The 118,087-nt window shown below is 39.2% G+C and overlaps 3 protein-coding genes across 9 annotated transcripts in view; 2 read left to right on the top strand and 1 right to left on the bottom strand.

Moving 5' to 3' along the window:
- The window catches only part of EXOC3 (exocyst complex component 3), a 66,113-nt gene extending 20,555 nt beyond the window's left edge, over positions 1-45,558 (top strand). The window contains exons 5-13 of the mRNA XM_075212849.1: positions 3,063-3,180; positions 3,440-3,565; positions 5,752-5,852; positions 6,469-6,579; positions 32,264-32,408; positions 36,122-36,244; positions 36,456-36,617; positions 37,086-37,213; positions 42,517-45,558. Of these exons, the coding sequence (XP_075068950.1) occupies positions 3,063-3,180; positions 3,440-3,565; positions 5,752-5,852; positions 6,469-6,579; positions 32,264-32,408; positions 36,122-36,244; positions 36,456-36,617; positions 37,086-37,213; positions 42,517-42,697 (1,195 nt within the window). The 3' untranslated portion in view covers positions 42,698-45,558. The remainder of the gene's footprint in view (positions 1-3,062; positions 3,181-3,439; positions 3,566-5,751; positions 5,853-6,468; positions 6,580-32,263; positions 32,409-36,121; positions 36,245-36,455; positions 36,618-37,085; positions 37,214-42,516) is intronic.
- Positions 45,559-63,747: 18,189 nt separating this feature from the next.
- PIGM (phosphatidylinositol glycan anchor biosynthesis class M) lies at positions 63,748-81,971 on the bottom strand. Of its 7 annotated transcripts, none has more exons than XM_075212845.1 (8): positions 81,881-81,968; positions 81,718-81,778; positions 80,042-80,063; positions 72,500-72,881; positions 69,061-69,620; positions 67,827-68,085; positions 65,265-65,366; positions 63,748-64,237 (listed from the first exon to the last, which is right to left on the bottom strand). In XM_075212845.1, exons 4-8 carry the CDS (start codon positions 72,689-72,691, stop codon positions 64,067-64,069), a joined length of 1,284 nt encoding a protein of 427 aa, XP_075068946.1. In that variant the 5' UTR covers positions 72,692-72,881; positions 80,042-80,063; positions 81,718-81,778; positions 81,881-81,968; the 3' UTR covers positions 63,748-64,066. The 7 variants fall into 7 exon arrangements, with proteins under 7 accessions (XP_075068946.1, XP_075068942.1, XP_075068941.1 ...); XM_075212841.1 differs by having other exon boundaries at positions 80,042-80,066; positions 81,556-81,778; positions 81,881-81,955; XM_075212840.1 differs by having other exon boundaries at positions 81,556-81,778; positions 81,881-81,955.
- A 39-nt stretch (positions 81,972-82,010) lies between these two features.
- Positions 82,011-117,576, top strand: PDCD6 (programmed cell death 6). Its single transcript, XM_075212848.1, has 6 exons — positions 82,011-82,142; positions 99,697-99,758; positions 105,194-105,238; positions 106,335-106,493; positions 109,899-110,008; positions 115,446-117,576. The coding sequence occupies exons 1-6, from the start codon at positions 82,069-82,071 to the stop codon at positions 115,542-115,544; spliced, it is 549 nt and encodes a 182-aa protein (XP_075068949.1). The 5' UTR covers positions 82,011-82,068; the 3' UTR covers positions 115,545-117,576.
- Positions 117,577-118,087: the final 511 nt, after the last annotated feature.

Below are 118,087 nucleotides of genomic sequence, written 5' to 3'. Positions count from 1 at the left end.
TCTGTCTCTCTGTGTCTCTGTCTGTCTCTCTGTCTCTCTGTCTCTCTGTGTCTCTGTCTCTCTCTCTGTCTCTCTGTGTCTCTGTCTCTCTCTCTGTCTCTCTGTGTCTCTGTCTCTCTGTGTCTCTGTCTCTCTCTCTGTCTCTCTGTGTCTCTGTCTCTCTCTCTGTCTCTCTGTGTCTCTGTCTCTCTGTGTCTCTGTCTCTCTCTCTGTCTCTGTCTCAGGATCAAATGGGTACTCTCTCTCTCCCAGTCTCAGTCATTGGCAGCAATAATGACAAGGAAGGAAGTGTAAATAATACAATAGCACTTTAATAAAAAATAATATATGCACTTACATCAAGGAGTGCAGATAGATGCTGATGTAATAAGCTCAACGCGTTTCGTCCCCGGTAAAACGGGACTTCCTCAGGAGCAAAAAATAGTAGATATATATAATATTTATATTTTAATCATTTCATGGACACCCAAGGGCTAAAAGTTGCTCACATATTTTACCTTAGTATTTAGTTCCTTTTAGGATCACAAGTCCTATCCCCGCTGCTGCTGCAGTAGTGATTTATCTTCTATTCAAATTTATTCTTAGTGCTCATGAAAGATGGGTCTTTTCATCCAATATTAGACCTCAATGCTTTCAATATTTTCCTGAAACAGGAGAAATTTAGTATGGCTTCCCTTTGCTCAAGTCATTCAGGTGATGCAGCCATGCAGCCTTGTGGATTCCATAGACATTGTATGTAGAGTCCCTGCAATTTGCTATTGGGAAGGACCAGTTTTATGATGAGGACACCTAGGAGATTGCGTAATAATCCTAATTTATTAAAACATTTTCAGACTCCCAAGAAATATAAAAATGTCCTTTAAAATTAACTGGATTTTTCAAGATTTACAAATTTGTATACAACATGAAACATGAAAATCCAACTATTTCTTAGAGGTGGTGTATCCTCCATAACATATAGTCCCAAACTTTCAAAAATGTAACAGCTGTATGTATTTGGAAACAAATAATTGTTTTTACCAGAGCCAAGATTTAGCAAAAGTATACTTGCATATAATGCGTGTCCCACTCTGGATTTTTAAGATGTAATTTATTAGCGTCTATGATAATATGATACAATTCTTAAGGCGTTCCAATCCACTTAGTCAAGGTCTTAAGTTAGTAGAAAACACTGAGCATCAGTGTCCTGACGTGTTTTGCCACTCAATTAGCGACTTTATCAAAGGGTTCATTCAATTGAAATATTTCCAAAAGAGATCTCCTCGCTTTATAAATTATACCACACTTCTCTAAACAGCAACAGGAGACATCGCAGACATGGTGTATTAAAAAAAATTATATCTGATTATCCTAAAATATTCAAAGGAAGACAGTCCCATACAATAATCAAATAAATCACATTAAAAAATACAGTTTAAAAATCAGCCTTATGACAGGTCCATAACTGAACATATTCCGCAATGAACCAAACATTACATTTAAAGAACCTATCTCTTTAAAGTCTGCTAAATCCTTTTACATATTTATAGTCCATTCTTATATACAGTCATGGCCAAACGTTTTGAGAATGACTCAAGTATTGGTTTTCACAAAGTTTGCTGCTTCAGTATTTTTAGACCTTTTTGTCAGATGTTGCTGTGGTATACTGATGTAAAATTACAAGCATTTCATAAGTGTCAAAGGCTTTTACTTACAATTGCATTAAGTTTATGCAAAGAGTCAATATTTGCAGTGTTGATTCTGTTTTTTGAAGACCTGCAATTCGCCCTGGGATGCTGTCAATCAACTTCTGGGCCACATACTGGCTGATGGCTGCCCATGCTTGCCTAATCAGTGGTTGGAGTTTGTCAGAATTTGTGGGTTTTTGTTTGTCCACCCGCTTCTTTAGGATTGACCACTAGTTCTCAATGGGATTAAGGTCTGGGAGTTTCCTGGCCATGGACCCACAATTTCGATGCTTTGATCCCCGAGCCACTTGGTTATCTCTTTTGCCTTACGGCAAGGTGCTCCATCATGCTGGAAAAGGCATTGTTCATCACCAAACTGTTCTTGGGTGGTTGGGAGAAGTTGCTCTTGGAGGATGTTTTGGTACCATTCTTTATTCATGGCTGTGTGGCATTTCATTCATGTTTGTTACCAGGGGGACCCGTGAACACATAAGGATAGGCTCGTTTATCACCGATAGTGACGTGGCAACAATAGTCAAATGATTGGAGTGAGCCAAGCTAGATACATATGGCACTACTTCCCAAAATTACTACAAAGTCATAGGCAGCCAGTTTGTGTTTCAGATATGTTACAAGTATGTAATTCATATCGATTTTATCATGATATATGGTCCGAATAAACTTATTAAGGGTGGCATTTGTTCTTCGTGCATCAGGAGCACCTACATAAACACTCCAGCATTATAAAACTCTTGTTAATCTGTAATACTCAAACTATAACGTCCTAATGGTCAATATTTCCATAATTTTAGCATGCAGGTTTTATTAATAAGCACTGAAATATGAAAATTGAGTGCCCTGACCGGAGTAAAGTGTTAAGTAAGGATAGGAGAGGCTTTTTCAGTTTGTCACAGAGCAGTGCCTTCTGTAGGTGACCCTTAATTTTAGTCTCATTCTGTTTCCCCCTGCTGGTCACAGACAAAAAGGTTTTATCTGTAAGTATAATTTGAATTTAGCTTGGACTGCCACTGACTGAGTTTTAGGATATGTGGCCATGAACAGCAGCCTGCATTCACCATGCTAGGTAGATGTAATTCATTTATGTTAGTTCTGCCTAAGGCAAAGCACCTTAATGTCTGCCTACTTTATGTTTATGTTGGCAATGGATGCATCTCAATTGTATCTATAGTGTATAAAATGTATAAAGCGTAGAACATGCATTGCAGCCCTATGCTGCTAATATATAAGCTGCTTCATCGTTCACAGTGCAATGCAACTAGATGGATCAATTATCAGTTATAGTAATAATATGTCAATTAAAGCTCATGCATGCTAGGTTACTATTACTTTTTGAATTTGTGCATTAAAAGTGTAGGTTGTGTTCTTTTCTCACAGTTCAGAAATGATGGGGAATGTAGATTTAATCCCTGAAGTAGATGTGAAGTCAATGAGTCCACTTCTCTCCCAAAAAGTAGTGGACCAGCTTCTTCATACGTACATGGCAACTCTCCAAGTAAGCAAAGCTTCCCTATACAAAATCTTTCATATCTTACAATTAAATAAAGTTAATATATGTGTAATTTTGTAGAATGCTTGTTTGTTATCCAGGCTTTGCTTTATTGGTTGTTCTTTATTTAGTTACTCTCTGGCTTGCAATAATGTTCGCTTTTTTAGGTTGTGGTAGTGTTGATATTTAGTTTTGGATTGCTACTATTATTACTTTTGAATCATTCTCCATTATGTAATTATTGTTTTTGTTTGTATTTCTTTAGTCTAATATCATTGCTTGGTTGAGAAAAGCATTAGAAACCGATAAAAAGGACTGGGATAAAAATTCAGAGCCTGAAGCTGATCAGGATGGGTACTACCAGACAACACTACCATCTATTGTTTTCCAGGTAACTTGGCTACCATATGTTATTACTATTATCTGTTATTGTCATAATGCTGGAATTATGAAGATGGTAAACTGGTAAGCACTCTTGGAAACTCAAAAATGCAGCAGGTTCCAATAAACTTCCAGGACATTCGACGGAAAAAGGAGAAAAAAAATATTATGGTATAGAGGTGGACTCTTATGCTTTATTCAGCAGCTGTCTGCCTTTGAGGTTTTAGTTTTCTGGCAAAAAAAACTAATTCTGCAAATTAAACATGCAATGTCCCCTCTAAAGCATGCTTGTAACAGCTGATGATTACCTCTTTCCCGGTGCAAAATGGTGGAATGGCAAAGGATCATTTATTAAGCACAGTACAGACTAGAGCTTGTATGGTTGCGTGCCACCATATTTTCTTGTGTGAATACCCCTGCTCACACTTAGGACATAAATAAGTTTTTCTGATGGAAATTGCCAAAACGGCATAGTGTACCTTTGCATTTTGAACATCACTACATTGATAAAAAGCATGTCTTAATATTGCCTACATAAGTCCATTCTCCTTAATTTAGGCTCAGTTTGATAGCATGACATTTCACTGTTATGTTCAAAACTTGTTGAAGTAGTTTATATGCTCCATTGAAGGGTTAGATACATGTACATCTAACTTGTAATTGTTTTTCTCCTTGCACATCTGTTTTAAAAGTGCACTGCAACTGCAAGGGCTTTACCAAAAGAATAACTGATTTTCCCCTTCTTTTTTTCACAGTTTGCTAATTTACACTATAGGGCAGATTGAATTTGGCGCAAGGTGCTGCAGTGTGTTTCCAGAACTCAAATTTCTGCTCATTTTCCCTCATGTTCCTTAGAAATGTGAGGAGAAAATGAGCGGTGGTTTGTTATTGTATTGGCTGGCAATTTGCTCAACTGGACATTGTGGTGATGTCGGGCGGCTCCTCACGGCCAATTAAATGTGGCCATATTTGTAAGCTCTACAACCATGCTCGTAACACACCTACAATTTTGCACAGGTCTGCCATAATGGGATCACAGGTTTGTTCAGCATTACCAACAGCTGTGGTTAGTTGGTTTTCAACTTAAACCAGACAGGATGTACACATTCCTACACTCCAGCTACATCACTCTTTTTGAAAGGCCAAGCGCTTGTGTAGCTAAAAGCAATTTGGCTGTCTGATACAATGACATGGCAGAGAGACAGGATTGTTTACAAACTGCATATCAAGGTGATTGTTTATACCCTGGAAAACTATGAAGGCACTTACCTAGTGAGGCAGTTGGTGAATTTAAACTATAGCAAGAATAAAATATGTCTGAAACTGAAAAATATCTAAACAATATGTTTATAAAAGAAGCATTGAAACCTATTATATGCTGACAACTACTAATGGTAAAATGAAGGAGGGCATCTGTCTAGCATGCAGAGCATCTTTTCACTTGCAGTAGAAAAGCCTTTAACTCATATGATGAACCCAGACAGTCGTATTTAGCTTTTCATCTAAGAAATAAGGCGCTCTACAAAGTAGCTCCACTCTGCTCCTTGCTATTATTTCCTGAAGCCTTTTATTAGTACCCTCTGTTAGATGCTTATGTTCTCAGTCCCAATCTTTTGTTTCTTTTCAAAGTCTGGTTTTGAAATAATTGTAATTTTATTTATTTATTCTAGTTATTTGTTTTACAAGTTCTTTTCACAGTGGCTAATCCCTAGGTCAGTTTGTAACTGACAGGGCTGTGAGCCCCGGGAGCATCATGAGACTTGAGGTACTGGCAGGGACAAGTTTCTCCTTAAATACAAAGATCCCGATATAGCGCCACCATGGTTTTGCTACTTGGGATAATAAACATGATTATCAAATTGTGTATATTTAATGTGCTTTGCTAGTGGATAACTGACCTGCAGTGGGTACTAGGGAGGTTGTGAAGCTTCTTTTAAAGTGCTTAATTGGAACAGGGAAACCGATATCTGTCCATTCCGTATCCTCAGAGAATGATGTTTCTTATTATTATTTTGATAGCTCTACATTTTTACTTTCTATATTTATACTTGAGTGTACAGCCATTTCTTAATTGTGAACTATATGTAAATATTGTGCTGAACAGTAATTGCTATTTAACATTGTTTTATATTGTAGGATCATAAAAAAATGTCCTATTTTATTAACTCTGTATTTTTCAATTGCTTTTCATTTCAGATGTTTGAACAAAATCTGCAAGTGGCTGCTCAGATTAGTGAAGAATTGAAGAAAAAAGTTCTACATTTGTGTCTGCAACAAATGAATGCATTTCTCAACAGGTATCAAGAGGCATAAAACAGTGGCAGATTAAAGGGCTAACACTTTTAGTCAAGTTTTGTTCAATTTATATTTTTTGTAGTTTCAAATGCATTTTTCCAGATTTAGTACAATATACTTTGTTTAGTCTTCCACTTACAGGGCCCAAGAGATGCATGTAACTGCACCAGGTGTGTAAACCACTTGCCAGCCTTCTCCTTCTGAATATGACTGTGTTTATCTGTAACCAGTAAACTAAGGCTGGTAGACAAATGGTTGTATGTTGGATGAGATACATTTTAAGCTACAAAGATCATAAAATGTATTACGTTAGCCTTTACCTTTCATTGTATTTTATTTGCACTTATATAAAAAAATCTTCTACTGAGGACTGTTGTTATCTTATCTGTTATACTCTAGACTTTGCTAAGTTCAGATAAACCTCTATCATGGTTTACATTATTCATATAATTGTTAAACTAAATTCTCATTAATTAAAGGTATGTATCTGACATGAACCCTTATCATTAACTCTTAGAAAAACACTACATTATTGTCATGACAAATGTAAGACCATTATTTTTATTTGAGGCAACGATTTACTGCATCATGATTTCCAAAATGTGTTTCTACTATTAGGTACAATGAGGAAGCACAGTTGTATAAAGAAGAACACTTAAAGAACCGGCAGCTCCCTGCATGCTACGTCCAATATGTGATCGCCATCATTAACAACTGCCAGACTTTTAAGTAAGGATATAATTCTTACAATGGGGAATGTACATTTCAAATTGTATTAGACAGCAGGCTCTAGAAAATGATACCTATTTACCATATATAAAAGTGAAGTCATCTGCTATGAAAAGGAAAATAATGGCAAAGGGGCATCAAACATTGTCAGTCCAAGACATTTATTTTTAACTTCTTCTTAGTTATGCTCCACAAGGTGAGACTTCCATCCAATCCTGTTCAAACAGGGATACAATGGTGACAAATGGCACGATAAATCTAGGAATAGCAGAAATGCCAGAACTTAAAATTCTATTTCTCTTTCATCCGGTCTGGGGGACACTGCTTACCATGGGTTGTGGAGGGGAGCTTGGGAGTTGGCACCTAACTAGTTAAACTTTATTACTGCTGACAGACCCCTCCCCTCTACAATCCCCCTGCCTCTTCCTGTACAGTTTTTTTTAGGTGCCCAGGAGTTGGGCAGTGTTTTTTAGTACTTAGTGTAAATTTTAAAAAATGTATTTCTTTTATTTGAGTTTTATTCTTTTTTTACAGGTGGCAGCGCTGGAGTGTGTTCTACTATAGAGAACACACTCACAGCTGTGCAGCGCAGGCATTCCCCTGTCAGATGAGAGCCAGCGGCTCTCACTGGCAGGGACTGAAGAGAAAGAAGATGGGTGCCTGCTTGAGGAGTGACAAGCGGTCTCAGGGACCGCTGTCACTCCCCCAGCCTCCCTGATAACCGGCGCTGCCATTACAGGCATAGAGTGCCGGTTATCGGATACTGAAGACGCCGTCGGCCATTTTTTATTTTTGCCAGCGGCGCTACGGAGAGAGGAGGAAGGGGCTATACCAAGATTTCCCCCTCATACATAGAAGGGGGGCGTTGGGTATCTTCCGCTGCGGAGACCTCTGTCCTAGAGGTCTCCACTACTTTGCCAAAAAATGGATAGCTGCAAAGACAGCAATTACTGAAGGGGGGGAGCTAAAGCATAGAGTTCCCCCCCCCTCCTTCCAGAGAGAGATGGTCTATCCCAGGTTTCTGGCGCCAAGTGAAGCCCGGGAAGAAGTGAACAGAGCTGAGGGAGCAGGCACAGGACACTGCTGTTGGACTTCTCCCCTTTGTGGCCTATGGGCTAAGTATCAGCTTTATTTAAACACATAAATTGTTTTTCTGTGTAATAACTGGGCTAGTAAGGTTTACATTATAGTCTCCTACTTGCCTAAATATTTTATGGTGTTTAACTATTACAAGTACAACTTTTATGATAAGATCAGTTGATTACTTGTTATTTCACTCTGTTCTCTCCATACAGTACTCTCTCTCTCTCTCTCTTTACTCAGCTAGATTAATAATTTAGTCTGTGTGCTTGGTGTGCCTTCCTTTATAAAAATGACAGATAAGCAAAATATTTCACATGTTCAAAATGTCATGTAAAATTACCTTGTGGGCAAAAGGACCCTTCGGCGCTCTGCCTGCGAAGCAGGGGCTCCCCCTGCTCAAACCCAGTAGATTTCAGTCCCACTGACGGAGGAGCCGGCCTGGGTAGCCTCCCTGACACAGTCGGTTTCCTCCCTAGCACAGATGGTTTTTCAATCTAATACTCAGTTGGGTCTTCTTGTTACCACAGGTTCTATTGGAACGTCTATACCAGGACCTTCCTCTTCTCATACAGACCTAGCCCCTGTTCCCACAGAAATGGCATGGTCTACAGCAATTATAAAGGGTTTGGATAAACTAAACCAGTTACTTGAATCCCCAAACATTCCGCCTACTGAAAGAAGGAGGCCTAGATCTGATTATACCCTTATGTCCTTTCAGACTCTGAGGAGCTTTCAGAGGAAGAGGGGGAAATTTTTTCTGATCCCGACCAGGTTCAACCTTTGGGACAGGAAGAAAGCTCTAAAAGCCAATTTATTAATGATTTGGTTTTAGCAGTGAGACAGGCGTTGGACCTCCCAGAACCAGAGGATACTACTCCTAGAGACAGAAGTCTCTTTAAGAAGGCCAAAAGAAAGGCTATCCGTTTCCCCTCTTCAGTGGAACTTAAGGATATTGCAGAAGGAGCCTGGATACGGCCTGACAAGAGGTTCTCTGTTCCCAAAAGGTTCTCTTCCCTGTACCCATTGCAGGAGGAAGATGTCGTTCGCTGGGAGAGTATTCCAAAAGTGTATATTCCAATAACCCGATTGGCCAAGCATACCTTACTCCCAGCTCCTGGTTCAACGTCCCTTCCGGACGCCAATGACCGCAAGGTTGAATCCATTTTTGCGGCTGCGGGTTCTTCTTTCAGACCTACATTTTCCTCAGCTTGGGTGGCTAAAGCCATGGAAGCATGGGCAGACCAGCTGGCAGAGGCCTTACAGGACTCCGAACTTCTTCCCCTAGCCCTGCATTTGAAGGAGGCTTCGGGGTACCTTTATGAGGCAGCCCAGAACTCAGCGGCGGTTTCCTCTTCCATTCAGGCGGCCTCTATTTCAGCAAGAAGGACGTTATGGCTGAAATCCTGGGAAGGTGATGCGGAATCAAAAAGGTCCGTTGAAACTATTCCGTTTTCTGCAGCAGGTTTGTTTGGCCCGGAATTAGATACCCTTATTTCACAGGCAACGGGGGGCAAAAGCACTTCCTTGCCAGTATATTCTTACAGGAGCCGCAACTCACGGGGCAGCTCTTTCCGTCAGCCCTTTCGGGGGACCTCCTCTCATAGGGGACAGTCCTTTAGAGGCAGACAATCTAATTCTCGAGGCTCCTCTACTAGGGGGAGATCCTCGTTTGCATCTAAGCGCCAGGCCTCCAAGACTCAGGAGAAGCCTGCGTCCTGATGACCACCCTGTACCACAGGGGGGCGCCAGTGGGGGGACGTATGTCTCTGGTTTGGGAACAGTGGGCAGCGTCTTCCCAAGAGCCTTGGAACCGGGGAATTATTTCAGAAGGGTACAGGATAGACCTGTTGGGCCCGGCTCCACAGCGTTACTTCCAGACCCCGCTACCCCGGGATCCATTAAGAAGACAGGCTATACAGGATTGTGTCGCCTCTCTTCGGCTTCAGAAGGTCATCAGCAGAGTTCCAGATTGCCAGAAAGGTCGGCGTTTCTATTCCAAACCTGTTCCTAGTCAAGAAGCCGGACGGCTCCTTCCGTCCCATCCTAAACTTAAAGGGCCTCAATGTTCACTTAAGGGTGGACAGATTTCGGATGGAATCTCTGAGGTTAGTGATAATCGGCCTAGAGAAGGATCAGTATATGGCGTCCATAGATATAAAGGACGCATACCTCCACGTACCCATTTGGATCCACCATCAGTCCCTTCTCAGATTCTCGGTGGGATCATTCCACTACCAGTTTCGGGCCCTCCCCTTCGGCCTCTCAACAGCGCCAAGGGTCTTCACGAAGATTATGTCAATAATGGCAGCATGTCTTCACCTGCAGGGAGTTCAGGTCGTTCCTTATTTGGACGACCTACTCATCAAGGCTTCCTCAGAGAATTGCCTACTTCATCACTTATCCCTCACCCGGGCCATTCTCGAGGGCCACGGTTGGCTGATAAATTCAAAGAAATCCCAGATGGTTCCGTGTCAGCGCATGGTTTTCCTGGGACTCATCATGGACACCAGCAAACAAAGAGTGTTTCTCCCAGTAGAGAAGATCAGCTCTATTCAGACTGTAACTACTCAGGTTTTGTCTTCCCCCAGCCCCTCAATGCATTTATGCATGAGGCTACTCTGAAAGATGGTGGCCTCCTTCGAGACCATTCCCTTCGGTCGAGCCCATTCTCGATGTTTCCAGTGGGATCTATTGTCGAAGTGGTCAGGATCACACCTACACCTGGAACTTCAGAAGATCTCCCTATCTCCGAGGGCGAGAGAATCTCTTCAGTGGTGGCTGTTTCAGGATCACCTGAAAGTGGGCAGATCCTTCGCTCCATGGTTGTGCATCATAGCCAGGACGGACGCCAGCCTGAAAGGTTGGGGGGCGGTAATCCTGCACCTCCGACTCCAAGGACGTTGGTTGGTTCAGGAATCGGCCCTATCAATAAATGTATTAGAATTGAAGGCCATTCTCTTGGCCCTAAGAGGAGCACAGTCCCTTCTTCAGGGCCACCCGGTCAGAATTCAGTCCGACAATGCCACGGCCGTGGCATATGTCAACAGGCAGGGAGGAACCAGGAGTGCAGCTGCCATGGATATTGCAGCTCAAATATTAGTTTGGGCAGAGCAATATGTTCCGGCAATATCAGCAGTCTTCATTCCAGGAATAGAAAACTGGGAGGCGGACTATCTAAGTCGAATCCAGATGACGCCGGGGTGGTCACTCCACCCGGAGGTCTTCCAGTCCCTGGTTCAGAAGTGGGGTCTTCCGGACATAGATCTCATGGCCTCCAGTCACAACAGGAAAGTTCCAAGGTTTTGCGCAAGGGCAAGAGATCCCCTAGCGGTGGCAGTGGATGTCATGACTATGTCATGGGAGTTCAGGATGGGATACCTGTTTCCTCCAATTCCCATGCTTCCTCGCGTCCTCAAACGAGTAAGGCAGGGCGGTCTGCCAGTAATACTAGTAGCTCCCTCTTGGCCGCGCCGAGTGTGGTACGCAGATATATTGTCTATGGCGGAAGGACCAGGGGTCCACCTTCCGTATCGAGACGACCTTCTTCTGCAGGGTCCATTCCAGCACCAGAGTTTACCTCGGCTCAATTTAACGGCATGGCTGTTGAAGCCAGCCTCTGGAGGTCTAGAGGTTTTTCTTCCAGTGTAGTTAACACTATGATGTTAGCTAGGAAACCTGTTTCATCTCGCATCTATCACAGGATTTGGAAGGCCTACATTAGGTGGTGCGAAAATAGGACATGCAATTCGTCCGCTTTTCGTATTCCTCGCTTGTTAGCTTTTCTTCAGGAGGGCCTGGAAGCAGGTCTCAGATTAAGTTCCCTAAAGGTACAGGTATCGGCACTTTCAGTATTTTTTCATATGAAATTAGCTGATTTGCCAGATATTAGAACTTTTCTCCAGGGAGTCTTGCACATACAGCCTCCTTATGTACCTCCTACAGCTCCATGGGATCTCAACATGGTACTGGATATGCTCAAGGGGCCTCCATTTGAGCCTTTGAGTGAGGCAGATTTAAAGTGGTTGACCTGGAAGGTCCTCTTTCTTTTGGTTATCGCATCAGCTCGTAGGGTTTCTGAATTAGCAGCCTTGTCCTGTCGAGAACCTTATTTGGTTTTCCACGAGGACAGAGCGGTGTTAAGGACCCTTCCTTCTTTTGTCCCTAAAGTAGAGTCGGCTTTCCATCTTAACCAGGAAATTGTAGTTCCAGTTTTCTCATCTTCTCATTCAGATAAACAATCTATGGATAAGTTAGATGTTGTTAGGGCTCTCCGCGTTTATGTCAAAAGAACTTCCCAGATTAGACGCACTGACTCTCTGTTTGTCCTTTATGATGCTAATAAGAGAGGCTGGCCGGCCTCAAAACAATCCATCACTAGATGGATAACGTCTACCATCAGACAAGCATATATAAAGGCTAATCGTCCTGTGCCGGAGAGACTTACAGCCCATTCCACCAGATCGGTAGGGGCTTCGTGGGCAGCAAGGAATGGAGTTTCTGCAGACCAGCTTTGCAGGGCAGCCACCTGGTCCTCTGTCCACACCTTTACAAAATTTTATCAGTTTAATGTTTTTGCATCAGCTGATGCAGATTTCGTTCGTAGTGCTTTACGAGCGGGATTTTCAGAGTAGTCCCACCCTTAGGGGGCTGCTTTAGAACGTCCCCATGGTAAGCAGTGTCCCCCAGACCGGATGAAAGAGAAAAGAGGATTTATGTACTTACATTAAATCCGTTTCTCTGATTCCGTCTGGGGGACACTGCGATCCCTCCCTTCTGTTTTTCTTCTGTGTGCTCTTGTTTGACGGCCCTTTTTATCCTTGGGCTTTTTAAAACTAGCTGAACAGGAAGAGGCAGGGGGATTGTAGAGAGGAGGGGTCTGTCAGCAGTACTAAAGTTTAACTAGTTAGGTGCCAACTCCCAAGCTCCCCTCCACAACCATGGTAAGCAGTGTCCCCCAGACGGAATCAGAGAAACGGATTTAACGTAAGTACATAAATCCTCTTTTCAGTAAAGCAATTAACATACACAAATTAGTTTTAAAGACCAGTTATTCAACAGCTGTATTGTTTTTTGTTTTTTTTAGAGTGTCTTTAACATAATTGTGTATACTATTTATTTATGCTAAGATATTTTAATAGAGTAGTCGTTTAGTTTTCATATTTTTATTTAAATAAAAGATTTAAGTAGCCCAGTAGTATACAATAAGTTATGTGTACTTGCTAACAGGTTTAGAACGTAACTTGTGAAACAAGCAAAACAAATTACTAGTGAATGAGAAAACAAGCTCATGTGTTTGGTCTTTGCTTAGGCCTGAATAGATAACATCCACACTGTGTGTAAACTGTTTGTAAAATTTTAAACTGGTGGAATTTATATCCTACGATTTTTGGCTGCACTTCTTTCCCTGAGTGGTAAGAATATTGCTCCTTTCAGAAGTTGTCATGGCTGTGTACGATAAACAGTCCTGCATTTCAGGGGCTGGTAAAGGTAAATTTCAAGGCAAATAAAGGCAGGGAAAGAATAACTTTGCCAAATTGTTCAATAACAAATCTAGTTCTGGATGAGGGGGAATACTTCCTTCAATTCCAGAATGTTTGGGTGCATGAGTTTCTTGCATAATAAAGTTTTCCACCCTTTTCTTTTTTTTTTAATACAAGGTCATATAATAGTCAAAAAAAGAAGATATAAATAAGTCTGATAACATGGGAAAAATTTAATGAATCAGGGATTGGAGCTCAGGGAGTGAAAGGAAAAATAAGAGAAAAAAAGAAATTAGTTGTAAGGTGGAGTTCACTTAATAAGATAAGGATAAACAGATGTTATTGTAAATTGCCCAAACTACCTAAGATTTGCAAAACAATTTTGCGGTTAACTAGAACTGTCATATATTCAATGCGATAGACTTGCCATATGCACGTAATAACTGCAGCAAAGGGGGAGTTGAAGTTTTCCAGTCCGTTGCAAGCTGGCAGGTGGCGGCAGAGACAAAGGGAAGCATAAGTTTAAGTTTATGCTTTGTAGTACTAGGGGGAGTAAGTAGTATTTGAGTGTGAATGGGACATCAATTTGAAAGACAGGATTAGGCTTCTAAGTGTAGCCAAAAAGTTGGATAATTTGGGATGTGATCACCAGATAAGTAAGAAGGTTCTGCATGATAGGCAGTTCCTCCAGCAACATTATAAGGGATGTTTTATAATCTGGTGTAAAATAGAATCAATAATATAATAATTTTAAGCATTCTCCTTGATCCTTACGCAGATAGAGGTGGATGTTGTATGCTCCCAGATCTCTGTCCAGAGCTTCACCAATGTCAGATTCCCATGTGTGTTCATGGGGGTCATCAAGGGGGAAGGCCAGGTAAAGAGACTTCAAGTGTGGAGATCTCTTCCAGAGTGTTCAATAAGGCTCTCGAGATGCAAACATATTTCCTGATTTGTAAAAATTGGTACAAATTTTTATGTGATAATTTCAGAGAGATTTGGAGATCAAGAAATTGGGGAAATGTAGATGAAGAAGTTATATGGCTAAGGAATCTGATGCTATCCGCCAGTCACAGAGCAAAACATATGGAAACAAGGCGAGGGGTAAAGATGGGGTTGCCAAAAATAGGTACCACAGGAGAAGGATCCGGAGCAAGTGCGTAAATTTTATTAGTACGATCTCAGACTAACAAAGAAAACACTATCATTGGGTGAGTCTTAACCAGCTTGGGGCTGCGGGAGGGGGGCAGCCACAAAATGGACGATAGAGAAGGTTTCTATCATCTGCCTCTATCCTAACATAAGTTTTCGTTGGCGAAGCTGCTTTCTAGTGAACACATTGGCAAGCTGTGCAGCCTGATGATAATGTATTAAAATAGGTACCCCCCCCCCCCTAATCTGATGAATTTTTGATGAATTCTAGGGTGTTTTTGGCTCGTGAATGTAGAAGAAATATGTTGCAGAAATATAAACATTTGAGGAGGGATCCATATAGGAAGGGCTTGAAAAAGGTAGGACGTTCATCTTAAAGATGTTGGAAATCGGTTCCATCTCGTCAAATTGCGTTTAATATTGGATAAAAGCCATTAAATGCATATAAGGATTCTAAGCAGGATTTAATCTTAGGGGTGAGATGGAAAGTTAAAACTTCTGTCTTTTGGCTGTTCATTTTGTATCCAGATAAGGAGCCAAAGGCCTCAAATTCTGTGAAGAGGATTGGGAGAGAGTGTTGTGGTTTAGCAATCGTGAGGAGGATATTATGGGTGTATAACGTATAATGTTCAAGTTTACCTGATTTGATACCAAAAATATTGTTCGAACGTATGGCATGTGCGACAGGCTCAGTAACCAAGGCAAAGATGAGATGGGAGAGAGGGCAGGCTTGTCTAGTACCATTAGTAATTTTAAATGGTTCAGAGGCGACACCGTTTGCTAACATCCTGGCTAAAGGGGAGCAGTATAATGTTGATATACCTGAAAGGAATTTACCTGAAAACCCTATATCGGATAGTGTGTGGGACATAAAGGGCCCGGAGATCTGTTCAAATGTCTTCTCTGCATCCTGGGGTTGTACAAGTGGAGAGGGGTCTTACGTTTATGTCTAGAATTATTTAGATCAATCGTTCTTCTGATATTGTCTGAGGCTTGGTGGCCAGGGACAAATCCGACTTGGTCAGGGTGACTTAAGGAACGGAGTCCACCCTTCTTCCCAATAATTTTTTGTTCCAGGCCCACACACCAACAGTGTTCTTCCACTTTTTCTCAAGCTTTGAACTCCCTGCAGTGATTACTGATTATAGACCCCCACCACACACACACACACACACACACCAGCATTTTCAAGGCTACTATTGCAGTCTTTAATCTTTGGATTAGTCCATCCCATCCTTGATCTGAAACTTCTTAAGACATAGGTGCATCTGTCACAATTCTGTATGCGATCTTTAATTCGATCTATGGAGCAGGAGTAAAGTCTTTGTCTTCTGTGCACATGTGTGTGTTAGGGAATTTAGACTGTAAGCCCCAATGGAGCAGGGACTGATGTAAATTAGTGACGCTATATAAATAAATGGTGATGATGATGGCATCAAGGATGCGTAACTACACATCCTCATTTATCAGTCCTATTTTCATTTCCTACCCTTCGCAATATCTGTACTCCACTTCCTGTTTGTTGCCCTACAGTTTGGGCTAGCAAATGCGAAAAGCGTGAAGAAAGTTCACAAAAGTCTTAGCTTCTTGGGGATCATGATGATAACTTACTTGGACAAATACAGTGTAAAAGGATGTCTCATCCAGAAGTAAAGCCAATATGGTGTTTAATGTCTGATATTTTAGTGAAAAAAATTAATATATTTATTATTCTCACTTAAAAATGTTTTGATAGTGTGTTACAATGGACTGATTTTTGGAGAGTGGTATTAGGCAAACTTAGCATGAAAGTCTTGGGTACCATGATATCCATAGCCTTTCAGTGTGTCTTCCAAAATTCGCGTTGAAATATTTCTCCAAGGTTTGGCACATGTGACCCTCTCCCCCGATATATATACTACCTAAAGTTTGTTACGAGTTTTCTCAAGGAGCCTCCATTTGAACACCCTGGAAGCTTCCCTTCAGCTTGTTTTCTTAAAGGCATTCTTTGTGGTGATGTCTACCAGAAAGGCATCTGAGCTGCTTGACCTCACTTGTTACACCCCATTCCTGTTACTTCTTCAGAACAAGCCAATGCTTCACACGGTTTTGCCAAAAGTGGTTTCTCAGTTCTACCCTAATGACGATGTAGTCAATCCATCCTTCTTTTCTCCCGCGTCTTGCCCTTGGGAGGTGGTGCTGAACATACTGGATGTAATACAGATCCTTCCTTCTCTATTTGTGAAGCTAGAGGAAAGCTTACTTGTTGAATCTGTACTGTTATTAGCAAGGCATACTCCAAAAGGTGAAAATAGCAGTATGTATACTCCTGTAAACTGTATCTTCACTGGCGGTCATGAATATAATCCAAATATATAAAAAAAGGAGGTGGAAAACAGGATTAAAAATTTTAACAAGTGGTAATAACCAATGTAAAATGATTTCAGATGATTTGAATAAAAAATTGAAGAATAAAAAGAAAAAGTTAGTCATATAGTTCTTAAAGAATTTAAAGTATAGTAATTAAAGAGGCAGAGCAAGTACTGCAAATTAGTTAAAAAATTAGTCAAATGGGGGCGTGGCCTGGAGAAGCATGGAGTAGCAAGTACATTTTCACGCTCTCCAGCTCACCTATCCTGTTAACTTCCTGTAAGAGGGCCAAGACTAATGTTTGGACCCAGAACTGCACCTCTGACCTCTCATTGACACAGTGCACCTGTGGTAGCATTTACATCAGCACCAGAGGAAAATAAATATTCTTGGTTCCCGTCAAGGCCTTGCCTGCATGGTGGTGCGGTAGTGATTGCCGAGTGGGGCCGGTGGAAAAGCAATAATTTGTGCCCTATGTGAGGATCGAGCCAGTGCTGAAACAGATAAACTTGGCTGGTGTGCCTGTCGACGGGTAGCCGTGGCGATGGTTCGGGAGCGGACACCCCTGTACCCCCATATACCTACAGACTCTCTCCTCCGGTAGAGGTTTCCCCGTCCGGGTCCGTTGTGCTGTGCTTGCTCCACGAAGTTGACTTCCCTCGGGGATCTCCTGCAGGGCTGTGGGGTGCTGTTGGTGCTGCCGGTTTTCTCATTTCCCGACGGCCTGTACCGCAGACGCTATTTTACCTAGGAGTATCTGCGCATCGGGACGACCGGAGGACTCCTGGTGCTGTTATCTACCACTGGATCCCTGCTGTGACTCAGGTACGACCACTTTTGCTGGAACATTTACCGGTCTAAAAAGCATAAAGTCTATCCTCCTCTAAAGATGCATGTTGCCTGAAACAACTGGGGAATAATATAATACATTAGCACAAGTGCCTTGACTCAGTTCAGCTGAAGTAATCTCAATACATAATCCAGCTACATGCTCTTTTGAAATCTTAATACCGTGTGTATGTGACTGGAGGGGGAAATTCACCCAACAGTGACTTTGCAAGTTATACAGATACAGTTCAACTCAAAAGCCACCATTACATTCTGAGACACAGAATTTTGAATAATCTCAGGCTTGTTGTTAGGGCATATATGAGACTGTAAGGTAACTACTCAATGGCATCACTGCAAGGTGCTTTACTACTTTGCTTCTCGCTCATGGGCTAACATGGCCAAAGCACATCGGCGGGAAGGCTGGATCGCTTTGCTCCCTCCTCCGCTACCACTGGCCACTTAGGAGGCGCACCACGGTCCCCCGCTCCGCCCTCCTCGTTGGCTGACACAGAAGTCACGTTACAACAGGTCTTGCAGGCCAACGGGACCTCGGAAAAAGGCGTGACTGAAAAAATCGGGCAGGTGCAGGCCGACCTCTTCCTTCTCTGGTATGACATGCAGAAAAACAGGGAGAGTGGGTGAGGTGAAGACTCGCATATCTACATTGGAGGACGCCTCTGCACCAGTGAGGGGCCAGTTTGAAATTCACGGATATCGAGGGGCGTCTGCACCGAAGTAACATCCACTTGGTTGGGCTGCCTGACAAGGCGGAGGGTGCTGCCCCAGAGTCCTTCCTGGAGGAATGGCTGGTTCAATTGTTTAGCACAGATTCGTTTACAGCCCAATTTGCAGTGGAGCGGGCCCATCGCATTCCAGCACAGGCACCTCCACTTGGAGCTCCTCCTTGCACCTTCATAGCCAAACTCCTGCCCTACCTTGACCGAGATGCAGTGCTGCGTCTGGCCAAGCAGAAGGGCCCCCGTGGAATACAATGGCCGACGAGTGGCGGTGTATCCTGATTTAGCTTTGGATGTACAGAAGAAAAGGGCTCAGTTTATCCTGGTTAAGAGAAGATTATGGGACTTACAAATTCCTTACGCTATGATTTTCCCTGCCCGGCTTAGTGGTCTCTGAGGGCTGCACATCCTTCTTTGATACGCCCCGTGAGGTTGCTGCCTGGATTGCCCGTCTGGCTGTTGGTGCATGCTGATGGATGATACCTGATTAGTGCTATCTGACATTCTCCCTTGTCCTCAGGACACTTTGGTGCTGAATTCTTCTCTGCATCATGGGTTGGAGTTGTCAGTTGTAATACAACCTTTAATGTTTATTTTGTTAATTATGTTTAATATGTGCTGATAAGTTCTATTGTTATTTTAAGGCCACTATAAGTTGTACGGGGCTAAAGGGCCCATGGCTTTAAGGCCGATTTAGGTCTCAGTTTGCCCCTCCCCTTTCCTTTCCTTCTCATCTTTTGTCCTTTCTCCTTGTCTATTTTCTTCTGGCTTTCCCTTTGAAGACTACCCTCCTTATTCTGCTGGTTAGCGGGCAGCCTGTCCTGTTAGATCCGAGCTGCCCTGTGCAGTGCGGGCTTGGCTGGTGGTCGTAAGCTGTCTGCTTGAGTATTCTTAGTTAAGTGTAGTTCAGGATCAAGTTATACTTTAGTTTAGGGTGGAGTATGCACGGTGGGGGTGGGGGTTTATGTGTTAAGATAATTAGACTCAGCTTTGATTGTAGTTATTATGTTATCGCAAAAATATGACCTGTTTGCATTGGTGATAGAGCCTCTTGCTTGTCTGATCTGTCATGATAAACAAATTAAAGGACTTACATCGGCACATAGAGAGGACAAGGTGGCGCTATACACCGATGATATGTTGCTGTTCCTCTCGGATCATGATGCCTCTCTAAGAGCTCTTTTGTGGGTAGTTGACAGGTTTGGGGGTTTCTCCGGATTAAAAATCAATTGGGATAAATCCAGCATGTTTCCATTGGGTTGGGAATGCCCTGTGGCACCATTGAAAGTTCTTCAATTAAAATGGACACCTAAATAGAAATATCTAGGAATATGGATTACAAATACCCCCTCAGAATATGTAGAGTTGAATGTGCAACCTCAGATTCAATATCTTAAATCGAAAATTCATGTTTGGAGGAAGCTCCTGCTTTCTGTTTCTGGCAGGATACATTTGATTAAGATGGTAGTACAGCCAAAATTTTTGAATCTACTCCAACAGTCACCCATATACATCCCACCTTCCATTTTTTGTAGTATTGATCAATACTTGGTCTCTTTAGTTTGGGGAGGAGGGGGGGGGGGAGGGGTGCTACGGTCAAGCTCAGCTCGCTGTATAGGTCCAGATCCTCAGGTGGCCTTGCAATTCCTAACTTGAAATTATATTACATTGCCTCCCAGCTAGTCCAACTCAAAACAGATTCTGATTATCACGATCTACATTGGGAATTAGTGCAACAATTGAATGCTAACCATATGCCCTTACAGTCGCTGTTAGCAGGATGGCTTGGTTCACGGGCTTTCCCACTTTTCATACAAGCAATTAAGATTTGGACAATTAGTAATAAAATGGTGGGATATACTGATATTGAACCTGGTACACCTATTTGGGGGGCAAAGAAGTTAAAAGAATTGGACACAGTAGAAGGGTCCAGGAGGTGGTCTCACTATGGTGTAAATGTTTTCGGTCAACTTTATGATACATACGTGCTCAAATCTTTTGACCAGCTGTCTAGGTATTTCTCCAAGCCCAGAACAATGTTTTCCTTTCCCTACTCCATGGCAGCCCTTGCAATGGGTTAATTCCTAATCAACTAGTGTAGACAGAAGGAATTGTGTCCCACCTGGCCCCTATATAAGGCAGCTCCTCCTCTTCCTCAGTGTCTTTTCTTCCTGTCTCAGCAGTGTGTAGGACAGGTAGTGTAGTGAGTGTTTGTTTTATTTTTTATTTTATTCGAGAGGGCTTACCTGGAGGTTTTCTGGCTTTCCTCTGAGCTGGCTGTTGGGATGACAGTACCAGCGGGGCAAGTGCCGGGACAAGTCTGCCTCTTGAGTTTAGCTAAGACTGCCAGCGGACGTGCACTCTAGGTAGTCACGCGCACGTCAGGGCATGTGAGGACACGGACGCGCGCGTTAGCGCTATTCCTCATTTACCTCACCTGTCAGGATGGAAAGAGGTGAGGTAGTTAATCTGCTAAGGCTCACTTGGTTGAGGTCAAAAGCAGGCACTGTGTTCAGCAGCTGCAGCTCATTTATGAGGCTCAGTATTGGCTTGGCTTTTGATGCTGCAGGACCTAGCAGCTACCTGGATAAGTGCACTATGGACCAGGGGCCCGCCCCAAAAAATCTGAAGGACACCCCAAATTAAGCCCTTAAAAATTGGTTTTTGGTTACTCTTAGGATAGGTTACTTAGTTCTTGTGCAGGGAAAAGGGAAATATAAACTGAAGAATCGTGTATGTGCAGCTTGTGATGGCAGTTTACCAACAGATTGTACTAATCTGTTATGTGTGTCATGCACCCCGGAATCGGTAGAGGAGCAGAACAGAGAACAATAAGGGACAGGATCCCTAAAGCAAAAGATATGGAGGAAATTAGGCCAGGGCCGTCCTCTGAAACATTCAATTCTGCTCAGGAATGAGATTCAGAGTCAGATAATGAGGATGAAGTGAAAGAGGATCCCAGGATGTTTAATTTGGATACTGTGAATGTTATACTTAGGCAAATCTTTAGGTATTGAGTAGCCAACTGTGCCAATCAAACTGCAGGATGCATTGTTTTCAGAGCACCAAGTAAAGTCTAGGGTGTTCCATACGCATAAGGTGATTAAAGACCTGATTGCTAAAGAATGTCAGGCCTTAGGCAAGAGTCATCAAGAGTCATTCTAACATGGGAAGACTAAATCACATGTACCCTTTTCAGGATGAGGATGTGCTTGAAATGGTGTTCGGTGCCTAAGGTTGATTCAGCCATAGCTGGCTTATCCTCAAGGACCACTCTCCCGTGGGATGATGGAGGTCCATTAAAAGATGCTATGGATAGGAGAATGGAGACTTCCTTCAGGAAATTACATATCTCCTCGGACATAAAGTCTGGGATAGCCATGGCTTCGGTAGCTAGAGCCCTGAGGCTGTGGGCCAGTACTCTACATACAGACATTGACGATGAGATAAATAGATTGTATCTTCTTAATCCTTAGAGGTTATGCGGGAAAGCTTAGTTGGATATGATTATTTTCTCTTCCAGGAGCAAGACCTCGGCGGTTTTAGCAAGAAGGGCGCTCTGGCTATGTCCGTGGGCGGCAGATCATCAATCCAAAAGCCGCCTGACAACGCTTCCATATGAAGAGAGTTTCTTGTTTGGTGAAAAACTGGATAATCTAATGCAGAGGCTTACAAGTGGCAATGCCAATCGTCTACCACAGGAGATGTTTTCTCTCTTATTCTCCAAAACAGTAGTTCAAGAAGGCCCATGCCTAAAGGCCAGGGAGACAATATTCTAGATATCAAGATAATATGGCAAGACAGTCCTTTCGGCCCTTCAGACTAAAAAGGGGGAAACAAGGACAGCAGAGATCCCAATGACTATCTACAGATCCAGTCTCCACTAGCTCCAGTGGGGAGCAGGATATCACGCTTTGCAATAGTTTGGATTCAGACTACACAAGACAAATGGGTCCAGGAGATAGTCACCAAGGGCTATGCCATAGAATTCCATACCTACCCAGTAGGAAACAAATTTATTCAGTCAAGCAGTCCTTCGTCCTTCTTAGATCAGCAAGCATTGCAGGAAAGCCTAATAGGCCTGGTGAAAACAAGCCATCGTACCAGTACCGTTGGGTCAGGAAAACATGGGGTTCTATTCCAGACTGTTCCTCGTCCGGAAACCATCAGGTGCCTTCAGGACAGTACTAGATTTAAGGGCACTCAACAGATAACTGCGAGCAAAACATTTCTGGATGGAATCTATCAATTCAATTCTCAATGTAGTAGAAGCAGGAGATTTTCTGACAGCAATAGACTTGAAGGATGCATATTTTCATATCCCGATTGCAGTCAGTCACCAGCAATATCTGAGGTTTTGCATTCAAGGACGTCACTTTCAGTTCACTTGCCTCCCGTTTGGCCTTTTCACGTCTCCAAGAACATTCACGAAGGTCCTTATAGTTCTCATAGCGGCACTCAGGGAAAGAGGAGTGACTTTGTGGCCGTATCTGGACGATATTCTAATTTCGGCAAAGTCAGAAGGAGGTTACAGCCCAAATAATCCAGTTTCTGCAACAGCATGGTTGGTTAGTCAATGTATCAAAAAGCCATCTGACACCGTCACAACAGCTTGTGTTTCTAGGAGTGCAAATAAATACAAGAACAGACAAAGTCTGCCTCTCTCAAGAAAGGATGGACAAAATCCAGTCCTTAGCGCACCAAGTTCAAATTCAACCTTGTGTGTCAGCACAAACATGTCTGCGCCTCCTAGGAATGTTTTCCTCAACAATAGGAATCCTCCCGTGGGCAAGATGGCATATGAGAGATCTTCAAGCAAACCTCTTTGCGCAATGGGATCGTACAGTGGGGTCTCTAGACTCCAAAGTCAACCTCTCAAGACCGGCAAGACAGTTCTTACGTTGGTGGCAGCTCCCAGGCCCAAGCGAGGTGTGGCTCTCTCGGAACTAGACTGGTGTGTCTTTACCACAGACGCCAGTTCAGTAGGCTGGGGTGCTCACATGCAAGCTATGGTCACGCAGGGCACTTGGCGAGACGAAAAGAGATTTCTTCATAGAAACATCTTGGAGATGAGGGCGGTCTGGCGTGCGATCCAGTACTTCCAGCCCTACCTACGAACCAAGCATCTACGAGTGTTCTCCGACAACAGACTGTGGTAGCATTTGTAAACAAGCAAGGTGGTACCAAGACCAGGGCAAAGTTGTCCGAAATAACCGCTTTAATGTAATGGGCAGAGGCGAACCTGAAATCTCTCTCAGCCCTTCACGTAGCGGGCAAAGACAACGTAGTGGCGGACTACTTAAGCAGACACCATGTCCACCCTGGAGAGTGGGAGCTGCACGAAGAAGTTTTTCAGCTTATACAAATCAGATTTGGAACACCACAGATAGACCTGATGGCCACAGGAAGCAATGCCAAGGTACCCCTTTTCTACTCCCGTCACAGAGACAACAGGGCCCTAGCGATAGATGCCCTGTCAATGCAGTGGAACTTCAGACTGGGGTATGTGTTTCCTCCCCTTCCAGTCATCCCTCAGGTACTCTGGAAAATAAGGAAAGAGAAGCTGGAGGTGATAGCAGTCCTCCCGGCGTGGCCGCAGTGCCCTTGGTTTGTTGTAGCACAGAGAATGTTGCTGGAACATCCATGGCCATTGCTGGTCAGGCCAAACCTCATGCATCAGGGTACAGTTCTACATCCAAATCCAGACTTCAGATTACTGAAATCCAAAGGTGTCTCGGATGAAGTAATAGACATTCTAATTCATGCCAGGAAAAATAATTCCTCTATGATGTATTACAGAATTTCGTAAAAATTAATTTGTTGGGCAGGCTACATGGCAAAGAATCCCATGTCTGCCAGTGTGTCGGATGTGTTAGAGTTTCTCAAAGATGGTTTTGTTAAAGGACTAGCACCTGCTACGTTAAAGGTGCAAGTATCTGCTCTTAGCATTGATATAAAGCTATCATCTCAAGGTCTCGTCTTCCAGTTTTTTCAAGCACTGAAGAGGTTACAACTGAGGCTGAAACCATTCTTAGCCCTTCGGGACCTTAATATTGTCTTGGACGCCTTAACGGCTTATCCTATTGAACCCTTACAAGACATATCTTTCAGGTGGGTCACTCTGAAGGTGCTCTTTCTGGTGGCAATCACTTCGGCTCATCGAATTGGGGACATGCATGCGTTATGGTGTGAAGAACCCTTCTTGAATATCTATGAAGATAAAGTAATTTTGAGGACGAATACGGATTATCTACCCAAGGTTGTATCTTCCTTCCACATCATTCAAGAATTGATTCTGCCATCTCTCTACCCTCATCCCACTAATAGTGACGAAACACGTCTCCATACTCTAGATGTGGTGAGCTACATCTGTGTACGTTATCAAGACAAAAAATCTTCGGAAGACAAAGCAACTATTTGTACTTCCTGAGGGTCCTCGCAAGTGACATGCCCCATCCAAACCCACATTGGCAAAGTGGATCAGAGAAGTGATTGCACAGGCCTACAGGGGGAAAGGGCATGAAGTACCTAGGATACTGAAGACGCATTCAACTAGGGCGGTAACGACCTCCTGGGCACATAGAACCCATGCATCGGCAACTTACATCTGCAAGGCTGCCGGATGGTCGTCGGTGCACACTTTCTCTAAGCATTATCTTCTTGATGTTTCAGTCTCTAAGGAGACACAGTTTGTGAGACAGATTCTCCATCAAGAGCTGTGAATAAATTTTCTGTTTGACCATATTAAGGTGTTGGTTTTATCGCCCTCCCGATTATTGTTCTGCTTTGGTATGTCCCATTGTAAGGGCTGCCATGGAGTATGGAAAGGAAAATTGAGAATTATACTCACCGTTAATTTCCTTTCCTTGAGATACTCCATGGCAGCCCTATATTTTTCCACCTTTGTTCTGACAGTTATGTTATAGGACGGCTTGGGAAGTTACGAAAGACACTAAGGAAGAGGAGGAGCTGCCTTATATAGGGGTCAGGTGGGACAAAATTTTTCCTGTCTACACTAGCTGATTAGGGATTAACCCATTGTAATGGCTGCTAATTCTCAATTTTTCTCTTACCTCCAATTAAGACATGCTATTATAACACAATTTAAGGGGGAACCACCGGCGATTGTTGTAGCCCCACTGAAAAAACAATTGCAGGCTCTTAGCCACAAAGGCTTGATCGCTCATAAATACTCATACCTCTTATATGAATCTACGTTGGGCGACTTAGATGACCTGAGAAACCACTGGGAAATAGATATCGGTCCTTTAAGTGATAAGGATTGGGGAATTGTCTAGGACAGCTCTAGCAGTCACACAACGTCCTTAAGGTTCGAGCAAATACAAGTTTTCATTATTCACAGGGCCTACCTGACCCCAATTAGATCTGCAAAATTCCACCCTGATAATGCACCCAATTGCCCAAAATTTAACTCAGAAATTGGTAGTTTTTGGCATATTCTTTCGGAATGCCCCCACATACAAACCTTCTGGCGTAGGGTTGCTCACTGTATTAAAAAAACTGGAATCGAGGTTCCTCTGCGGTCACCGGCCACTTCTAAATTTGGGCTGCGCCTGAAGGGCAAGGTCAACAAGCTGACACAACTTTACATTTCTCAATCGTTTAGGATAGCTAAAGTTAACATAGAGAGACTCTGGATGGCTCCAACAAGTCCTACGATTAAAAATTGGAAAACACTGGTTAACACCACCATAGGGCACAAGAGATTTGTTTATTCCCGCAGACAGGCTTTAAAGAAATTTGAGGCTATATGGGGTAGGTGGCTTGATTCTCCATATGCACTTATTCCCCCATTATGGCCCATGGTTAAAATGTATAGGCTCTCCTCTTTTTACCTGAATGGTTATGTAAGCATGGGCCTATTTGATCCATGTTCCTTAACGTGTCTAGCACATGTAATGTAATTCTTTGATGTATCTTCATGGATGACTCTCATTACTCTGAGTGAGGTATACTTGTTTTTCATTGTATGTTTGTTTGATTCTTTGAAATACCAATAAAAATACTTGAATTAAAAAAAAGAAGATTATAACCAAATGATACAGTAGAATCATTGGTTATGTTTTCTAAAATGTAAGTTTTCATAAGGAATTAGAACATGTATTATGTTGAGCTAAGACAAATAATATTGTTAGTTAATTGCAATATAATTATACATTGGTTGAAGCTCAAAATTCATAAGACCATGTTGATTCCTCCTGCACTTCCCATAGTGTTGGGGATAGACTCCCTAACATTACGATTGTCACACTGTGTAGATGGATTTATTTAAAAATATATTATTTTATTACATTTTTATACAGTATAACAAGGAGTCAGAATATTGAAAGGGGCACTACAACAACAAATAGATTGAGAATACATCAGATGTTAATAGAACATAGATTGGTGTTAAATTATCTTACTGCACAAACAGGAGGTTATTGTGTAACATTACAGATGCAGTATAAACCTTTTTGACAAATTACACAGATAATCTAGAGAAAATAATATGGATGAAGTAGTAAAAATAAAGAGAGATTTTGCAAAGATACATAACATGACATTATCTCCAGTAGATGCATGGTCTTCATGGTTAGATTAAAAAAAAAATTTTTTTTCAGGTTTTGGTACATGGTTTCAATCATTGTTGCATTCGTTATTAATATTTCTTCTCTTTTTATTAGGAATGCTATTGATTTATTTTGTATTCAAATGTATATAGTACTTTTTGTAAAAAAAAAATATTGAGTAGAGAAATTGAAAGGGTGAATAATACAGGAAAAGGAATTACAGAACTGTATGAACAAATAAAACTTTCTTATAATAATAATAATATAGTGTGATAGTTGTGCCAAAAAGTATCATGTTTTTTTATTTATTTTTTAAAAGCAAAATCGTTTGCTCACCACTCTATTTAGTCTTCGCCCTAGTGCTGGCAGGCTATTGATGTGTGAAAAATTTGACGTAGGGTTCCCCCTAATTTAATTGAACCAGCACTAGGCATACCAGCCGGGGTGATAGGCACTATAACAGGGGGGGGGGGGAACGCAGTATGGGTCCCACGGCCATAATGACTAAACACCCACAGACTGCTCAGCGCTGGCCTGGATTTCCGCAATAACGTGGATTTTCATTCGCAGCCCATAGGGTTGCGAACGAAAATCCGCATTAATGCGGTACCGCGAATCCGAAAGCTAATTGAATATGCCCCATAAAGTCTTACACAAATCACTCAAAACACATTTTTGTAGGTCCGCAGTTCTACAAACAAATAACTTATATTTCTATTTAAACCAGGCCTGTCCAACCTGCGGCCCTCCAGGTGTTGTGAAACTACAAGCCCCAGCATGCTTTGCTGGTAGACAACCAGTTGATAGCTGGAAGGGCATGCTGGGACTTGTAGTTTCACAACATCTGGAGGGCTGCAGGTTGGACAAGCCTGATTTAAACCTATGGACAATCTATTTCTCAAACTTCATTGAGGATTTATCCCCCGTAGTATATAAATCGCTCATTATATTTTATTTTATTTTTGGAAGTACTTGACCTCGCAGTATGCAAGTCCAATTTTCTCAAGTTGAATGCGTCCCGCAGTGCGCAATCAATCAATATTGCCCCCACAGTTCCACTATCCAGAAAGTCCATTAGGCCCCATGTCTAGGAGATAACCTTAATCTCAACACTGTATTCAGTGACTACATAGATTTATTATCTCTTTATTTTATCTCTTAACTTCTCAACACTCATTAACACACACTCATACTCAGATAAGCAGTTCACAAAGCAGCTTCCCCTGAACTCAGGCAAATATTTTTACATTGCCTACTCTCCAATAACAGAAAACTATATGATGTACTGTTTGGCAAAATGGCAGACAGAAATATGCAATGCTTTAATCTCTGACTTCTAAATTCTAAAACAGTTACTATAAACAAAAATAATAAACTAAAAGTTCACATTTCTGCAACACAGATTTCAGTAAAAAAAAAACCCACAAAATAACCAGTCCGCAATCTATGGTGTACTTTTTTTTTCTTTTTCCAAAAGGATCGTCAATAACTTACCTTCCTTTACAAAAGAGAAAACGTCCATTTTTACAGCAAATATTGCAACGCTTGAAATCTAAATGTTTTTTCCAAAGCAAACTATGTAGAGAAATCGCAGCTTGTGCCTTCAATTTTGTTAATAGTAGTAGTTGAATTTCTTCAGCAAAAGAAACTTTAAGGATAAAAAATAATATAATTGTTTTTTACAAAATAAAAAGCTGGAGCTGTGATAATATTATCAGTCCAAATTTCAATCTCTGAAATTCTGCCCGTCCACAGACCAGACAATTCTTTTTATCAGTTATAAAAGTAGGTTGTATTAAAATTCACACATGTCCTATTACAATTGGCTGAGACGGTATATAGGCTTTTCATGGTCCTTTAGACTCTCCTGTATATAAAGGAGTTTTTGAAGGAATTTTTGCAAAAGTCTTTGTTCATCAACTCTGATTAGAGACATCTGTTCTTTGATTTAACTCTGTCCAGTGCTGTTCACATCTCTGTCCTCAGCTCACACGAACAGATCAAAAAATAAAACATCAAGTAAAACAAGAAAAGAATTCTCTATATATTTCTTGTTAATATATTGGCTTCATCCAAAAATAACTGACCCAGGCCTAATTACATAGTAACATAGTAACATAGTTGATGAGGTTAAAAAAAAGACACCAGTCCATCAAGTTCAACCTATTTTGGATCTCCTGCGATCCTGCACTTATATTTGAAATTAATCCAGAGTAAGCAACCGCCAATCTGTTTCAATTTTGAAAATCCCCCCAGACTCAATATTGCAATCCAATTTTTACCCTATATCCACTACTATCCTTTATTTTAAATTAACGGTCGTATCCCTGGATACACCTTTCCGCTAAAAATTTGTCTAACCCTTTCTTAAACATATCTATTGAATCTGCCATCACAACCTTCCCTGGCAATGAATTCCATATCTTGACTGCCCTTACTGTAAAGAACCCCTTCCTTTGCTGGTTAAAAAATAACATATCATAAATCAAAACTGTAATAAGAAAGGTTCTAATCTGTTGCGTATTATAAACATGAAATGGGACATAGGGGAGGAGGAGAATGAGAGAAAAAGGTTGAATTCACACGTGTGTGTGTGTGTGTGTATATATATATATATATATATATATGTGTATATATATATATATATATATATATATATATATATATATATGTGTATATATATATATATATATATAAATATATATATATATATATGTATATATATATATATATATATATATATAAAAATATATATATATATATAAATATGTATATGTGTGTAAATGGTTATATATATAATAATACTTCTAGTGTAGCCACTGCAGGGTGTTACCTGCCTTATTTTAAAGAAGTTTAGAAAATCGCTGATGTTTTGTAGAAAGTGTGGCAGTAGGTGACTCAAGCTCAGAGATGCGCTGTTATTGGCCTCTCTTTCTAATTGTAGGCCATAATTATAAATATACCACTTCCCATATTATCACATGGCAGATGTCTTGGGTAGAGTTATGTTCTCTGAACCCTACAATCGTCTGAGAAATTTTGCCATACTATGCAATCCCTTCACACTATTATTCCACGCAAATTGGGAATTCAAGCAGTTGCTTCTTTTCTGAAGGACAGTGATTTATCATGTTCACATCAACAAACTTATTATAGATTAATTTTCATTTTAGATCAAACCACAATTGTTTTTTATTTGAGGGGCTATTTTTTTCGCCATATGTGTTGGATGACCATGGGGAATCTTTTTGTGCCTTATGTGATGAAATGGGGTGCTACTGGACTGGAACTTTGTATTCATCACCTGTTTCTCACGGTTTAATGTACTTTTTAATCCTTGGCCCAGTCTAAGTATATACACCAGAGCATCGGTGCATTATGTGTATTATTATTTCATGTTATTAGGTACATTTTGCCCTTGCTATTAACTGCAATATTGTATGTAGTAGAAATATAAAGAATATTGCCATACTGTGTGAAAATAACACAACGGCAGAAGTCATTTTGCTTGTGTTAGTTAAGGTAATTACCATTTGTCTCAAATGTCCATAGTTATGAGGTGCAGCTTTGATTTGGTTTGTAATCAGAACAATGTCTTAGTTAACTAGCTGGCAGCCCAAGTTAATTAGCAGGCAATCTAAGAGTTAATTAGGTTAGAACTACTAGATGATATACAATGTGCCTCCACAGTAATATACTGGCTGAAACAGCATTGGGAAATGTATCAATATAATTGTTATTGTCTCAAAATGTATCCCAGACTCAGATGGCGTAACACTGCTGATACAAAGTGTCAAAGGTCTTGTTTCATGTAAGCGTGCAGTGTCCTTCCTTGATGTAATAATGTAACCCCATGTTTAGTGTATCCAGCCAAAATAGCTAATTGAGTCATGCCATTGTATAATCAAGGTAACAGGGACTGTATGTCTAGCAGCTAAAGTGTCCACTGAGAGACCCCTGCGGTAAGGGGGAGGTTTGAGACATTTGATCCTACTTCCTGTGCATACAGCAAAGAATATAGGGAGAGCAGAATGCCAAGGGAGCGATTCTAGCTTGGAGGATCCTAGTGTACAAGACATCCGCAAAAAGGACTTTGGGCCAGGCATTGTGGTGCCGCTGGAGGAAACCCTACCAGGACAGGGTCTGTGTGAGCCAGTAACTGTTAATCGTTAGTGGTAATATTTGGAGTGCTGACTGCAAGAGACTGCCGGAGGATAGATGCTACCATTTACCCTGTAACTTGTGAACGTCTTGTGTTGTTGTGCTGTCGCAATAAAGTCTTATTTTGAATATATTGTGGTCTACCCGAGTGAGTTGAATCCCACAGAGGTTAACTGCTATCCCAGCTAAGGGTGGTATCCTCACACCTTACTTTTGTGAACCACTTTATGGATTGGTGGGAAACCAGTATTGTCCTAGTTGATTATTATAATTTTTCTTTCCTTCCACAGTTTATTCTGTAGAGAAGATACATTGATGACATACTGACTATTAAGTAGGGAAATTGAGAATCCCTTTGTAGTTCTGTCCAGGTTTTGGTAAATGAAGAGTTCAATTTTAAATCAAATTTTTCAGATTCCCGAAGTAGTAATGTATTTTTACATTTAAGTATCCGTGTTTTGGATATTTGGATAAAACACATTTTAAAATGTGTTTAATATTAAGTCTTACTTGAACTTTTCTAGTTGTCATCTAAAGCAGAATTATCACCTATAGTCAGTTTTTCTGATTACCAAGAAATATTTTTTAACAGCATTTTAAATAATTTTTTGGAAAAGGGTGTTCCTACCCACCAAATTATTTGTGGTATATTGGCATACAGTTGTTAAAACCCCCAAACCATGTGAAGGGGGAGATTGTAAAGTAACTCATGCAAAGAGAGCAATATTGGGTCCATATTAAGAGTAGATTCACTGTATTCATATTTCAAAAATAATTTTTCGTGGTTGTTTTTCACCTGTCGCCAGTTTGCATGTTTTTATTTATTTTTTGTTTTTTTATGACTTTCACACTGTTCTGGTACTGAACACCAAGGAGAGGTGTTATTATCCTCCGGCAGTCTCTTGCAGTCAGCACTCCAAATATTACCACTAACGATTAACAGTTACTGGCTCACACAGACCCTGTCCTGGTAGGGTTTCCTCCAGCGGCACCACAATGCCTGGCCCAAAGTCCTTTTTGCGGATGTCTTGTACACTAGGATCCTCCAAGCTAGAATCGCTCCCTTGGCATTCTGCTCTTCCTATATTCTTTGCTGTATGCACAGGAAGTAGGATCAAATGTCTCAAACCTCCCCCTTACCGCAGGGGTCTCTCAGTGGACACTTTAGCTTGTATCCACCTACAACCCTCAATGAACTAGATGAGGAAAGGATGTTATGTTCACTTGTTTTATATTGGCAGCAATAATTGAAAGTGCAAATTTGTCTGTTAATACTGTTTGTGGAGTTTCAAGACGTCAAAATGTTTTTGTTTTGTAGGGAATCGGTTGTAAGTCTGAAAAGAAAATATTTAAGTGAAGAGGATATTATGGCAACTGGCTCCACAAATATGGACTCCATATTAGAAACCATAGCCAGTAATGGTTGCAAAAGTCTCCTTGATGAAGTTTTCATGGACTTAGAGGTGTGTACATGCTGGAATGTGTTTCTCTTGTTTATATATTGGAATAACAAGGAAAAAGTATTGTCAAACTGCCATTTTTATGCAGCTTCTGATGGTGTGGTATGGTTGGAATGAGGACAGCTGGAGGTGGAAATCTGAGAACTAGTCATTGTAGACCTATTAAGACAATCCACTACTAGCAGCCCTGTCCTTTATCATTCATCTAAAATGTATCTCCTCTTTACTTTCACCTTTGTGCTGCATGGTTATTCGTGTTTTTATCCACCAGCTCAAAGTAGCTTTGTTCCCAGTAATTTTTCCTCAGCATCATTTTCATTGTTGAATACAGAGCCAGGATACTTATTATCCAAGTTCACAGGAGTTGTGGCAACAGCTGCTGCCACAAATGAGGCCACAGAGTTCACCATAAGATGTACAGAGATGGCAACAGCAATGACAGTTGAACTCACTGGGTCCAGCATCAGAACTGAGATAATATTCCATTAGATCTACCAAACAACCCTCTCCTTGGTGTGATGACACTCCTCTCTAATTTCCTATTGCCTTCACAAATGTTTGATGGTTTAATATTTGTGAGAAGTTGATTGTGTGACCTAGGGCTTAATGCTCAAGGTTTCTATGCAGCCTTTTCTAATTGCTATCAGCATGCCATCCATATGTCATCCAAACTATCAGAGACAAAGGTATCATTTGTCTTACCCGATAATTAACTTTAATAGATAGTTTATTTGATTCAAGTTGCTTTATGCCATACTAGTAGCATAGCATACATGTTGTGCACAGTCCAATCAAACATATCATACTCGCATACAGACTGTTTTGAATGTGGGGAATTGGTGCTGCACATTTTCTACACTTCGTCACGTGCCCCTTTTTTCTGGAATTGAAATGCATTCACAGTAAGAAAGGATAAGTTTGCGCAAGATATATTTTTCAGTCATCAATTGGGGGACACCGGATTTATTAGGGTATATTGTAGGATACAGGCATTTGGCCACTTTAAATCTCTAATGGATGTCAATAACTCCTTCTCCTTTATACCCCTCTCCTGAAGGGCACTCAGTTTAGCTTTAGTGCCCGGCAGTGCAGGGAGTGTGTTTTTTTTGCTGGGGCTGCTGAGCAGCCTTATTCATGTAGGTTAGGTTTATTTCTTATATTTTTATCTTATGCGTGCCGCATTAATGGGCTCTGTATTCCACGCCAGCATCTGAATGTAGGGCAACGAAATGCAAGGACTGATGTGTGCTGCAAGGAGCGGGGAATCGGAGGTACCGAAGGAGTCTCTCCGCTGGGGACCACCTTACTTTAGTTTTATGGCCCTCTTTAGCCTCTGCTTGGGTAAATAATGCTGTAGAATTATGGTGTTAAGAGTTTTCCATGGGATTGTTAGCTGGCAAGTCAGGGTCTGAATTGCTTCCTTTGGTGGAGAAAATTCAGAGCTACGGAATATTTGGGACATGCAGCTCTTCATCATCATCATCATTTATTTATATAGCGCCACTAATTCCGCAGCTCTGTACAGAGAACTCACTCACATCAGTCCCTGCCCCATTGGGGCTTACAGTCTAAATTCCCTAACACACACACACGCAGACAGACACACACAGACTGGGGTCAATTTGTTATCAGCCAATTAACCTACCAGTATGTTTTTGGAGTGTGGGAGGAAACCGGAGCACCCAGAGGAAACCCACGCAAACACTGGGAGAACATACAAACTCACAGATAAGGTCATGGTCGGGAATTGAACTCCTGACCCCAGTGCTGTAAGGCAGAAGTGCTAACCACTTAGTCACCGTTTTGCCCATGACACGGGACTAATTGGTACTGGTATATCAGCCTCGGTAGTTTTGACTTGTCGGACCCTCTGGTTTAAGGCTTATGTGAAGTCCAAGGGGGCTCTTGAGTCGCTAACTTTTTCATGGGGTGTCTTGTTGGGGCCTGAGCTTGATAAAATCATTAGTCAGGCGACAGGATGTAAAAGTGTCTTCCTTTCTGTTATTGTTCCCAAGTCCATAGTTTCCAGGTTTCACTCCTTTCTGTTCTTTGGAAGAATGATGAGTCAGGGTCCCATAGTGCAATCTTGCGGTGGTAATTGCTTCCGCGAATACGAAAAATCCGACAGAGACAACACCTGCAAGAAAACAACGATTTAATGAAAAAACTACATGAATATTGACAGACTTACCTTCAAAACGGCTCTGCAGGTATCCGATGGAGGCAGAAGGATGACAGGAACTCCTTCCGTCTGGGCAGCTCTTCGGCAGCACTATATGAAGTCACTGCAACCTCAATTCATTAAAATTTAAAGTGGCAATGTCGGGAAAACGCAGGTTAACTGCTTAAACAGTTAATCTGCCTGGTCCCGACATTGCCGCTTTAAATTTGAATTAATTCAGGTTGCACTGACTTCATACAGTGCTGCCGGAGAGCTGCTCAGTCGGAAGGAGTTCCTGTCATCCTTCTGCCTCCATTGGATATCTGCAGAGTCGTTTGCAAGGTAAGTCTGTCAATATTCATGTAGTTTTTTTCAGTAAATCGTTGGATTTTTCGTCATCATCCAGCCGTACCCAACCCCAATCTTGTGCCCCCAAGGATGGTTTGCAGAGAGGGAAGCAAGCTTGGGCTATTAGACATCCAGCAGCCAAGTCTTCGGACAAGGCATATCCAGCATTCTGTCCACCCAGGATACACTCTGGTGGGGATCCTACTACTCCTCTTCTGGGATCAGTGGTTCAACACTACCATGGATGCCTGAGTGAGAGGGATCGGGGATACATGATAGATCTCTTGAGATTTCAACCCAGACTGTTCTTTACCACTTCCCGCAAACAGGACAAACCATCTGGCTCTAAGCATCTGTGACGGGCAGTTACCTGGTCCTCTGTTCACACTTTTACCAGACTGTACAGGTTTAATGTACTTGCCAGTTTTAGGAGAAAGGTGCTTTGCATTGTTTCTTCTGCGCGCTCCCACCCGTGATGTCCGTTTTGGGACATCTCCTTAGCTGTCATCACGGGTGTCCACCAATGTATGCCTGAGAACATAGAGAATAGGATTTACCGTAAGTATAAATATCCTAAGTCCATGGGGGACAACGAGTGCCCACTCTTTATGACCTGGGTTCTCTTTTTGTGCACGTGTTGTGATTTTTGTTCAGGAGGTTGTTATTCTTTTTCTCGTTTTCTGTTTTGCTTTTGTCGCTCTCCTTTTCTTTGGGGATGGCTTAAACATAAACAATGGTCTTAGCTGGAGAGGGATAAAGAGGGGGGAGAAATTACAGACAACTGATAGAGATTTAAAGTGCTTGTTCGCCTGGATCCTACACTATACCCCAATTTACCCAGTGTCCCCTAATGGAGAAAAGGATTTAACGTAAGTATAAAAATCCTATTAATATTTTTAGAGTAAGTACTATAGTGTAATTTTGCTGGTGTAGCTTTTATTAAATGCCATATTTAATTATAATGGCATAATGAACTGCCTACTGTAAATTAAAACGTATTAGATAGTTACCAGGTGACCATTTTATCTGGGCAGGAAGCGGAGGTGCTGAAATCCATAATAAGATGGTGTATTATTCCTTACAGCACATGTTTTCCTAATGAACACTAAAGTGATGATCAGAACTCACCATTTATGGAGATGTTACTATTTATAGGAGTTTGTATATATCATCACTTTTTGTATTATTTCTTTTTCTGCTTCTTTAGCAACATCTGAATGACCTGATGACAAGGAAATGGCTTGGAGGATCTAATGCTGTGGATACCATATGTGTCACCATAGAAGACTATTTTAATGACTTTGCAAAAATTAAAACCCACTACAAGCAGGTATGTGCCACTTTGACTTGTTAAGCGCCCAATAAAGTATTATGTTAGGCCAGCTTGTGTTGTAAGTGAATAGCTATTTCTTTTTATTGGGAACGATCTAGCAGTGGGCAGTTGTCTCTGCAAGATTGTATTTGGGAAACTTTGAGTGTGGTTATAAATGTGTCCTGTAACAGGAAATATATACTGTATCTGCTAATCATATTTTTCACAGAAAATGACCATTAAAGCCCACAGGAAAGTAGTGACAGAGTACATTAAAGCGATAATGCAGAAGCGGATCTGCTTCCGAAATGCAGAAGAACGCAAAGAGGGTGCAGAGCGCATGATTAAGGAGGCAGAACAGTTCAAATTTCTGTTTAAGCGTCTTACTTCTGTAAGTGTTCATTGCTTTGAAAACAAATGTATCTACATTGTTGCATTAGCACCTGCAGTAATTGTGCTAAAGAAACTATTTGATCAATAATGCTTTGTAACAAAATATTGAATACCCTGTTCTGGAGTGGCAGCGTTCAGTTCTTCTGTAGAGAGAATTCTCTGAGGCCGGTATGCCTGGTTTACAGCAAGGTCACAGGGAATCTCATTGGCTGTGAAGGCAATATAGTTTAGCAGCGGTTAAAACCATTGGAAGCACAGAAAAGCCTCCTAATCTTTTTGTCTACACTTGCCACGCTGCCTATTTGTTCTGATACCAAATTAGTGGAAATGGCAATTCATGTTTTTGTTTTTTTATTTCTGTTTGTTTTCTTGTTGTTGTTTTTTTTTAAAACTGAAATGTGTCAACCTTGGAATTGGGGTGTGGTATTTTAGACATGTATTAATCCACAAGTATTTTTCTTTTCAGGGATTTAGTGAAGAGACAGATGGACTCTGTAACACCATTATAGATATTGCAGAGGTCATTAAGCTTACAGACCCCTCACTTCTTTACTTAGAAGTTTCCACTTTGGTCACTAGATATCCTGATCTCAGGTAATTTTCCTCCGTTGTTTTTTTGAACATTAATGTATATAGTGTCCACATTAATGTTTGTTACCCAGCATAAATCTTGATTTGTGTATATATAGAGAGATTCTTAGCATAACATAATTACATAGCACATTTATCTTTTGTTTTCTTGTACTGAATGTGTATTGTGCCATTGCTCAGTCCTTCTTTTGAAATTGGTATTCTCTTATTTATAAACATCAACATACTCCCCAGTGCTATACACAGGGAGATAAATATACATTGATTGTAATAGTGAAACATATGTTGGTACATTTTTAAGCAAATGTTGGAGTTGATGAATGCAGTGTTTCATTTGTCCATAATAGTGAAGGTTGTCATTTGCTCAATAGTGCTGAGTAAACTTGGCACTCAAATAGATGCTGACTAAATTGCCATATAGTTAAAATAACTAGGAAATGCATCCCCGAGTTATTGAAGAGGTTCATGTTAGGTGAGATTTAAAAAGGTAGGGTGATAGAAAATGAAGCTTATTCAAAAGTGTAGTTACAGACCTGAAGCAGTCTGGAAAGTTGGAAATGATAATAAGTGTAGATGACAGGCACAGGTTCATGGTAGGTGCATTGCAGAGCATGCTTTTAAGATATAGAGACTTGTGAAGAGAGGTTTACAAATGTGTATTGTAGGTAAGAAGCACAGTTTTCATTTGACAACAATGACCTCATACTAAACTCCTCGCTGAGCCTTCTCCCCAGCTTCTCAATGAGTTGTGTCGGGTTGTTGCTGGGTGTGCTCACATACTTGGATGTATCTCAAATACCAGGACATGAACAGGTTGCAAACTAGCGCCATCTAGCCTGAGTATTATAAGTGGGAGATAATGAATGTACATTGCAGTTTGTTAGCTTTGAGGAATTTGTAAACATCTATGTGGGAGATGTTTTAAAAGGCAACAAGGATATCGCAAGTGTTTGACCGTGGTTAGCAATGGAGATATAGTAATGTAGCAGTGATGGTAAAGTTATTCATATAAATAATTAGAGTAAGTTTAATCGGGAGTGATTGAATACACATTAAAAGAAATAGAACAAAATGCAGATGGATAACTTGAATTTTTACCATTATGCAGAATATTCCCTTTGATACCAAACAGCAATTATCTCATCATTTTGATTGCACTTTCATCCAGATCACTAGCTCTAAGTAAAAGTCAGATGGCCTTGTTTTTCTGCTGGCAATTTAGTACGTAGTACCTTTTTAATAGTTTTTAAAAATAGTTTGGAGGTTTAGTAGGATAATTTGCTTTCTGAGAATAAGTATTATAATCTCGTTTTGACTAGAGACAATAAAGGTTAATTACAAAAGTGTTGCATCCATAGCACAAATGGTGTTTTTGTGTGAATCTTATGCAGCATGCATAGATTTTATATGTGCACATTAATGGAGACTGTGAGGATGCAAAGATTTAAATGCTATAACAAGAAGAGCTGGGTGGTGGACCTTCATGTGCCTAATTTTGTGCCCCTTATGCAAAAATGAAATTTTTGATTTGCAGGAAATGATTGACAATGATTGTAGTAGTAGAGAGGGCACATTCACAGGGACCGCCGCCCAGGCTTTTTAGCATTGAAAAAGGGACTTGTTTATTTTCCACATCTTCAGAGGTGTCAGAAACCCTGTCTTGAATTATACTTTACACTATCGTGTGCACTTCATACAGGAAAGTGTATTTCTAGGAGCATACCTACCAATATGGCAGTGACACATTTACTAAATACAGTGACACATTTACTAAATACAATCTGCAAAACATTTCTATGTTTTCTTTGTTTCTGGTGTGCAATCAAATTACTCAAATTGATCATTCAGTAATTAGTAAAATATTATTTAAAAAATGAGTCTGTTACATTGTAGATCAAGCAATGGCAATCTTGCCTTTTCCTCTCTGTACGATATCCCGCGGTTAATACACGTGTCTCTAGCCATAGACTCCCAGATTAGGTTATTTTTCCTTCCTACTTCAGACGTAACTACTCATGAAAACACAGCGATTGGCTGAGCTGAAATACTATGTGGTGGTGTTATTGTCATACTGTGTTAGAGCTACAGGTTGATTTAACCAAACTCACTTCACATTTTGCCCATTCATGTATACTCTGTTTTGCAGAATAATGACAATATATGCTCATACCCTAATGCCTAAATATCGAATTTAGAATTTGATATGACATAGGGGGGAATTGAATTGGCCGCGTTACCTGTTAAAAATAACACGGCCTGTGCACTATTACCATTATTACGGTAATAGTGCACTTAAATACCTTTATTACAGTAGTTTCAACGCCGGCTTTGCTCCCTGAGCTGCGAGCAGAAAGCCGGTTTAAATTTACTGTAATAATGGTAATAAGTTTAGTGTGGCGATACTCTGGGGGGAATTGAATTATATGCAATACGCATATAGTGTTTAATTAAATATGCTACTTTATGTTGGAGTTGGTGTTTGGTACTCAGCTGCATGACAGTTTGAATATAAATGTTGAAATATCCTGTTTAGTAATTAAATATGAATCCAGCTTTGCATTCATACATAGGTTCTTAATTTTTTTAGTTTATTTTTTTAAAGTTTTTTGAGTTACAAAAACAATATAAAAACTAAAACTTCACATGATAATTTTTTTTAACTAAAACCTTTGATATCATTATTTAAATGTACAGTCATAACTGTTATATTGGATACATGGAAATCTTTTGCATATTGCGATCCAATCCAATGATTAAGAGTGGGCTAAATAACACATTAGTCAATCCATCGTCTTATTACAAACATTATACATATCTGATTAAGGTAGGATAATGAAAGTAATTGACAATATATTGGATAAGAATATCCAGCCTGCATTCAGTTCAGTGTAACAAATGCATTACAAATTATGTAACTCTTGTACAGGACTGGACACACCATCATCCTGATGCCACAACACATACCGTGATTTGAACCAATGTGATCAGTTTTGTTAAGTTTATGCACAGACTTCCTGCTAGTATATGTGAAACGTGTCATTGACCAGAACCACCCAACCAGAAAGTTGTGACACACATGTTCTTTGCTGTGATGACCTTGGTCAAAGTTATTACATTAAAAACATACTTAAATATATTCTTCCTTAGAACATCTTCAAATGATATCCTATATAGACATATCCTGGGCTTAATGGTGGAACATGTAAATGGAGAGAAGAGAGCAAAAGTTCCTTGAAATTAGGTGCACAGAAATCTTCTATTAACAATCATAAATATTAGGACCATTAATTTAAAACATAACTTTTATTATGCTTAGTCTAAAAAAGCAAAATATAAAATATCATAATAATAAAAATTCATTAAAATAAGCTGGATACATTGAATACTCGTACCTATATATTTATAGCCATATAATATATGGTACAGAGATATTCGTTTAATTAACATGCAGGTATACTATTAAGGTCAGTGATAAATAAATTGAGATTACTATAATTATAGTCAAAATTGCTATTACAGGCACATATCTCTGCAAATGTACCCCTACTGTAGTTGGTGTTGTATAATAACAAATCATACATGTAATAATATCTATCAAACAAGACAGACTGGATATGATAATATGTAACTGACTATCTCCTGCGTTTCTCATATATACTGACTTAATAGAAGCACTTCCACATCTCCCTATGGTGTGTATCACCAAGTGATTAGCATACAATCTGCCTGTCGGCTATTCCAAGTTGTATGTGTAAATGGCGCTTAATTATAGAGATGTGTTCGTTTAATAGACATGTAGATATATTATTAGAAGTCAATAATAAATGAATTGCAGTTACTATAGTGATAGTTAGAATCGCTGGTACAGGCACACATATATGTGTATGTCTGTCTCCCTATCTGGCAAGACAGACTAAATATAATAATATGTTACTGACTCTCCTGCGTTTCTCATATATACTGGCTTAATAGGAACAATCCCACATCTCCCTATGGTGTGTATCACCAAGTAATTAGCATACAAACTGCTTATAAGCTGGTCCTTGTATGTCTAAATAGCGATTAATAACAGAGATGTGTTAGTTTAATAAACATGTGGGTATGCTATTTAAAGTAAAAAAAATATTAAATTGCAGTTGCTATAGTTATAGTCAGAATCGCTAATACAGGCATATATATATATACACATCTATATTATCTTATATTTGGTGCGGTAGTACAATTCTCCAGTATACATGTAATCTTAATGGTGGAACGTCTGTTCCTGTTCTACTGGTGTACTCCCTCAGAGAGTTCCATGGACCCTGGGCATTCCTACAGCATATGTCGGACTTACCCTATTGCAACTCCACATTTATGTCAATCTCGGTTGTTTCTATTTCACATTTTATATGGGGAAGAGGGTAGGAAACACTATGTAACTGTTATGATCCAGGCGTAGAGAACCTTACTACTAACCCTGATTGACGCTGGCAGACCTAGAGGTGCGAAGTCTAACGGATTCCCCGATATTCACCAAGAACCATTGCAAGGCAGGATGGACTTTGCTGCCGGGAACCCGCAGGTTGCTGTCCTCTAGGGTGCCCCAGGGAGAAGTACAGCGGAGATAGCTGGTAGCGAGGTGTACAGGAGAGTAAGCAGAAGCACGGTCAGCAGGCCGACGTTCTGTATACAGGAGAGATGATCAGAAATGGGGTCAATCAGGCAGAGGTTCGGTACACAGGAGGATTCCTCAAAGGAACAAGCTGGCTAGACACAGGAATCACAACCAGAGGTCAGGAGCTGGCAACAACGTTGCTCTGGCACTGAGCAAGTGTCAGAGCGCAGATTAAATACCTCCCGCCCCAGACTGTGGTCACGTGAGCCGCCACCTGTAAGTGCCGAGCAGCGGTGCAACGAGTCAGCGCTGGGGCGAGGACGGGTAAGTCGTGACAGTAATATGTATATATTTGTTGGAATCCTATATAGGATGTAGAATGTCTTCTCATTTAAATTTCAAAGTGCCAAATCCCTCCGGCGACATAAGAGGCAGGAGACATGCATGAAATAATTGCAAACTTATACCGAATTCTGTCCTTCCTGATTTTGCTTAGTTTGCCAAATTTATCATTATTCCATAAGGGTGTTTCCTGGTTACACCCAAAAGTTTGTGTACTGCTCACCAGATTTATATTGCTGGTTTTCAGGAACAATTTAATAAAATACCATTTTAGTTTGTAGTGCTTCTCGTGTATAAAAAAGTGCAAAAATAAAGAATTATATCTATTGACTTTAAAATTTATTTCCTTTTTTTTTTTTTTAAATAGAGATGATCATATCGCAGCTCTTTTAGCAATCCGTGGAGACGCCAGCAGGGAGATGAAACAGACGATCATAGAGACTGTGGAACAAAGTCAGAGGCAGCAAAGCCCTAACTACACCCCAATATTTAAAGACATAATAGTTCCAAGTCTTCCTACACTGAGTGTACCAAAACTGCTTAAGTAGAATCTAAATCTTGTATTGGGGTCTGCTTTGGTGTCACACCTTGTTAATTGCTGTTGTGTGTTCTCGATTTTGGATAAATGCACCACTCTAGTTCTAAAATCTGAAACAGCTCTCAGCAATTGAAGTTTGCATGTTTTTATTTACTTTATTTAAGAACAAAATAAGTACGGCTAGTGCTTCTCTTTAAAAAAAATTCACATAGCTCTGGATCTGTTTCATGTGATACTGCTTATGTATGTTTAACCTTTTTAACAAAATTCATCTCCCTTGATTTCTGACATTTAACCACAAAGTGTTTTTAAACCTGAGTGTACAGTCTAATCACATGATAAAAGACCGGCATGAGCTTTCGTAGTTCTCTAAGGATACTATACCCGCCCTGTATTTATGTTGAAGTTTTCTCTGCAAAGTCAGTAATATTTTAGTTGTGCTTTCAGGATTGGATGAAAATAGACAAATTGAATGTTTTAAATACCCCAAAAATGTTTGTACAATAAATATCAGTCATAATGTATAGTGTTTGATCGACATCTAATTCAGAAAATGTTTAACTACACATCTAAGATTACATTGTGATACATTTATCTCTGGTTCATAACTATATGATACATTTAGTAGAAAAAAAATCACATGGAAATATTTTTCTCAGAATGAAAAATTAGCTTTGAGAAATTGTTCTAAAATCACTGCATACTTATTCTACATATTTATAAATGTAATTTTTACTTTGCACCTAATCTGTTGTGACATTTCTCTATTGTCACATTGGCTATTTGGTGAATAGAAATGAGGTGCCTTACTCTACATCTCACTTTGTGACTGAACATATGTTCTCTGCAGTGCTAATATGGGAGTTGTCACTGAGATCTGTATGACTTTTTCAAATGAGAAACAAGGCCAATGAGAGAAGTCATAGGAATCTGTTTGTAGATTTTATTTGTCTTATGTTCTAAAATCCATTTAATTTCCTTTTAGATCATCCTCATTTTCCCAGATACAAGCAGTGGTGCGTCCATCTTTTTGAGTAGCAGATATTTTAAAATGCTAGAATAAATGTTATGTAATATTATTTGGATCACAATTATTCATGATTTTTATTGAAAGATTTATTGAGAATACATTTTAATTACCCTGAGAATTTACAACAAGAGGGCTGAATGAAACAGAAATCAACTCTGATGAATAGCTTCTCTTGATTATCCTTTCTTACATTGATAACCACACCAGATAGCTTGACACTGAAAATGGCAATGTATCAAACAACATGTAAATGACCTTATATAGATTTAGTATGAAAACTATGCTTTACATTTCTAACATTTTATTTTATTAGCAGTGGATGCTGTGTGAAAATGTACTTTTTCTCTGGATCCCAAATTTGCCTTCTAGTGTATTGGAATGAGTACATGACCTTCTCCCAGTATACAAGCAACACATTTAAATGATGGTAAAATTGTTTCTAAACATTGTAACTCAGAAATACAGTAGGCTAGCAGAAACTGATATAATTGGTAATTTCAGACTTTTAAAGGTAATTTAAATAACAGTATATCAGCCAAGGGCTATAGAGCATGCTACAACTTTAGAGTAATGTCATTTAGAAATCAAAAACAGGAGAGAAAATTTATTTTACATGTGTGTGTACATTTTTCAGTTGGGAATTATGTGTTCTGAAGCATTTGTGTTTATATTAACTTTTGACTTATTAGCATTATATATTGTTTTTGGGGAAAACAATCACAAACCATCTATTTTTCTAGTCCTTCGTTGTCAGAAGAAGATTCCTTTCACCCAAAAAACGTTTGTACCTCCTTTATAGGAACAACATACGATACTACAGTTAGTGCAGTTGTTATTGCTAATTGTTTTCATTGTTATTAAAATAATTATGTACATTCTTTAATAAAAAATAAATCTGGTGTTTGGATGTAAGAATTGAAAACTATTGTTTTGTGAAATTATGGTGGTTTTAATATTTTGTAAAGTTCATTTCTTTTTTATGCCTTGACTAACAACTTCAGAAAAGCTATACTTGTCACAGATGCCATCCTTGCTAGAAAATGAGTGATGCAAATATTATAATAATAAAACCAATAATCAACAACTTTTCAAATATAAAGTATACCTAATATTGGTATCTATAAATAAAATGGTGATACCGCATCAAGTTCTACTATTATAAGCTTTCCTCAGGAATCTTTGCTGCCTGGAACCAGGATAAGTTCAGTTTATTGGACATTTTGGTATATGGTGCACCAGTTCTGATTTATAGTTAGATTTCCAGAGCAGATATTGACCTATCTCTTGCTGTATGAATGTAACGCCAAACAAACCAATAATGCTGTTTATGAACCCATGCACATTTACTTTCACGCATAGATATTAAAACAAATAGGCATGATTTAGGAGTTTACAATTTTAAGATTCTCTGCAAATATCTAAAATACAATTTTTTTTTAAAGTCCTAGAAAAAGGACTGGTTTGAACAGCTTAACCACACAGTAGAACATTTTGATAAAGTCATTTTGGTTTTAGTGGAGAGATATGATTGACATTTTCTGCAAATATATTTTTTAGAAATGCTCATGTTTCAAAGTATAGCAGGTTAAGTAAAAAGAAATGAGCTTGGCTGTATCTAAACCAAAGTATCTGTCATAATTTAAAAAATTTAGGATAGAGAGATGCAAAATAAATTGTTCCCTTCTCAAAAATGTAAATACAGGAAGGAAAAATTATAGATTTACAGAGTAAATCTTATTAGTAATTAGTAAAAATGTATCCAACCAAACCAGTTCTCTACTCTTAGTGACTTCCATTGTCTGCATTGTGGAACTAGGAATACAAGAAAAGGATTCACACAATTGCAAAATTAACAAAGACAAGCATCAACATTATATGCTGGATCATGTTATATTATGAGCAATCATAACCTTAATTAAAATTAGCAAAAGTATCTTAATGAATAGTATATGGACTTTGTGTTCAAGGTCCCCAAACATTGTCAAATTTTGATGTTTTTTCTTTATTTATTGATATTTTCCACTGTGAGCTGCAAGGTCTAGCTGGAGTTTTCCATTGTTTAGCCAAGTTTAATTGTGCATATAAGAATTTAACAGCAGTTGTGAAGAACTAGACATTTTCGGATCTTCAGACAAACCAAGAATACAAATCGTGGGGTAAAGGAAAATCCTTATCCAAAACAAGATGAGCTCCATTATGTTTGTATTTGGGCACAGTACCAAATATGGTGAAGGAGTCTAAATCTGTACCACATTGTTCACATCAGGCAGGGCACACAGTTAATTTAAGTCATTTTGATGTATAATAAACTTTATGGATATATTTGCATTGTTTTCATTTATTTATTGTGCTTATTGCTAATCATTTGGATGTTTCAAGTCTTCCCATTGTTCTTCTCTTAAAGAGACCCGGATCATTTTCCCATTGATTTCTCATTTTGGTGACTCTATTAGATTGTAGAGTATTTGATAACCAACTATACGGAGCAAAGTTTATTTTGCCTAGTCACATGGTAATAATAAGAAGGTTTGTACGTATATAAGAAAAGACCCCGGTGGCACCCCAAATTCAGCTTCAAGGTCAGTATAAGGGTAATGATGCCGTAATGAATCCCACCATATTTTCTAAGGCATCAGCATTATTTCTGGAAATTCCCCATTGTTCCATAATGGGGTGAAGAAATGTTGAGATCTGCGTGTATATGTGTCCCGACAGGCAGCCCCAGTTAGCATGGTGTATCGTATCTATGCATTAGTAGGGTTTCAGCTAGTTTATGGACCAATCTGTGCTGCCAATACCACTCCTGATCGTTTAACTTGTGGTTATACCCATATATGCATTTTGAATCTGAGGTTGACATCCCTGCCATATCAACTGATTGATGGCTTTGTAGATTTATTTTTGGGTATGAATAAGAAAAAAAATGGGAATTGTAATAAAATAGTTTCATTTGGGAGATCATATTATCTTAACCAAATATATTTAGTCAATAATGGAAAAAGGAAATCTAGACCAAATAGTCATTTTCTGTTTATCATGTTTTTAAATGCAGAATGTGAATTTGCCAATTATATTAGCATATAACTATACAAAATGTTTTCCTCCAACTACCCTAAGCGGAAATCTACAATAGTTTTACCATTGATTTAACTTTAGCTTAATTATATAGTATTTATGGCCATTTTAAAAATTTAGGGCCAGAGCCCCTTTTGAAGTTGACAGATGCACTTAATCAAATTATGTAGTGTTATCTAGAAATGCTAGGAGTCTACATACAGCATTTTCATGTTTAATTTGGAAATTGGTGTATACCCTGCGAATGGTAAATCTAGCATGAACCCAGATTCTTCTTTGTGTATTATTGGTAGAATTAGCTTATTTAAGTGTGAGGCCAGACATTTTGCTGTTATTTTAGCATACATATTGAGAAGGGAAATAGTGCAATAAGGTTCATCTTTTCTTGGGTCCTTCCAGGGTTTTAATATTTTTTAGTTTTTACGAGTTCTCTCATTGATGAGAGCAATAAAGCATTCCCATAGAGACTTAACTAGAAATGTTTACCTTTGTCCTGGTAACATGTTACTGACTGATGCCCTAGAAGTAAGGACGAATAGTATAGCCTGTTGGTTTTCCTCCAGTGTATGAGCTGCTAAAAATTCAATATCTGTTCACAAAGGGCATCTGAATGAAGGACAGATGCTCCTAAATTTCATTCTGAGGCAACATTTGCTTTAGGATATAAAGCTGAGTAAAAAGCAAGAAAACTGTAGTTGATATCTGTATGAGTTAAGGAATCGCCATTTCCCTTATTGCAAGAGCAGTAGAAAAAAAAGTTACATACTCTTTGTGAACATGGCTAGTAACTTTCCAATGCCATGTGCAAACAACACATGTTGAAAGGTATAAAGCAATTTTTTACTGGCGGCTTTTGTCAATGTAAAAGCAGCTTCGAAGCATTGTGTGTGTTTCAGTAGATAGAGATGCATAACCTCAACTTTATTTATTATTTTTTTTTTTTATATAAATAACTGTCCTGTGAGTCAGCCTTTTTCGCTATGCAGACATCAGTGCGATCATATTTTCCTGTGTATTGGCCTTAAACTGCTTTAGAAATAAATGTCTTATGGAATCTTGATAAGAACCACTGGAGCCTGTGTGACAAACTGTTTTTTGATCAGGGTGTAGACTCCATCAAGCCTCTACCGTCTTTATTTGTCATCATAGAATCTAATAAAGAGAACTGACTTGAAGGTTCAGTAAAGAAAAAGGCTCCTATAAAGTACTTTCAGATTAGTGGGACCTAATGTGGGGTATTTTATCCCCCACCTGTAGCAGGAGACTCCCATCCTGAACATAGTTGCTTTTGCGCATCTGCAGAAAAGTCTTTGCTAATTTTAAAGCAATTATAAGATGCACTGGGGCTCCAGGTAGGTGAATTTTTACCCAGTATGCAATGTGATTACAGCACAGCAGAAGCTCTAAAAAATGCTCAGGCTCTGTTCTCTGCTCTTTTTTTGAAATCCAATAAAACAAAAGTTGTTCCTCCTTAACTGTTTTTCCATATCCATTTTGTTTCCAATAATGAGGGATACTTTTTTAAAAAAATAAATAAATTAAAAAAATAATAATCACAGGAAGTATTATCACCTGGGAGTCTTGTATGTGTGCCTCATGTTCATATCGGTAGCTCTGATCTCCTTTGGCAGCGTAATTAAATCTCTTGCTCTAGTCGTAGTCTATACTACTTGAAGGTTAAAAAGATGTGTTTGAGCACTTATATGCTTAATAATGTGCAGCGCCAGATCCAAACCTTTGGCTGTTGCATCTGCAGCCACAATAGTCATTGAGAGAGATAAAAGAGTGACTGAAAATTTTAGTTGCGTCCAGAGTGAGAACTGGTCCCATCCTTAAGATATTATGAAGATAGAAGCAGCATGATTGGGAAAGGGGCTGAATATGGGAAGTAAAGAAGAGGGAGGAGTCTAGGATGACAGCCAGGTAGCATACTTGTGGAACAGGGTAGAGAGTAGTGTTATCAACTGAAATAGAAAGGAGGTGGGGGAGATGATACAGATTTGGACATGTTAAGTTTTGAAAACGTGCTGGGACATCCAAGAGAACACAGTGTCAAAGGCTACAGAGAGGTTCAGAAGGGAGAATTGATCCCTAGATTTAGCAGTGACAGATTGTTTGTTAATTGTCCTTTATGTGTCAGGAAATATATTCTCTCCTGTGTGGTTACATTCACAGTGGTTTTACTGTGTGGATTACACTTTGCCATCCCCTGGACCAGGACCGAAATTCAAAAATTTTGAATTTGATAAACTTGTATTTTATTTTACCTCACTATGTTTGTTCAGTTCCCCACATAATTTGAAACCGGATAAGGGTAAACAGGAACCTTTTGTCTTTCAAAATGAGGTCAATATGCTGCAGAGAAGAGATGTTAATGCTATATAAGATATAATCACATAAGCAATAGGATCTCTCTTATCCTAAACAGCCACAAGGTGGTGGTCATGATTTGCAATTACATATATTACCTGGGACACAGTTATATCAGAAGTTATAGATTTTTACTTATCTTTAGTAAAATATTTAAGAAATGAATTAAATTAAACCAACATGAACAATACGAATATCATTCTGTATAAATATTGTTTTTAACAGAATTATTGATACAAAAGCTATACAAGTAAGTAATACAATCAATGAAACAATGTAACAAATAATAAGAATGCATCAATTCAGTGGTTTACAGTGCAGTTTTCAGTTTTTGGTGTAGTTGACATTTTTCCACCCATATGAAATCTTATTTAAAAATAGTGTTAACTATATCATGTTTAAATCAACACATACATGTTTTCAGAACACACATGTAATGACAATGTACTTTAGATAATAGATGTTAATCTTCACAGGTACTAAGCATTACATCCATCAGATAAACAAAAAAAATATATAAATACTGCAGTTACTTATACATAGAGTATAGAAATAGGTACAACTGTTCTGGTCTTAGAATTAAACATATTGTATATTTGGACATCCCTATAAGATTTTCTGGCAGTTCTATTATCCTCTCACCACCACCAAACACCACACCTCAGGAGTTCTGATTCCAGATGAAATAGTTTAATTAAAGTGAACCTGTATGGAAGAATGATTTAACCTGTCTGTATGTTTGGAGTCTTTAATCTTTATTACATTATGCAAATTGTAATTTTGGAATACAGAAGGATGAATGGAGAAAAGATGAGAAGGATAAAAAGGATGGGAGGAGAGGGGATTGGGATGTGGTTCCAGAATCCACATACAACAGAATATGTGGTAAACAATTCACATTAATTTATTACAACAGTATTCAAAGCAAACAATCTGTTGCAAAATGTGTGCAGGGCCTGCAATGGTTTGTCATTATTACATGAATAACTTTGGCAACCTTAGTCTGATAATGTTACTCAAATTTGCCTATCTCAATTTAGAAAAGTGAGTCAGAAACTTAAACATCTGGGTATTTTCCTCCCCTCTTCTGTATGTAATTTGTATAATTATTCCCAATTTATTTGTAAGATTGAATCCACACTCATTTTTGGATAGGAATGCTTTATTGGTTATACAATTTGATGTTTGTGAAAGATGTCACCGGTGTTTGGTGGATGTGAAGCCACAAACGCTTTTAACCAGGTTGCCGGAACTTGGTAACAAACACAGGTTATGCAGGTACTCACAGATGAATGTGTAGTAGCAGGCAGGTTGTAATGTCATGCTACACGTTCGTGCAATAACTTATTTTGTGGTGCTCAGGCTCCTATTCCTATTGAGGGGAGCCTCTGGTCACTTTGGTTCTTTTTAGGTATTTGACATTGCACAGCTAATAGACTGCGTAATCAGAAAATATAGGGCTAGTAAATAATGCAAGTCATTAGTTTTTTTTTATTCTTTTGATTGCAGTCCAGTGTTGTTTCCCAGGGTTGATTGTAGATTGACTTACACAAGTCACTACATGTGTGATGTTGGGGCCAGTCCCAATTCTTGCATACATTAACTTACCAACAGCGCTTTGGTAAGGGGTTTTCTATCTCTTTGCTGCTTGTTGGTGACATTGCTTTAATCATTTTTAAGCTTTTATCAACGGGTGTGTTCATTTTGCATCAAACATCCCATACTTGGTAAGTATATTTTCAATCCTCATGCTTAACAACTTGTTTGCAGGGCCTAGTTTTTTCAATTTGAACATTTGTTTCAACAGATGCTTTACACTGGTGATGTATCTCTCTTGGCCTGCTAGCAACAGATCATCTTTGTATACCACTATGATGAACAACTTTTTCTCTATAGTTTTACAATAAAAACAATGATCAGTCTCTGATCTAGTAAAGTCCATGTCTAGCAGCACAGCATCTATACCAACAACGACCACTTTTCTTTAAGCTGTATAGGGATTCTTTAGGAGGCAGACTTTTGCCTCTTGGAATACACCATCATTGTAGTGTTCAGGTGGCTCCATATAAATCTTCTCTAACTCCCCATCCAGGAATGTCAAGTCAAAGTCAAGCTGGTACAATAACAAGTCATGGATAGTAGAAACCTCAATAACTAACCTCAAGGTGCTGTATCTGGCAACAGGCGAGAAGATCTGTCAATAGATCCCACACTTTTGTTTGTATCCCTTCGCAACAAGGCAGGCTTTATAGCGGGCAATTGTTCCATCGCATTCACCTTTTTACAAAAGACCCACTTGATCATATTATAGTCACTTGGCCTGTGAACTATAGTTCATGTATGGCTGTCATCCACAGGGCTGTTAACGCTGTACCTATAGCCGACCTCCAGTCTTCCCAGTCGCTACTTGATTTTGCTTCTTGGGATGTTTTGCGGTTGACAGAAGGCTATGCTACCTTTCTTACTCCTCATAGAACTGCTTTCTGGTTAGATTTCAACATTAACATTTTCAGGTTCAAACACGCTTTCTGCTGTCTGTACATCCAGCATTACAAACTTTTCCTGTGATTGTTGTTCCACTAATCCACCAAGTGATGTGATTTCATGATTTTATAAGACATTTACTGGTAATGTCCTAAAGTCTGTAGCCTATTACCCTCTTGGCAGTACCAGAGCATGATACACTCCACCGAGATCTAACTTTTGTCTGTTTTTCTTGGAATATACACCTTACAGCCGAAGACACGGAGATGATTGACACTTGGCTTTTTCCCGGACCACGCCTCCAGTGGCGTTTTGCCTTTTACAACTACTGTTGGCGCATGGTTTTTAAGTTACACTGCAGTAGGCACTGCTTCTGCCTAAAAACTTTTCTCCAGGTCCTGCATCATTTAACATAGTCTGTGCTTGTTCAGTAATTGTGCGGTTTGCGCTTTCACTCACACCATTCTGGTCTGATATGTAGGCAATTGTTAGTTGGTGTTGTATGCCATATTTTCTCAAGAACTGAACAAAAAATTTGTTGTCATACTCTCCACCATTGTCTGATCTCAAGGCTTATAATTTGAGACCCGTTTGAGTCTCTACCAGGCTCTTATATTCCGCAATTTTGTTGACAACTTCACTTTTGGCTTTTATGAAATAGTTGTGTGTCATCCTAGTGGCATCATCAATGAGAGTCATAAAATAGCTGTAGCCATTGACCCGTTTCACCTCCATTGGACCACACACATAAGTATGCACTAGAGCTAGCAATATTTCAGCCTTAGTTGCTGACTTTGGAAAGGGACAACGGTTTTGCTTAACCTTTACCAGAGGTGGATTAAGGCTCAGGGAGGCCCTATAATGTAACATGGTTTTCATTTAAAGCATATTTTGGACAAATACACAGGCAATACTGTGTGCACTACTGTTAGGTGCATGCAGCTCTGCCTTCACGAACAGTACCTGCTTGTCTGGATCCTGGAATGATGGGGGCCCTATTTGGAAAAAAATTGAATACATGTAATTTAGAAAACTCCGCCACCCCTAGCGTTAAATCAATATCACCCATGTTTCTAATAAGTTTGCAGGGCAGTCCACATGTCTTTTGGCGACACATTCCGTTGATGATGGAATACACGTGCTGTTCTACAGTCAGGCCTATGGTTTCCATGGTTCTATCCACCTCGTTTGGACTTGCTCCTGAATCAATCGTGACTATGACGAATTCCCATGTTGCATAATTCTCAGAGCCTTTCAATTTAGCAAAGCTCATATTGGTGCCTGTACTCTGCATTTTTATTATGTGTACTTAATAAAGAACTTTTCTGAAGTATCGGCTTCCTTTTATTTGTGTGTACCACTGCTACCATTCTTTTTGTTTAATCATTTACTTTAACACACGGTGCCTGGGCCCATAACCTATTGGTTATACCTTTTGATGTTTGTGAAAGGTGTTAATGGTGTTTGGTGAATGTGAAGCCACACTTTTAACTTAACCAGGTTGCCGGTTTATTGAACTTGGTAACAAACAAAGTTTATGCAGGTACTCACAGTTGTATGTGTAGTAGGCAGTAACAGGTATACAGTCTTATGCATGCATTCATCATCATCATCATCATCATCATCTATTTATTTATATAGTGCCACTAATTCCACAGCTCTGCACAGAGACCTCACATCAGTCCCTGCCCCATTGGAGCTTACAATCTAAATCCCCTAACATACACACACACAGGCCGAGAGAGACTAAGGGCAATTTAATAGCAGGTTTCTCATACAGTTGTATATAGATGCAGGTTGTAATGTTGTGTTGCACATCCGTACAGTAACTTATTTGTGGTGCTCCTAATCCTATTGAGGGATACTGAAGGGAGCTTCCGATCACTATTTGGGCGCTTTGGGACTTTTTAGGTATATGACGGTGCACCGCTAATACAGACTGCGCCCTTTTTCTTATGGGGCACATTTTATGCCAAATGGGGTACTTAGATATTTAGAACAGGGGCCAGACCAATATACTGAGAATGTATTATTACTATTACTTGGTTTTTGTACAGGACTTTGGGTAAAGTTCAATCTTAGTATCCCCCCCAACATTTCTATTTTAGTTTCTGCAGTGTTTTTTCTAGGGGTGTACGCTGCTAGGTCAGTATTGCATACCTCTTTTTTTGTATTTAGCTGTATTGTTGGGTGATTGTTTAGTTATTTGATGTAGTTTTTCTTTATGTTTTGTGTTTTTTCCCCATTCATTCATCTATCCATACATACTGTCATTATCCTGGTCATGCTTTTTTCTGATTTTATCTGCAATTATTTACTTCTTGTCTAGGGTTCTTTGCAACTATACTGCATTGTACATCATTCTCCTTATATGCAATCTCTGAGATGATAATAAATTTGTTTCGACGATGCATTCCATTCAGCCAATTCAGCAGAGTAAGGTGCAACTGCACATTTCTGCATGACTACATAGAGCAAGGTACTGTCATGAAATCGCAATTTCTGGAGAAAAGAATATGATGAGGTAACTGTAAATGCAGCGTTCCACAAAATTATGGACGCTGGAAGAGAATCTCTTTTAATATATAAAAAGACCAATGTTGAAGATAAAATTAAAATTAATATTGATGACAAAAGAGAGGGTGGTACTAAATAAGTTTACTTTATATCTGATTACTCAAGTGGGGCTCATCAAATCAAACAAGTTTTGAAGAAACACTGGCACATATTAAAGCACAACAAGATTCTGGGAAAACTCTTACCAGACCATCCTGATGTCATCTTCAGAAAGGCTCCAGATCTCAAGAAATCTCTTGTGAGCAACCACCTTTACAACAAAAAGAATGTCACAACCAACAATTGGTTAGGGAAAATATCCCAAGCGCCCGGGTTTTATTATTGTGGGAAATGCACAAATTGCACCAGCATGCAGTGTGGAGGAACTAATTCTATACAACCAGGAAACAACAGATGGGAAGGTATATAAGATCAAAGACTTCATCACATGCAATTCCACTAATGTAATATATCTAATACAGAAGTCAGAATAGGAGAACATACCAGGAACATCAGAATAGGATTTGAAAACAACACCTCTCTAATCATTGTAAAAAAACCATAATTGTAACCCCAAAGGATTGACTTTCCTGGGAATCAAAAGTATTACGAACAACTGGAGGGGTGGCAATTTGATTGAGAAAATACTTAGGGTTTTCATGTTATATATTGTTCTTGCTTCTTTCCTAACCCCATGGGGTCTAAATGTGGAATTTGACTTGGTGATCTGAGATGATATTGGTCTGGCTATTTGTAAGGGTTGGAATACTCAATAGGGGTGAATCAAGGAGTCCACATGGAGAGCCCAAGTACTTAGTCTGACTGGATTAAAGGGTAAGCAGTCACTACGGTTGCTATGCCTTCAGCATTTTTATATTTACATATGCATGTATTCTGTGTAAACTCCTCCTAGTGGCCAGTCTGGTATTAGCTTAAAATTGAACTCTCAGGGACTCTGTATAGTTTTCAGTGCATCATTGGAATTACAGGAGGTCTCCATTTTAGATATTACATGCTAAGAAGTAAGAGTGCAGGATATCTCTTCCCTTAGCACAGCATCGATGGTAAGATTGCTCCCTAGTAAGGCACTTTTGCTCATACTTGCCTACTCTCCTGGAAATTCTGGGAGGCTCCCAAATTTTGGGGAGTCCTCCTGGAAGAGAAGACAACCCTCCCGGATCCAAAAAAATGCAGAAATTCATGGCATTGAATATCGGGGGGAGGGGGTGTCATTAAGCCCCGCCCCACTATTCAATCCCTTGAATTCAGGCATTTTATAGTGGGGTCGTGGATATGGTGATGCAAAGACATCACCACGCCCCCTCCTCTACTCCTGTCATATGACATGTCCTCCAGGAGGACAGAGTCACAAAGTCGGCAAGTATGCTTTTGCTATGTTTTTCATGTTTTACATTACATTGCTGTTCAACATCTGTTCATGTTGTAAATGTATGGCATTATTTCTGTATTACTGTTTTACAACTTGAATTATCATGTTCTTAACTACTTGAATAAAAAACATTAAAGTAGGAGTGGTTATGCTGTCTGTCTGACTATATTCAGGCCAAAGGGAAGTTATAGTGAGGACAGAACAACGGTCATACCACCTTGGAGATGCCCAACCACGTTCGATCTTGGAACCCCAGCAGAGTGGAGCCAGGTAAGTAATAGGATGGGAGACCACCTAAGAACACCTTTTAATTCAGCTGCTCCCTGAAGTAACAAAGAGGTCACGTGTGGCACACATGGTATCCCCGACAGCCGTTAAAAAGAAACTTTTTTTTTTTTTTACAATTGATTACGTTCACCCGGAAGCGCCCCACCCCCCTCCCCTCCCCTCCTTCCCCTCCTTCCCCTCCTTCCCCTCTCCTCCTTCCACTCTCCCCTCTCCTCCCTTCTCCCCTCTCCTCCCTTCTCCCCTCTCCTCCCCTCTCCCCCGTCCCTCATCACTGGCATAGCACTTACCTGTAGCATGCAGATTGCAGTGCAGGGAGAAAGTGAAGCTGCTCAGAGTGGGTGTGTCTGGCTTGATCAGCTTATCTTCAGCATCAGAGCTCGTTCCCTCTGTGTTCAAACGGTACCGAGACTATCACCAATCTCTGAGATTGTTTGCCAGGGACCTCACTTGCCAGGAAGGACTGTGCAGTGATCCAGACACTGCTAGGTCACAGCTATCATAGACTTAATGATGTGTGGATGTGTGTGCAATAAATCCAGGAAGAGAAAGAATTTGTTTGGTTGAGTGTGGAGATAAATAATATGTATATACCTTGTTTGCAGGCAAGTTACCTCTCTGTGCTGATATTAACCAATTGCATCTGTCACATCCCAGAGGTTCCCAGCTTCAAACTGATATGACCTCACAGGGGTGGGTGGCATTGGCACTGTATAGCTTCCTAGCTCTAGTGGATAACTCTTTACCCAACTCATTCTTTAGACTTTTCCAAAGAACATTACACTGAAACCTAGAGTGTTGTACCAAATCGTTTGCAATGCCCCAAATTATAACCTTTTGCATGCATTTCAGAGTAATTGATTTTTTGTGACACTATTAATCCATTTATAACATATACATTTATAAGTTTATATATTTACAGTTTATACATATATAAATATGTAATATATTTATCATGTATACATATATAATGTAAAGGGTTAGGATTTATGCTTGAATTCAGGATAATGGTTGGAGCAGGTGCAAACTCCAGATTCTGGAATTGGGCTTAATTAATGGCAAGTCTATGTGAGCGTAATGATAAACTATTTAAAGGTTAAACTCAATGCATAATTTTGCTTTCAATCTTTACATCTCATTCCCTTACTACTAAAAATGCATAGTGACATACTTGGTGCCTTGTAACGAATTATTGTTCTGGCATGAATTATTTAGAACTTTGAATCCAAATTGGGCTGGTCAGATCGAACCTGACTGGACAGACATGTGGCGTGTCTAATACTTTTCTCAGAAAAACCAGCACAGTGCAATTTATATGAAACATTCCCCAGGTTACCATACCCAAATAATTGTTTATTAGAGCTGTTACTTATTTTTTTAAAAAAAAATGTATGACATGTACACTTTAAGATTGAGGTTAGTATTTTATTTATGTCTTTTATTCTTGTTTTTTTTTTTTTTAAGCAAATCACTTGAAATCGCGTACTTTTCCCATTGTCTCTTATCTTACTGGAACCCTCTTGATACCACTTAAATAGAATACCCCTGATTACAAAGAAGGTCAGGTTTTAAATGTTATTCCTAATAAACTACTATAAAAGTATAAGGTCATTTAAGTTGTATGTGACATTTTGTCTTTATATGATTAGTGTGTTCTAAGGGGGAAAGAGTGTGAGGGGGAGACTGTGTGCAGAAAGGGGGACAGTGTGTGTTTTGAAGGGGATAGAGTGTAACGTGCAAGCTGTGCAAGAAAAAGCTCAAACTGTGTGCCACCATTGGGATAGATTTGGAAAGTAGCATCTTTGAGAGGCCATAGAGTTTTAGGATTAGAAAATCCCTTAACAGGCTGCAATAACATTCCTGCCTCAGCGACAAAGCTGGAAAATTGACATCACTTGTGTAGAACAGTTATTTGGTCACTTGTCTCTATTCCCCCCTTTGTAGAACTGCAAGAGCACCAGCACAGTCTCTAACAGGGATTTACTAATTTTAAATGTATGTCCCCACTTGTCAGAGTTCCTTCTGTTTCAAGTTTCACGAGGATGCTCATAAGGATGCCCTCTAAATGGCCTAATCATTGAGGGTTTGTAATGTTTGCTCATTTTCAAAACAGGACCCCAACTTTCCAGAAGACAGCTAAATGACAACAAAGCAACAGGCAAGAGAATCTGTCTAAATTTGTTTGCTGGAGAATACTCCTGAATTTTCCGTTATTGGTATGAAAGGGGGGGGGGGGTGCTACGGGTGTATTAGCCAGAACCCTTAATCAAGCTCTGAGTATCCTCCCCCCTTCTCAACAATTCCTATAAACCCAGACATTCAAGCTCTATAGATCTACAAATAATAAATTACATTACTCCATAATCAGGTACCCCTGTCTGATAATTAGTGAGTAAGGAAAACTCAAAATATGTTTCTAGCAATCCCCACATTACTAATGAAATATATCCAAAATGCCTAAATTCCCACTTGAAACCACGGAGAAGTATATATATATATAAAAAAAAAAAAAAAATCTCGCTTAAACACTACAAACCAGGTTTAATTATGAGTTATAAGATAGGAATATTGATGCTTAGACAGGGATATATATAAATGTATACATATGTGCACATTATAGATGTCTGTGTGTGATATTGCACGGTATATGATGAAACATACCTGTCACGAACACGCTCCCAGCTGCCGTGACTTTGGGGTGTTCGCTGTATGAGGTCACACACGATTTCAGCCCGCAGTCTCTCTCTACCTATCACACAGGTTCTAGACCTACGGAATCGCCCCCAAACACAGCGCTCTCACACCCCCAGACACTACAGGTTTGGCACCACCTATTGGATACGGGCAATAGGACCCCAATATACTGTCCCACACTGGCACAAAGGCTTCTAGTTATCCACAAACTAGCAAGACCCACACCAGCACACAAAGGATTACCTCTTCACACCTCCAGACTGTTACACAAATGTAAATCCAAGCACACACAGCTTGTTAATCAAATGTATCAACAAATCACACACTGGCATTCCAAGGGTTAACTTGGTCGAGCTCTCTTCTACCAGGCTAATGGATTCGTTAGAGTATCAAGGACGCAACTTATTAAATTATAGATTTAATATACAATAATACAGGGCATACAGATATAAAAAAAATAATGAATAACAATTAATAGATGGACATAACAAGTAAAGCAGTTTAAAATAAAAAGGGTTACATTCAGAATAGCACTTACTTGGGTTGCATAATCTGCGCAATGGGGAATTGGCTAGGAAGATGGACAGCTTATCAATGTAACTTGATTTCCCCAAAAAGTCTGACACTTTGTTCCTTCAGAACACAGGTTTTTAAGCAGCATGAAATGGGATGGGGCAGGGTTTAATGCTAATAGGGGGTTGTGGCCTGTAACACTTTTTCAATCACCATTTGCATGTTGCCTGCTTTACTAACCAATTCTACTATGTGATATATATTGTTTGTAGAGTGTGGCATCGATCCCATTTTATCATTAATAAATCCCTTACGACTCTGACCATCTTTTGCTACCAAACATGATGACCTTTGACAATGTGACATACTTTTTCCAAAGATATGTGATTTCAGCTGTTGACGGATACCACCTGTACCTGTCATTCACAATCTTGGTGTAATTTCTGCTCTTCAGTATGTAGTGGCATCCAGATTCCCTAAAATATGAAAAATGAATTAATTTCCTTTCAAGTTCATACTTCTATATACCTGCATAAAGACCATTCGGGTTTTATACAAGAGACTCCAAGATTCTCACCTAGGCTTATGGCTCTCCAATTTACACCTAGTGGTTAGTTTGTGTTTACAACCCTATTGAAAGGAAGTCAATTAGCTAGGGAAATACATGATCAAATACAATGGATGTCTGTGATCTGCATATCTTAAGCTGGTCTCTTCACAAAGGGTTTGCTTAACTTAATTACCTCTTACTGGGCTCATTGTTTCATTTAACAAAAAAAACATTTGGTCACACATTTATCTGAGTTAAAGATCAGGTTCATTTGTATGTAGCCATGCAAAGTTTTATTTGGGCCCTTTAGTATCAAGGTGTTTTATAATTATATTATATTTTAAAGGTGGTCGAGTGAGGGTTAATAGAATATCATCCACAAAAAGGGATATTGTATAGTTAGAGTCTCTTATCTTCACTCTCTGGACATCTTGCAAAGTTCTCATCATGGCCACAAGGGGCTCTAATACCTGTTATGTCCGTAACTATCACTATTAATAAAGATTGTCCGATGCGATCAATGTGGTTCCAACGCATGCAAGACATTTAATAGTAAAATATAACAAAGTATAACCGATACATATGCTGCACACTGGATCCAGTAACAGTTCATCAATCCTGAAGTTTGTGTGGTGAGAGACTGATATTGTCCAGTGGTTTGTTTTATACAATTTGAGTTGAAAAACAACAGTGATGATGTCACAAAGTACACAAAAATAACTCTAAGATCCTCATTAGTTCAGGGTTTATGATAGTTCAGTACAATGCTGGTCATAGGTCAGTTCAAATGATGCTTCTCCAAAGGTTGAGGCAACTCATTCCAACAGCTTTGTGTTACGCTGACAGTCAGTACACAAACTCACAGAACTAGTTGGCGGAGGTCTTCACCTTTAGCAGCCGCCTTTCCCATAGAGCTTTATACGCTCACCGGTACTCAGATGCCCCCAGGAGTTATCTCAAAAACCGTAGTGGCAGGCCAGGAGGCAGAGTAGATAGCAGCGAATGGTCAAACAAAGCCAAGGTCAGGGGTCACTTGCAATCAGGAATAATCGGGAAACATGCCAACGGTCAGGGTCACGAGCAATGTAGCGGGGTCCAAGGCACAGGCAAAATGAATCCGGGTCACAGGCAAAGAGGCAAATCCAAGGTACAGGCAGGGGTCATACATGGCAGAGACAATCAAAAAGGTAAACACCAACAGCACAGGAACAGGTAGCTGGCAGAAAACTGGAAGCTATAACCGGCAGAGAGGCAAATCCCTCCCTGCCTTATATACTGAGACTCTCCAATCAGGGCTTAGCCCTGTAATCACTACCAGGCCCCAGCTAATTAATTAATGAGGGATTTAATCAGCCTACAGGCTGTGTAGCACTAGCGAACGCGCCCAGCTGTTTAGTGTTGCTGGGGCGTGCTAACGTAGCGCTCGGCGTCCGGCCGTTGCCCTGGCCGAGTACAGGAAGGGACATCCTGGTCGTCATAGCGACGGCCGGGTGAGAGAGTCGCGGCGGCTGGGCATTTTAGACTTCATCCAATTATTTGACTTAGAAACACGCCAAAGGTGACAGTGGGCAATCCTGTTGTTCGCTGTTATGTGCACCAGTGTACTAAAAACACTATGAAGCCTCTGGGCTTAAATGTAGGCCAAATCTTTATATAAATGTTCAGCGGAGATATCAATCTAAATCTTTACACTCTACACTTCATCACTCTTTTAACTTCTTTGTCACGATGTTGGGGGGGTAGCACTTTAAAAAGGCTAGTAACTTGGCATGATGGTGTTTCCGCTGGTGTGTTTAGGGACTTGTAATACATGTGAAAGACCATCTTAATTGTGTCTGGATTAAAGAAGATGATTCCTTACATAGTTTTAATTCAGAAAACATTATTCATAGATCAGCGGGAAAGTGATGAAAATGTCAGTGTCCATGCTACAGCATAGTCTGGTTGAGTTGACGAATCCATAAATATTGTTAAAAGCAGAAATTGGGAATTTGATGTATTGCTTGAAGATCTGAAATTTCTGGAGGAGAGAGTTCTCCCACTATATAATTACAACTGGCCAACCCAACTCCCATCCAGACTATCACGAGCCGCTGCGGTACGCTGTATCCTGGCGTGATCTAGCAGCCGAGCACGTGCTTTAGTTTCTAAGCTCTGTTATTATTCTTTGGGATTATCCTTGTGGCATAGATATAAGAGGGTGTTGGGACATCCTCCAACTCCAAGGGGAACTTTCATGATTTAAACTGGTTCATTTATATTTTTATACATGCTTCCTGGTTTAAGTTATTGCCTATGCCAGTTCTAGCTAGTAGTTAATTAGCAGCCTCCTGAGGCTGATTGTCAGCCTTGTCCTCCTCTGTCCTGATTGATTCTTAGTACTATTTAAGGCAGTGAGGTCTGAGCCTCACTGCTGGTTATAGCATTCTGTTCACAGTACTGCTGCCTGCTTTTGAGCCATATTGGTGTCTAACCTCTGATTGTTCCCTCCTGTATGACTTCTGCCTGTTCCTGGATTCTGAATATTTGCCTGTGACCCTGATCTTTTGCCTGTACTCCGATTCTGAACATTTGCCTGTGACCCTTATCTAGCTAGCACCTGTCATCTCCACCTGTGCTTGGCCACTCTGCAGATATCTGACCGGACCCTACTCCGGGTATTACCTCCTGTACCTGTGCGCCGCCGTGTGGACATAAACTTGTACTACACTGAGTGTAAGGCCTGGGGACATCAGAGTACCTGTGAGCGCATCTAGTCTTTACGGGAAAGGCGGCTGCTATAGGTAAAGACCTCTACCGCATAGTTCTACAAGTTTATGCCGCATTGGTGGCCATAACACAGATTGCACCAAAATGTTTCTGAGACATTTGTGGAAAGGAAGGTTGGTACCATAAGTGTTTCATTAGTGGGGGGGTGGGCTGATAGGTAACATTTATCATTAATCCTATCATGATAAGCTACAGTTATGCTCGATCTGTGTTGTTTGGGAGCCAAAGATAAGCTAAATTCCTTACATATATAAGGTAGTCCTCAATTTTGATACATTCAATGAAAAATACTGAGATAGAGACTGGGAGTGTCTAAAAAAATAGAATAGGATGTTCATCTTAACTCCATATATACTCTGCCAGGTCCTTTCCAATCTCAAGAGAGTAAGGGGGTAAGCTGGCCTTACAGAGATAATTGCAAAGTAGTGAATAGAATTCCTTTTCCGCTGAAACTGAAGTTGCAATTTCGGTGTGTTCAGAAGCAAGGCTTCAGATTTGTATTTATTTTGTCATATACCCAGATACTTCCCCAAATCCCTATGATGTCAGGGTTGATGGATCCTAGAGGCAAGGTGTTCTATTATATAAAGTATGTACACTAGTCAGCCACAACATTGAAACCACCTGCCTAATATTGTGTAGGTCTCCCTCGTGCTGCCAAAACAGCTCTGACCCGTCGAGGCATGGACTACACAGGACCTCTGTAGGTGTCCTCTGGTATCTGACAGTAGCAGCAGTTCCTTTAGTCCTGTAAGTTGCGAGATGGGGCCTCCATGGCTCGGACTTGTTTTTCAAGCATATCCCACAGAGGCTCGATCAGATTGAGATCTGGGGAATTTGGAGGCCAAGTCAAACACCTTAAACTCTTTGTCATATTTCTCAAACAGAACAATTTTTGCACTGCGGCCACTGCCATCAGGGAATACCATTGTCATGAAGGGGTGTACTTGGTCTGCAACAATGTACATGTCAAAGTAACATCCACATGAATGGCAGGACCTAAGGTTTCCCAGCAGAACATTTCCCAGAGTATCACACTGCTTCCACCAGCTTGCCTTCTTTTCCATAGTGCATCCTGGTGCCTTCTCTTCCTGAGGTAATCAATACACACACACTCCTGGCCATCCAAATAATGTAAAAGAAAACAGGAAGAAAAAAAGAAAACATTTGTTCACTGGTGCTCGGCCATGCACTTTTGTATGTGGCTGGTCTGTTTGGATTGGTGGCTGGAGGTGGCTTTGAGGTTACAGTCCCTTTAACTAAACTGACAGTATAAATATTTTAAAGGTTATATATATATGTACAATGTTTAGTCTTATAGATTCTTATAAACTTAAAAATAAATTTGTCAAGTTAAAAACAACATTTTTTATTGTGTATAAAAATGGTGTTCCATCCCATTCAAATTGGAAACTCTTTGACACAAAGTGTTAACAATAACTCGGCAGAGATAGTAAGAAAATGGCAATTTTAGATTATCAGCACAATTCACATGCTATGTTCTTATAGTAACAATGTCTTTCCTGAATTATCCTTGTTTCTTTGCTGATAAGATACTAGCCAGTCATTTATTTAGAGTGCATAAATAAAACTTATTAACCACACCTCAGGTAAATGTTCAAGTACACAACTGGTGGAATTGCAGCGAACATAACTAACACACCTAATGGTGTTTATCTCTTGTTATATTTTCTCTCTTTAGTTTGTAGTTGCTAATGATTTGAACAAGAACATAACTATTTATAATGAGAAAGAACAATCCAGCCAGCCAAACTAATAAAAATGTGTTGTGCCCTTCAAATTCCAGAAAGTAAGCAGGAGTTAGCCATAGAGCCTGTGGGAGACAAAAAAAAAGTTGTTGTAGTTTCACCTGTACAAATTATGTAGCAGTACAAATATTATTATTATTATTATTCATTTTTATTTATAGGGCGCCACAAAGTGTCCGTAGCACCGTACAGGAACAAACGAATTACAATACAAGGTGAGACAGCACAGTACAGTAAGCACAGTAACTCAGTAAGCTCAATGCACAGCTAGAGAGGGCGGGGGAAGGGGGAGGGAGGATTCGCAAACGACGGGGCCCAAGAAGGAGGGCGCGGAAGACAGGGAGACCCCCAGAGGGGGGAATAGAGGGGAAAACAGGAACTGGGTCACACTAAGAAATTATTTCCATGATCTGCATTAAGAACATTTCATTATCAATAAGTTATAGACCAAAATAAGTACAATTTTTTGACTATTCTAGTTTTTAAAAGAAAATTATAGTTAAGATAATATTTAATATGTTGGGTAACATGGAATAGAATTAAATTTAGCAATTTATTTCACTATAGTGTTGTATAATATTTGTGGATACATTTTCACAGCTTGAGTTTATTATAGTGAATCCACTACAAGATACAGATACAAAAAAAATCTAGGTAATATTGATAGTCTGTATTGACTGGATAATCATAGATTATTGAGAAAATAATGGATAATGATGTAAGAAAAATACTGAAGATATGAACAGAAACATCTCTCATCCAAAGAGATCAACAGATCATGTACTGGGGTTAAAGGCAAGCATGTTATGACTGCAAAACAGAAGTGTATGTAACATACTGAATATTTTAATAATCTTTTTACTATATTTAGAGGACTTTGTTTTGCTTACTACACATATGCTGTGAAAACAAAATGTACTTTATATGACATTATTGAAAATATGATTAAGAAAAAGGAATTTAAATGACATGCGTGTTCACACTGACATTTCAGTACAGTTGTTGTTATTGCATTATCCTGTGGTATTACATATAAAAAACTGATGCATCAGTTATTAAGAGCATGAAAACTCAATGAAATAATTTGATTACCTGTCCACAAAACCACAAAATAAGCAAAAATGTCCCCCGTTGCCATGACATCGTTAGACCAGGCATAACTAGTGGCAGCAGGCAGAGGTACCAGAGGAAATACTACAGAAAAAAAATTAGAATAATACAGATTTACAAACTCTTTCCATAAATATATAGCAGACAAGAACTTTGTAAAAACAAAAACAAAACAACCCTTCCCCCAACAACTTAACAGTAACTAATTTCACCAGAATTTATGGAACCTATTTAATTAAAACAAAATCACGTCATAATACACCAATGCAGGAGAGTTGTATATTTGTTTTCACTAAGTAAAAGTGATGGCATCTAAAGCTGGAAAAGTTGCACAGTGTGTTGCTACCTATAGTGTACTGCATACAATTCTAATAGGTCCAATACCTATTCATCCATGTTCTAGCTTCTGAACGCTAAAAGATGAAACTCAGAGATGCTGGGTATTTAGGAACATCTAAGGGTTTAAAATTTCCAAAACATTTAGCCCAGTCTCTTAATCCACTGACTTTTAATATTTTACGGACCTCCTGCTGTTACCATCATCTATTTTAATATTGATATAATATCTCTTTTAAAGGTTTCAGAATGTAAATTATCAGTATAAACCATCTCCAGGTCAGCCCAGCAATTACACTAATTTGTGTTTACCTAGATTTGTGTTTACCTCTCTTCTGCCATCTCCTCCTGGATGTCCTCTCGATTCCTCAAACTTAACCTTGCCAAAACTGAGCTCATAGTTTTTCCTCCCTCTCATACCCCATCCCCTTCTGACCTCTCCATCACTGTCGACAACACCTCTATCTCCCCTGTCCCCCAACTTCGCTGCCTTGGTGTCATCCTCGACTCCTCTCTCTCTCCTTTGGCCCCCACATCCTCTCTCTTGCTAAATCCTGCCGCTTCCAGCTGCGCAACATCGCTCGCATCCGGCCCTTCCTCTCCCAAGATGCCACCAAATGCCTTATCCACTCTCTGATCATCTCCCGCCTGGACTACTGCAACCTCCTCCTCACTGGCCTCCCCCACTCTCATCTCGATCCCCTTCGATCCGTCCTTAACGCTGCAGCTAGGCTTATTTTCCTCTCTCGCCGCTCCTCTTTTGTCTCCCCCCTCTACCTAGCCCTTCACTGGCTCCCATTCCCCTTCAGAATCCTCTTTAAGCTCCTCACACTCACCTACAAGGCCCTCGCCAACTCCACTGCGCCCTACATCTCCACCCTCCTCTCTATTCATGCTCCATCCCGCCCTCTCCGTTCTGCCTCTGACCGTCGCCTCTCTTCCCCCCTTATAACCTCCTCCCACGAGCGTATCCAAAACTTCGCCCGCGCTGCCCCCCTCCACTGGAACAAGCTCCCTCCCTCCATCAGAACTTCCCCTAATCTGTCCAGCTTCAAACGGGCCCTAAAAACCCACCTTTTTCTTAAAGCCTTTCTGTCTCCCACTTAACTTCCTACCTTATCTTCTGCCTCTGTCCCCCTACTCTCCCTCTCTCCCCTGCGTCTCTCTGTCTGTCCACCCCTCCCCTTAGATTGTACGCTCCTCTGAGCAGGGCCATCTCTCCTCCTGTTTCCACCACTTCTAACTCTGCTCTCCAGCTACTTAGCCCTCCTCCTCGAGGGTCTTCCACCCCACGTCCACTCTCGCTCCCTCCTCCCCCCTGGGGGTCTCCCTGTCTTCCGCGCCCTCCTTCTTGGGCCCCGTCGTTTGCGGATCCTCCCTCCCCCTTCCCCGCCCTCTCTAGCTGTGCATTGAGCGTACTGAGTTGCTGTGTTTACTGTACTGTGCTGTCTCCCATTGTATTGTGATTTTGTTTGTCTCTGTACGGCACTGCGAATGCCTTGTGGCGCCTTATAAATAAATATTAATAATAATATTAATAATAATTCTGTCTAGGGGCCAAAGAGGATAAAATCCACCATTATTATGATATTAATATTGTGGGGATTTTTTTTTGTACCAATATCTCCTACAAATAAAAATCTGAATATCTCCAATGTTTATTTAAAGCTGTAGTGTCACCTATGAAAATATTTTACTGACATGCCTCCTCCCCCTAGAAGAGATTACAGCTTGTGATTTGTCCTCTCGCTCACACCCCCCTCTGCCACCATTTAAAGATGGTGAGTTCCATTAATTTGCACTTCTCCATTACAGAATCATCAGAGCCCCAGAAAAAAATGCCATGTAGCAGCCCCCATGGCCCTGGCTAGTGGGGCATCTTATGAATATATATTACATAAAATGAAAAGTTCTCCCTTGTTACCTTTTTGGTCCTTCTTGCCCTCAATTTCAAAAGTGTCTGTTATAGAAATCTACAGCACTATAAATTAGTTGATACAATCCAAATAATAATTAGGAAATATAATGTTGTAACAGATGTAAAGAAAAATCTCTGTAACAATTTTCCCCCCAGGTGTATCAGTTATATACAGCTCTTTGGCAAAGGCATAGGTATATAGATCAACAATCCCAAATTACCTTGGAAGGGTCCAGCTATGGATTCAGATCTATCGTGTCAGAATGTTTTGTCATAAATAAATGGTTTACCTGGGATGTGCACACTTTGTTGAAGCTCACAAAGATAGCAGTGTGAAGGAAGCAGCAGAAGGTCAGGTCTTTATAGTATGCTGCAGATACAATAGTTAACAGAAAAATCTGAGGTAAAAAGGCCACAAGGCCCAGGATGAAACTCCAATCACTCTCTGCAGTCAGGTACAGCATGTAGAAATATGGGGAGAAATTATGGCGAATATCTCTCCTTGTCAAATGATACAGGTACGTGTGCTCAAGAAATTCCCAACCATAACTGAAAGAAAAAGAAATATAGGATACCAAGATAAGCATTTTTTAAATCCATCAATATACTAAATGATTAACAGGAAAAAATAATGATTAATATTGTGCAGATTATGAAAGGCATAAATAGCAGACAGAATTTGTAAAGTGTCTTCTTTGCTATATATTGTTCACAATTTCTGCATATTGTCACGGCAAAACTGAACATAAATTTATTTTGTTTACTATTAAGCTCAATACAGAATCGGAAATCAATTCCCTTTATTTGTCTTTAAAACATTTTTCATCAAGATAGTGTATGGCCAAGTACCTTGGACTGCTTGGATTTTAGGATTATGTATCGTGGCAACAGTATTTCATTGATATCCAAAGGAAACACTTAAGACTGATGTAACTACAATACAACACTGGTAGGAGTATATCCGCGCGGTCAAAACCACAAAGCAGCCCTTCCCCTTTAACTACAGCTCATTCCAGAGGTTTCTGGGCAATACGTAATAAATTTGCAGTACAGCAAACATATTGTTGGTGTATACTCATTTGTAAAAGCTTCTATGCATATTTGTTGGATTAATCAACTTACTTTACACTGAGTTCTGTAAATGTGAATATAGAGGGGTATTTAAGAACTTTTCCACGCTGTTCATACCAACCAATCAAATAGTAAGATTAGAAAATAAAAGGAAACATCTGATTGCTTGCTATGGGCAAAACAACTTTTTCCAGTTAACTTTGTAGCAGTTTTCAAAATATGTCCCTCATTGTATTGCTAATACAGCTGTCTTTATATACACTTTAAATATATTTGGACTATGTGATTTATTAGACTTAATAAAAATGCATAAAACTGTTATATTCATGCTGGGGAAAGCATGTCTACAAATGACACAATATAATGATTCAGATTTCTGCTGAAAAGACATGCTCTCTTTTTAATTGGCTTTCTCTTTAAACCAATTTTCTGCAAAACCCTTTGCAAACTTACCTATAATAAAATATAACATTTAATGTGAAAAATGTTAGACCGGTTACAACTCCAAAGATTAGAACATCCCAACTGATGAGCCTAAGGACCAGTTCCCAGGCACTTCTCAAATATTTCAGAATTGAGACATCTCCTTTTCGTACTTTGCTCTTCTTGGTCCTGTGTGTTTGTAGAGATAATGCAATGGGCAGAACGTAAGTCACTGGATAAATCTTCATGTGCACAGAAAGACCATAGAAAAATGCGGCTTTTATAAGATGACGCTTCTTCACATAATACAAAGTTGATAAGACAAGTACAGCCAATACAGATTCCGCATTCCCCCGGCTGGACACAGCCAACGGCAATGGGTTAAAGAGCCAGGAAGCAGTATACTTGCTAGCCGTGTGACTATGCAGACCTTGGTAGATGAGAATTCTATGGATTAGGTATGCAGCAATTAAATCACAGCACACAAACAATAACTTGCCAAAGAGTTCATTGAGGTAGATGTTTGGTGTTAGAATCCAGGCAAGCAATGGTGTGTAACGATATGTTGCTCTCTGGTAAGGAGAAGATCCCTGAAATAGAAAGTGAATCCTTATCAAGCACAATCTCACAACACAAGTTTTTTGGGGGGTTTTTCAGAATAATTTTTTTATTTTTTTTTACATATCCACAAATCATTTTTCTAATCACTTCAGTTACAGATTTAACAGTCACCCTAATATATTTATAGGCTGACAAGTCATAAAATGTAATTTTTTTCCCCAAGTTCCAATAAGTCATTGATGAAGATGCACAGTAACTTTTGTGACCTCAAACACCAATTTTGTTGATATGTACTTATTTATATGGGTAAGCGCATGGCTCAGTGGGTCAATATTGGCAGCAACTGCATAGGTGCAACATTTAGGAACTGGGTGGATCTGTGTATAACTTGAGTATGGGCTAAAGACAAGTGGATGACAGTCACAGTTACCACTCACACATGACTTATTGAAGACATAAATTATAATCACTTGAGTTTTGAGGATTAAATGTTAAAACCAATGAAGGTGGTGATTTTAAACAGAGCAGCAAAACTTTCAAATTACATTTTTAGACTTCCACTTATTTTCATAATCCACCAGAGCTGTGCAGTGTTTTTGTGGGTGCAGTTGCAAATAAGTGGAATAAGTCTATGCATTTATGTATGAGCTATGCTGCCAAACAGGCACATTTGCACATAATTATATGTACCGTGGTCACATGTTTCCTGCTTACAAAAATGACCTCTCTGTCAGATGCAACATATGACTGCAAAATATACTGTATAAATGGATAACTCTTACTGCTAACCAGACCCTGGGCCTCAGTGCTAGGTGTCCTGCTTAGTAGTCCAGCTATTATTTACATATAGCCACGAGCATATTACACTTCAACACTTATTGCATGATATTTTTCTTTATTGGAGATATTTTTATGCAATGGCAAATTTCAAACCTCTGTGAGAGAAAGTATGTGAACTCCTTAGAATTATTATATGTATTCATGCATTAGTATGATCTAAAATGTGATCTGATCGTAAGCCCTCCAAATAGATCAAGTAAATTTGATTAAACAATTCACTGAACACAATAACAATGAGGAAGTTAGTTGATTCGTTGAGAAGAGCAGTCCAATGGAAACAGAATTGATGAAGAACCAGTAGATCCGTTCAGATGGTAACTCAGAGCAACAACAGCAGAACCATTGATACAGTGACAGTTCAATAGAAACAAATGTAATGAAGAACAAGCTGATCCGTTTAGATGGTAACCCAGAGCAACCACAGATGAGTTACTGGTACAGCAGCAGTTCAATAGACACAAATATGTTGAATAACTAGTTGATCCCTTTAAATGGTAACTCAGAACTACGGTAGAGGAATAGCTGGTACAGCAACAGTTCAGTAGAAACAGCAATAATGAAAGGCTTGGTTGATCCATTTAAGTGGTAACACAGGTGACAGCAATTGAGTACTGATACAACAACAGTTCAGTAGCAACAGCAATAATGAAGACTTAGCTGATCCATTTAGCTGATAGTTCAGTGCAGCAGGTGTAGGAGGTTCCTAGTGAAGTTTGTAGTTACAATAATGAAGCGGAGAAGTCCAAATGAATGAAGCCGTAGAAGAGACACTGAATGCAGCAGTGGAGACCCGATAAAGCGAGAGTTCCAACGAAGACACCAGAGATTAAATACAGCAGATCTTGAAGTAATGATGCACAGCAACCATGGGTAAGTCACACGAGGAGAGCCCAATCCTGACAAGAGTAAGTAACTTGAAGAACAGGATCTAGAGAGCAGGAACTGGGTGGTTTAAATAGTGGTTCCAAAAGCATCAAGGCCAATAGGAGCGAATGGGAGGTAATGAGAGAATAATGATTGACACCTGCGAGAGTAGAACCAGATGGAAACTAAAACTAAAACACTGGATCCAATATACCGTGGTCACCGTTTATGAGATAGAGGTAACAACAATGGTACTCATCCATGGGGCCGGTGTGTGACAGATTGTCACTGATGGTAATCATAAAGCACCAATTACACTTTACTATCATTCCCCATATCTGTGTAGATTTTTTACATGGCGCCTCTGTCTATCAGTCCCTAAACTTCTTATTCCTGCTTTCTAGGAGATACCACAATGTCAGCCAACAAAACTCAGAATACCAACCACATTTTGGTCATAGTTAGATAGTAAGAACAGCTATGGGGACGGACAAGACACTCAATTAACGTGGAGGAAAGGGATCAAAATGTTAACTGAAAGAGAAAGTTAGTTCTTGCAAGTGATATGATGTCATAACAGAAAGCAGCCAATGCTGTGGAAGCACTTATGTAAAGAAAAATTACCCAAAGTTCATGGAAATATTTTATCAAAGTTTTTGCTTCAATAGGAGGTGAATACAATTACTAAATCTAAAGGTTTCAAAGCCAACGAATATTGAAGTAGTGTTAGAAATACAATTACAATGTTTATGTGTTATTTAGTCACAGTCTCTATTTTTAGGACAGCTATCAGACCACATTTTAGATTGCATGAATACATAAAATGATCAAGGTACACAAGCTCTCTTGCATAAGTGTGTTAGCGTTCCAGAAACCTAGTATAGGATATAAATAATGGCATGCACTTCATTACTCACCTAGAATTATGCTGTATCATTGTACAGATGTGGCATGAAGATGAACACATATGGGACGGGGGAATCCTACAACACTACATAGTGATCAAGAAGCATTGTTCTGTATACTCCATGAAATAACAATATGATAAAAGTTGGTAAAGAACAGTGTCCTGCTATCTTAATTTTTTCAATTGTGAAAAACATCTATTTCCCATTACTTTTCATAAACAGTTATTCAATTTCAGAATAAGTGATTGTCACCTTATCCCAATAGATACCTATATTAAACTGAAGCCTGTCATTACCTGTGTGATATATTGAGCAGCATCTGTGAAAACGTGGTAATCAACATCTGTGAATTTCACCAACATTGTGCGGTCTTGGTAAACTCCAAAAAGCAAAAGGACCACTCTTGCAAAGAATGCAATTAGAAACATATTTTGATGCTTTAATAAAAACTTCAGACACCTCCTCCAAAATTCTATGGTCTTCTCCATTGTGCTATTTTTATTTCTCCTGTCACAATGGAAGATAAATCCACATGAAGAGGACAATCAATGGTAGCAGTTTCTATGGTATCCCTCATATTAATATAATGTCGGCTCCGCAAGACATGTATTAGATTGTATGAGCAGGTTCTGACCATTACTGTGGGTTGATGGAGTCATTTGGTGCATTCATAAAGCTCTATTTTAAAAGAAAAACAAAATTCGGAATCAGTATATATACAAACCACCAACATAGTTATGTTGTTTTTTAAGCAAGTGCACACTTTAATGGAACATTATATTAAATATTACTACTTTCATGAACAATTTGGTGTTGTACAACTCCATAAAACAAGGGTGTTTATACTTGTGATAATTTATGTGCTATTCCTTATAATTAGATTTGTATGTAAATACCTTTTCCTGGCTATTTAGTTACTTGTAAAAACAAATGATTCCAAAGAAGGGTAATAGCATTGTTATATTTGAATTTTATTTTATATGTGAGTATTTTACATATGTATTGTGATATTACATAAATCCAAATATTTAGTGATTTTCTGCTAGGTTTTTTCAGCAACTCTTAGTTTTTATTTAAGCAATTGACCATCATCACGTGTTTCTAAACAACCCATGTGGACAGTCTGCAGAGTGGAAAGAATGTACTTCGGGGAAGAGGGGATTTTCCAAAAACTTTGTGAGAGAAGGTGATGCTGTTTCTTTTGTATTGCAGCGTATTTGCTTTTTTTTTTTTTTTGGTGCATGCAACAAAAGCATATCTACCATGGGTGCATGACATATGCGCCCACCCTGCAGTCCTAGTGTTACAGTCACAATCACAGTCACTCCTAGTCCTGTGCAGCTCTCGGTTCCTGTAGCTTTAACTGCTGACCCTTCCCCAGCCTAAATTCTGAGCAATCACTGCTACATGGTATCGTTGTACTAAGAGTTGGAAATCTTCCACAAAGCTATACTGAACTTGTATCCAATTGATGGGCAACCTGATACGCTCCAACCCCTCCAAAATGCCCTTTACATGCCCTTCAGACCTCCTCCACATGATTTATACTTCCTCCACAGTTCTCACGCCTCCCCACTTTTTATTAGAGCCCTCAGAAGAAGGGGGGTGACTGCACTCCCTCCTCCTTCTCCTCTGGTATGCTTGCACTGCATGACCTCTCTGTGTTGTGCAGAAGAGGCCATGTGTCACGGACGTTAGCTGCTCCCGGTCAGTCTCATTCCCTGCAACAAAGCAATGAATGAGTGAGACTAAGAGCCGCAGGATGCCTGTCGCAGCTGTTATCAGTAGTATGCATTGACTAATTATATATATATATCTACTATATAAAAGCCTAGTGGTGTGTGTCTAAAAAAAAAAAAACAAGCTGCAGTGCCACCTGCTGGGTGGAGTTATACACTGACCTACTAAATTCTTATTGTGTGTGGGGAAAAAAACTCAGAAAGGGCTGAAATTTGGTATACTAAGATGCTTTTAATTTGTTAATTTAATTTGTTAATTGTTAAAAGTGTTTATAAAGATTTTAAAAAAATATATATATATATATTTCTTGAAGGAGAAGTGACAGTTGGGAGTGGTTGGTGGTTGCCGGGGGTGACAGTGGGGAGTGGTTGGTGGTTGCCGGGGGTGACAGAGCGAGAGAAGTGTGATACTCAGGACCGCTGAGAGAGATCCCTGTGTCTGGATAGACATCTGGATAGATGTGGCGATAAAGATGAAGAATGAGGTGATGGAGAAAAATGATGAGGTGGTGACATGTGGACAAAACCACGTTAAAAAAGGGCGCTTACGTCGGGAAGTAACGCTCTTCCCCTGAGGAGGCCTGGGCTATGGCCCAAATGCATGACAAGAACCTTTTTAAGACCTTAAGTAGCTTAATTTGACTAGAATGCATGAGTATCATGCACGAGTTAACTTATATCAGAGGTGGGCAAACCAGTCCTCAAGGGCCAACAACAGTTCATGTTTTTAGGATTTCTGTCTGTAGAAACAGCTGGGATAATTACTGACCCAGCCAAATAGATTAACTCAGCTGTGCATGATTAAAGAAATCCTAAAAACATGAACTGTTGATGGCCCTTGAGGACTGGTTTGCCCACCTCTGACTTATATATATATATATATATATATATATATAAAGTCAGAGGTGGGCAAACCAGTATATATATATATATATATATATATATATATATATATATGTGTGTGTATATGTATATATGTTCTATTTTATATTTATATATTCTATTTTGCCTTCTGAAAACTTGCATTTGTAACGTGGTGTTTACCATAAAAAATAGTAATATTACATTTTTTTAAGGAAATTTTGTATAGTTCCTTAAATAGTAACAGCTAATGGAAAAAAAGACCATCTCTTAAAAGTAATCGCCAAGTTTAAACATTGTTTTCACTCCATCTGTAAAAATAATTTACCCACTGTTGCACTCACAGACTTCAGTGAAAAGCCTACATAGGGATAACAAAATTACCTGACAGCAACAGAGGCCCATCTTTACCTTAATAGGTTGAAATGGATGCCTCTCTTTTGGTTATTATACCAGAAGGGGGGCAGCAGGGATCACAATTACGATGCTTCAGGACTTTTATAACAGAGACCTACTGCGCATAAGGACAGCTGCTAGATGCTGATTGTTTAGCTAGTACCTGCATGCTTAGCTAACCTGCCAAAGAAGACCTTCCTACTGCTAGAGCAGCAGGGCATCTCTGTACAGTTTTCAACCGATGGAGTGGGCCCACTCACAATTTTGCCTAAGAACACAGCCATGAATAAAGAATGGTAACAAAACATCATCCAAGAGCAACTTCTCCCAACCAACCAAGAACAGTTTAGTGATGAACAATGCCTTTTCCAGCATGATGGGAGCACTGTGTCATAAAGCAAAAGTGGCTCAGGGATCAAAGCATTGCATTGAAATTTTGGGTCCATGGCCAGGAAACTTCCCAGACCTGAATCCCATTGAGAACTTGTGGTCAATCCTCAAGAGGTGAGTGAACAAACAAAAACACACAAATTCTGACAAACTCCAAGCATTGATTAGACAAGAATGGGCGGCCATCAGTCAGTATGTGGCCCAGAAGTTGATTGACAGAATGCCAGGGCGAATTGCAGAGGTCTTCAAAAAGAAGGGTCAACACTGCAAATATTGACTCTTTGCATAAACTTAATGTAATTGTCAATAAAAGCCTTTGACACTTATGAAATGCTTGTAATTTTACTTCAGTATACCATAGCAACATCTGACAAAAAGGTCTAAAAATAAACCTTGTGAGAACCAATACTTGTGTCATTATTAAAACTTTTGGCCATGACTGTATATGAGAGGACAAGGCTGGATATATTTTGACGGGGAGGGGAGAAAATGAAAAAAAGACTAGAGGGTCTGAGACAACTTATAGTTGCTTCTACAGTGGTATTGGCCTCAACAGCACTCCAACTTGAAGATCAACAATTGTACAGGACAGCTGTGTTTTTTGTGAAGCGCATGACAGAAAATAAATTAGTGCTTACAATTGAAATACTCACAAAAAAAAACCACATCATGAATCAAGAAACTATACTGAAATCCCATACCCCCACATATTGTCTGAAGCTATACACTCCAGTGAATTCTACAAAACATTAATATTGTAATCTCTAATTTTTTTTTTTAAAAAAGCAAGCATTGTGAGGCTATGTTACCCAAGCTCTATATAACAGACATAATACCCAGAAACTATAAAAATACCATATAACGCTAAATCCATATTTAGATTAAAAAAAAAGGAAAAAATTCTATCAGTTTCAAATTAATCTTATATAGACTGGCTTTGTTGATCAAACGGAGCGTAGAAAAAACGGCCAAGGGAGCTGCCAATTTAACCTGGATATGGAATAGTCTACCTCAAAAAAGCTTTATTATAATTAAGGCTGGAGATACCACTTCTTGCAAGAAAGGCATCCAATCCTTGGTAAAGGATTGGAAGTTCCATAATTTGAAGACAATTTTGTGTTGAATGTGGTAAAAATTTTCTTCCAGTCAAGTTGATGTCCTTTTGTCACCAGCACAGTCATAGGTAAGAAAAGCTCATTCCACAGATCTCCATATTGAGCTGGGATATTTTATACATACTAATTAGGTGACCTCTAAGTCCAATTTGCATATTCTTTCTTTAGCAAATAACCCATCCATTCCTTTCATTAACAAGGTTGCTCTTTTGTGAACCCTTTCACGTTCTCCTATGTTCTTGTAGACACCTGAACAAAACTGTACCCCATATTCAAATGTGGTCTGACAACTGGCTTATACATCTCAAACATCTATGCCTGTCTTTATACATACCAAAATGATATTTGCCCATCTCTAGTGAGTACTAAGGCTATCCATTGGTAATATAGTAATACTACAGTGACAAAAAAGTGAGCCTTCTGCAATCAAACACCTCCAGGAGGTGCAGCGCCTCCTGGGGGTCCCAGGAAGCGAAGTCCCTAGCTGGAGCTCACTAGCAGCAATGTTAAAAGGTGTTAAACTCTCTGGGCTGCTTCACATGCAGGCTCCATGAATCAACCCAGATTGGTTAAAGGGACAGGAGGACGGTTTACCCCTGCTAAGACTAGTCTCCAAATGTGTATAAAAATGTCTCTGTTTTGTTGTTGTTCTTGTTTCATCTGATCTGATCACTGGTACCTTCAACCAGTGTAAGAGCAAATAGACATCACTTGCTTCAAAGACCTGCGTAAGAACTTCTCTATGCTGATTCCTGGGACCTACAGATTAGGCCCAACTCTAATCCATTCCCGGCTGTTCTGAGGTCTGGACCCAGCTTTTCGATACCACCGCTCTGACTTCTACCCAGCAGTTCTGGCCAGTGTGATAGGCCAGGAGGGGATCCATACATAGGAAGAGGTCAGGAGTACCAGCCCAGGTGCACCAGTAACAGGGTACACTAGCAGTGTCAGTTACCCAGATGAAACCTGGTTCTGGATGCCGGTAAGGAGTGGTGGCGGCATTTGGAAGCCCCTCCTACTGCGGTTAGAGGGCGCATTTGGGATACCGAAAGGTAACGGTGGCAAAGTAAGCCCAGCCGGTTCCCAGCAACAACAGACAGGGTGGCATAGGCGGTCCATCCTCTCACAGGAACAGTCTCAAATGCTTTGAAAAAGGATATATACTACATTCACTGCATTACTCAGATCAAGATTGCAAATTACCTCCTCATAAAAAACAAATTAGATTGGTTTGGCGTGACGTGTCTTTCATGAACCCATGCTGACATTGTGTAATTACATATTTCTGAATAGCATGCCTTACAATTTCTTCAAATATCTAGTACTGCTATCAGGCTTACTGGGTTATAATTCCCTGGCTCAGATTGTGGTCCCTCTATAAATATTAGTAGCCCATCTACTTCTTGAATGGCAAAAAGTATTATTGTTTGTAGCAGGGCACACCCAGATCAACCACATACAGCACCGTGTGTAAGGTGGGTCTAATGAATTCCCAAATATAGATATAGATAAGATTATCTTATAGTGGGGATAATTAGACTTAACCAAATACATAGTTTGATTTGTTGGCACATAATGTTAACTGTAACTGTTGAAAAGGAGCTTGAACTAACTGACTATATGTTTAAGGTAAGACACAGGTATTGGGATTCCCCTGTTGTTTCCCCATGTGTCTTTGGTCTAGGGGTGGATCTGTTGTTGGGTAAGAGTGCAATTCGTTATGTTCTTAACCTCCTTGCTTTAGCCAAGATTGCTATTGTTAGAGTGTGGATGAACCTAACTTTAATGACTGGGTGACCTTAGTTAATGAAGCTGTAGGGCATGAGAGATTTACATACCAATCCAGAAATACCATGCCGAAATATTATAAGGTTTGGTCACAATGGGCTAAGTCAAGGTATGCAATTCGGTCACTGGCGGTTGACTTTGGGCCATCTCCCCTTACTACAGCATAAGCTCACTCTCAATCTCCTTCTTCCCCTCCTTCCCACCCTCCATGTTCTCCATCTTTAACCTTATTGCTTTGGCAGAGGATGATATGGTGCTTTCTTGATGACTACTGAGTATGTTATAGTACTATGAGCAAGACAGACCGGAACCTCTTCGTTTGATTTCCTATACTAATATTGTTATAATATTGTGATTTGAGATTAGGTGAATGCTGTTTTACTATGTGTTTTGAATTGTTATATGCATTGAAACTACAATTCACATTTTTGTTTGATTTCTTTTTTTACAATGTTTGAAAATTTAAATAAAAATATTTGATTTAAAAAAAAAATATTTAAGGTAAGACATAGCTTGCTAGTATGTGTAGTGTGCCAGTGATTTATGGGCTTCAGTAGCTAAGAGGCTGCTGGCAAAGCTCCACCCACATATTAAGTGTAGACAGGGGCGGATCTAGAAAACTACTGTACCCGGGGCGATTTAGGGGGGGCGATTTAGGCCCCGCCCCTTTCTAACAGTTTAGGCTGCCGACGGCTGCACAGTATGTGCAGGTCCGTCCAGCCGTGACAGGCAGGGACAGTGTGCTGCCCGACTGCTCTGATTGTGTATTAAACACAATCAGAGCAGCCGGGCAGAACACTGTCCCTGCCTGTCACGGCTGGACGGACCTGCACATACTCTGCAGCCGTCGGCAGCAAGTGTCTGCTAGGGGGGGCCACTGAGTGTAGACAGGTAGACAGTTTCTCTCCCTTACTTCTCCTTGTTTCTTCCCTCCTCCTGTACCACTAGAGACTACTTTCTAAAGCAGCATCGAGCCATCATTACAACATGGGTAACTGCAACACTGGAGAATTTTTTTTTTGCATAGTTCATCAATAATATGGTAATTAAAAATAGCCATATAGCCTCACAGTTATTTTTATTACTGTGGTATTACAATGTTACTAGTAGATTGCCCATCCCTATCTCCTACTAAAGCTAATAACATTTTGGGATGCATAAAAAAGGGCATAGATGCAAACATAATTTTACTGCTATATACGTTGCTTGTTAGACATCTTGAATATGGGGTTACGTTTTGGGCACCTGGCTCCAGACAGTACACTCTAATTACACAACTCATGCCATATATGATATGAAGAGGGTGAGGCTTGGCACAGATGCCCTGTGATTGGCTGACAGACTCAAAGCCTTGAATCTGTCAGTTGCAGCCATTAAGAGATACAGAGAGGAAATGTAAGGGTAATACAAAAAAAGAGAGAGTAAAGAAATAAATAAAGTAAAACAGAGACATTCAATAAGAGAGATTGCAAGGGAACAGTGAAACAAATATGGATAGAAATAAAGAACAGACAAGGAAGAGAGAGATTTACCGAACAGCAATACTCACCAAATGAGCGGAGTGAAGGGAGCTGCTTGAAAGGAGAGAGATACAAGTGTTGGTGTACAACTTACAAAATAATAACATTAAACAATCATCATTGTTACTTATCCTTGAACAGCGTTACAAAGCAGAAGAGTGAAATTTCTCAATGTCTACTACAATTTTGTGTATAGCAAGCAAAAAATTAAACTAAATCTAGTGTTTTTACTGTCAAAGTGACCCAGTTGAGATTTTAAGAAATTATGTTTCAACTAGCTTATTCTTTCAGAATCTACATTTAAAAAAGTGTTTTTTTTCCAAAACAAAAAACATATTTGTGACTACTGACCCTGAGATCAATATTTTTGGACAAAAATAAGACAGCTAAGGTCAGTAAAATCAAATATATAAGTATTGATAAAGACTGTAAGAAAGAAAGAAAGAACATTGCAGTAGTATAATAATTTACACCTCAACCAAAGTGATGGTTACACATTGCATGCTGAATGTGATCAGTTTTAAAATGCAGTGTTAATGTCGTTTTCTTAACACCAATGAGTGACCACCCTTAGTTGGCAGTTTCTGGTTTACGAGGAAGGGGTCTCCGTGTGAAAACCCATGATTACACATGCTTTGTCCTACTGGAATAAAGAAATAAACTTTTACTATTATTAAGTGTAGATTAGAAATGAGACAACCCCATGAGGAAGATATAAGGTGGAAGTTGGAACTGGGTGAACAACTACTAATATTTAAGCAACAATCCCACCTGTTTTTAATAGCAAACTAAGGGGTCTATGCATCAAGCATTTTTGGCACTTAAAAGATGCAGAAGTTTTAAGTGTAACTGCTATGCATTAACTGCCTAACGGAGGAAAATTCACAGCAATCTCCTCCGGTTAGGCAAATACCGTTCAGCATCACAGTCCGCATAGATTACTATGGGAACAGCGATGTTCTGCAATGCATGAAGTTTTGATAAACTACGCATTGCACTGACAGATAACGCCATCTCAGGATGAAGACTCTTCGGCTTTGCAGAACCCGGTACTGTGGAAGTGCTTTGAGCATGCACACAGCACTTCATCCTATTACTGGCAGCGCTAAGCTGCCGGTAAGCAGGAAAATACTTCGCTACAGAGGGGTCACTTCGCCGGGGCTCCCAGAGTAGCCAGGCATGGAGCATCTCAATGGTACATAAATATGATTCACTGTGATGTGTAGCCATGCATATTTAGTTGTACTGCAGTCTATTGATGCATAGACCCCTAAGTACCTTTTAAACACACTGTCCTCCTACAAATCATCTCCTTTTTAAAATCTCTCTGGAGGGCTGAAAAGTATTATACAAACACAAACTCACAGCATGTAATGTGCAGGCAAAGATGGGGGAGTGCACAAAGACAGAACTCAGAGGGGTGTTCCAAAGCCTCTCTGCTCCCAGCATGTGCCATGAGAATGACAACTGCAAACCTGCAGGACTATAAATCATTAATAGAAATCAAGAAAAAATAGTTATTGTCTAGCTTCTTATAGCCTACCACAGTGATTCCTATTGAAGACACACATCAATGTTTTCATGGGATTTTGGCTTTATCTTTCACCTCCTTTCCAGTGAGTAAGCAGTTTTTATGTCATCTGTTATCCCACCTCCCTATATGTAGACTAGCGACAGGGACGTGTGAGTGGAGCTGTACGATTACCGAGATGATTTCCCCAGATACCGAATCCCCGTCCCCAGAGAGTATGAGCCCACCAGGAGACCTGCAGTGTAAGACCTGCAATGTAAAATCTGCTGGATGAAATATTCGGGTTTCAAAAAGGAACTTTGCATTGATAACCAGATGACGGAAAGAAATAACTTACAAGGAAATGGAGGTAGAGGGACGTGCGGGAGAGACACTGATAAGTGAGTGGAGGGGAGTGGCTGTTACACCTTCCGGGACGACTACCAGCTACAGCCGGGTCGGGGCAGACTTCGCTGCTGTCTACACATAGGAGGAAGAGAGACTGCCTGGCACATCGGAGCTCACACACTGCACAGATCTGTGGTGATGGCTTATAACCAGTACCAGCAACGCCCGGCTAACTTCGCCGACCAGAACTTCCTACTTAATGTCTTCCGACGGTAAGTGGCCGTGTGTAATATAGCGCTAGTGGCGGCATTTACTCCATGGTTATCCTATCATGCTGTCATCTTCAGTGGCCTCGTGTAGTCCCTATTCTGGCATTTTACCCTTAAACTGCTCCGTATAACCAAAACCACACGATGTACTGTAATCCCAATGACACATATAGCGTCATTTGTGTTCACCTCGGCAACAGAAACCGCAAGTAAAGTACAGGAGGGAATGGTCATTGTCATCAGAGGCAGGCGCAGGACCATCCCATGTCTGGGCATGTATAGCCTATCCGGCCAGAGCTGGGCTCAGGCTTAAGGGGGCCTCTGGTCTAAACTTAAGAGCATATTGTCAAAATTCAGGAGAGGTAAATAACTGAAATGAAAAACAAGCCCAAACAATTCTAAAAAAAAAGCACCGAAAAAGCCAAACTTTAATTATTTCTTATTTAGGATGCAAATAGCAAGATAATACTAATGGGTTCTGCAGCATTTTCTGCAGTTACAGTAACTAAAGATGAAGATTCAGGAGTTATAGCTGCACTTTAGGGGTTTATTTTCCCTGCACACTGTAATATATCCCTAGTTTTACACTCATCACTGTACACATCATGTTCTGTCTGGTTACATATATACTCTCCATATATACTGCATACAACACAGACAGGTTCCCCCAGGAGGGACCAACGCTGAAGTTTGCTGAAAGAAACGATGGGTTCATCTTCTAAGACAGAAGGAAGGGCAGGGTCAGAGGATATCACTGATTCAGAAGGAGGTGCAGGATGAGAGACAGATGATAAAAGTGAGGCAGGAGAGGATGCTGAAGCTGAGAGATGGGCAGAAGGAAGGAGAGCTGTCAAGGGAGGGCAGGTTCTGAAATCTATGTAGTACTGGAGGTAGTTGTTGATAGACTGGTACAACCTGAGACTGTTTTTAGCAGTAGCTCAGGAGATGGTGAGTCTGGTGAGACAGGGACACCACAAGGGGTAGATATTGAAACATGTACATGAGGAGGCAGATATTGAAATATGTGCTGCACTGGGGATAGATATTACCACTGGTGCAGAAGATAGGGGGTTTGGTGAGGCAGTGACATCACAGGGGGTGGGCACTGTAAAATGGGCAATAGAGGAAGCAGATGCTGAAATATGTGTGGCACTGGAGCTAGATGTTGATAAACTGGCCCAACCAGAGACAGGTGTTAACAGTAACTAAGGAAATAAGGAGGTTGGTAAGACAGAGACATCACAATGGGTGGGTACTGTAAAATGGGCCGGAGAAGAGGCAGATGATAAAGGAGGGGTTGCAGGGCATACGCTGTGTGATGGAAGAGGTTCTGCGGGGCTAGAGGAAGATAGGTGGGGAATATGGGCAGGCTGTAATAATGGGGTGTCAGCCGTTATAGTGGAAGAGGGGTCAGATAACGGAGACTGAATTTTGGATATAAAGTTCTCTCCAGGTGCTCTTTTCTTTACCCCGGGTCTCTTGCTTTCCTGTTCCCTCGGTACAAACATCTTCACAGCGAGACGGCCGGTAACTAGTTGTTGTTATACCCAAGGCAGGACCTGCGCTGTTAGGCAGAAGGCTGGTCTTGCAGCTGTAACCTCGAAGCAGCTCCCGTTATCTCTCTTATACCTACCAACACCTGAGGTCACGCCCACTTAAGAGACCAGCAGCGTCCTTTACACTGACACGTTATTATACACCAGGCAATAAAGTTTTTTTGTTTTTTTTTTTTAAAAAAAAAAGTGTTTTAAAGCTGAAAAACCTGCAACCTGTGACCACCATAGAAACCCCACAACTCCTAAAAAAACAAAATAAAAACAATTCCGCTTGTGGAATTGGCAACTATGATTAGAGGCAGTCAGACCAGGGCTGATCTGCGAGACAAATGTATTGAGGGGGCAGGTCCCTGGGGTTGCGGCCCACTACCAGACAGCATATTAATATATATATAATATATATATAATCTGCTGAGGACTTGATGGTGGCCATCAGCTTACTGGGATAACTCCCGTGAGGCCTATCGTCAACCCGCTCCTGACAGAAGTACCTGGTACTAGGGACCCCCTGAGAGAGGGTACATGGGGGCCAATGCTCCTTCTGGCACTGCTTTAATCCAGCTCTGTATCCATGGGCAAACAAACATTACTTAAATTATTCTGCAACAATAACTTGTTTTGTTTACTGCAAATAGCAAGAAAAGATGAGTCACAAATTGTTGCTTATGCACATAGTGTAAAATGTTATGTAATAACAAAATTCAAGCTAACAGTATATTTTAAAACCTTTTCACAAAACAATTTTACAATACAGTGCTCAAACAAGTCACAGAAATGCACACACCCCATAGCTTCCAGCTCCACGTGTTCCAGCGCTGTCAGCAGACTCCGTTTCTCCTGTGTCTGCTGCTCCTTCTTCACAAGCATACTTCATACATCTGCACTTGTCACCTCACAGCAGAATGGTACAGAGAGGAGCCGTTCTGAAGAAACCAGCTCCTCTCTTCACCATCCCAATGCAAAGTGAAAATTGCGGTTTTTCAGGCCATCTGCCTTTAACCCTCTTTCCTGAAATCGACATATCACATTGACAAATGCACACATATATTAGAAAGGGAAGTACCATAAAATACCAGCACAGAGACAAATACACACACTGATTAGGATAGCATGTGATCACTTTACATGCTGCCCAAATCAATATGCAGGCCAGGTATATTGTCAGAAACCTATCATTGTATGTCACAAGATCACTACACTTATATGGGTGTCTGATGGAACTGTTGCTAATCTTCTGAAAAAGCAGGACACAACGAAATGTGTGTGTGTGTCTAGAGGGTCCACGCTGTGACAAGGTAGGCGATATAGATATACATATATATATATATATATATATATATATATGATACAGTGTGTGATGAAGGCACCTACTGTGCATTTAAGGTATTATCTCTTTACAAGGCTAAGCTCTCAACAATTAAAAAAAACTACTGTGAATGGCAACAAGGCTACCCCATCACTACCCTATCACTTAGGGAAGTGCATGAATATATGATTAGCAGTGTGTTTGGGATCAGAGTGCAGGATAATATATATTTATATGTCCTATTGGAACATAAAACAGAGGATAAGGTGAATTTATCAGCACCCATTAACACTATTTGATATTAACTAATATTGACGTTTACTATCATGTATAAAAAAAACTATGATAAGTGGGTGATCAGGAGACACGTATTGTAAGTTGAATACTGTATGACTGCTACATTTTATTACTAAATCCCAGAAATATAAATTTTGCCAGTTCCAGAAAATAAAGGGAAATCATACACTATGAAATATAATTATATGTATGTTAGGTTCTATGTACTAAAACAATGATGGGCAACCTGATACATTTGAAGGGCCGCATGGGCAGCTAGCTCTCTATCCTTCAAAAGGGCTGCACATTACGCTTAATCTCAGTGAAAAGTTAAAACAGGGCACTTAATCAAAGAAAGAGATAAATATGTAATCACATATTAGCAGGCATTTTAAAGACGCGTTGCATACTATAACAAACAAATCTGACATCAAAGCAGAAAGGTATTCATGGCCCAGATGAACGCTCAGACTTCCACGTGCGGCTCCAGGGCCACCAGTGGCCCATCCCTACATTAGGGCATAGAAGTCTGATTTCAGCTTTCCAGTGTCAAAGTCCAGCATGCAAAAAAAATGTAATATAGAGTATTTGTTACCTACTGTTTATTGTATATGAATTAGACTTGTTGAGATCAACTTATTTGCTTCAGTGGGTTATGTGATTTTTTATAATGTTTGGATGACTAGATCATATTTAAACTTGCAAACACTGTCAAAAAAACAAGACGTAAGTAACAAAGGTACAGATTCTGTACTATTGTGTATATAAAGTCAACAGGATGCAGTATCTGTCTACAAGTGGTTTGACATGATATTTTTCCTAACACAGAGCCTCTTTTAAATGTGAGAGCACACCCAGCTAGAAGATGCAGTTTTGTACCTTGGCATGTAGCACGACTGGGGAGGGATTTTAAAATGTGCAGGCAGAGTTAGAGTTAGGTGGGGACTTTGTCCCAGTTCTAAATTGCAGTATAAAAATAACATAATAAATAATGGTTACCCAGTATATGTGTGCTACAGGCAAAAATACACTATTTTTCCTGCATGCAAAAAGAAATTGCATATGCACGCTTTAGATTGGTTTGTTCCTAACTGTAAATGAGCCCTTCACAGTACACTGACACTTAGTATTCAGATTTTCCAAAATGCTCTAAACTAATACATGTTACACCCACTCATATAGATCTACTGTCAATAAATCACTGTTTAGTGAAGTTTCTTTTAGACTTAAACCAGTGATGTGTATTCTGTTATATATGCTTGTATTTAAGAAAAACACAACAAAATGCATGGTTGTGTTTTATATATACATAATATAAAATCTCTTTAGAACAAAGCAGAGAGTTGGGCAGCGCAAACAAATGAACATCTTGATTAGTTCTTATGGGCTATAGCAACTTCTTCAGAATGCGCATGTTTTTATACATGTCCCCCATGAGTTGCTGTCTTTGTGCTAATAATTTACAAAACTATAGAACTTTAATTACAATTATGTTAAAATAGTCCATTGTGATTGGAATGCAATGCATTTTTTCTGTGCATGTTTCTCTAATTTTAAAGAGTTTGTCAAAAACCTCACACATGTGCTCCTTGGGCTCATTGGACAATTTGATTTTCTAACTCCCTGCATCAAATCCAACTTAGGGTTGGGCTTGACACTAATAGTAAGTTTTATTTGAAGAATTTGGTCACATCAACCAAGCTATGTGTTGGCAGCTTTTGACAGCATTGTCTTTCAGGCAGATTGCTCTATTTTTTTGTTTTTTCTTCTAATGTGACCACTAACTAAGCTGCCAGATTTAGAGTGACTTTGGCTATACACATATATGGCCATATTCTATAGACCCAAACAACAAAAAGCCACAACCCTAGTGACACAGTTACTGAGTCTGTACAAAGCCTGCACACAAGGTGAGAGAGGCATATTTTCTATTAATCTTTATTGACATTTGAATTGAAACATATGTTGATGTTAGGGGCTTTTTATGGTCACACACGGTGTGATTTCCGTGTATGAGACAACAACATATCTGCTGTGTAAATACAGTTGTATCCAATGTGTAGCCCTAAACTTATTTGTGGTTTTATCCATTGGTAACAAAAATAAACCATTATGCATGCATTTTTGTATGAAGTTGGAAAATGTACCCCTTTAAATTGCATTCTGTTTTTAGGTAATGTATTTTATGGTAGCAATGCCATCTGACCAGGTAGTGTAACTTAAGATCACTAGACTCCACAATGGACAGTTTGTTACTGCTTCCTCTATTCAGAGGAAACCCTGGTTGTGACAAGTCCTGATAAGCATGCAAATCTGAAGCAGAAAGCCCACTTTTGCACTGGAATAATATTGCAATACATGCAGGTTTTGATAGCAACATTACAGGAATTCATAATTGTTATTCAACTCTCTAACACAATAAATGTGTTCATGGACTACAGTGGGAGATAGTACTCATTTGAAGGTGCAGATTCAGTACGGCGCGAGGTAACGTGATGTGTCTCTGGATCAGTCCACAGAGACACACGCATCTGAGTTTTTACAGAAATTTCCGCTCTTTTTTTTCTTTGCGTCCCACATCGGTGCTCAGAAAAACAAACAAAGATTTCTTACTGCTATAGCCGACAATATGCGCATGTGAACATTCAGGAAATGTTCAGAGCCACCTTGCGCTGATTTGAATTTGCCGCTTAGAATATGTAAAATTTACTACAAGAACTGAGGACCCTCTTTTCCATTGAGTTATACCTCTTGGCATTGTTACAGTTCCTATGGTTATAGAAATGTATTGGATGTGGTCACGTCACATAGAAAATAAGCCACCCCCCCTTCTCCCCTGTGTATTGACACATTCTCCATTTCTGCCCCACCCTTAATGAGCGGCAGATGATGCTTCTGTTATCAAATAACTAAAAGAGTGGGATGCGCCACGATATATATGCATAAAATAAAAATTGTATATCCTTAGATGACGGACTTATCTGTATAAGTAAAAAAATCTAATAAAAGGTGCAAGACTATTGATATTAACCACAAATAAAACCTTGTGTATGGATGTGAGTATGAGCTCAAAAATAAGATGTACAACTTAAAAAAAAAAGTAAAAAAAAAAAGAGAAGGCACATAAGTGCCTCATACTGTGTACTGTGATAACCATTTGTAGCCTTCTTTCTTTTATTCATGTTCAGAGTGTGATGTCTCCATATATTTTTATCACAGTAAGAGGCACTTATGTGTAATGTCACATTGTCATATCTATCTCATGAGATTATTATGCTATTAAGTGTACTGGACAGTCACTAATACCTATTTTTAGGTTCATTTGCTTTATTTTACTATATTATATTTATTACATATCTATGTATTTTTATCTATGCATCTTTGGAATCTAAAATAAATCTTTATTATACAAAGTCCGTCATCTAAGGATATACCATTTTTATTTACTGCATATATATGGTGGCGCATCCCTCTCTTTTACTCTTTTGGTCTTTTTTTGAGACTGGCAATCTGGTTTAGCGACTGGTATATGATTGCTTACACATATTTTATTTCAGAGCATAGTGGTGTTTATTAATATATTTTATTTATCAAATAACTGACTACTACTTTTAATAGTAATACTTTTTACTTTTTTTGTTTTTTACACTTTTAAGTGGAACTTACTGGAATAGGAAAGATATTCTGCACAGAAAACTGTATTATCAATGGAGGATTGGACACCTTAGAGACATGTAGTTATAAAGTCTACAGTTTAGTGCATGTGCCTATATGATTGTTGTCTTTTATAGGTGTTTGTTTTTTTCCCTGCCTCTGGCTGATGAGATATTTTCCACTGGTTTCTAACGTTTACTCTCCCAATGTCCATTGAAATATCCAAAGATCTCTTGTGGCCTAAGCTATGTTACATGATGGTATAATCAAGAAATATATTGTGAGGGCTGAAAAATGGATGTACCCTTGTTTTACTCAATAAGAAGAGATCTCTTCACACTGAGTAAATCTGTTTTGTAAACAGTCTGATGTGTGCTAATATGCAAACAGGGGCATATTACTCACTAACTGTACACAAAACTTTCCTACTTTTTTCATCCCCAGGCAGGGGTGGTCAGCATAATGTAGAATTCAGGAGCTCATTAGTCAAATGTACGGGCCTGATAAGGTGTGTGTCTATTGACATTAATAAATAGGAATCCCTTAATTTAGGTACCAGCAGTAATTTTATATTTCTTTTCCAAATCCAGATCAAACTAAACATGTATTACACCATATTTCCCATAATTAGTAAGATAAATGTCCCCACCAAAGCATATGCACAGTTAAATGGAGCATGAGTAAACTAGAGTCCAGTAAAATATGGTTTAAATATAGTTACATCTTTGCTAAACATTGTGGTTAGTTTTTAGACTCAGTGGTTTGGAACATTTGTAGAGAAAGTTTTATGAATACTAAATAACCTGCTTGATGGTTGCATAAAAGATTATCTGTACTGGCTAGCAGAAGTGGGGCTAAACTGCATGCTGCTAATACATACTGTACTGCTCCTTTTCATAGTAAGTGGAATATAACAGGGTGTATAACTTTCAGCCAGACGTTCTTGAGCACATTTACTGTATATTGATGAACAGACAGTGGTTGGCATTTCAATTTAGTGCGATTTCTAACATTGTAGGAAAGAAAAAGTACAGCTTAGTGTATATAACCATAATTATGTTCTATACCATTATAAAGCGTTTATTTTTTTCATGTATATTTGTTTTTTCTGTTCCCAAACTCCCAACTCCTCCACTTATCCCTTAGTCCCCATTACATACTGATTTTTCCATTTAACTCACTCTAAGGGATTCATTTACCTCACCTGGAAGGAGTAGGCATTACATAATGGAATTGATGCATAATGGAATAAGAAAGTAGAATTTTGGGTGGATCACACATTCAACTTGCTTGTTTTAAAATTGATGTTTTGTGATACTCTGCCTTGACACTAAACCTGTTTTTACAGTTGGTGTACAATTCTTAATACGGTTTGTTTTTACTTCTGGTGACTGTTGGGTTATAGTTGATTTTGGGATAAGGATATATTCTAAACCTTTCTCAGTTTGTATAACCTTTTGGATTGTTTATGGTTTTGTATGACACACTATGATATATTGGGTCTTGTATTCTTTGTTGGTTATACAGTTTTATTCTGAAACTGGGAATATGGACATCTTATGCTCAAGTTTTGTCACCTAGCTGTGCCCATGGGGAATTGGACTTTGCAGTACAGTACATGTGTAGACAGGTATCCTTACATCATTGCAGGTCTGGTGAGTTGTTACTGGAAGACAGTATGATAAGGAATGCTAAGTATTTGGTGTAAAGCAATGTAGTAAACTCCATTAACTTTGTATGAAATATTAAAATTGTCTGTACAGAGCTGCGTAATATCGTCCTGCTATATAAATAAACGGTAATACGTAGAGCTGTATACTTAAACCTATTCCTATGCACTTTCTATATGTCTGAGATTAGCAGTCATCTATCCCCTGCATACTGACACATTTTAACTACTAACTGTAAGCCTACAAAGGAGTGGGAGGGGGTTGGAAACTGCCACACCCCCACAAGTAAGTAAATAAAATAAATGCATGTATAGTTCTTTCCCTAAGTGTAGTTTTAAATATTATAATTACATTAGATCAAGTGAACTCTGCGTTCTCAAATACTTATTAACTTGTCCAGACAACTTGAAAGAGATGGAGTGGGCCACGTTAGTGACTTGGTGAGGGCAAACTAAGATGAACCACCTTTGATTTAAAATGGCTTAATCTATGACTTAAAATGACTTAATCTATCATTAATCTCCTGCTGGAGATTAATAATAGTTGCTGTTCAGCAACTACTGTTGAGTTGTAAAAAGAAAATGGAAGATAGTGACAGGATGGACTGTCTATGCCACCCTGTCTGCTGTCGCTGGGAACCGGCTGGGCTTACTTTGCCACCGTTCCCTTTCGTTATTCCAAATCATCTATTCCAATCAACATATAATATGTCACAATCAGGTGTAGCTCAATGGTCTTTTGGAGTTCACATGCATTGCAATTTGCAAACCGTTCTAAAACGGTTTAACCTGTTGTCGAAAGCACACCTTTAATCTCATGAACATTAATTATTGTTGGTGGGTTCAATCCCTACTATTGCCCTATCTTTGTTTTTCACTCTGTGTGTTTTTTCCTCTGGCAACAATGTGAAATGCTTTGAGTCTCATTGGGAGAAGGTGTTTTTAACTAAATAACTATTAATATTCTTATTGGCATTGCTTAGAGAAAATGTTGGTTCCCTTGATCAGGGTGTATTTTATCATTTAAGTGAGCATAGTACTTTTGCAATCACTTGCTAAAAAGTAATTCTCAAGTAGCATTATCATACAAATGGTAGTGTGTGTGTGTGTGTGTGTGTGTGTGTATATATATATATATATATATATATATATATATATATATATATATATATATATATATATATATATATATATATATATATATATATATATTTGGGTAATATCATACAAATTTTATTTGGCAGGAGGGGCTGTTTCAATATCGTTTGTTTTTTTGTTTTTGTTTTTTTTAGTAAAACGTACAGTAACTTTATTCAACCTGCTGTGATGAACATTCAGTAGTGTAAAAGCCAATACATGCTGTATTTTAAGTAAAATTGCCCAGAGCCAAACCATATGCCAGAGAAGGCGGCAATGTTCAATTATCGTGAGTTGCAATAGACTTGCATCAGCTACAACTCTGCACTAGTGGTCAGTTGCTAGTTATGACGGCCGCGTATGCATGCTAGAATGTGTGTGTGCGCAATCAGAAGCAACTGTAAATTGCATTTTATGTAGTAGACATTCATAACTTCATAATACATTTATCTTATTGAGAGAAACTTTTTTTAATGGTTTGTCATTAATAACTATATTATTAACAGGTGACATTAATTTGATATTTTATTTTTTGCTGCATTATTTTGGGACTTTATATTCCACACATGTATTGTACATATTAGGCAGTGTATTGTCTATTAAAGCAGAGTGTACAGTCATGGCCAAAATTTTTGAGAATAACACAAATATTATTGCTCACAAAGTCTGCTGCTTAAGCTTTTATGATGGCAATTTGCATATACTCCAGAATGTCATGTAGAGCGATCAGATTCAATTAATTTCAAAGTCCCTCTTTGCCATGACAATGACCTTTATCCCAAAAACAACATTCCCAGTGCATTTCAGCCCTGCCATAAAAGGACCGGCTGGCATCAGGTCATTGATTCTTTCGTTAACACAGGTGAGAGTGTTGATGAGGACAAGACTGGAAATCACTCTGTCATGCTGATTAAGTTAGAATAACAGACTGGAAGCTTGAAATAATTGTTCTTCCTCTGTTAACCATGGTTACCTGCAAGGGAACACATGCAGTCATCATTGCTTTGTACAAAAAGGGCTTCACAGACAAAGATATTGCTGCTAGTAAGATTGCACCTAAATCAACCATTTATCGGATCATCAAGAACTTTAAGGAGAGAGATTCAATAGTTGTGAAGTAGTTATAGATGAACAGAGCCACAAGAACACCAGGGGAGAAGCCTCCTGGATTACAAACACAAAGAGGACAAAAGCAGGGTGCCCCTAATGGTCACTTAAAATCCCCACATGAACATCTTGGAGAAAATTGCTGCTGATCTTCAGCCCATATTTCAGAAAGACAATAGACTGAAGGAAATATTCCCAGATTTACCTCTCCTTTCACACAAACAACCTCCGAACTTAAGAGTCTTAATACTGATTTTTTTTTTAAAAAAAAATACAGGGAGAGATAAGTCTGGGAACTCAAGCTGATAAGAACATTCCAGTTGGTTACTCAAGGACTCAACCAAACACCTGAATTTATGACCCACTACATGGACACACTTCACACCCCACAGCAAAGTGACTCCAGGGGGTAAATGTATCAAGCTGAGAGTTTTCCGGCGGGTTTGAAAAGTGGAGATGTTGCCTATAGCAACCAATCAGATTCTAGCTGTCATTTTGTAGAATGTAGTAAACAAATGATAGCTAGAATCTGATTGGTTTTTTAAACCTGCCGGAAAACTCTCAGCTTGATACATTTACCCCCAGATATCTGAACTCTTAGGACTTTCACTCTTCCATCCATAACAAAAACCTTCGTTTTATTCGTTTAGCTTATCTTTATAATGTATCCCCCCCCCCCCCCCCTCCCCAAATTGCTTGATGTAACATCTCTTAAATGCTGTGCCTTTTCTCAGTCATTCATTTGTAAACATGCCTGATGAAGGGGCCGCTGTGCTCTGAAAGCTAGCAAGTGTAAACATTTCTTTTAGTTAGCCAATAAAGGTGTCACTCCTATAGTACTTTTATCTTTTTTGACACAAAAGAATTCAACATCACATAGATTCTTCTGGTTGACTGCAATAAAATTTATTTTATTTTGTTACACAACCTTGCTAGAGAAAATGCATTATTTCTGAGGTATATATCTGATACAATAAGCCTTTGTTTAGAAAGCCTTTTGTATATCTTGGTGTAAGGAAATGCCTTGTTTGGGGTTTGCAACTTTTCTTGTGGAATTTTTTTCTTTGGAAGAAATGTGTTTTCTGCAACTGTTGGAAGAAAGCACCCATGCTAATCTCATGTTGATTAGACCTTTTGATGTGAGTGTCCAGTACCACTTAAGGGAAAGGAAGGGGTAACTAGACTTGCTGTCAGATGTCCACTGTGTCCAAATGAAGATGCAGGAAATCACAGCAAGGTTTTAGGATATCACAGATGAGCGTAAATATTGTTAGCTTTGCATTGCATGTAAATCCATGTTTGGGAAAACAAATTGCATCCTGATTCTAAAAATAGTCTGTGAGGCTGTGTCCAGAACTGTATAAAAAAGTAAACTGACATGTATCATTCTGATGTTCCATCTGACCTGACCACTAATACCAGTCGAAAGATCCTTGTCAGGAGACCTGAGCGAAATAAAACATCACTCTTTGCTTCAAGTCCCTGCTTAACAACTTTTTGAATATTGCTGTAATGCTGTGACCTACAGATTAGACCCAAAATCTAATCCGTTTCCGGGTGTCTGAGGTTTGGACCCAGCTCTCCAGTACAACCGCTCTGCCGCTACCCAGCAGCTCTGGCCAGTGTGATAGGCCAGGGAGGATCCATTCACAGCACCCTGAACCATAGTAAGCGGTCAGGAGTAAAAGCCCAAGTGTACCAGCACGGGAGTACACTAGCAGCGACGGTTACCCAGAAGGAACGTGGTTCTGGATGCCATAAAGGAGTCCAGTGCTGGCATCAGGCCCCTCTTATTGCGGCAGGAGGGACGTATTCGGAATAATGAAAGGGGACGGTGACAAAGTAAGCCCAGCCGGTTCCCAGCAACAACAGACAGGGTAGCATAGGTGGTCCATCCTGTCACAACTACCATAAGTCCTGTGTCGTGCCAACAGTAAAGCATCCTGAGACCATTCATGTGTGGGGTTGGTTCTCAGCCAAGGGAGTGGGCTCACTCACAATTTTGTTTAAGAGCACAGCCATGAATAAAGTATGGTACCAAAACATCCTCCAAGTGCAACCTCTCCCAACCATCCAAGAATAGTTTGGTGATGAACAATGCCTTTTCCAGCATGATGGAGCACAGTGTCATAAAGCAAAAGTGACAACTAAGTGGCTCAGGGATCAAAGTATTGAAATTTTGGGTCCATGGCCAGGAAACTCCCCAGACCTGAATCCCATTGAGTATTTGTGGTCAATCCTCAAGAGGTGAGTGGACAAACAAAAACACACAAATTCTGACAAACTCCAAGCATTGATTATGCAAGAATGGGCGGCCATCAGTCAATATGTTGCTCAGAAGTTCATTGACAACATGCCAGTGCGAATTGCAGTGGTCTTCAAAAAGAAGGGTCAACACTGCAAATATTGACTCTTTGCATAAACTTAATGTAATTGTCAGTAAAAGCCTTTGACACTTATGAAATGCTTGTAATTTTACTTCAGTATACCATAGCAACATCTGACAAAAAGGTCTAAAAACACAGAAGCAGCAAACTTTGTGAGACTAATACTTGTGTCATTCTCAATTTTTTAACCATGACTGTACCTTGACCCGTATTCATCAGCGGGCATATATTTGCATCGGCATGGAATACGGATGTGCCTATGCCTGATTTTATGTGCGTTTCTAAAAAATGTATGCCTTAATGAAACAGGCCCTAAATGCGCGCCCCCCTTTTTTTGTTTTGTGTTGGAAAGGGAATTTGAAAATTGTCAACATGCTCTTTCTATTCTTTAGTAAAGGCTATGAGAGACAGTAGGCTGTGGTTTTGCACTATTGCACCTAGATAGTCTGCTCTCTGGAAACTCTTTTACGAACTAGAAGCGCATCTAAGATTGCAGGGAGGAATGCAATCTAGAAAATATACATGTTGCATCAAAAGTCCAACCTACCACTTAAAAAAAAAAACAACAACAAAAAAAATAAATACATTTTTTTATTCTAAAGTACTGCTCAGTTTTAGCCTCATTAGATAAAATTAGACATAAATGAGGAGGGCATTTATTACACATGGCACTTTTATTTGTTTGCCTGCCCAATGAAAAAAGAAAATCAAAAGCTTTAAAGTGCGCCTAGAAATATTCTTTTCAGCCAAAATGTTTCACTGAAAGTATAATAAGATATGATACCTCTAAGCTGATCCTTTTCATCATCATTTATTTATAAAGTGCCTCTAATTCCACAGCACTGGATATAAGATATTTGTCCCTGCCCCATTGGAGCTTCCGGTTTAAATTCCCTAACACACACACACACACACACTTATCAGATTACTATGTTTTTAGAGCGTGGGAGGAAACCCACACAAACATGGGGAGAACATACCAATGCCACACATATAAGGCTTTGGTCGGGAATCTCATGACCCAAGCGCTGTGAGGCAGAGGCACTAACCACTAAGCCATCCAATTGTGTAATGTAAATGACTGTACACCCTTCCGCACAGCAAGCAATGGCCTTACTAGCAGCAATCTGTGTTTCTTGATGGCCTTCCACAAACCTATTTAATTGTCCATTTTTTTTATCTCGGTGTTCCCCATGGTTCATGTCTTAAGCTGGGTATTTCGACCAACTTTTTATGCCAAGCGATTTTACATGCGATCGATGGTCCAATCGCTCGGTCCATGGGCTGCATACACACTAGCCTTGTTTAGGACGATAAAGGGAAGAGCGGATGTCCCTTTAGCGACTTTTTACAGCCATGTTGTCGTGGCTGTAATTTCGTACTCACTGTTGTGGATCGGTCGGAAGTTTATACACACTACACAACGGAAACGAGATTGGAACGAAAATATTAAACGTACGACCAACCAAATGAGGCGACAATCGTCCATTTGGGCAGACTTTCGACCATCGTGTCTTTGCACACACTGACCTGACTTTTGAACGAGCGGTCGTATGTCGGCTGATTTAGCCGATTATTGAATGAAAACTGTGTAGTGTGTACCCAGCTTTAGACCACATCTGTCATCTCTATCTCATGGAGAACTCATCAGCTGCTTTGGTCTCAAATGTCATCTATATACAGATGATAAGCCGATATATTTGTTGGCACCTAATTTTACACCTGAAATCTAGTCTAAAAAATTTAATTTCTTCCGGATAGCACTCCCAAGGCTCAAACCTTTCTGACCTTGTATTACTGCCAAAACTTGGCTTGTGTCAAAGAGGTTTTATTTTGGATGAAGCCAATTTATTAACATGAACATATATACATTGTTTTATCTTATTTTAGTGTATCATTTTTATATTTGATGTGGTTTTATTATGTATTATGGATCCTTGCGTGTGAGCTGATGAGAGGGATATGAACAGGAATGAAGGAGTTAATTCAAAGAACAGATGTTTCTAATTGGAGATGGTGAACAAAGAGTTGCAAGAATTTCTCCAAAATCTCCATTAAATCCAGGGGAGCCAAAAGGATCAAGATACGCCTATATACCTTCTCAGCCAATTGTAATATGACATTTGTAAATTGTAGTACAACCTACTTTTGCTGGTACTAGAAGTAATTGACTGGTGTGGGAGACCAGAGTTTTCAGAGACTGAAAATGAGAGTGATATTATCACAGCGCAAGCTTTTCTTTTGTAAATAAACAATGATATAATTTTATTCTTAAAGTTTCTTTTGCTGAAGAAATTAAATTATTACTTTAACACTTGGTATCCCTTCGTCAGTGCAACTTTCAGACATCCTGCAACCAAAACACATTATTAGGTGGCATGTTCAACTACTCTCTTTGCTTATAATCAGACTAAAACCTGCTGCTTTACGCAGTGATGTCATCAAGATCCAAATGCTCCTGTGTTACTCTACAGCCATGACAATTATTCACATTCAATTCATCTTCCATCGTGCCCCCAAAACAACTCTGATCCGTCGAGGTGTGGACTCCACAAGACCTCTGAAAGAGGACTTGAGGAGCAGATCCTTTCAAGTTCTGTATGCGAGCTCGGGCCTCCGTGGTTTGGACTTGTTTTTCCAGAACAACCCACAGATGCGGATTGAGATCTGGGGAATTTGGAGGCCAAGTTAACACCATGAACTCTTTCATGTTCCTCATACCATTCCTGAACAATTCTTGCATTGTGGCAGATCACATTATCCTGCTGAAAGAGGCCAGTGCCATCAGGGAATGCCATTGTCATGAAGGGGTGTACTTGATCTGCAACAATGTCTAGGAAGGTTGTACATGTCAAAATACCATCCATATGAATGCCAGGAACTAAGGTTTCCCAGCAGAACATTGCCCAGAGCATCACACTGCCTCCGCTGGGTGCCTTTTTCCTATAGTGCATCCCTGGGCCATCTCTTCTCTAGGTAAGCGGCGTGCACACACACCCAGTCGTTCACATGTTGTGAATGAGAAAGCTATTCATCAGACCAGACCACTTCTATTGCTCCGAGTTCTGGCACTAACATGCTCATTGTAGACTCTTGTCCTTCTTTGGAACACTTTTATTAGGTACTAACTAGTGCATACTGGGATCACCCCACACAATCTGCTGTTTTGGAGATGGTCTGACCAGTTGTCTAACCATCACAATTTGGCCCTTATCAAATTAGTTTAGATCATTATGTTTGCTCATTTTTCCTGCTTTCAACACATCAACTTCAAGAAGTGACTGTTGGCTTGCTGCCTAATGTATTCTTGTGACTAGATCACTGATAAATAACTTATGTATAATTTGAAATGCACTTATTGTGTTACATTGGGATGTGTTTTGTATGAAAGTGTCATTGTTTGGGTTTGTAACTTTGCTAGAGGAAGTCTGTTTGCTGATAGCAGGAAATGCTAAGTAAGTCTTTATGTGAAGTGACAAACACCTGTTTAGCCTGTGTACCCAGCAAGGGGCCTCTGCCTGGCTGTCTGGCGTGGCTGCATTTCAGATAATGCAAGCATCAAGTTTTAGCACATAACAAATTAGTGTAAATATTGTTAGCTTTGCAATGCATGTAAATCCATGTTTGGGAAATATATATTGTATCCTGATACTAATAATAACTCAGACCTCAGGGGGCTGGCATAACCTGTGAGGCTGTGTCCAAACTGTATAAAAAGGAAGACCTTGTACACTGAAATGCATCACCATTCTTGTTCCATTTGACCTGATCACTGGTACCTTCAATCAGTGTGACTGCAAAAAAACATCACTTGCTTCAAAGACCTACTTGAAAACATCTTCCATCCTGAAAATCCTGTGACCTAGAGATGAGACTCCAAATGTAATCCGTTTCCAGCTGTCTGAGGTTTGGACCCAGCTTCCCAGCACCACCGCTCTGCCCGCTACCCAGCAGCTCTGGCCAATGTGATAGGCCAGGGGGGATCCATCCACAGCAATCCTGATCCGTAGGAAGAGGTCAGTGGTACCAGCGAGGGGGGTACCCTAGCAGTGAGAGTTACCCAGAAGGAACCTGGTACTGGATGCCCATAAGGAGTCCAGTGGTGGCAGCATTTGTAAGCCCCTCCTACTGCAGTTAGATTAGAGGGTGCATTTGGGATAGCGAAAGGGAACGGTGGCAAAGTAAGCTGTCGGTTCCCAGCAACAATAGACAGGGTGGCATAGGCGGTCCATTCTGTCGCAATTCTCTTGACAGGTGCCATTGTAACCATAATCCATCTTTTTCACTTCACTTGTCAATGGTTTCAATGTGGCTGATCAGTGTATGTGTGGGTGATTATGTTTATGTATAATATAACAATACACTGGTTTGTGTATTATTTAGCTACTAAAGTTTAGTTGTTGTTTTTTTGTAGTCTACAATTGACAAGCTTTCTTTTTTTTTTTTCTTTTTTCCCCCCTTACAGGGTGGACACAGACAACAGTGGTGTTATATCTGATGTAGAACTCCAGCAAGCTTTATCCAATGGTAAGAAATGTATGCATAAAAATGCATAAGGCTTAGAAATATAATCTTATATTTGTTTTGTTTTTTTAGTTTAGCTTTTATGTGTGTATTGCCACTAACGATAGAAACAACTATTTTCGTAAAGCTCTCAAAGGCGTAAAGTAATACTAGAATAGAAAATTTAATTTGTTGCCAAACCAAATGAGTTGTGATACCATCATCGCTATTTATATATCGCCACCAATTCTGCAGTGCTTTACAAAGAACTCACTCACATCAGTCCCTGCTTCATTGGAGCTTACAGTCTAAATTTCCTAACACACACACACACACACACACACACACACACACACACACACACACACACACACACACACACACACACACACACACACACTAAGGTCAATGTAATAGCAGCCAATTGTGATATCACACAACTCTCTAGTATAAGACACACAAGATTGTTTGTTTTATTGAAATACAGAAGTTGTTAAACTCTACATTTAATTTTTCAGCAACAGATCTTTTTTTTTTTTTTTTTTTTTTTTCTTTGTTCAATTTGTTCACAACAAGTAAAATGGTCTAGTGTTTGAAATGTAAAACGACTGACAACATATGTTTTCATAAAGTACTGAGAGGTACATTGTGTTGTTCTTCTTACTTTATAACTATATAACTTTAATATTTGTCTGTGCTGCTTAGCAACCTGTGATTAGTGTTCTGTTAGTTCAGAAAACAAGACTGTGCCCATTCTTACACAGTAGATCCCATGTCTAAGAGAAAACAAGTTTGAAGAGTGTCTGTTTTATTTTCCAAGTAAGATGGGAGTTGCATTTCCTGTATTGCACAGACACCTTAGTATTTGGTAGGTTGCAGAGAGAAACCTTCCAGATCATAGTAATGGTGGTGTGTAGTTTAGTGTTCACGTGTAAAAATGCTGTGTGATAGCAAATATTTAATTCCCAAATGGTCAGTGTAAAAAACATCACAAAATATGACTTAATGTGATGGTGGGTCACTTGAACATTAATTTCATAAGTTAAGACTTTAATCATAGTCCCAAATTCCACCATAAACTGATCACATGAAGTACATCATGAAACTGTCTACAGATACAAGTGACGCCTGCCTCCTTGAGCTTCTCCTTGCAGTGATAGGAGACCATGCACAGCCATGCCCCCTTGACATCTGGGCAGTGTGCCAGCGGAAGTAAATCTGTAGCCGAACTCTGGGATATATCCTTAACATGAGCTCCCTATTTATTGAGAGAGATAAGATGTCTGGAAATTGATGTCTTGAGTCAATATGAGAGATTAATCTGCTTTTTATTTTTTAGAGGCAATCCTTAAATGCAGTTAAAGCAATCCCCTAGTACAGTGTTGGCTAACTTGTGTCACTCCAGATGTTGTGAAACTACAAATCCCAGCATGCATTGCCAATATATATCAGCTTATTGCTGGAAGGGTTTGCTGGGACTTGTAGTTTCACTTGAGTGTCACAGGTTATCCAACACCGTCCTAGTAATATCCCTCAGTAAGGCTGGGTACACAATACAGAAAATTTTTCCCGATGCGATATAGTTAATGATTTTACCATCCACTGAAATCCCGATCAGCATGCTGATTCATGTGTATACACTATACATGTTTTACAAGATTTACCTTCAGATCTGTGCTCTTCATCTGTCATAACCATCGGCTGAGAAGATCCTGACTCTGTAAACTCTGTGGAGATCTGCCTACACTTCTGGTTGAGAGTGCATATGCACTTCATCATTTGCTCGACATCATTCTATTGTTTATGGAGCTTTTTAGTCCATTTATAAAATTAAATCAAACGATACGATGTGCTTTGGAACCATAAAATATAATAGTTGGAGCATACACACTAATGCGATATTGGACCGAACAGGTGAAAAACCTGTAGTGTGTACCCAGCCTAAGGGGCGTATTCAATTGTCGGTGGAAACGCCGAAAATCCCGCGGTCTGCGCACGATTACCGTAATAAGTTATAAAAAAAACAGTTAATACGGTAATTTACTCGCTGGATTTCCGCTCGCAGCTCCCTGAGCCGCGAGCTGAAATCCAGCTACAAGTTACCGTATTAACTGTAGTTGGTTTTCCGCGCCGCGGTCAAACAACAATTGAATATGCCCCTAAGAGTGCATGATCACATTTATACTTCATACCTCACAATGTCTCATATTTTAGTTTTGTTTTTTGTTTATAATTCACTTATGTTAAATATCGTAACGTTTGCGTATATTTCCTGTTGTGGCAAAATAAATTCACCGGAAGTGGCCAAAAAAGTGTTTTTGGTTTTTTAATTAAAATTGCAAGACGGTGAGCTAAGCAGATGAGTGTTTTTTTTTTTTTCTATAAACTCTTCCAAGCAATCCTGTTTGGTTTTTGCCCGGACATCAGTCCACCTTTCCAAACGGCAAACATCTGCACTTGAAAATAATATTGCTTTTTTTTTTTTGGGTGTTATTTCACATGGACTCGAATGAAACCCATAAAATGTGTATGAACTATATAAGTAGCCCAACAAGGCATATAAAAAAATAGACAACCTACCACATTAATAACTGTACCCCTGATTTCATTGAAACCATGTTGGGGGAGATCTGGATTTTATAACCTCCCATCAATGAACTTCTTAATGCTTTCTGTAGTGTAGGGTGTAATTATCTGGTGATCACCATACAATTACCACTAATGGGTTATATCATTTGAAAGAAGAGTCTCCACTCTTTCAAACATGTGTCTTTAGGTGCCAGGATGGTGAGATCTAGGCCATACAAACCCCCTTCCCCATCCTGGGCTCTTTAATGTTTTCTGTAGTGTAGGGTTCTGTTGTCTGGTGATCATATGGGGGTCACCAAATAATAACTAATAAATGACTATGTCATTTGAAAGAGATATGTGCCTTTCTTCCCCTTCAGCCAGTTCCAACCCATCAAGTAGCACCATCCATCCAGAGCAGCAGCACCAAATGGTAATGATCTGTAGTAAGCTTTCTTTCCATAATTCAGTATTAACATACTGTGTCATTGTAAATAATATACATCAAACTGTTTGTTTAAGGAGATAAATTAAAAGTAATGAACAGGCCTAGATAGTTCTCATTTTCATTATTTTAACAAATAGTCCAAAGTGACTCCTTTAGCAGATGATCCCATCATGGTCCCAAAATAAAACTTTGGGGATTTATCAACAGTATGAACAATTTTTAGAGGTTTTTTAAAAAATATTGAATTTTTTAGAAAATCAAAATTGATGATTTTGAAAATTTTACATTTTTAATTCTTAATGAATCATAATGCTGTTATATATCATATGAAGGTCCATAAAAAGAGGTTTAAAATGAGACCTTGCCCAACTCTCTAGCTCAATCAGGTGAACTGCAAATGCAATTTATAGAAACGTTAAAAGCAAGTTTTTCATTAAAAAATTGCAGCTTTAAAGGCATATAACTTCAAAAGCAGTGCACACATCAGCCTAAGATTTGGGAGATTTCTTTACACCCATGGCAGCATTTATTATACCAAATTTAATTGAAATTAGAGAATGTAAGGTAGAATTAATTTTCTAAAATTGTGTTGATTTCATGTGGAATGACCCATAAGTGAGGACTAGCCGTCTGGGTTAAACAGAAGTATTCGCATGGATAATGTTATCAAATCTCTCCTATGTAGTCAAACAGGTCATTGTTATACCAGTATCCCTTGATTAGACTCTTAGGCACTCTCTCCACTGGAAGCAAACGGTCCCAAATCACCATGGGGAGAGCCCTCAGGGTTATGCCTTTTTGCTGACTGACCTATCATGACCTGGCTACCGCCTCTAGTCCACTGACCATTCGCTCCACCTCTCTGGGAATAATGAAGGGCATATAGTGTGTTTTGACTATATGGATTGTGTTCGTGGATTGCAGACTATGAACTGCGCTTCCATTGCGTGTATGTTGTACCTGTAAAGAATTGCCTCTGTCCGGTGGTTGTATATCCGCCTGTCTGTATTGCCATCTACAGCATAAACCTCGTTTTTGGTTGCAACAAACTACCTCGGGGATTTCCAAGATCACACTAGGATGTGTGGTCCACATATCTAGATATTAGACAGTGTTCTCCCCAGCACCTATTTCCTGGGTATGCCACCCAACTCTTGGGGCCCAACAGTGTCCTAATAAAATAGAATAAACCATTGTTTCTCCTGTTTATAACAGGCAGTATGTGAGCACTACAGCCAGTAGTGTGTGTGTTAGACCACTGACCACCAGTCTGACCAGTCCTGGGAGGTGTGGGTAATATCCTCCATTTTTCAATATTTTTGCAAAGTATTACAATGGCCCATACCCAGATACTTCTTAATGCCACCCAACTGGCAAAATTTTCTGGAGAGAACACTGTTTGATGAACTTGTATATAATTATTTTTATAGTCTAATTTATTGTTCATTATGTCTCTGATGAAAATGTGCTAGAATGCCTGATATTCATAAAGTCTGCTGAAAGCCTTACAGTGCTAGCTACCACTTTTATTTTTTGTTAGATATGTATTTGTTACAAATGTTTTAAATGGGTAGAACACCCTGATACTCCAGTTCAAATATCACTTTTGACACACTAGGCTTGTAGATATACTTTGAATCGCATTGTCGAATGTACTCCTAACGCTCTGTTAAAGAGAGAAAAAAGTACAAAGGGGGTTCTGCCCTTAAACTAGTATTCTATTTAGGCGTACACGTGCACAGGCCCAACTCGGATCAGCGTTTTTTTCCCTCTCAATGATTCTGTACAACACCAACTCAATCCATATTTCATATTAATGGATGATAATTATTTTTATTAAGTTTATTATCTGTTTATTTTAATATGAAGTATGGAGATACATATGAATGTGGCAACTTAGATGATTAAAAGGATAGCAGTCCATTATTAATCAACAAATTAAATTTTCTGAATTCAGTTTTTTGTTCTGGCTCTGAATTAATCAGAATTAATATCCATTCGAAATGGGAAAAAATTAACAAATGCATGTTTGGAGATAATACATGGAACGTTAGTGTTTTAGCGGCTAGTGGTGCTCTTGTTGTTTTTATCTGAAAACAAAATTAAAGATTTAAAAACCTAAAAATAAAATATATATCTATTTTCCCATTATTCAGTCTCCAATGTGAGAATGTCCCAGATATAACCTGCTCCCTTTTATCATTATCTCAACCATTGTCTCGTTGCCACACATGTCAGTTTTGTGTCATGTTGCTATTTTTGTTGTTTGAGTGACAGGGGGTGTAATAGAGCCTTTATTGAATGTAAATAAATTTTTCAAGATTTAATATAAGAGTTAATGACCTTTTCTTTGGTAAAAGGCAGTGGAAGAGGATACGCTAACTGAATTGATGGACCATCTTTGTTGTAAGAAATCTCACTAATGTCTACTTTCTTGTTGCAGGTACATGGACACCTTTCAATCCTGTGACTGTTAGAGCTATAATCTGTAAGTTCACATAAACACATGCCGATTGTCTCTCTTATTTGTAGTATAGGCGTCCCAGCAACGAGGAGAAACAGACTGATCACAATGGTATGAAATACTTGCAAGGGTCAACATTAACATTCATGATATGATCAGGTTTTTCAAGCTGTCCCAGGAGTCTGAACTCATTCTTAACTGAAGACCTAAGCATAAAGACAGTTCAATTATTTCCTCAGTTATAATGTTCAGGCGGACAGTGCTCTTTGCTGTTTTTTTTAATTAACTCTTATGGAAATTGCTTATTTCTTCAGAACATTTGTTAGGCATTACTTTTTATAAGGAAAGTAATATCATGGAAGTCACTGGGGATATGAAAATTGATAATTGTGGCAATTGTCAATGGAGCAAGGAAAATTATTTCCATACTCTTTATTTAAAAAAATAAAAAAAAAAAGTGCTTTTTGTTTTATTCCTAGAAAATTACCGCTAGTCCCTTCTCATTGTCGCACTGTTTTTCATTTGAAAATTGCCTTTAGAGATTTTCTTTCATGTTTGTAACTGCTCATAAAGCTTTTGGTGTCTTTGAAGGTGTTTTTTTTTTTTTTCTTTTTTTAGCTTGCACAGAAGTGTAAAAATAATTTGTGAAATATATCAAGAGTGATAGCTGAAGTGTACCATCACTTTATAAATTGGCCATTGGATTTGTGCCCACCTTTAAGAATAGCTGTAATATGCTAACATATACTGTTATGTTGTCTATCATGTTGTCATAATTACAAAATGCGAAGCAAAATATTATATTCATCTGTAAAGAGAATGAAGATCAAAAGATTGATGGGATAAATTCTTGCAGGATTCAAGACCAGGTGAAAAATGTCAAGAAATTGTTAATGGAAATAAATTGGGGAATAACATGTACATCCCTTTTGTATGAAGCAGCACTTGCTTTACTCATTCATTTATTCTTGTTACATAACCTTTAAAGATTTAATTGAATTTGAGTTAACGATTTACATAGCTAATTTTTTTTGTTACTGTACTGCTTGAAATATTGAATCATTTATTATATATCAGCGCTGTGTATTGTATGTTAATGTCCATTTGTCCTATGTTTCAGCCATGTTTGACCGGGATTGCAAAGGCGGTGTCAACTTCACTGAGTTCGCTGGGGTATGGAAGTATATCACTGATTGGCAGAATATATTTCAGGCCTATGACAGAGACCGCTCTGGACTGATTGACAAGAACGAGTTAAAGCAAGCATTATCTAATTTCGGTACTTTTTTTTGTTTTCTATTTACATATAAGCTTTTATTTTCTTCTTTACTTTTTTTTACTTTAAATGCATAAAAACTGATTTCAAATATTGAAATGCAGGTGTGATTTCAATGTGGTTTTCTTGTGATTTTTATGTGTTTCATAAAATTGGTGTCCTAGTGAATGGATGACTGACGAATCAAAAACGTGTGGGCTGTTCATGTGATATTTACCCATTGTGCAAACTTTCCGCAGTTACCTGGCAAAAATAATTTCCCTTAGAACAACTAGTACCTTTTGTAGGAGCACTCTATACAAACACTACTATAGTTACATTGTTGTTGATTATTGACACTGGTCCTTCAAGTTTTTTGCACTTTCTAAATTATTTTTGTGTTGAGCTCATGGAAGGCACAACTAATCCCCCAATGAGACAGTTGTTAAATTAAGCTCACAGAGAGAATATATTTTTTGACCCCTTAAAAGCAATTTAAACAGTACCCTGGATCAAATGGCTCTCTAGACATAGTTATAACTGCATATATCTTTTTTTCCCCTCATGAAATGCTTTAGTGCAATTGACTAGTTCTCCAAGGCTATTTTTCTTGTCCATTTTCTTCTCCACTCATCCATATGACCACAATTTCAAAGAGGGTAGTGACAGAACAACATGTAGCCTTAAGATCATCAGAATGTTCAGAGCAGATAAGAATATTTTAGTAATTCAGTGAGCTGACCTTGCCGGAGGCAACATTTGTAAGTGTCATAATATGACAGAATGGGGACAAGTGGAAACACGTGGACTAAGACGTGGTATGGGGATCAAAATGTTAAAATATATAAAGCAATTTAAGCTGCTCAGATGTGGTTTGATTTTGGTCACTAATTTTAAGCGATGTTTGGTCAGTTTTGAATTTGGTCAGTGTATGGGGTAATAATCGTACCTAATAAAAATCTGATCCAATTGGATCGGATTTGATCAAGTGTGTTGCAAAATAGAGTTTATTCATTGTGTTTCAGATTGCATGCAATATATTACAGTTTAACTTTTATCTGTAGCCATGTAGTACTTTTGTTCAGCGTATCAGCTGACTACCAGATCTGTGCTGCTAGGCCATACTTGGGAACAGGGAAAGCCCTCTCTATCCAAAAAAAGATGTTCTGAATTCAACAGATGCATTTTGAAAAAGTGGAAACTTGTTTGGTCCAGCTGAGGTTCCAAATTTAGTGTGGCCCTTGGCAGCGAAAGGGTTCAGTATGAGTACATTTTACTGACTAGCCATTGAAACCAAAAAGTAAAACGTCATAGGTTAATTAGTTCTGATGGTGCAGGGACTGATGTGAATGATATTTTCTGTCCAGCACTGCGGAATATAATCACGGCTATATAAATAAACAATATCTCCAGATTAAAAGCCTAAAGAGAAGTGATACGTGTAAGAAGAAGAAATATGCAAAATATACAGCAAATTCTAATGCGGCTGAGCAGGCTGTGTCACAAAGGTGTCTTCAATTTCAGTTTTTGTTTTGCCATGCTGTGGAATGCCATTTTACGCTGTTTGTAAATTTACATTTCACAGAATGAGTAGAGCTAGCACGACCATTCATTTTGTTCTGTGATGTGGCTGTAGTTGGACTGAGGGAACCTAAAGCCCATATTCTGCTGGCAAAGTTTGTGATTTTGCAGACAAATGGAAAACTGAATATTTTGCAAAAAAGTTTTGAAGATGATACTAATATCTAGTGGAGAGATTATGATGTTGCAGACCTATTAGTTTTCCAAAAGCTTAACAGCTGCGCATGGTAGGGCAGAGCTTCTGTCAATTCACGTGGTAGCTTTGTAGCAGACAATATTATTGTTATTTAGTTGTGTTCACTGGTGTAATGTCTGCTTCTAGGCCGTTTGGAATCACCCAAATACACTACGCAAACGGGCCAGAGTTTATTTAATTAGTCTTGTTTTAAGGGTGTGGTTTTGGATATTTTTGTGTAATGAGTTCTTATAAGCAACCCGCAATTTGTGCCCTCCTAATCAATGTTCACTCTTGGACATGAAGATATTTAAGTATTGTGCCTTTGTCAAATATGCTGCACCCTCTCTCCCTTCACCACTATCGCAACCAACATCACATTACTCCAATAATGAGATGTACAGGTATGGCAAAAGTTTTTAATGTGGCTGCTATTACCATCATCCATCATCTATCATCGATCATCCATCATCCTTCATCTTATATGGCACCACAGTCATCAATAATAAACAAAAATAATACAAATACATAAGAGACGAGGGAAACAATAGAATCAATAAAAATCAATACAAGGGATTATAGAGAAAGCAACTACATAAGACACAACTAGAACAAAGAGGAAGAGGGGATAGGAGTTAGAGAGGGCCAAACTGGTTAATATTAAGAGGATTAGGGTAGGAAACGGAGACTAGTTAGGTAGAGCGGATGGGGCATGAGGAGGGAATTGTCGTAGGATTGGGCTGGGTACGCAAGTATGAAGAGGTCAGGGTTTTTTTGTTTTGTTTTTGTTTTTGTTGTTTTTAAGGAGTGTTTGAAAGGTTTGATCCTGATTATCAAGGGCGGAAGGGGGGAGTGAGCTGTGAGAGTGTGTGTGTGTGTTAAACAGTTGTAGACTAGCTATTCAAGAAGTTTGGAAAGGAATAGGATTAGGGATATGGGGTGGTGGCTGGTGAGAGACGCAGGGTCAAGAGATGGTTTCTTGAAAATGGGAGTAATGAGCATGTGTTTGAAGGCAGAAGGGAAGATGCCTGCAGAGAGAGAGATAGTGGCTTGAATAGGTGAGCTAGGTGATTGAAAGTTTTTGACAAGAGAGGCGGGACGGAGCAGGGTTGAGTGAACATGTTGGATGTATGTATGTATGTACATACATACATACATACATACATACATACATACATACATACATACATACATACATACATACATACACTCTTTTTACAGCCTGTCTTATGTATCCTGGAATAGCAGGAAGCATGATGTGACTCTGAAAGATTGTATTACATGGGTAAAGATCTCCGTTACTCAAATAAATAAATATATATATATATATATATATATATATGTATACATATATCAATGGAGTTCATGAGCACAATGAAATGTATACTGCAAATATATCTAGGACTATATAATATATTATTTTTGCGCAAGGTTTACTTCAAGTATGCAAATGCTTTTACAGAATTTTGTTCAGGGGGTAGGGTAAGTTGACTGCAGTTGTTGCCTGTGAATAATGTGTAGCAGATATCCAAATACAGCTTCTATCAACCTTTTATTTGAATACTTTTGAAGTTGTAGAAAATGTTACCAAATTGAGAAATGATTATTGTGGTAATTTCCACACCTTTTTTCCCCATTTATTTTAAATTTTTTGCTTCTATGTTCCTGAGCAGGGTATCGCCTGACGGACTCATTTTATGAAATCCTCATTCGAAAATTCGACAGACAGAGAAAAGGACAAGTTGCCTTTGATGATTTTATTCAGTGCTGCACAGTGCTGCAGGTGAGATGTCTTGGTAACTGGAGGTTGATCTGTTGTACTCGCAAAGCTTTTGTACATTTCATGTTGGGAGGTCTACACAGTAGTGTAATATTATCTAACTCAATTTCCAAGAAAACTGGAGATCATTGTTATTGGTGGGATACCTGTATAGAGGGGTAAATTGTTTAATTTTATTATAAAATTGTTGCAGTGTATCATATCTTAGTCAGTAATTTTAGTTTCTTTTTTGAGAGTGAATAGGAATAGATATAGGTTTACTAAAATGTATTGCATGAAGGAGAGGCTTTCTTTGCCGTTGTATAATGATGGCTGTAGACCAGGTTGTCCAAACAAACAATGCTTTTTATTTGAATAATGTTAACAAGTATTAACATTTGAAGGAAATCTCGCATACATAGGCAGTGTGGTCTCACAGTGGTTACCATTGCTACCTGACAGAGCTAGGACCATCGGTTCTCTTCTGACCAGGCCACTATCTGTGTCTATCTATGTTTTCTCAGTGTACACATGAGTTTCATCCAGGAGCTCTAGTCTCCTCCCAAAGTCCAAAACATACTGATGGTTAACTGGCTTCAAATGAAATTAACCCTAATTTCTGTCTTAGAGAACGAAGACTGTAAGCTCCCTGGGCTAGAAACAGATGTGAATAATAAAACATACTCTTTAAAGAGCTGGGTAATATGTTTATATTCTAAACATCTTATCTATCTATCTATCGCACCCTGATTATTTATATGGCGCATACAACTGAGAACCATTATATGCAGAATAATATCTAAGGGTTTACTTAACCCAGGATCGCCACATAACATTTATAGATTATAAAAAGTCTGTGCCAAACACCATATGCTTACATTAAACTCTTTTCATCAAGCGTTTCTCCCTAATACTTAAATGGCCATCTGTTATTACTATTCATCAGCTCTATCAAATCAGAATGGTGTATTAATGTGCATAGAACAGTGATGAGCCACATGGTACAGCCCTCTTCAAAAGGGACATACATTTAACTTATTACTGATATTAAAGGTAAACAATACATTTAATCAAAGAAAGAGACACCTATCTGTATTAACATATATGCAGACATTTTATACACGTCTTACAAGCTACAACAAACATATCTGACCATAAAGCAGGTGCTTTGGGCCACAGGTGAAGGCTCGGAGCGTTGTCTGTTGCCCATCACTAGCATAGATCTTTTTTTATGTTTAGGTTTTAGTCAGACCGGATGCCCTGGGTAGGTACATAATCATTTTAGGTTCTCTGTGTGGTGCACAATATTGTATTGTACAGTCATACAAATGGGTGTATTTTAATAATGATGCTTATGAGTCTTCATCGTATTTGTAGCGACATTTGATTGCTTAATTTCATGTGATGACGTAAGTACTATAGTGAACTTCGTAGATCCCACCTGTGGTCCGATTGACAGAAAAAAAATAGAAAGACACTTTAACAAGCTTGGTCTGAATATGGGTTTGTGCACACATGAAGAGAATTAATTTCTGGTTGTTTGAGGATGCTTATTTTATGCACATCTCCGCAAGCACTATTGTTCTATCGACACAATTTTAACAAATATTTATTTTTTATCTATGTATAAATGACAGCTAGAATCTGATTGGTTGCTATAGGCAACATCTCCACTTTTCCAAACAGTTTTCCGCAGTTTAGTAAATATACCCCTGACTTACTGTTAACTAACCTGATATCCAGTCAGAGTTGGCAACATTCTTTTCACTGGGTTGTCTTGACTTTAAAAGAAAAATAAATAAAATTGGATAAGGCCTACAGCCACATATCACATATTACAAATAGGTTAAGAATATTTTGGTGTCCAATATTTTAAAAGAAGGCAGATATCGCTATATTGTACATCATTTGTTTGTTAATGGTAAGGGACATCAATAATCATCCAATTTCTGAACTCCATATGAACGTAAAGACCCAGAAGCCAGGACAATTTAGATTCCATTTAACCCTTACCATTGGAAGAGTCTGTTAAATGGGAGGATTCTTCCAAGGTAGTTTCTGTTCCTCCCATTGCCAGTCTATCTAGAACTACTGCTATACCAGTGCAGGGAGCAGCCTCGACTGAACATAATTGAGAAAGTTCAGATTTTTTTAGGTTGGGCATCTTTGGATATGGTTTCTGTCATCTCATAATTGTGGGTAGATGTTTCTTGTGGCTACAGTCGGTCGGTGGATGAAGAGTCTAAACATACACTGGAGTCTTTACCGTTTGACAGTATCGCTCTTTTTGGTTCAGAACTGGAGCAGATCATTCAAGTAGATATAGAAGTTAAGAGCTCCAGTCGCCACTACTAGAACGAGACCAAGGTTTTTGTCATTTAGTTCCTTTGGTAGGTCAAGAGCCGTTCCTGCCAGAGAACAGTTGCTTCCACTTGGGAAAGCTTTCACAGCAGCAAGGAGGTCCGCTGATGTGGCGCTGCCAGGCCGAGGAAGAGGGGAAAAAGTCTCTGGATGACCAGTCACGGTATTGTGGTAGGGACCCCACTTCTGAAGTTTTAAGATCAATGGCTGGCCTCAACTACAGAAGCCTGGATTTCAGGGGTAGTGACAAGTTTTGACACTTCCCGGTTTAGTGTTTCCTGCTTGTACGTTTAAGGGTTCTGAATTTTCTTTCAGCGCAAGTTGGCATTAATAAGATGTGCATAGATTCCTACAAGAGGTTCTACATGTTCCGCCCCCCTTTGTACATCCTGTAGAGCCTTGCGTTCTTAGTTTAGTGCTCTGGTCTCTTACTAGAGAGCCTTTTGCGCCTTTGATCTCCGTTATGTTACTTAGCAAGTAAAAACACCACCTTCAATCTCTTCAGCTCATTGGGTGTCTCAATTGGGGGTGTTGTGCTGTAACCCCCCTTTTCTGTTTTTTCATTCTGACGACAGCGCTTCGCACAAAACCCTTTTTTTGTGCCGAAGGTGGTTTCATGTTTTCATTTGAACCAGGAGATTCTTTTCAACATTTTGTCCTCTGTCTCCAACTTCTGATGCGTATTTGCAACTTCTGGATGTAGCCTGTACTGCTTCAGTGTGTAAGGCTAATGATCTTTTCATTCTGTATGAATCGCACAAGAATGCTTAGATGCCAGCCAACTAATCTATTGCTTGTTGGACATCCACTTTTCATTTGGCTTACGTTGAGGTGGCTGGACCGGTGCCGGTTGGCTTGGAGGCTCATTTGACCAGGGCAATTGGTGCTTCAGCCAAACAGTTGTGCCGTCTGTCCATACCTTTCCAAATTTTACAAGTTGCAGGGCTTTTCATCTCTGGATGCTAGCTTTGGGTTCAAGGTTTTATGCGCAGGTATTTTAGAGAGGATGTAGTGGAGAAGTTGACAGACAAAATGTTGACATAAATAAACAGATGTAAACAGATTAAAGCCATGTGGGGGGAAAAAAATAGAATAAAACACAGCATGCCCCCCAGCGTGAGTTGTATACGTGTCATTGGGTTAAGTACAAAATGTTGACATGTTCATTACGTCAACTGTTAAAATGTCCTTTATGTTGACAATGTCAACATCTACTTTATAACTTGTTGACATTCACAATGTCAACATTTTAACCCTGTCGACCTAATGAACATTTTGTACCCAACCCAATGACGGCTATACAGCACAATCCCAATTTTGCATTGCATATTATGTCAAATTTTGATTGGTGGCACAAACTTTGCCTTATGTGCTGCTTATATTGGCACATAAACATCAATTACCTGTTTTGAACTTGAGGCATTATGTAAGTTATGCCACTATAGAAGGAGTGTGATATCAGTATGTTTTGAATGCATCAAAACTGGATGTTAAATTATCCTTTTATGACCAAATGGTATATGGAGATTTGGGAGTAACACTATCTTTAGCACTCAGTAAGCATTGCTGCATAACTATCAAAATGCAGTAGCCCAGGTGGACGTCTATAAAGAGTAATTTTCTACACAGGATTTATCCGTAATCTACCAACGGCAAAAAAATAGCAGTGACACATTCTATAGATATTACGCTATGTATTGAAGCAGGCACATTTCTGTCGGACATGTAGCACTGTCAACTCTTGCTGGTTGCAGGTATCTTCCATGATTATTTGGAAACTGGGAATTACCTTATTATGCTACAAGCCCTGTGAGACAAACTGCAGCAATATCAATATATGCTAGGGAAAGTTGAAGTCGCCCACTTTATCAGTCTGTAAAAGCCAACATCCATTTTATAATGGTCTGTGACAAATCTTTCAGCATTACTTTCTACCTTGAGGGGAACATTTTTTTTTTAAAACTCTTTTTTTATTTGCTACAAGAGGAAACCGCATGGAAAAGAGCAAACAACAAGTAAAAATCAACTGTTTTAAGACAACAAGATGTCTCCTCCTATTTTAATTTTTTATAGTAGAAGGAAGGGGAGGGAAAGAGCAGGAAACAAAGTGGGATAAGGAGGGGGGGGGGGATTGGGAAAGACAGGCACGTATATCGCCACACCTGTTACAAAGGAGATTCTAGGCAACATATCTAGAGATTAACGACCTATGAGATAAATAACAAAATAAAAAGTAGACGGCAAGACATATGGATCTCTTACCCATGGCGCACGACGACCAACCTGGAGGATCCGGAGACGGCCCAGAGTCTATGTACCATTAGAGGACGAGAGAGCCCGGCTTTCCTGGAGATACCACGGGGCCCAAACCTTGTCAAAGTTGTATGATTTATCGTGAAGGTAGCATGTAATACTCTCCATGCTTGCGATATGCCAGATGTAGTTCCGTAAGGCCTGCATAGAGGGAGGGTTAGGATCTTTCCAATGTTTAGCTATTAGGGATTTGGCAGCTGCCAGTATGTGGGATATCAGCTTGTTGGAAGGGGCGCTCTCATCGGGGATAGGGCGAGAGAGAAGGAATGACCAGGGATCCTTAGTGATCTGTTGTTCAGATATGGAGTTAATAAGTGCCAGGACCATGTTCCAATAGGGGATTATACGGGGGCAGGTCCACCATATATGCAGCATCGTGCCTCTCTGACCACACTCCCGCCAACAGCTCGGAGTAGCAGTGGGAAACATTCTAGACAACTTATCTGGAGTATAGTACCACCTATAGTACAGCTTATATGCAGTTTCTTTAATAAGTGTGGATATTGAGCTCTTGGCAATCCCCTCTCTGACCTCCTCCCAACAAGACTCATCCGGAGGGGGTCCCAGATCTCTCTCCCATTCCCGTTCATGGCGTCCTGGAGTGTCAAAGGATATCTCTATTAGCCAGTTATAAATCCTCGACACCATCCCTTTGGTGAGTGGGGAATGCAAACGAGGGTAACATTTTAATATATAGTGTTTTGAACAAGGACGTACAAAGTAGATTTTTGACATTGCAGATTTCCCTCCCACCCCAACTAATTAATTTTGTATTCTTTCATTACAGAGACTGACCGATGTTTTCCGACGCTTTGACACAGACCAAGATGGCTGGATACATGTATCATATGAACAATATCTTTCCATGGTCTTTAATGTTGTATGATGCCAAAAGGAAAATTGACCCAGACAAATACAGAGACTGAGTTGCCAAATCTAAACTTTCTTAACATACTGGAATATGGCACCACCAAGGTGCTATGTTCCAACTGCTTCTACTTTTTTCATATAGACCACCTTAAACAAGTCCTATGTATATGAGGAAGACTTTTTTTTTTTTTTTTTTTAAGAACTGTTAACAATAATAACTTAGCTATATTTTTGTTCATAGACAGACTAATAGATTTCAATTTATGTTAAAGTGATGACATGAGCATAAATATTCTGCTCCTATGTATTTAGCACAATCTTGATTTGATTTTCTTAACTACATTGTGTCATTGCTCCAATTTACCAGTTTTCGCCAAACTGCATGTAAGGATCTAAATCTGTAATGAACATTGTTTGGCTGCATGATTTTAGTTTATAAGCTTAACTGGACAATATAAAGGCCAAATAAGAGCACTCACACAAATATATAGATTAAATTAGGGCTGTCACATTAAGTATAGTACATAAATAATATCTGAGCAATAAAAGCTGTCAGATAAAATACAAGCTACTGAGGCATGAGTATTTTATAAATTATTCACAAATTTGTATGCAACAGTTTTCTATACATTCGCTACATTTACTGTATGAGAAATGTCAGTTTCTATTTATACTGAAACACTACTTATACTACTTCATATATGAAATTTTTTTGAACATTAGTTTACAAAGTAATTGGTAAATAACCCTCATTGTCCCTTGTGAGAATTTCTGGACATAGAAAGTTAGACAGGAAAGTGGCTGTTATGGCATGTTGGGGGTATGTAAATGTTGCTCTGAAATCCCTTTTGCTGCTGGGAAAGTAGAAGCTACAGTCCGCCTATTGCTATGTGCAGGGCGCACAATCAAAGGCCATTCTGGATCTATCACTGTGCAATCAGAATTACAAATTTCACTCACTGGGCAGGACTCCAACTCTTAAGGAATTTTGCTAATTGAATCATAGGTGGATATGAGAACTGAATGATGTCCTGCTTAACACATGATAAGCACATCCCATAGACTCTTTTTAAGACTTGCAAGTACCTGCCTTTACCTTTCTTCACTGTGTATAGCCCACAGCTGTAAGAAACTAAATATACTGTATTTGTGTCCATAGGAAAATATTTAAAATTGTGCATGAAATTGGTCTTTTTACTTTTTTATGTTGGTTGAAAGCAATTTACTATGTAGTGGCGATAAAATATATATAAGCCAGCACTGGTGCCCCTAACTCCCAACAAAGGATGAGAATTGTAACCCTTTTGTGAGGACCATACTGTATAACTCGCAACCTATGGAAAGTCTAAATATAACTTTTTGTTTGCATGCAAACCATGCAAACATCTGCCAATGTATAATATCTACTGCAGGAAAGCACGTATTGTATAATATGTAACAGCATTATACAACTACTGAACAAAAGCACAAAAATAGGTTTGATGTGGTTTTCTGGATTGTTATTTAATTGTTTTCCATATTTACCAGTAGTAAAATTGGTCCTGCATGTGCAACATGTGGTCAACCTGGTAGCATTCCCTGTACAAAATTTGCTACAGATTAAGATATAGTGAAACGCCGTATCATAAACTATAATTGGGTGAACAATGGACCTATACGTGCTTATACTTCATAAATTATTCCCACTTTGTAATGGTCATCATTAGCACCAGCTTTTGTTCTATTACACACATTGGCTCCCTACTAGGTAGAATCTAAATGGTTGATGGTATCTAAGGTTGTGCTTGAAATAATTTTCAAAGCATATACTTTAATGTGTGTGTGTGTGATATTTTGTCATCTTTGTTCCTTCATTAAAAGCATTCTATGCATAGCAGAACTACATAAATTCAGGACTAAAACTGCACACATGGGGCATCATATTTTATGTATCTAATTGTGTTTTTTTATTTTTTTCACATAGTCTTATCAAACTGTGATGTTCTAAAGCCAAATATCACGTTTTATGCAAAGATAAAAAAATTCTTAATAAAGAAACTGGAATGATACGAATGTCTGGTGAATATTTCAAATGCCACTAACTGACTGGACTATTTCTTTTTTTTTTTTTTTATTGTGTGACAACATTTAGCCTTCATGTGCATTAAAACTAAAGGTTTACAGCCAAACCACTATTCAAAGGCACTTTCTACAAAAGTTGCTTTGCTGCAGATTAACAGGTTGTTCTAACACTTTACTCTGAACTTGACATTTACACTTTAAAACATTTTGTTTTTATTTTATAATTTTTATTTTCTACTACTACATATTTATCCTTTTACTACAATGATGTTTACAGAGCATAGTTAAACACCAACCCTGAAGTCTGAATATTTTTGAGGGGTCGTGTGCAGATAATCATAATATAATTAAAGAAAATGATTAGGACAGCACATCTCCAGATCTGTTTTATGTAACCAAAGGAATATACTTTAGGCCTTAGAAGCACAAACTTAAGCTGAGTGGAACTTAGCATAGATATCTCTGATCCCTAGTTTAAGCGCATTTGGAATAAAAAAA

The sequence above is a fragment of the Mixophyes fleayi genome, chromosome 5 (genome assembly GCF_038048845.1).
Source record: "Mixophyes fleayi isolate aMixFle1 chromosome 5, aMixFle1.hap1, whole genome shotgun sequence".
Classification (NCBI taxonomy): Eukaryota; Metazoa; Chordata; class Amphibia; order Anura; family Limnodynastidae; genus Mixophyes; species Mixophyes fleayi.
Note: the sequence above shows the minus strand (reverse complement) of the source record. Positions and strands in the feature narration are given on the sequence as shown.

Coding starts and splice junctions, on each gene's coding strand:
- PIGM (XM_075212847.1), bottom strand. CDS start 72,691: ATGGAGAAGACCATAGAATTTTGGAGGAGGTGTCTGAAGTTTTTATTA. Junction 69,621..72,499: donor CTGCTCAATATATCACACAG/GTAATGACAGGC, acceptor TTTCTATTTCAG/GGATCTTCTCCTTACCAGAG. Junction 64,238..65,264: donor TTTTGTGGTTTTGTGGACAG/GTAATCAAATTA, acceptor TGTCTCCCACAG/GCTCTATGGCTAACTCCTGC.
- PDCD6 (XM_075212848.1), top strand. CDS start 82,069: ATGGCTTATAACCAGTACCAGCAACGCCCGGCTAACTTCGCCGACCAG. Junction 99,759..105,193: donor CCAGCAAGCTTTATCCAATG/GTAAGAAATGTA, acceptor TTCTTGTTGCAG/GTACATGGACACCTTTCAAT. Junction 110,009..115,445: donor AGTGCTGCACAGTGCTGCAG/GTGAGATGTCTT, acceptor CTTTCATTACAG/AGACTGACCGATGTTTTCCG.